Source organism: Podarcis muralis, chromosome 12 (assembly GCF_964188315.1).
Source record: "Podarcis muralis chromosome 12, rPodMur119.hap1.1, whole genome shotgun sequence".
NCBI lineage: Eukaryota > Metazoa > Chordata > Lepidosauria > Squamata > Lacertidae > Podarcis > Podarcis muralis.
Genome location: NC_135666.1, coordinates 30179169 through 30323347, shown reverse-complemented (window position 1 = coordinate 30323347; position 144179 = coordinate 30179169). Strand labels below are relative to the sequence as shown.

Below are 144179 nucleotides of genomic sequence, written 5' to 3'. Positions count from 1 at the left end.
CTATATTTGGGGGGGGAAATGATGCAAGAGCACCACGAGCCCCAGTGGCTGCCTACCTGTGTCTTGTAAGTGGCAGGGGCTGGCAGTGGCGGCAGAGGGATGATGAGCAGCGCTCGAAAGGGTTCTGGAGAGGGGCTACTTTAAATGGCGGCCACTCGAGTGCTGCTGCTGCTGGCACCAACAAAGCCCAGCCCCCTTCCTCCTCTAGGCAGGGCAGGGAGAAGTCAGGAGGAGGGAGAGAGGAAGCACCACCACCGCGATGTGAGAGAGAGGGAGGGAGAGGGAAACAACCCACACATGCTGGTGATCCACGCAGCAATTCCTGGACCGTCCACGGGCCGGATCCCTGGGCCTTAGTTTGCCGACCCATAGGCTAGAGGCATTGATCTGCCACCCTGGTAACCCACCACTTGAGGCAAGCAGCTCACTTTTGCTTATAAGTGAGCTGACCTTGTTCACACAGCAACATTTTATTGCAGCTTGTCCTTATCATTACTATTTATGTAACAATAGTAGATGAAATAAGGAACGCTTCCAACTTAATACATGAATCTCTGACCCAGAAATGAATGTTTTGATAGCCTGTCGTTGTGATATTGCACTCCGATGACAGATAAAGAGAGACAGTGATTTAATTTATTGCATCAGTAAAGATATTAATTTAATTTATCTTTGTTGATTATTATTGCCATCAAGAAAAGTGCATGTTCTAAAAAGGGAGTTAAACAGATAACTGAATTATGATTTCGTTTCAGGGGAAATAAAGGGTTGGAAACGACAAATGGAACTTCTTTAGGACAATTTGGAGGGCTCAGAAAATGAGTAATTCTTTTCATAAAAGACGCTGATTTCTGTCTCATTTTCTAACCCTTTTAATAAGTATTTCAGAAACTCCGGCTTAGCAATAGAGAGAAATGGCATCCGCAGTTTTGGCTCATCAGGCTTCAAGCAGCCTCACTTGATACTAAGAACTTTATTAAGTTGGCGTTTCTGCTGAAGATCAGGAGAATGTTTCAAAGATAACATGAAGAAGCAGTGACTGCAAAGCAGACTGTGAAGGGTTGTTTCCTCTAAGAAATAATATGCTCTAATTAATTTCAGAAGTTACATTAAAGTTACTCTGGGGATGGCTTGAACTTAGAAAAATTATGATGCTAATTAAATTCCCCGCACATACATTTGGATTATAAAGGTAGGGCTTTAAAAATGTCACTTTTAATTTCTCCATTCTTCTTTTTACAGATCTGCAATGAGACATTGTAGTCCTGGTGGGCTATTGTGGCTGTTCGGGTGACTCACCCTTTGAGAGTCATCTCCCCTAATGCACAGGCAGCCCAAGGGCTGTTTTGAGTTTTACACTGCGGGAAGCATAGTGAATGCACACAAATTACTTGTGCTTTCCTCCATACCCACTAATAATGTTAACACCAAATTGCTGACTCACGCATCTCAACATGATTCTCTCAAAGTGACCTGAAGTGATCTCTGGAGCACCTGGATCTGACTGTGGGTGAGATCCATGTGCCAGCAATCTGGATTTTACTATTTGATGAGCATTTACAGAGAGAGAGAGAGAGAGAGAGAGAGAGAGAGAGAGAGAGAGAGAGACAGCGCGCACTAGTGAATCTCAGCTCTGCAATATTGTGCCTGGTACAATATCACATTTGAACTGGCTCTGATGCCCAAGCAAGAGAAGCACAAGTCGGACATGGGACAAAATGCTACAGCAGGGGTAGCCAACAAGGTGCCCTGATGTCAGGGATTGGACTCAAGAGGGTGAGATGGAGGAGAAGGAATGGTGGAGATCACACACACCCCTTCTCCAGAGGCTGCAGGAGAAGAGGGAGACAGCCTTGAATTACAGCAGGGGTTTGAGGGGTTTGAGGAAAGTCACAGCTCAGAGAGAGAGAAACAGAAAAGTTGGGAAGTGTTAGAAGAAGTGGGGGGAACTGCAGCAGGGCGGCCAGATGACACGTTGTCACTGGAAAGTATTTCTGATTCCCCTTCTCCCAGAATGTGGTATTCGTTAAGAGTACAGGAACAAAGGACTCGAAGACATTTGGCCACGAGTGGCCACCATAAGGGAAAATGCTGTTTGCTAGGAAGGTGTCAGGAATGAGCCAGCTCCTAGTGGAACTTTACAGCCAGCTGCAGAATACGGGCAGAAACAGAGAGGTTTAGATTTGACGCAGGCTGAGCTGCCAGCGTCGACTCCCTGTGACCTTGGATGGCCAGTTGCCAAGGGAACAACTGACAGTGGGCTGGAACACAGCCAAAGCTCTCAGGAAGCTCAAACAGGCACGAACAAGCACAGAGACAGTCTTTCAGAACAGGAAGAGGTTGGAGCTGATCCAATAAGTCTGAAGAGTCGGCAAATGGGAGGTCTGCTAGACAGGAAGCAAAACAAGAGATGTAAGGAGCGAAGGTTCAATATCTTCTGTAGGAACTGGAAGGAGTCTTCAGAAGGGTCATCTTGAGTGATAATGTCAGCGGCTTTGTCAGAGCCGCCTAGAGCTATTTGTTTGTTTTTGCAATAAATCCTCCTTTTTAATTACCTGCGCTTACTGTGTTATCAAGCCGGGAACCTGGACTCCTGACAGAAGGAGGGAGGAGGAACCCCGTTTGGAGCAACGCCATTGTTGAGGCATTTGCATTCTTTGTCGCTATTAGGATTGAATAAAACGCATTAAAAAGGACTCTACCTTGTTTTCTCTGCTCTTGCTGCAACCAGGGGAGGAATAGTTTTCCTGAAGCCTTGGCAGAGCCTTGACACCTGCAGATGTCATGGAATTCCAACTCCCATTGGCCCCAGCTGGCATGGCCAATGGTCAGGGATGATGGGAGTTGTATCATCTGGAGGGCACCAGGTTGGCTACCTTTGGGTTATAGTGTGGAAGGCTCCTTGTTCAGTATTCTAGTCTCCCTCTCCTCCCACCAACCGTTTTCCATCCCTCTCCCCCTCCAAACCATCAGGCAGCATTCTCTGGGCACTGAGAACATTCTGACTTCATTAAGGTTTTTGGTCTTTTTTTCCTGAAGGGGAGGTCTTACATATTTTCCAAAACTCTAATTTCCTTGTACTTCTGCAAACTTTGAGGCTCCTCCAAGCACACGAATACTTTTATCTTGCATGTTGGTGGTGCCATTTTGGTTCCATCAGAAATCAGAGAAGCATAGAATGGAGATGAACCCCAAAGTCATGAAATCTACCCTCCAGGGATCTACAAGCAAGACATTCATCCCTCCGCGATCAGCACACACAACCTGTTGGGATTTTTGACTACGTGCCATTCTGTGCAGCTTCACACTGAGTCAATTAAGCGTTGGCCGAAAGCCAAGATGACTGAGCAGAGAGGAGTTATTCTGCCTAGAGATATGAAGCCTTGGAGGTCTCACAGAGGCATGATGACTTATGACCTTACTCACTGGAGTGTTTGTTGGCCAGTGTGGTGTTCTGAGTTCTGAGAGTCATTTGGAGTTTGTTAAGAGAGAGCTAATTAAGATCTGTTTCTTTTCTTGTATATAGTAACTTGTAGAGACTGCTGTAAATAATAAACACCTCTAAGTAACCAAGTTACTAGTAGCAGCATCTTGTTCCTGCTTCGTCCATCCTGCCTGCAACTGACTGCTTTCTGGAACTCTGCGTATGCTCTGCTAAGGTCTGGTTAAGGTCCTGCAACAGGTCAAAGTTGCCAAACACCAATACAACCTGGACCACAGTATAATTTTATTCAGTCACAAGGAAACCAGTCACAAGGAAATCCCATTACACACACACACCACATTTAAATGTGTGTTTTCAAAATGGGATTTAGCAAAAAGATATATAGGGAGGCAGATGTTTGATGCCATTCTCTTTCAAGGCTGTCTTCCTGCTTAGCCCTCTGCCTCTAGTGAGCTCTGCTTTCAAAGGAAGCCAAACTGCCCCTGGAACTTCCACACCATTTGCAGAAGTAGGGAGCTAACACAACAACGCTAACACAGCACCTCATCATCAAGGTGAGTAACTTGGGGACCTTGGAAGTCTTTCCCTTCACTTCCACGGACTTCAGATCCAGCTCTTTATCATATTTGTTAATGTCAGTTGCCTTGGGGAGACACGTGCTGAATTCATCCTGGCCCTCTTTCTCGCTCTTGTTATAATCTTTGTTGCGGAGATAATAGCAATCCTGATACTATGGCCTTTTCATTGTTCAGCAATTTGATGGCAATTCCCATTCTCGGCATTAATAACCTGTGGGGAAGAAGTGAAACAGAGAGGTTGTTCAAAATATAAAGAATACAGAAATGGCTTAAATAACTGAGTCATTAAGATTCTGATAGCCTCTTTTCCATGACAAAGATGGTAATGAGAAAAGGAAATAGCATACTATGCATGTATTCATTGGTAAAATGACTATAATGAGACCTGAGGACAGGAAATAATAGGAATGCAGGCCATTTTCATTATAGTCCAGAGACTGACATTTAGTGTTCATCTCTGCATTCTATCCATCTTGATATTTTCCTCGCATGACGATCAAATTCTCTCCCTCTCTCGATCTCTCTCACTCTTTCTTATTTCCTTGAAGAGCTTGTTTCAGTGAGTATGCTATGCTTCTCCCAATCTTCAAAGAGATAATTGTAGATCAAAACTGTGTGGCAAAAAAAAGTTGATGCATTTGTTCTGTCACCTGCAGATATTAACATTAAAAAGTCTCAGTTGGTCAAAGTCACATAAAATATTTTCCAACGGATCAGTCACAGGCATTTTTTTTAAAAAGCCTTCTTATGTCCATGACAGATCTCTCTTGATGCTCAATGCAGCGGGGAGGCCATGTTCTTTTGGGAGGAGAAAAGAAGAAATGGATCCAGTTTTTGTGGGTGGGGGGCTTGGCAAAGCATTCTCTGGTGGGCCCCTTCCTTCATCAGTAAGTTCCCATGGGCTTATCCGGCAGCAGTAAACAACAGCAATACTCTGATCAGCATTCAGAATGTTACAAGCTGCTGTGTCGGGGTATTAAAACATATTTAAGGCAAAAGAAACCCACAGTGTGAATGTGAACTGTCCAATTTATTTTACCTAACCATTATGCTCTTTAAGCCTTAAGACTGTCGGCCTGGGTAGCTCAGCGGGTTAGGAGTGTGGTGCTAAGAATGCCAAGGTTGCAAGTTTGTTCCCTGTATGGGACAGCTGCATATCCCTGCAGTGCAAGAGGTTGGACTAGATGATCCGCAGGATCCCTTCCAACTCTACAGTTCTATGACTCTATGACCCAAAGAGCTTAAAGGTTTAAAAAAGCCCCAAAAAAAGCCATGAAAGTTCTATCTAGTTCGCTTTCTAAAGGGATGCTTGTGAACTGGTTTGAGTTCCTTCGTGGACATGTTGAACCTGAACTTTAGAACCAGCTCTATGTGGGGCTACCTTTGAAGGTGACCCGGAAGCTACAATTAATCCAGAATGAGGCAGCTAGATTGGTGACTGGAAGTGGCCACCGAGACCACATAACACCGGTCCTGAAAGACCTACATTGGCTCCCAGTACGTTTCTGAGCACAATTCAAAGTGTTGGTTCTGACCTTTAAAGCCCTAAATGACCTTGGCTCAGTATACCTGAAGGAGCGTCTCCACCTTCATCGTTCAGCCCAGACACTGAGGTCCAGCTCCGAGGGCCTTCTGGCAGTTCCCTCACTGCGAGAAGTGAGGTTACAGGGAACCAGGCAGAGGGCCTTCTCGGTAGTGGCCCCCACCCCATGGAACGCCCTCCCATCAGATGTCAAGGAAATAAACAACTATCTGACTTTTAGAAGACATCTGAAGGCAGCCATGTTTAGGGAAGTTTTTAATGTTTGATGTTTTATTGTGTTCTGCTGGTAGCCACCCAGAGTGGCTGGGGAAACCTAGCCAGATGGGTGGGATAAAAATAAATTATTATTATTAATATTATTATTATTATTATTATTATTATTATTATTATTATTATTACTGAACTTCCCAAGCTCTGCAAGGATGACTAATGTCAAGAAGTACGGGGTAGAGTAGAGAAGGTTGGTTAAAGGTCAGGCTGAGTCAGCAGCAGTGCCAGGTGTTCAGAAGCAGAAGAGGCACAATGTGACCATGACTTTGTGTCCTCTTCCATTGAGCAATCACTTCATACATAGGGACCAAGGCTCAGTGGTAGAGCATCTGCTTTGCATGCAGAAGTTCAGAGGTTCAATCTCCGGTATCTCCAATTCAGGTTGGGAAAGACTCAGTGCCTGAAATCTCACAGAGCCATTTGCCAGTCAGGGTAGACAAGACTGGGCTAGTTGGACAAAGGGCCTGACAGGATAAGGCAGCTTTCTGGGCTCATGGTGGCCTGCCCACTCTTCCTCAGAACCCCATGACATCCATGGTCTTCTGCCCTCACAAGCAAATAGAGATGTAGGTGTTTGTTTATCACCTACTTAAATCCGAAATGGTGCCTCTGGAATCCCTGGATTCCAAGGAATAAAAACACAGGAAAGCTACAAAGATCTGAATAGAACCAGTCCCAATGGAACCATTTGGGATGCATTGAAAACGTCTGCCATTATCTGAAGATACACATGATATCCTCAGATGAAGCTTTTGACGTCTAGAGAGAGCTTGTGTCCTTTTTTTCACTGACAGCTGCTGAGAAGAAGCATCGCCACCCAGCTGCACAACTTCACGCTTTTCTCAGCTATGGATTGAACAAGCCTGGACTTTGTGTTTAAAGTGACACTTCTCTTTGCTCGCTGAATGTTGCAATTGCCTCTTGACAAAGGGAAATCAAACGCACTCCCTCCCCCCCCCCCGACCCCTCCCCACTGCCAGACTCAGAGGGGGGAGAAAAGAGACTCATCCTGATGGAGTAGCAGACAGGATGCACTCATCTTCTTTCTTCTTTCATTTTATTTAATTACCTACTCGAGGTTAACTATCAGGCAGTGGGCAATCTGGTCGATGCAGTAACATAATAGCCTGACTACAAAAAGCCAGTGGAAGCCTTTTCCCAGGAAAAAAAAAGTGTTCTAAATTTCTAATCACATTAATCTATTCATGCAGGAACTTGCATCGGCGAGAAAGGCTTATAAGACTTGCCTGTAAACAAGTCCACAATTTCTCCGTAATCTAAAGCAAGGGTAGCCATCTTGGTGCCTTCCAAATGGTGTTGAATTCTGATCAGCCCCAGCCAGTGTCGCATGGGGTTAGGGAGGACAGGAGTTGTTGCCTGAGGGCACAGTGATAACCTCAGATTTCACCTCTGAAAGTTGAGGTAGAATGTAGTCATCATGGCAGGTAACCATTGATAGCAGTAACTGGCCTTCGGCTGTGACTTTCTCTCAGCCTACCCTACCTCAGATGACTGTTGTGATGATACATAGGGGAAATGGTTAATGGGGCCATAATGAAATGAATGACATAATCATACATCGTCCTCTTGACACAAACTGTCACTTGCCCCTTAACGAACTGTTCTCGGCCTAGGCAGGAATTTTGCTTAAAAAATGTTTCTGGGGTTCTTCGTTTTTGCAACATTTTTCATGTCTCATTTATATTTTGATACAGAGCCCAGTTCAGTTCAGTTCCATTACAGGCCTTTTACACCCCCGAGTTAATTTTGTCTTCATTTTCCAAAATGGGCATTCGCGTCATTTGAAAGTAACTTTTAATTAAATGTACCAGTAGCTCTGTCATTATTACACCTGAAAGATCCAAACGTAGATGAGAGCCAAACAGCCACAATAGAATCCACTGAATTCCGCTCATATTCCTTTTTGGAGGCTGATCACCTTTAAAAACTAATGAGAATGAACAGTGGGACAATATAGGACAGATCTAATTAAGATAATGAACTGGAGATTATGAGCATTGCTACTGTGTGTCTGAAGAATTTTAATAGAGCAGGTTAACAGAAGGTTAAGCAGCCATCAAATATATTATTTAGAGACAGACAGATAGACAAGCATAAAACTGGGCTTGGAGAGTGTTTGATTCACCAATGAGAAATAGATACTTTGGAACAGTAAAACCTCTGTGCTTAATTTACTCCGTGCTCTTGTTGCGAAAAATAATTCTGACAACACAAACCAAACTCTGCAGATTGAGAAATGTAAGGAATCCATTCAGGAAAACACTGCAAGAAGCAGATAGACATGTATATGGTTGCAACTCTGGGATAACATTTCTTGTTCTGGCAGACGAGACCCCAGTCTCCCTCTCAGTGCATGAAAGGTGCTTCATTTGAACACCCCTAAAAAGAGTATTCAGGATGGAGAAGAGCCATAAATCAGAAGGTCCCAGGTTCAATCTCTGGCATCTCCAGGTTGGACCAGAAGAGACTCCTTGCTGAGAACATTGTGTGGGCAAAACTGAGCTTGATGGACCAATGGTCTCACTGAAGCCTTATCATAACACACTTACCATTCCTCCACTCTTTCCAGGTATGCTCTGTGTTTCGAAGCTCCATGTCAGGGTGCCCTATTTTTCCTACAGAGCTTTCCCCATGAAAACCTGTTCTTTAAAGCTTAATCAGAGCAAATAGCAATCTGCAGAAAACCTGAAGTGATGTTTGTTCCAAATGGGTGATAAAGAGTGGGTTTTCACGAGGAAAGCTCCAGGATAAAATCAAACCAAAAACCATGCTCAGGCACAGATTTTTTTAGCGCTGACCTGTGCCTGGAAACTGCGGGGCAAAAGATAAGTAAGGATAAGCCCTCAGTAGGAGGCAGCTTCCTATGTTCCTAAGATTGTTCCAGAAATGCAATCCTGAATCAGTGCAAATAAAACATGGAAAACAGCTGGAATAAAAGGATGTGCAAATATGCCCAATTTTGATTTAGTTTCAGATGGACCAAAAGCTGTTTCTTCAATCCTAGCCAGAAAAAATGTAAGAGTAAGATTTATTCTTCTTGTTGTTGATGTTTTATTAATCCATGAATCTCCCTTCATGCAAGTCCCAAGGCGATTTGCAATCATACAACAAAAACAAAAGAAAATAGGTTTAAAAACAGTACAAATAAACACTCAAGGTAGGAGAGGCGCCTGTACAAACTGATGTGGTATATGTACAGAAGATGTAGTTCTCTCCACAATTTAAGATTGGAGAAAAGAAAAACTGAAATGGTTGGATTAGCCCAGATTGTGTGGAAGGGCCTTTGCAGCACTGCTCAAAAGCACGCTGCTGTATTTGTTGCATAGACTGTGGATTCTTTGTATGAAGACATGTGAAATGTGTTTAAGATGTGGGAAATGAAAGTAAAATTGACAGATTCACCCACCTCTATGGGGGTTGCAGTCCAACAATATCTGGAAGGTCACAGGTCCCCCAGCCCTGCTGTGGAAACTGGGAATGTGGCAGATAGGCTGGATCTCGGGAGGCGTTTCCAACACGAGAAGAGAAAAAATAGGCAGCTCAGGGATGCTTGAAGTGGCTTGAGAACTATTTATCATAAATGACTAATGAAGAATGCAGCGGTGAACTAGTTTCATCAAAGCTTGTAATTCTAATTGCTTGAGCGTGAGTCTCTGGAGCCCTTCTAACTGGAATGAGTTTTGATGAGCTCAGGGCAACAGCGGACATCTCCCCTTCCCATTCGAGCCTTCATCTCCATGGCAGAAAATAAGACAAAGTCAACTAGTGGTCTTTCAGTTCCTATAGCTAGTGAAAGGGGTGGTTTCCTTTCGAGTATATATCAAGAGCTAGCTCTTTGTGTGAGGGGGCACGTTTCTAAGTCCCCACTCAGCCATTTGGAGGGTTAGATGCTATTAGTCATAAACAGGGGCAGGGAGACACTTGGCTTTGTTTACATTTTAATGAGGAACTACTTAATTTGCTCTTCCTGAACCAGTGGGCAAGCCGAAAGATGACTGTCCTTCTAAATTCACCCACCTCTGAATTTTGTGAGGCCATTCGCTGACGAAACAATGTGTACAACATTGTACATGTTAGAGCGGAGTTTGCAGAAAACCCAAACCACAGTAAACATGCAGCTGAGAATGTGGGGAGAAGATGTTGGCTGGCAACCTGTTCATGCTTCCTTCTCAGCCACTTCACTGCCAACTGTTCCATCCTTTTGACAGCCCTGGATTGCCCTGGATGCACCCAGAGTAATCCAGGGCTGACTCAATCCATTCTGGGGGAAACCCAGGTTGGCTTGAATCACCCTGGTTCATTTCAGGATCCAGAATTTATCAGTCCCAATGCACAACCCTATTAAAAATGCCTATATTAGTGGGAATACACAAGTGTATTACAATAGGGAAAATTACTTCCCAATATGTGTGCATTAGTCAAAGCTGCATACAAAAAAAATGTGTTTACTAAGAGAAATGCTCATTAAAAGGGCGACGTATTTTTGTTAGGATTTTATAATAGTAATAGTAATCATCATCATCATCTGATGTGGAAATTTAGTGATCTGAAAAATGAGAATCTGAGAGAAACTGAAAATTGACAGATTCACACGTCCCTAGCTGTAAATTGCTCCAGAAGAGTAGCCACGTAATTCTTTCAGTGGTTGGGAAAATTCATAAAGCATATGCTTTTCACCTATTTTGCAACATATTTAAGGCTTTAAACACATTTGCTCAGTTTCAGACTATTAGGTCTGTGATGCAATTCTCACTAAAGATACCAGAATGACCTCTGAATAGACGGGAATTCTCTTTAGTTTGGTATATCAGAATTAAATCCGTCAGATATGCATTTAACTCAGCTTGTATTTGAAACCATGACTTCAACTCAGCACCTCTTGTCCAGGGGCCCCTCAGACACTACTGGTCAGAAGTGTTGGGTCCAGAGATGGTGGCAGAGAGCCCTCTGGGAATGCTGGGACCTTGACAGTTGCCTGAGGATGACAATCCACAAATATGATGCTAAGCAAAGAGGTGGGGTGATGATGACTAATGCAACCTTTAGACAACAAAAACCATGATGCAATGTGAGCGCTGGCTGGATGTGCCTGTTCCCAGCAAGGGAAAACACACACACAGTCAAACTGAGTAGGATTAAACCTACTGGTGAGTGGAGGGTGAAATCCTGCTGGCTGCAGGGCTCTGCTTCCACACCATGTTTGCCACAAAGAATGCTCTGCAGAAGCAGACGCAAGCAGGATTGGATCCTCCACTCATCAGGAATTAGGTAGGTATGTCTTTAAATATGAACTGAATAAAAAAAAAATCCACATCCCTAGACGGGAGGGAGTAATCTTGCTGTTGAGAGAGGAGTGTGCTCTCTTTAAAAAAACAACAACAACATGAAAATGTGCTGTGCTCTGTACAAGAACCGTAATCTGGTTAAGTCTTTTGTACAATCCTATTACAGAGGTTGTGTATTGCAAAACAATTGTGGTGAATGCAAACAGCCGCCAGGTGTCACTATTGCTGCATACAAACAGAATTTTGCTGGCTTTGAGGTTAAACCCTTGGACAATGAAACACAGTGAAGAGGAGCCGAATTTATGGTGTAACTTTAACCACAGTTACTAGTCAGACCTATCAAACTCAAAGTCTCTTACATTCGATGCTCTTGAGCTTCAGCTCCCATAATCCCTGGCCATGATGGCTGGAGTTGATGGGAACTGGAGTCTGAGAACATCAGGAGGGCCACAAATGGTTCTCCATCCTTGGTCTTAATCTTTAAGACTGAAAGAGGCATTGGGACAACAGTGCTGTTGGGTACAATGTATAATCAGGAAAGCACCATCTTTCTGCGGGCAAAGTATCCATTCGCTTGCCCGAACTGGATCAATCAATCTGTTGAAAAACTTTGATAGGTTTTTCTGAGCATTCAAACCTGAAAAGCTGACCTAGGGAAGGGAGACAACTGGGCGAAAGCAGAAATGTGGCAACTGTGTGCTTCCAGACCCTCTGGGACTACAACTCCCCTCATCCTTGACCATTGCCCCTTGCTGCCTGGGACTGATGGGAGTTGGAATCTAAGAATGTCCTATGGGCCATAGGTTCCCTGCTCATGACATATTGCCTTCACACACTCACCAGACATTATCAGTGCTGCTGTAGGATGTTCAGTTAATACCTGCTTGTGAGAATATGGGCCCGGGATCTTACAGCTCAGCAACCCTGGTTGCAACCAAGTTCTCTGGAAAACTGTGATAGCAATAACACAACTGGCATCTTCTTTCAGGAAGCAAAATTGAAAGACCACTTAACTGCTGCAGAACGGTCCTCCAGCAGCTCTTTCCCTTCAAGGTGCCTTCAGTGGAAGTTTCAGGCACTAAAAATAAAAGCCTTAGATCATCAACCCACTTCTGGTCACTGTGCTGGTTAATGCAGACCTTATGGGGGGAAATATATATATTTGCAGTACTTTCCGATGAGCTGTGTAATACAATCCACTGGGCATCCCTATATTGATCTAATGTAATTATTTTCAGCGGAGTGGAGTTTGGAAAATATAAGGTCCTCTAATGAATACCATGAAGGGAAGGGGAAATATAGCTTCAATGCATTAAGTCTTAATTGAAAACACCAAAGATGGAAAGATGAGGATTATTTAGAAGCAGGAGGGAGAGGCTGTAATGTAAGTCCTCTGTAATCACAAACAGGGTAGCAGTTATAATTACAGAGAGGCATTATATAACAAGATCTAATAATTTAACCGAGTCAGCCTATCCTCAAGTTAATTCTGCTGTGCTGGATAGGATAGCTCTTCTTGAACCCCCTTTTGCCTGCAGAGAGCAATGTTATGCTGGCAGACAAGATTATGCAAGAGGGGAAACTGAGGCAAGTTGAGGGCATGAGTGGCAGAAAGCTGCTGTGTGCTAAAACATACCATTGGCTCATTTCTCTCAATTTTGCCTATGCTGACAGGCAGCTGCTCTCCATGTTTTCCAGTAAGGATTTTTTTCCAGCCCTACCTGGGGATTTTGCCTCAAACCCTCTGCATACAAGGTATGTGCTGCTCAATTGAGCTATAGTGGTGCTGTGGTCTAAACCACTGAGCATCTTGGGCTTGCTGATCAGAAGGTCAGCAGTTCGAATCCCCACGACGGGGTGAGCTCCTGTTGCTCTGTCCCAGCTCCTGCCAACCTAGCAGTTTGAAAGCACGCCCGTGCAAGTAGATAAATAGGTACCACTGCGGCAGGAAGGTAAATTGTGTTTCCGTGCGCTCTAGCATTCGTCACAGTCCTCTGTGCACCGGTAGCAGTTTAGTCAAGCTGGCCCATGACCTGGAAAACTGTCTGTGGACAAACGCCGGCTCCTTGGCCTGTAAGCGAGATGAGAGCCACAACCCCACGGTCACCTTTGACTGGACTTAACAGTCCAGGGGTCCTTTACCTTAGACAGACTTCCAGAGGAGGAAAGTGCAAATGACACAGAAATGAGCACTGAACTTGCCCTGTGTTCTGCTATATTTCCAGAAATGGCTTTTACATCATGTAAAATGCAGTATAAAGGTAAAGGGTAAAGGGAACCCTGACCATTAGGTCCAGTCGTGACCAACTCTGGGGTTGTGGCGCTCATCTCGCTTTATTGGCCGAGGGAGCCAGCGTACAGCTTACGGGTCATGTGGCCAGCATGACTAAGCTGCTTCTGGCGAACCAGAGCAGTGCACGGAAATGCCGTTTACCTTCCCGTCGGAGCAGTACCTATTTATCTATTTGCACTTTGACATGCTTTCGAACTGCTAGGTTGGCAGGAGCAGGGACCGAGCAATGGGAGCTCACCCCGTTGTGGGGATTCGAACCACCGACCTTCTGATCGGCAAGTCCTAGGCTCTGTGGTTTAACCCACAGCGCCACCCGCGTCCCAAATAGCAGTATACATCAAATATAAATGCAGAAATCAACAGTTAGGGAAATCTCAGGAAAACAGAATAAACTGTCTTGTGAACACAGCCACAGTGTTGCAACCCAGGAAGCAAGAGTCACAGTTCAAAACACATTCCAGTCAGGCAAAAGCACTCAAGGAGGGTGTGGAGCAGGGCAGGTGAGTGGCATGGCCTTGAGAGAGGATAGGCGTGGCCTGGATGGAGTCTCGAAGGCCTGATAGAGAAATCCAGAGAGCTGCATTTGGTCCCTGGGCTTGCAGTTCCCACCTCTCCTTTAATGGTTTCCTATAAAGTTTAACACCGGCAGAAATACTCTGTATGATGTGGTGTTCTGCAGAGTATATCATATCAACGGCTCTTCTGAAACCCAAATAGACTAGGTCAACTGCCTATTGAGAGAGAACCAGAAAATCTAAGCCATAAGTCTTCAGAGGAGAAAATAATAACTATTTTACATGGTCCAGGAAACAGTCCTTATTACACATTAGAGTGCAGGTTATCTTCTGAGCCAGATGATCTCTGCCCTGAAAAAGAGAGAAATTGCCCTAAGCGATTGATCCGCACTTTGAAAAATAGCAGTTTTGTTGGACTCACATTGCAGCCACTTTTCCCAAATCAGAATTGCAGCCACTTTTTCTCAATTCAGCAAAGGTGCATGAGATAATGAGTGACACTTGTACCTAGAGATGGAGTTGGAAAGACTATTTTCCACAGCAATTGGTAGCTCTCAGCAGACAAAATACAGTTTTTCTTCTTTAAACAAGTGCTGTTTCACAACAGGACAACAGGTACAGCTGTCAGGAGAAGCGACCTGGCAACCCAAGTAAGTTACTACAGAGACCCAGAAGTAAAAGAGAATCTTCTGCAGATGACACAAAAAGACCTTAATATCCTATTTTACGGTGACAACTTACCAGAGTATTTTGATTGGCTTAACCATGAGCCTTCTGACCAATTCAAAAAATTAATGTGCATATTACCAAAAATGGATCAATATTGCAGCTATTGAAAGGAAAAGCAAATTACAATTTAATAAACAAACATTTCCCCTCATAGTCAGAGAGAAAGGCCATTTTAATGTTTTATTTTTCACTTTCTCCTACTGTGTACCAGAAACAAAACAGTCTCAAAAACAGGGAGTGTGCATCTTTAACTTGCAGCCCTACCAGTTAAAACTTCACCTCACTAACAAAACTTTTCAGCACAATATCCAGTGCAAAAGAGGAAAGAAAATTAGAACACCACAATTTTCAGGTAGATTGTGCTCTTAGCTGGCTGATCTACTGCCAAACCAAGGGCTGAACTTTAACCATTGAAGTTGCAGCCGCTCACTTTCTCTCTGTGTGTCTTAGGACTAATTTTCAGAATCATTTTCATGGTGGTGGGGGTTAGGAAAAAGATCAGCACATCCCTGTAAACCAAGGGTGTGTAACCTCCAACCCATGGTCCTGGTGAGGCCTGCCAGGATTCTCCATTTGGCCAACCAGGTTGTTTTGGCCAAGCCATGCCCACCTGACATCAGGCCTGGTCCTTAGCTATGGCGGGAACAGCAAGAGATACACACCCTCTTTGTAGCCCATGCATTCCCTCAGACTTTCATTAAAGAGACCTTGCTATGCTACTGCCATAACCTCCAGAAGGTTGCTGGAAGCAGGGAGCGGGAGAGAGAGAATGGAGTCCTTCTAAGTTCCTGTCTGCTGTGCACATAGTGGTCTCAGAAGGAGATACAGTAGAAGGAAATATATAGGAGGAAAGACAGAAGGGGCATGAGTGGTATAAGAGACAGATGGACTGGGAACAAGCAACTTGTTGAGTATGGGAGCCAGCTGATAATATTCAGTGGCTGTGTGTGTGTGTAAGAAGGTGTTTAAAAGAAGTGTGTAACTCTATAAAGGTTTAAAAGCATTATACAGTGGTACCTTGGGTTAAATACTTAATTCATCCCGGAGGTCTGTTCTTAACCTGAAACTGTTCTTAACCTGAAGCACCACTTTAGCTAATGGGGCCTCCTGCTGCCGCTGTGCTGCCAGAGCACGATTTCTGTTCTCATCCTGAAGAAAAGTTCTTAACCCGAGGTACTATTTCTGGGTTAGCAGAGTCTGTAACCTGAAGCATATGTAACCTGAAGTGTATGTAACCCGAGGTACCACTGTACTAGAAAACATTTATATTGCATGGCTTCCTTGTCTGGAATTTCTGGCATAGGTTCCCCAAGAACCAAAGGGACCACCTTCTTACTATGGAACATGTGAAAGAGAACAGAGCATCTTCCTGCATGAGTTAGCCTCGGGGTGAGGAACCTCAGGCCCAGGGCTTGGATTCGGTCCTATCTGGCCCTTGGGACCCTCCCCAGGCCATGTCCCCTCTTTAGCTGATAAAGGTACCCAATTCCTGGATTTGACACTGCATTTGCACCGGTCTGGGACCAAGGAACCTGCGGCCCTCCAGGTGTTGCCGGACTCCCATCAGCCTCAGCAAACATGGCTAATGGTGGGGGATCATGGGAGTCCAACAACATCTTCAGAAACAATGGCTCCCCAGTCGTAGTCTACACTGTAATTCTAAGTTCCTTCTTCTATCACCCCCTACAAGCTCTCCAAAATCATGAAGCATCTCTACAGATGTGACCATACGTGCAAAGTAACTTCTGACTCTGTGTGACTATGCTGTGATGGGTCCCACTGGTTGGTAGTGATTTGTTTGAGCCTGTTGGTAAAGAATGGACCACCATGCTACCACAGACCAATACCTGGGAGCATACTGCAAGAGTGATTGTCAGACATTACTTCCTTTCTCCATCTGCATCTACAGGGACAACCTATGTGGAATATTTTTATTTTTCTTTTGGATGTTTAAACCAAACTTCTAATGCATCTTTTGTCGGGGGGAAACTTCTGCTGCGTCCTTTTTTTACCACTAAGCACATCCAGTAGACTATCTGGAAGCTTACTGGTTTACTATACTCCAGTGATCAGTATCTTCTTCGATCTCCTGTCCTACTTCTTGTTTATCTTTGTAACATTATAAGGTACTGTAGGCAATTAGTTCAAATAAAAGGCAGTGAGAAGTTGGGAAGGGAAAGAGTTACTGAGTCTGAACTTTATTTCCCAGACATGCAAAACCAAAAAAAAAAAGGTAGTGTGGCATTTTTAAAACCTAGCTGGGAAGGTGCTGAAGGATTCCAAGTACATTCATTATATACTTTCAAACACACCTTGTAATTTCCCCACAGAACTAGGTCATTTTACCTAGAAGCCTTGACGGTGAACGAAAATTGTTGGCAAATCTCTTCAAAAGAGGAAAAACCTCTTAGGACAGCTCTACTGAGAAATGGCAGGAGGTGCAGTTGATGTCAATTATAGAGATGATAGGTGAAATATATTTTACGGGAAAAGACCTTGGAGTCATTGAACACCATCCAGAAAATATTATATATGCCTGGGTGAGAATGGTTGACTTGCGCACCATTAAGCACTCACACCCCATTTATTTCAATGATCCTTAAGTGCACCTAACTTTAACTGGCTTGCATTCATTCACTAGCCAAGTTACCAGCTCAGAAATTCTATAGTTTATTCTTAGTTTTACATCAGTACACCTGTTTACACCAGCAAAGGGCCCTAAAGTTAATAGGACTCAGCATCATCGATGTCCATTTGTGATTCAATGAATTCCAAAAGAATATCCTTATTAGTTTGTTGCCACGTTTTCTTCAATCTAACTGCAGCCCTAATACCTACACAGATGTTTTTCTTGCCATCTTGTTTCCTAATCAGGGCTTCTTTTAAATTCTCTGCATTTCAGAACCTGAGCAAGCCAGTTAGATAGATAATTCTGGGATATTTACAAAAACCAGACAGCATTGAAGAAACTGAGTTGACATTCTGTCTGTTGATAGCAGAAAGGGGCCTGATAATTCAGTGTAGCAGTGGAGAGCAACTCTAAATAAATTGTGGGAAAATAAAGTCTGTCATTAGCTGTTTGAAATTAATGTAACTTATTCATTTTAGGGACAGTAGAAAAAACACTTTAAAGAAATTTAAAATGCTTAATCAATTTGTTCAATACTGGGGAATTAGAAAAATTACATGGCTGTACTGAATGGTAATGTACTGAGATTATATATATACAGTGGTACCTTGGTTCTCAAACGCCTTGGTACTCAGACAATTCGGAACCCAAACACTGCAAACCCGGAAGTAAGTGTTCTAGTTTGCGAACTTTTTTCAGAAGCCAAACGTGCTCCGTTTTGAGTACCACACTTCCGATTTGACTGCCACACTTCTGTTTTGAGTGTTACGCTTCCATTTTGAGTGTTACGCTAAGGTCTGCCTGTTTTTGCTATTTATTTTGCGTTTTTGTTTTTGCAGCTCTTTTTTGTTTTGTTTTTGTGACTGTGTAGAACCCAGTCCAGCTACTGATTGATTGATTGTGTGACTGAAGTACATTGTTTACTGCTTTCATTGTATGGATCAATGGTCTCGTTACATAGTAAAATTCACGTTAAATTGCTGTTTCAGGGGTTGTTTTTAAATGCCTGAAACAGGTAAATCCATTTTGCATTACTTTCTATGGGAAAGCGCGCCTTGGTTTTGGAACGCTTTGGTTTTGGAACGAACTTCCAGAACGGATTAAGTTTGGGAATCAAGGTACTACTATGTATATGTATATGTATATGTATATGTATATGTATATGTATATGTATATGTATATGTATATAAGGGACCCCTGACCATTAGGTCCAGTCACAGACGACTCTGGGGTTGCAGTGCTCATCTCGCTTTATTGGCCGAGGGAGCCGGCGTACAGCTTCTGGGTCATGTGGCCAGCATGACTAAGCCGCTTCTGGCGAACCAGAGGAGCGCACGGAAACGCCGTTTACCTTCCCGCCAGAGCGGTACCTATTTATCTACTTGCACTTTGACGTGTTTTGAACTGCTAGGTTGACAGGAGCAGGGACCGAGCAATGGGAGCTCACCCCGTCACAGGGATTCGAACCGCTGACCTTCTGATCAGAAAGTCCTAGGCTCTGTATAGGCGTCCCTTATGTATATGTACATGTGTGTATATAAACTATGGTTCAGATTTTGTGGAAAGCTATAATTTCCCACTATGTGGAAGGAGTTCACTTTTAAGCTAACTGCTCTTCCCTGTGACCTCCAAGCCCAGTAAATTGTGGTTTGTATCCACTATCAGTTTTGGAAGAAGCCAAGATCTGAAAACATGCTTTGATCCTGGCTTGTTATCATTAGACATAATTCAAACAAACCACATTTCCTTGAATTTAGACTTTTGTGGTGCAAAAAAAAGAAGGCAAAGTATGAGCTTGAGGTATGTGCAGGCTCATTCACATTGTTCCCTGAGGCAATATTACAGTTGTTATTGATTGCTTGTGTGTGTGTGTGTGTGTGTGTGTGTGTGTGTGTGTGTGTAATAGCACTCAGGGTTATTATGAGGATAGAATGAAATAATCTCATGGGTGCCACTCTAAGGTCCTTGGAAGAACAGTAACATATAAATGTGATTGTTTATCACCCTGCAAATGATGAATGCCCTTACACAACAGTTTGAGTAATATAATCATAAATAGTGTGACAATCATAAAGTGCATTTAAACTGAGTATCCTTAATGTGAACAAAATCTCTCCTGCATTACGAATAGATTTATAAAGTTCATTTTGAATTATGACTAATCAAAGCAGTTGTGCCGCTTAATGATATCAAGGATGAAATTAAGTTTAAATTTTATTTATGTAATAAATGCATGAACAAATTAACACTGCAAGTGGATGCGTAAACGGCAGATTTTGTTCTTTTAAAGTGAGAACTCACACAGATCCACCCCCATGCCTTGCCATTTCTTTTCCTCCCACTATGTTGTTCCATTTCAGTGAAAGAAAGGAATATTCCTATCTTGTGTAAGTTAGATTTCCACAGAACATCCACTAGATTTTCACTCCAGATGTTTCATTCTTCCTATTCAAATTAAAAGCAGCCCAGGTTCCTTTGTTGTCTGCATGTACATTACATACCAAAATATTGGCAAAGGAATAAGGCTTTCAGTGACAGAAAATTAAATGGAAGGTGAACAGCGTGCAGTACAGTGCAGTATATAAAGATATGGAAGAGAGTGGAAGTTGAAATAATGAGAATATTGCAAAAGTAAACCACTATACTAAACCCCAGCAGGAACAAAAGGAAACTGTTCTTAAAACGATAGCATTCACATTCCATGAGACTTCTGCAGTACAATTGCAAAACAGTACAATTGCAACATATAACAACAGACATTTATAACTGAAAATTCTGGACATGGGCAGAGATAGCAGAGAAGTGATGTTGGATTATTTTTTTAAGTAACATATTCATAATTATATTTTACCTCTTGAACCGTTAATATCCATCTTCAAACTTTCACTTTTTTTTAGAGGAAAGCTTAGGTTTGTGATTCTAGTGCCAAAAACCTACACCTACTTATTGGACCAGCTGCTGTTCAGTTACACATAATTGTTATTTGAAACTTAGGCATTCAAAACAAGACTCAAAAGATGTTACATGCTCAGTGCTACTGCTTGTGTAGTTGAAGTAAAGTGGAGTAGGGAGTTAAACAGACAGTTGCTACAGGAGAAGGACTGAGAGCAACATCATGAGAGGGGTGTTTTTAGGACCAGGCAGAAACTGCAAAGTTCCCTTGTTAATTTTGTTATTGGATCCTGGATGTTGTTTATGTAATCATGCTACAGTATATTTATAGTTCTGAAATGTTGATTTTTGTAAGTTATTGTGTTTGCTATTGTGTTGTTTGGCTATGTTATTAGGAAACTCTTTTTGTACCATTTTGTTTTGAAATATACAGTGGTACCTCAGGTTACAGACTCTGCTAACCCAGAAATAGTACCTCGGGTTAAGAACTTTGCTTCAGGATGAGAACAAAATTCCTGGCGGCAGCAGGTGGCTCCATTAGCTAAAGTGGTACCTCAGGTTAAAAACAGTTTCAGGTTAAGAACAGACCTCCAGAACGAATTAAGTTCTTAACCCGAGGTACCACTGTATTGCTTTCTTTGTGCAAGTTGCCTTGAGCATAATTTCTGTGTGTGTGGCAATGTGGGATACACATAAATGAAATGAAATGAGACAGTGGAGGTTCGTGTTCATTGGAAGTGCCAGTTATAGTTTTGACCTCAGCTTCCCTGTTAAGTTTTACAAAGGGTAAGCTGAGTCTAAGGAGCAGGAAACTGACACACAGTGCCATTCTCTAGACTGGTTGTACATAGGGAGGCAGGCAGGTGGGGGCTAGCTGAGGGCAGTATCAGGATGGTTGGATAGTGCCCCATATACCTAATGAAGCAGCCCCCACTGTAAACCGTCTTATATTCTCTATAGCTTTGTTTCTTTTTTCGTTTCTTTTCTTTTCTTTTCCAGATGGATCATGCTATCCAGAGACAAACCAATGGCAGGACATATTTATGTATTAAATTTATATCCCCCACATCCTTCCTTCCAATATGCGAGTGTAAACTGTTTTTTGCTATTTCTGGGTGCCACCCAGAAAACTATTCTGCAGTGCCTGCTAATTAGAATGAGTGTAAATCAGAGGAGAGGTTAGCCCAGCCTGACACCCAGAAATGTTGGTCTACAACTCCCACCACACCATTGGCCATGCTGACTGGGGCTCAAGGGAATCGTAGTATGAAACATTCAGAGGGCGCCACGTCTGGGAAAGATTTATCTTTAGGCACATATCTAAATACACCAATGTTTCAAATCTGTTTCTTGCATAGGGAAGCTGTTGGAATCCCTACTCAGCCATGAACAATAGGAGCCAACTCCTAAGGGCCCTTCGGCCCCCCAATAAAATATTTGACCTCCTAAAATTGATGGGCAACACCATGCAAATGGTGTGTGTGCACCGCGTCATGTGATCGATTATGCGAGGTAGGCTTACCTCCCCCCCTCTATTTTTTATTCAAGTTGGAACCCCCTGGCCACAATGAAGCTCACCTTAGGCCAGTCACTATGTCTTAGCCCAACCTATTTCATAGGGAAGTTGTGAAGATGAATGGGGAGGAGGGGATAACCATGCACACACCACCTTGAGACCCTTGGAGGATTAAAGGTGGTACATAGATGTATAAATAAAGCAGGAAGAGGGTTATTACTCTTTTCCTCTGGGATCGTGTCCAGCAACAGACCCTCCCAGTGTCCCTAATTTCCAGGGACAGTCCCAGATTTGCAGAAGCAATCCTGATTTCTGTTTTGACTCCAAAATGTCCCGCTTTTCTGTCCCTATTTCCATTGGAGGGTATGGACTTATCTAACTCCTGAGCCATTTGAAGGAAGCCCTGTATAGGGAAGGTTTTTTTAAAAAAATGTTTTATTATGTTTTTCTTATATAATTTTTATTAAATTTTCTGTTTTACAATTTAAAATACTCGTTTTGCATCTTTAAGATATCAGTAACTTCCCTTCTTCTCTTTCCATGGTTCATTTTACATATCATAAATCCCTGCACATTTTACAAAAAAAACTATACCATTCAGTATTCCATTATTGCATCCATCAAAACTTGTTTACATGGTTTAATTTATCTTAATGCTGCCAGCGTTTTCAGCTGTATACAATTATTTCCCATATATTCAATAAAACGTTTTACCAATTTTCTTTAAACGTTACATTCTTCTTGTTCTCTTATTCTATATGCTAAGTCTGTGAGTTGTGCATATGCTCTCAACTTATGTTTTTAGATACAGTGGTACCTTGGTTCTCAAACGCTTTGGTACTCAAACAACTTGGAACCCAAACACTGCAAACCCAAAATAAGTGTTTGAGAACTATTTTTGGAAGCCGAGCATTTTCAGTTTCGAGTGTTACGCTTCCGATTTGAGTGCCACACTTCTATTTTGAGTGTTAAGCTGAGGTCTGTCTGTTTTTGCTATTTATTTTGCGTTTTTGCTTTTGCGGCTTCTTTGTTTTGTTTTTCTGACTGTGCGGAACTCAGTTCAGCTACTGATTGATTGTGTGATGACAGTACAATATTTACTGCTTTCATTTTATGGATCAGTGGTCTTGTTAGATAGTAAAATTCATGTTAAATTGCTGTTTTAAGGGTTGTTTTTAAAAGCCTGGAACGGATTAATCCATTTTGCATTCCTTTCTATGGGAAAGCGCACCTTGGTTTCGGAACGCTTTGGTTTTGGAACAGACTTCTGGAAGGGATTAAGTTTGACAATAAAGGTACAGCTGTATGTTGGAAGCCGCCCAGAGTGGCTGAGGCAATAAATATCACCATCATGGAATAGGACGCCCTTATTGGAGGGTCTGCGACAAATTCGATCAGGTGAAGTGGGACGAGCTTCACCTGTTGAATGTCCAAAAAAAAAAAAAAAGCAGCACAGGAGCCCTATTTTATTTGTTGGGAGAGGCGGGAGGGAGCAGCGGGAACACTTCCAAGCTGCAGTGCCGTCTCGCCGCTTTGGTGGCGAGAAGGGGAGAACAATCGCAGGAAGCCACAGCCGCGCCAGGCGCCTCCGGGCCCAGGAGAACAAACAAGCCCGTCAGGCCGCCCGGGTCTTTCTGCAAAGGAGGGGAACCGGGCGGTGGGGACTGGGGGGCAGGCTGAGGTAACAACGGCGGCCGAAGCTCCTCCCCTGCTCGGGGCCGTTCTCTTCCCGGGCGGAGGAACATTGTGACGCTGGCGGCGCTGGAACACCTGGAGCCACGGCGGCCGCGGGCGACGTGAGGTAAAAACAAAAGCAAACCATTCTCGGGCGGAGGAAAGGGGAGGGGAGTCCCTGGCCAGGCAGCGGCCGCCATGAGGCTCCCCCTGTGAGGAGGGGCGCGAGGCCGCGGAGCCCTTCGAGGGAGTTGCGGGGGGGGGGGGACGACGCACGCAGCCTCCCTCCGCCCCCCTTCCCTCAGAGCCGCGGGCAAGGTAGGTGGGGAAGGAGCGCCGCTTCGGCCCAGCTGGAAAAGCAGGTTCTTCCTCCTGAGGCAGCGGTAGCCGCCGCCGCCGCCGCAGGGCGGAGCCGCGCATGCCGGGCAGGGACCACCAACCACCTCGGCAGGCGGCAGGCGGCGTGTCTCTCACGGAGGAGGAGGAGGAGAGGCGAATAGCTCGGGGGTGCCTGGAAGCAGGAGGTGGGTCGGGGTGCGAGGGTGGGGCGCGTCCCTGGCAGAGGGAGAAGGGGGCTGCAATGGGGGGGGGGTCAGGATTCAAAAACACCCCCCCATTGCTTCGCCTGGGTAACCACAATTCCCCCGGTTCCAAAATGGCATCTCTTTTCCCCCCCCCACCCCGCTTGCTCGGTATCCCCCGCCCTCCCTTCTCATCCATTTAGCAGATATGACAACCAGCAGGTGCATTTGCTTCCTCCTCCCCGGTTTGGTGTTTTTCTTTTTTCTTTCTTTCGTAATTTGCTGCATTATTTGCTTTCAGTCCTTAACTTGGGCGCCTGCTGTTCACAGGCCAGGGAAGCTGCTACTGACACTTTTTGAGGTCAGCAGCACAGTGTTACCATTCAAGCTGATAAGGAATAATAATGGGTATTATTATTATTATTATGAAACCCAGTGCTTTTTTCCCTGGGGCTACGCATACCCCTAAGCATTTTGTGAATCTAAGTTTGGCCTCACTGAGGGGCAGTATTTCCATATGAGTAGGAAAATGAGAGTACCCCTAAACATTTTTTTAAAAGGAAAAAAAAGCACTGATTAAATCTACAGCACTGGTATCAGAGGGGCCAACTTGAATGAAATATTGGGGGGTGGCGGCACATAAGCCCGGTCCCACATAATCACAAGATGCGGCACTCACCCACTATTTGAATGGCAACGTCCATTAACTTGGGGTGGGCGCTAAGACCCCTCAAATGTTTTTTGGGGGGGCAAAGGGACCCCGGCCCCTGAGAGTTGGCTCCGAGGATTGGTACTTTGGGTGCCTGCTAGGCACTGCACAAGCCCTGAATTGTATGGTCTTGATCTGTGTTTTAGAGATTGCATTATCCAGTGATAAAGTCATGTCTCAGCTTCGTAAACTGGAATATGAATACGCCTTTTGCCCACAAATGCATGCAGCCCCTTTGCTTCTTTCCTGGCTGATTCAGCAGACAAATCAGGACGGGGTGCCAACTTGAATAACATATTGGGGGGCATGTAAGCAGCACCCCACATAATTGATCACAAGATGCGGTACATGCACACCATTTGAATGGCAATGCCTATCAACTTTGGGGGAGGGGAACCAGCCCCCTCAAATATTTTATTTGGTGGTGCAAAGGGACCTTGCCCTCTAGGAGTTGGCTCCTAGGAATGGGGAAGTTTCCAGTCTTAGCCAAACCAGGAAACTATGGTTATCAGCTGCGGAACAAGCCAGTATGTTAAACCATGATTTGAAGTTGTTTTAATATCCTAGCTTGTAACCATAGATTCATGGTTTGGATGATACAGGAAATGATGGTTAATTGGAGACTTACTGGCTTGGTTGCAAGGAGTGGTGGGGCTACATGCATGGGAGAAAGGCTCATTTGTAGCTTGACCCATTAAGTATTCAGTATATGATCATCTGAAAGCAGAAATCATGAATTATAGCTTATAACTTGCACCATCTGAAATGTTTAGGATCATAATGGCAACTATATTGCACTCCTGTCCTAGAAATAGTGACAGGTTAACAGGAGGACAGGGAGAACAGGTGGATGGAAAGCTCCCTAGGGGCTTATTTAGACCTCATCATCATTGTATGCTGCCTTTCCATAGTTAAACCGTGCTTACAATATCGATATGAAAACAGCATTAAATATGCAATAAAATCAGACAATCCCTACCTAATTCATCATAAAGTATTGACAAGAAAAATACAAAAACAGTTGCAGTATCAGTAAAAATGCTTCTCCAAAATAAACTCTCAACCCAACAGAAACCACCAAACACACCACCACCCCGGTAGTTTCTAGGCATCCTGAGCAGGAAGTCTCTTTGGGCTTAAGAGCAAGATAATCTCTGACCCCTTCAGCAGCAGCTTTGTAGTTGGCGTCTGTCAGGACCCTACCCTCCCTAAGCCATACTTCACTGTATGTATCTTATATGTTGCCAGTGTTCTCCATGCATTGCTTCACGTTGTATATCCCACCTAGTCTCCAAGGGCACTGTGAGATGGGGACTTGTCCAAAGTCATCCTGTGACCTTCATAGCCGAACAGGATTTTCACCTGAGTTTGACAAGTCCATGCAAAACTTTCAGGAAATGATTCTGACAACAAACTTTAGGGAAACCCTTTCAAACCAATCCAAGTGAGAATTTCTGACATCTCTGAAGTAGACTCACAGGAAGTGTGGCATTCATGCCAGACTGTATTTGAGCAACTTTTTATCAACAAAGAATCAAACTAAACAATGAGTATTGCGGTTTTGTTGATGTTTCTAATTATGTTTTGCAGATACTGTAGTTATTTATTGATTTCATTGTATTTATATTGTAAGCTGCCTTGATATTTGTTGCGAAAGTGCAGGTCACAAATATACAAATAAATGATAGTTTGCCTTCCAGCCAGACAACACATTCACCAGCTGGAAAGGTTCTGTTGTCACAAGGTAGCAAACTACCCATCATTGCCACTTCATAGGCCTGGATATAGACTCCCTGGGATATGCAGTCATTTTTTTGCTTGGGTCTTTCTCCACTGGTGCTCAAGTTCTTTCCTAGCCCATTTCAAAGATCCCAGCACTTTAATATACTAGGGTGTCAAGGAGGCATTTGTTTAAGCCCTCTGCAGTCACTATCTGGTTCTAGGCATGCCACCAGCATCACTTTTCTATCTGAAAAAATATTGTTCATCATAATGGTTCCACAAGTGGAAAATGGAAATAGTCGTCATGTACTGTAGAGAGTTGTTGGAAGAACAAACCAAAATAAAGTTGTAAATCATTCAGTACATAAATTGTGCTGTATACCGAAGAGAGCAGCTTAATGAATATTTTGTTCTACTAAGAATGCTAATTTTATTTGTCAAATGTACATATATTTATTTATTAAATTTGTATACCCATAGATCTCAGGGCAGTTCACAACATATGTTGTCTCTTTCCTCCATGCAGTTCAAAAACGGTGTATATTCCCTGGTCTAAACAACTTCAAAAGCAGATGATGTACCGTATTTTTAGCTCTATTGGACGCACCGGACCATAGGACGCACCGAACCATAGGAGGGGGAGAACGGGGGGGGGGGGGATTTTCTTGTTCTCCCCCTCTAAGTCAAGGTGCGTTCTGTACATTCAAGGTGCGTTCACCTGAAGCCTCCGGAGCCCAGCGTGAGTTCCTGCTGGGCTCCGGAGGCTTTGGATTCCTTTCAACCTGCTCTTTGCGGCTGGCGGGGGGGGGGGGGAGTGCTGCTTTCCCCCACCGCCAGCCCCAAAGACCAGGTCGGGGGACAGCAGGAAGGTGGCGCTCTGCCTCCCCGCTGTCCCCCCAGCTTGTGGGGCTGGCGGTGGGGAAAGCAGCACTTCTCCCCACCGCCAGCCTCCAAACCAGGTCGGGGAACAGCGGGAAGGCGGTGCTCCGCCTCCCCGCTGTCCCCCGAGCTTGTGGGGCTGGTGGTGGGGAGAAGCGCTGCTTTCCCCACCGCCAGCCTCCAAACCAGGTCGGGTTTGGAGGCTGCTATCTGCAAGCCTTGGGAGCCTGGCGGGAACTCCCGCCGGGCTCCCTAGGCTTGTGGATATCTGCCCGAAGCCTGCATTCACTCCATAGGACGCACACACATTTCCCCTTCATTTTTGGAGGGGGGAAAGTGTGTCCTATAGAGCGAAAAATATGGTAAATAACATAACCAAATGCTTTCCAGTGTTAACCAGATAAAATCTTTTAAACATAGAAACTAGCAAATCAATGGAAGATTTCCACATGCAGCTTCGTATTTATTCATTTGATTAATTTATGAATCACTTCCCAATGAAGCATGCAGAAGCAATATACAATATAATATAATATAAAAGAAGTCACAAATATTAAAACAGTTAAAGCAATTGCATATATAAGAACAATGGGAAACATATATGTGACAGGAAACATTTGAGCATGTGATTGCTGACTTGCAGCATCCTTGGAAGAGTATAGCCACATGAAGTTTCTGAATATGAAGTTTGGCTCTTAAACATAAAGACTCTTACAGACAAAAGCAACCTGAACGAATGGGTATGATTATGCGAGTTTTTAATGTTCATTGGGCCCAGGATCCCAAGAATTGTTTCTCTTGAAGAAAATTTGAAGAACACTTAATATTATCCCAGTCAAGTAGTTTATCATGTGTGAAAAATGATGCAAAAATAGAAGTTGAAAATACCTGTGTATCACCATAAAAGCAAGAAAGCCGCACATAATTGCATTCTTCTGCCAAACTTGGTGCATGATCAGCCTGGAAGTTAACATTTTAGTTCCACTGAATCTAGATAATGCTTAATGCATTAAATTACACTGGATCGCTCAGTGGACCCATATATCCTTTAGAATACCACATTGCCAGACCAGACAGGACACTGTCCCTCATTCTGGTAGGGGGTGGGGAGGCAGAAGTATTTCAGCCTTCATCAACCTGGTACCTTTCAGATGATTTGGACTACTACTCCCGTCATCCCCAGCCAACAAATGCTCATTAGGACTGATGTCACCAATTTTGTTTTTAGATGTGGGTTACCATTTTAAAACTAACAGATGGCTATGCTAAAAGCAATATATGCTGCTAATTGCTAGTGTGGAATGCTGAATAAATGTTGGACTCAGTCTGGTGAGACTTGGCTTTGTATTCCTATGTGGCCATGAAACTTGCTTAACCTTTCTTACAGAGTTGTGATAAAATGGTTTGACCTTGTGTATGCCACCCTGACCTCTTTGGAAGAAGGATGGGGTGCAAATGTAGCTAATTAAATCTCAAACCCTTGCAAGTTAATCCTTTGGAGTGAAAATTCAACAAGTGCAAGTTATCATTGCTGCTCCACGAATCACTGCCCTTCATTGCACAACGAATTTTGCTGGAGAAAACATTACAACCCTATTTTTCCACATTTTCTCTTTTTTCACATGGTTAACTTGCAGTAAGTTCAACTAGGTTCTGTAAGAACTGAATCTGTGTATGTCCTTTAGATGTATCATACTTTAAAACTTTGCTTATATAATATCTAGAAGTTGGGTCCAGTATAGTTGAATAAGGTGTCCAATCCCAAGTAAGGGATTTATTTATTTTTAAGATGAAACAATTAACTTGCTCATTTTAAAAGAAAAAGAAGCTAACTTGCTGAACAACCAGTGTGTCCTTGGCTATTTACTATGGCTTGGATTCTAAAACGAGTGAATGGAAGGGGGGGAAATGAAAGGTACTCACCCACCTCACTCCTTCAGACACCTTTGCCCATGGATAGCCTCTTTGTAGGATGAGGATTCCTAACGAACAGCACAGAGAAGGATGTGTGTGTGTCCAAAATTAGGAGCAGGCCTCTGCCTGATTGTGGACTGTTCTTCCCTTTCCAGCAGCCTGTGTACTATATCCTACATTATTTAGAAGCCCCCCACCTAATCCTCCAGAGTAACTTTGGGGATTGGTGCATGGGAAATTTCTGTGAAATTTATTCCATTCACTTGTTTTAAGATTCACCCCATATCTGTTATGTTGGGTTATAATTTCACTTTCATGCTAATAGCTTCAGGATCTTTTTCTGACTTGGTCACTAAGGTAGTTTCATTGGCCTTTGAAAACTTTGGTGTAACTCAGAAGCAGGGATAGCCAATGTTTTATACTTGGAAGCTGCTTGCTTCTGAACTTATATGTTCAGGTGCCTTTTCATAGCAACAGAATAAGGTGCATTAAACTGCAATGGGGGTTGAGAGATGCCAGGTGGCTATTCATTGTAGCTGCAGGCTGAATTACCTGGCAACAAGACTGCATGAGGCCTGAAAATGTACAGTTGTTTCCATGACAAGTCGTCTCATTATTTCTAGGACCAGGTTGTATTGAATGTCCCCGGTAGACGCTTTCCACCATTCTCTGTCACCATCACTTCCGTTTCATTGATCATCCTTGGCAACTCTTCCCTTCACAGTCCAGGAAACTACCCTCTGAGTTAAAGGTGCTTTCCTGCCTCCAGGGTAGTCAAGGCAAGAGCAATATCAGGGTTGGGAGTGGAGTGTGCCCTGCGCATGATCACTTAGGATCCCAGCTGTGGGGGAAATGTAAACACATCATTCTTCCCTTTACAGACTCTCTGCTCCTGTTTGTGGTGATGGGGAAATGAAGGTAGGATCAGTGGGCCTCTCCATGTGCTTACATATGTGTGAACAAAAAACCCAAATAGGGCTACAATGTCCTTTTTTAAAACTGACAGTTCATTTGGAAGGCTGAGAATGTCATTTATATATTCAGTTCATACTGAGGGGAAGGTCTGGTTTTGTGTAGTGCAGAGTTTTTTCCAATAGATATTCCTACTAGGTCAATGACTGTTTGCTTCAGCTTTATATATTTAGCTTTTTATGTTTCCTTGTCATGGTAGCTTATAATATAGCATCAAAATATCCCACATCTTTGTATAGTAGTTTCCAAGAGTGTGTAAATTTTACCTTGGATACCATGTTAATCTCCCCCCCCCCCCCCCGGTATTTTTCTTACATGAATATTTTAAGCAGCTGTTTAAATTGGCAGGTAAATCCTGGTTTTTGTTTTTACAGGTCAAGAGTAGCATTTCTACTTGTTCTTTGTGTTTATTTTAAAAACTGGTTTGCTGTGCCTCCAGTCATTATATATTAGTTCCGTTCTTAAGGCAGGTGGCTGGTATTTTGCAATGGTATAACCTTGAAAGCACTTTTCTAGATTAAATCCTTCAGAGTATGGTTTAAAGCATCGCAAACAGCTAAGGTCCTTGAAATGTTGTACTTTCCATCTCTGATAATACTAATGTCAGCAATCTCTCTCTCACACACACACATACACACACATATGCCTTGCCAACGTTCAGACCAAATTTATAAATAACTGCACACCTGGATTGCCTATGGCAGTCAAATTGTTACTGGGAATCTAGGCAGGAAAGCTTCTAGGCCACAAATGGTTGACATGGGAATGTGTGAACAAGCAAGCTACTGAGAGATAATTTTGTTTAATTGAAATCTATTTTCACCCTCTTTTTTTTACCATATATGCTTGCCAGTCAATTGACTGCTTATCATTTTCTGCAGTCAAAACCTTTCATGAAGCCAATAATGCTTTATGAAATTCTTGGTAGCAGCTTAGCTTTGCCTATTTATTGATAGCATTGTTTACTGTAAAGGGCAGGAGCAAGAGCTTAAGGCTGGTTAAACCTGCAGTAAATACAGGGAAATGTAGCAGCATAGCAAACCATCTCTTTGTGGTCACCCCTTGTAACCACAGGTTTCTCCTGACTAGACCACCTCAGTAGCAAAGGTCACTATTGGACCAAGCAGTCCAAAAGGGGTGGGTAGGAGTGAGAGAATCCAAGGCAGAGGAATCATGAAATCACAAGGCCTGCTGCACTCAACCATAGCTGTCAACTTTCCCCTTTTCTTGTGAGGAACCCTATTCAGAATAAGGGAATTTCCCTTAAAAAAAGGAAAAAGTTGACAGCTATGCACTCAACGCAAAAGGTGGGTGGGTATCTTTAGTTTTTCTTTCTTCTGTCCACTGTGGTTTCCTTCATATTTTCCTTCCCATTGGTCCCAACAGTTGCTATAATTGGGTTATTTGCAAAGCTGACCTATATTTGACAAGAAGCAGGATGAGGCTGCTGTGTGGAACAGCCAACAGTCCATGCTTGGAGATCTTTGGCTGTAACTCACCCCCCCTACCCCCCCCACTCTTCACCTTAGCCTGTCTGTATTTATTCCTTTGTTCCTCTTGCTTCTTGGTCTGCCCACTTGTTACCTTTCCCCAGCCTTCAGTTTTCTTTATTACCCATCCTGCTAAAAGCGCCTGATCCAGCAATGCTTCTTTTACCCCTGTAAGACCCCTGACATCTAATTTTACTTTAACCTTTGTGCAAAATTAGGGACAGCTAGAAACTGTCTGCATGTTTTCTGAAGTTAAGTGTTGAAGGAGAGGGTGCACTGGGAGCCTGAAAGCAGAAAGAATGGGGGAGGGAATGTTTTGTGGGGCGGGTGGAGCTTCACAAGAGTGGCTGATTATACAAGGGAAAGAACCACTTGGGTAGCATAGAAGTGAATGACAGTAAGGTGCTGGGAGAAGGGGGTGGGTGGAACATATATTGGAGAATGATATGCTGGGATAGGTGAAGTGGTTATGGGAATGACCTGGGTAGAAATAAGTTTAAGGCACATCAGTAAATAAAAGCTGAACCTTCTATCAGCCACACCCTGTGTTGGCTAAGGGTGTTGAACACAAGGTAGTGAAACAGAAACACAAAATGGTACTGAGGGATCTAAAAGGTTACATATAGTTAATCAAGAAAATGTTGGCTGTACAGAAGAATGTATTCTCCCCCATGTGCTCCAATGTAGAAGGGTTGAATGACTTCTGCATTTAATCTTCCAGGAGCAAGGTAAACATATTTTTCACAAGTCTAGTTAAATGAGTTTAGAATTGGGCTATGAGTAGTTCAGGTATAGGATTAAAGAACAATTGAAGTTAGGTCTGTGCACCTCAAGGATTTTTGGACATCCTGCAGCCTTTGTGCTGTGTGGTAAACCACTTTTGCAACTGAAAGGAGCCTCAAGGAATATGGTATATGGGGGTGATTCTGGTATTTCAAAGGAAAAAGAGGGGGAAATGTCTCTAGTGCATAGGTCAAGGGTTGTCAACCTGGTCCCTACTGCCCACTAGCGGGCGTTTCAGGATTCTAGGTGGGCTGTAGGGGGTTCTACGGCACAAGCTGAATCCTCCTTCCATCAAGCACTGGTGGGCGGTAAGGAAATTTTACCATGGTAGGTATAAAAAGGTTGACTACCCCTGGCATAGGTCTTCAGCTGTTGTGTCGGAGCCCAGTACTGGCGGGTTCAAGAAACCGCTGCAGCTGCAATGGACAGCATTGGAAGCATGGTCTGTGCTTCCTGAAATTGAAAAGCTGAGTAAGAGGAGCAAAAAGTATTGCACATTTTATGACTGAGAATTTTGTATTGCAGAAAGAGTTTTCTAAATTCATTGAGGATTTTTTCCTGGATATTAGTTGCTAACTAGGTTTTTACTACAGCTGGAGAACTGGAAGGAATATTCATTATAAAAGCTACAGATTCCCAAACAACTGTTTTGGTGCAAAATTGCAACCATCAACTTGAATACTTTGCAAGAGGGTATTTGTTTTTGCTTTTTATTTGGTGATAGATTTAGGAACTTAAAACAGACACACAGAAAAACAAATAACTGCCACTGACAAGCTACAGCTTAGTCAGGTCACAATGAAAGGCTTTTTGTTTTCATATTTGTTACCTGTCTGGTTGCATAAACAAGTAATTGTGTCTGCAAAACTCAAATCCTGCCTCTCCCATTAGGAGTATTCCTATTAGGCTATTGGAATCTAAGGACTCTTCAAATGAGACCTTAGCAGCATAGTGGATTGTTATTTAAAAAAACACCAAAAAGGCCCTGCATCAAGAGCAGTTAGAAAATTAAGTTACTTTGTTTAGCAACAACTTTTTACACGCCACTAATTTTACTCAAGAGTTGAAGAAATGAAATAGCTCTAAGGCAGCAACAGTTTTTTTCCCTTGGCCTTTATTCAAGATAGCAGCTGCAGTCTTGTTTTGTGAGAAGCTGAGGGATATCTATAAAGAAGTCACAGTCCAGAATATGTGATTAAGACATCCATCTACCCTTATGATTAAGAAATGAACAGAAGGTAGCCCAAGGATGAAAGAAACAAAGCATGTTATAGTCTTAGTTCTTGCCAATCTTACATATATCCATTCCTTTTTAGAGTATTTCCATTACTGCAGTGGGAGTACATGTAAATGTAAATATCATGATTGGTATGAAACTAATATCATTGGTAATTGGCTGCCATACAAAACATACCATCAGCATAGCTGGGCTTAAATTGATGTTAAGCCTATTACACAGTCCTGTGAATCATTGCTATATAGTTGAAAAAACCTATTTTCATGTAAAATGCTGTTTCCAAAGGTAAATGTTTTCTGACAGTTTGAAAGCCCCAAAGTATAAATGGAAAAGGTAATTTTCCTTGTCTTTTACTGACATTTAAATATATATTAAAAAATAATACTTGCTAGCTTTATTTGTGGATGGAGATGTAATGCTGGCTTCTACAAACCACAGTTTGCACATGGACATCCAGTTTCAGTAATGTGCTCTCACTTCTCTGTTCTCTGGAACAATTTCCCCTCACCCTTCATTTCCTTGTGTCAACCATGTTTAGCATGATATGGACGAACACTACCCCTAGTGCTTTACTAGCCCAAAATATAACCATGGTTTGAGGTGGCTTATGAGGGAACCTGGTTTATGTTGATGATAGTTTGTGTTGGTGTAATTGTTATGTAGCATCATGGTTAACTGGAAAGAAGGAGGGAACAACATTTCTCCATAGAAATGTGGGTGTGGCATGTGTTCATAAGATAGGTTCCATATTTGCACCTAATGATTTGCAAGAATCTAGTGTTGTATCTGTACCGGGTTTATATCTTCATTCTAACAGTTTATGTGAGTTGTTAGATGTGTTCCAGCCGCCCTCTTTTTCAACATTAAATGAAGTATATATCCAGCAGTACCAGGGGCAGTACAGGCAACTCCCCATTCACATGCATTCAAGGCATGTGTGATGGCGCGCATGTGCATCACCATGAACCCGGAAGTGGCACAAAAGGGGGCAAAAATGGCCCTAAAAGAGCTTATTTTTCTTGTTTGTTTATTATAGTGAAACTGTTGAATATCAATATACCTTATATATCCTATGATATATATTTCTATATAGTTCATAATTGGTATCTGTCAGCTAAATGTTGTCTGTGTTGGGCTACCATAACTGAAACAATCTCATCCACTGATGCAAAAGAGAACATGATGATTCTGCAATAACATTTACTAAGGAGAACTTTGGTATCCATGCATGAACTTAGCTGAATCCTTGGGATTCACTGAGGATACAAGAATATATCTTCTCTGAGAAATGGATAATATTGCAACACAGAGGGCTTTTGGAAATACCCTCTATAATTTCAAACTGCTTTATGCATTATATTTTTCAAAGTAAACAGTATAAACATGACAAAGGTTTGGGATGCATAAACACACCAATCATTTTGCTATGCTTTTCTCCCTTTATTTCATAGTGTTTGAAGAAAATAACAAAAGATGGACGACCACAAATAGTAAGTAGATTTCTCTGTGTTTGTATCTGTATCTGTAGCAGTGACTAAGTTAAGGCACAGCCTTTCTTAAAACTGACAAAAAAAAAAAATCAAGCTATAAGCTTCAGAATAGTTCATCCATACCCCTAAGTATGAAGAAGCCAGGAAAACTGGGGTGGTTGTAGTAGGAGCTGAGGTTGGGAAAATGCAAGTCAGTGTAGAACTGTACAAGGAATGTAAATACAGACAGAGATATTGCATCAAATGCTGCTTATATGATATCTTACATGATTTCAAATTGTCTCTTAAATCTCTTGTAAATAAACTAGCATCTTGCCTCCTAGCAGTTATTCAAGGGAATTTTATGATCGGTATGCCCAAGGCCAAGAGAAGTCTGTGGTCAATAAAATGCAGCAGAAATACTGGAAGACAAAACAAACTCTTATCAAAGTCACAGGAAAGAAGGAGGATGAACATGTGGTGGCCTCAGATGCAGATCTGGATGCAAAACTGGAGGTAGGCATGGCAGCCCAGATATTTCCTCACAAAGGGGGGAAATCCTATGTTAGGAGGTCGCAAAAATTGGGCCAGGTTCCAAAAAGCCATTCATGCCCTGTGGCTTTTCAGCCCTAGCTTCCCTGTTGCAGCTCCCCTTGCCACTCCTCCCCGCAAATGCACCCTAAAGTTAGAGGTACCCTTGGATATGGCATTTCATGAGGCATGAGAACAGTGGTGCACCTAAGTAAAATTTGACCCTGGACTTAATGGAGTCTGGGAGGTGCTTAAGGTGGCCATGCGTAGCGCTCCTGTTGTGAAGCACACTGTTAACATTTATCTCCTCCCAGCACCATTCTGTACTTTCCAACTGCTTTTTCTTTCCTGATAAGTTAGAGCAGACCTCCCCGCACCAAAAAAGAAAGAAAGAAAAGAAACCCAACACATTTACCAGCCTCGATAAATGAAAGAAATATACAGAGCACTTGCAATTTCTCATTTTAAGACTCGCTTAAAGCATAGCACCATCATGAATACAGGAATAAAATAGAGTATGCTTCTCCTTCCCTGATGATAAACAGATTTTGTTGTAGAAAAGGACAATATTCTTTTAATAATAAAATGAGCATCTGTAATCCCTTATATGTCTGGCTGGCCTCCCACTGGCAATTTTTTTAAAAAAAACAAAACAAGTAGAAAGAAAGGATACTGTGGCAACTAGTGTGAACTTCAGCCTAGATGCTGATGCTGGGCCTGATGTTGGCCTCTGCCTCCACCATTTCCTTTTCTTTGGGTGGTAATTTGAGGGCCCCCTGAGCTGCAAATCCCTGGACTTTGGCCTGGATATCCTAGCTGCACCACTGCAAGAGAAACTTCATTGGGAGAAATCAAGAAAAAGCTACACGCACCTAATTGAAATCACTGTCTCCTGACTCGTGTACCTGATTTAGTTGTAAAGGTAAAAAAGTGTCCCCAGCCTCTTGGAAGAATGGGATACAAATGTAGCAAATAAGTCAGTGTTATGCCACAGAAGTATGTTTTCGGCCATTTCCTTTCCTCCTTTTGGTGTGCAATTGCTGATGTTTTTTCCATTTTATTAGCAAGGTTGAGGGAATTTGATATGTTTAGCCTGGTAAAGAAGAGACCAAGAAGAGATAGATAGCCATATTCCAATATCTAAAGCAGGCTTCCTCAACCTCAGCCCTCCAGATGTTTTGAGACTACAATTCCCATCATCCCTGACCACTGGTCCTGCTAGCTAGGGATCGTGGGAGTTGTAGACCAAAAACATCTGGAGGGCTGAGGTTGAGGAAGCCTGATCTAAAGGGCTGTAAGATGGAGCAAGCATTTTTCTGCTGCTCCAGAGGCTAGGGCAATGGGTTCAAGTTACAAGAAACAACTAAATATCAGGAAGAACTTCCTGACAGTAAGAACTGTTTGAAAGTGGAACAGGCTCCCACGAGAGGTGGTGTACTCTCCTTCCATGCAGGTTTTTAAGCAGAGGTTGGATAGCCATCTCTCATGTATGATTGAGCCAATATTCATGTATTACAGGGGGTTGGACTAGATGACCCTTGGGGTCCCTTTCAACTCTACAGTCCTATGAGTCTGATTTTAAAGGATATTCGTTACCTAATGGTAGAATTAAAACAAGCATAGCAGTGTTATCATAGAATTAGCATAGATAACAGAGAACCTGTTAATCCCTCTCTGGTCTCTCTTTAAATAAGCAAATGTTGATGTCTGATTTGGACTCTCTTTTTTTTGTAACTATTTATTTCCTGAGAAATTCTAAAACTAAAATAATATAAACCTCATCTCTGGAAATATTGGACAGTTTGAGTGTTTACTTCTTGGAGTGGTTCCAGCTTGCAAATTACATTTTACATATTTACTTTCTGCCTGTGACCTTAATTATACCTCTTAAAATCTGTGCCGTCACATTCCTTGCACAGAATGGCCTTCCTGCTATACTGTAAACATGGTTGCATTTCACTGGCAGAGAACATATCACAGAGCATAAATGCCCGTGAGACAAGCTGATTTGCTCAGACCATCTCAAATGCTTTGTATTTATATAGGAATTGTATTAGAAAATTGCTGCATGTGTGATGTTGTACATTGGAGGAAAACACTATGAATTCATAGGCAAGGAAAGCTGATAAGGTTTCAGAAGCAACATACTGTTTTGAAGGGAAATATAGTTTTAAGGAAAGTGTTTTTTCTGTGTCTCCTGTCTCAACAATAGTTTGTATTTTATGTTTCATTTCAGCTCTTCCATTCAATTCAGAGGACGTGTATGGATTTACTTAAAGCAATTGAACTATATCAAAAAAGGATTTGTTGTAAGTATTTTAGCTGTAGTTAGCCTCGCCTTTTCAGCCTAACTTAATTAGTGGTAAAATGAAGATAATTGTGAGGTATTCTGCAGCATTAATCAGAGTTCAAGTTGATACTAAAATTATTTATCAGTCTAGGCTTTAAAGATAGCTTTGTACATTGGCGGAAACAAATATTATGGCTAAGAAAAATATGATATTACATCGAACTTGATCAGATCCAATCCAAGCGATTTTGCTGTCCAAGGCCAAAGACAAGATGCCTCTTCCCATTCTGTATGCAAATCATGCTTGCAGTTAAATCTTACTTCAACGTTGATGACAAGACAGCATCCTCCACCACACCTAAAGGGTGTGGGCTAGCTTATTAGGTGCAGAGCAGACCACATGACACACACAGCTCTGTCTGCTGACAAAGGAAAATGGCCAGCAACTGTGTGTGCCTTAGGACAGATGACAAGGGTCCAGCACTGCTCCTCCTCACCCTAACTGCTGCCTAAGGCAGCTACCCCACTCTTTCTGATAGTAGGGACAGCCCCAAGTTTGATAAACTGGTCCAATCTTTTTGTTACACTGAAAACATGAGAAATGTCTCCCTAGCATGTGCTTACATATATAAAAAAGGAAATGCAATATCAGAGGCTGTGGTAGAGAGTGTGAGGGAGCTGCTTAACTTTTTCTCCTCCTGTTGTTTGTTCTGTCAAAGCGTGCGGCCCCCCCCCCTCCAAGCTGCTTTTTATGGCAGAAAGGGGGGGCTGTATATTTTGTCCTGCAGAGAACAAAAGCAACTTGAATATAGCAATTTTGGGTATCTTCTGTCCCTCTGCTTGAAGCAGCACCCTCCTGTACCTGTTTTTCAGTGTTAGCTGTTCAAGCAAAACATTGGTTCCAGAGTATGGTCTGAAGGCATAGGAGGCCACTCACCTGCTGAAAATAAGCCAGCCTGGTTGTTGTTGTTGTTGTTGTTGTTGTTGTTGTCGTCATGCTCATCAGTGAGTGGATAGGTGACTACCTGGCAACCACTTGAATTTCTTGAGTAACTCATTGAGTTACATGATGGAAGAAAGGCAGGATATAAATGTAAGGAAACAGAAAAAAGTAAAAATCATCCATTGAGAGATTGCATAACTTGATACCTTTTAATTTGGTCCTCACATTTGCTATTGTGTATGGACCTGTAGGACATGCTTTGCCCTGCCTTAGTTTGCTTTTTTTTAAAAAAGATCAATATTTTAAAACATTTTCTTAATTTAAATGCAAACTCTGTCTGTGAAACCAAATCTTCTAAATGAAAAATACAAATATACAGAGGGAATAGAACTGAAGAGTGCATGGTGCCCAAGTTGTTTCAATCAGCATCCATTTGACGAGCCCCTGTGAACTTCTGTCACTTGAGCATCAGGCTCAAGGAGTTGAAAGAGAGTGTAAAACAATCAAGGGAAATTCTAGGTATTGTAGTCAGGTCACAGCAGTCTACTTCATCTGATCCCACCAAGCTTATAGCTCTATTCAAGCAAAAAATAGCACGTTCTCCTGTTGCCTTTTCAGCGTAGAGGTCATTTTGCAGTTCTTGTTACATTACACTGAGCCCATGAAGGGATGTGCTGAAGTGAACCCGATCGTCTGTTTCGTAAGTGCGTGGGATTCATGAAGGTTAATTAGAAATTGCAGGGTTATGTTGGAGGGTTATTCTGTGACCTGAATAATGGGGGCAATGCAACATTTCCCTTCTTTAAACTTAGTGGTGCATCACCACTTTCTCTCTCTCTTTTTTTTTTAATCTCAGTTCTGTCTCAAGAAGAAAATGAATTGGGGAAATTTCTCCGATCCCAAGGCTCTCAGGATAAAACCAGAGCGGGCAAGATGATGCAAGCTACAGGAAAGGCCCTCTGCTTTTCCTCTCAACAAAGGTATGTTTGACTGGAGAGATTTCATGTATGAAATAGCTTACCATCGTTGCCCTGCCTTCTGAAGCAGGCCTGCACAAGAAGCCCACGTGAGGTTTCAAGCTTTTTCTATCTCCAGCCTCCCAGCAGCCCCAATAAAAAGCAGGAAAGGACTGCTGGTAGCTTGAAGTCAAGAAAGCTCTCTGGCTATATTTTTTGTCTGTGTTTTTTTGGGGGGGGAGGGAGGGGTGTCTTTCTTCCTCAATGTCACTTATATATTACATTTCTATCCTGTCCTTGTTCCAGTGAGTTCAAGGCAGCATCTACAATAGGCAGGAAATCAAAAGATTAATTCCTTCTCTGATTTGAAGAGCTAATGAAACGTGCATCCCCTTCTGCAGAGAGGATCCCTCTCAGTTTCCAGCTCAGCCTTCTGACGCATCTTTACCTCTGGTTTGTTAAAGCCAGGAGTCTTTGCCAAATGTGTTGTCTCTAAGAGGGCTCCCTTTCTCAGAAAAAAGACTCCAGGCACTTCAGATAAACTCAAACACCAACAGCTATATTTAAGTACAGCAGGCAGGGACCCATACTCACTTCTTTCCCCCACTCGCCTCTACAGGACAGTCCCTCTTCAAGTATTTCCTCTTGACCCAGGAGCTAACCACATACACACTTTCCGCTTTTCATTTTAGCTCCAGTATGATCATATACCTACACTCCTTGGCATCAATTTCAAATGTGTATGTCCATCCTCTGGTTTAGTATGATGCAACACTTAACTAGAAAATGGGGTTTTCTTTTCATCAAAGAGTTCATCTGTATACTTGTGATCAGGTTGGTATCTAGAGACAGGGTACACCAGGACATTATTGCACCTTCCAGTGCCAAAAGTATCACAGCTTCATTGTCAGGAGGATGGAACAGCTATCATTCCTTGGTTTGTGGTATTCAGCCTTGCTGGACACAAGCCAGGGGGAAGCCATCCTTGTCCAAGAAACCTATCAGCTGGAAACGCCTTAAGAGTTTGTCATATCTTCCTGATAGCATGCTTTGACAAGGCTTTGTTCTATACGATCTCACTAGCTACTGTTGTCCCCCCAGCTCCAGATTGCACACAAGATCATTGGCCAGGTAAGGATACCTTCAGAGGCAAGGAAATCCTGGACTGGTGTGGACCCACCAGAGCAATCTTGTGAGGCATGTGTCTCACAAGAGATGCAAGCCTGTTTGGATGGTGGATGGTGTCGCATTGCCAGAAGTTGATAGCCTAGGACAGAGTACAAAAAGTTCGCTCCAATACCAGTGCTATCTTGTATAATTTAGTATAAATGATATGTGAACCAGGAACATCAGAATGGAACGCCCAATCAAGGAAGAGTCCTTTGTGTCTCCTAATGCTTAGAGATACTGTATACCATTATGAGTAGTTTGAGATATTCAGGAATTTGATGGCCAGGTCACCCATGCATGCACCAAACCGGAATTCTTTGTTGATTAAACTAGCTTTGCTTCAGTTTAAATGGAGAGTGAACCTATGTGTGAGTAGGCTGTTGTATCTCCAGATAAGTGATAGCAGAAAAAGGTAGTGTGTACTGTATTCCAAGAATTGTCAAGGTGTATGATTTGGAGGGAAGGCTTCTCTTGATCTCAGGATGGAATAGGAACCATATTCTAGAAACTGCAAGAGGGAACTTTCATCTTTCACCCAGACTGGCTCCATACTTTGAATGCTTAGCCTGTTATCCACATGGCCAATAACTTTTACCTTGCGTCTGCATATTAAATATTAGCTGTTTCACCACAGCACCAGCATACTGTGCAAATTAACTAGGGCTGCTCACTGATATAATAAATATTCTGTTTAGGCTGCAATACGACAATCATTTTCCTGGAAGTAAGGCCCATGGTACCCAGTGGGACATACTTCTGAGTAGATGGGCATAGGATTGCCTTGTTAATTAATTGGTTACATTTCAACAGGTTATAAAGCTGCTCTGCCATTTTAAGGATTCTGAAGGAAAGCTTCAGTCTTTGAGAGTGTGGAAATTAATGAACTGTTAGTGAGAACAGGCTTTCTTAAATATTATTTTAATACACCAGAAGCAATCAGGAAAAATGGATTTGCTAAATCAGTTCTTGCATCGAGAAATTGTGTGCTGTGTACTTGTGAAAAAATTGTCCTAAATGTTACCATCCGAACTGAACCTTGCGGGGGAGGGGGTCCATTCTAATTTGCCTGTTGGCATTCCTTCCGTTGGCATTTCCTTTCTAGCAACCCTTTGTCTCTCTGGTTTGCTAATTAAAACAAAGCCTAAAAAGTCTCTTTTGGTTTGGTTTCAGGAGTCCCTACACTTGCCATTTTTGTTTTTGCTTTTTTGGTCACAGGTTGGCATTGCGCACTCCTTTGTGCAGGCTATACCAAGAAGTGGAGACATTTAGGTACAGAGCTATTTCCGATACGTGGTTGACGGTCAATCGAATGGAGCAGTGCCGAACTGAATACCGAGGAGCTTTATTGTGGATGAAAGATGTGTCTCAAGAGCTGGATCCTGATCTTTACAAACAGATGGAGAAGTTTAGGAAGGTATGAAAATTCCCACCATTTGCTAGAGAGCAATGCTTGAGAAATGGTAATGGAGCATGGGTTTTATCCCAGTAAGAGAAATATAGTTCAACATCTAGCACTGAGGGTGAAATTAATCATAAATTGATCTTTCCCATGTGGCAGGATACAGTTCATCTGATAGTGAATATATTTTCCATCTTTGAAAGATGCAACTATCAGAAATGTTTTCCTAAGAGTGTAACCCTATACATATTTACATGGGTGTGAGTCCCATTAAATTTAATGGGACTTACTTAAGAGTAGAATGCTCTATAAGTAACTGTATTACAGTTGATTATATGTAAACATACATAATATATTGCACAAAATGGATCAGATATTACCATAGTAGGCATCTCTTTAGGGTTTTGAGGAAAGACAGATATAAATGTTTTAGGTAAACGTCTGGGCAATACTATACCTGAGAGGAATTCAATTGCACTTACTATCAGGTAAACATAATAGATTGCAATCTATAGAAGATGCATGCAGCCTGTGCTTTTCCATGAAGACTATTGATTGCTAGCTTTCTTTGTTGATTCTGCCTCTATACCCAGGTGGAATCTACACACATGTTAAAAACGTTTTGAAAATGCTTTTGTTAAAAATCATTTTGAAAAATGCATTGAATTTGCCATAGCTCACAGTCACCATCTAGTGTCACAATGGCATATTGCACTTTACAACACATTCAAAGTGTTTTATTTGCAGCTGTGTAGCTGAGTCCAATCAGAAGGTTGGCGGTTTAAATCCCTGCAACAGGGTGAGCTCCCGTTGCTCAGTCCCTGCTCCTGCCAACCTAGCAGTTCGAAAGCACGAAGCGCAAGTAGATAAATAGGTACCGCTTCAGCGGGAAGGTAAACGGCATTTCCATGCACTGCTCTGGTTCGCCATGCTGGCCACATGACCCGGAAGCTGTAAAGCGAGATGAGTGCCGCAACCCCAGAGTCGTCCATGACTGGACCTAATGGTCAGGGCTCCCTTTACCTTAGCTGAGTCCCCAGTGGGTCCAGTCCTCCTGAGCTACAAGTTGCTTCTCAGCTCACAATCCAGTGAAGGCATCTGTAGCGCGCTCTCTCTCTCTATACACACACACACACACACACACACACACACACACACACACACACATATATATATATATATATACATACACACACACACACACACATATAACTGGCTAGGTGGTCTCTGGAGATGGGCAGAGGACATTTTGTGTAGCCAGATTCTGCTGAAAATGTCTGGTTGAAAGATGTTTGGTTGATTGGGGCAGATCTGAGCCGCAGATCTACGGTATGTGCTACATGCCCTGCCATCATTTCGGAGACTCTTGGTTTGTCAAGAATTCAGGCCTGAATTCAGACCTTGTTGATATGGAGTTGTTCTAAGAGAGGGAGAAAAACGTTTCTCAATCAACTCTCTCCATGCCATGCATAATTTTATAAACTTGTCTCATATTGCCTCTTACTCTCCTTTTCTTTAAACTCAAAAGTCTCAACCGCCGTGACCTTTCTTCATAGTGCTCTATCCCCTTGGTCATTTGGGTTGCCCTTTTCTGAACCTTTTCCCACTCTTGCTGAACTTGCCTTTTAGAATTGTTTATAATACAAAACATCAAGCTAAACACCCTGTAACTTTGAAGAAGCTAACTTCCTCTTCTGGACACCAGGTTTTACATAGCACATCCTGTAACAGCAGTGGACATCTGCATTGCTTCACAGTTGAAAATTTGATAAGCAAATGTCTTATGTTTCCTTGATGAGAATTAACAGAGAACTACTTCCATGTTTTTCTGAAGGGGCAGTGGAGCTGCTTTTGTCTTTTAGTGTGCAACTCTGATTTGTGCCATTGGGTGGCAGTATTTTACTAGATCTTTCAAGTTATTTGAGGATTTGTATCATAACAAGGGGGACTGCACTCCTGTCTTTGTTCAGGAGGTTGTAGATGTGCTAGGAAAAGAAAAAGCTGTAAATTCTTTTCCTAATCATGATGAATGCAGTTGACAATGCAGGTGACGTGGCAATTTTTTATTATGATTGGGTGAATGGAAGTTGTGTGTTACTACATTATTAGAACATTTTTAATACTGGCATATTTGGGACAATTTCAGTTTTCAAGTGAAGTCATTTGTTGCAGTAGAGAACATGGTCAGAATAAAGTTACTTGGCATTTATTGTCTTTTCCCATGTGCAATACATACATAATTGCAAATATGAAAGTTTATACCCAGTAATGTCATTGATCTTCAGCATACCTGACTTGGGGCTCGTCCACACTTTGCTTGTCCCACAGGTCCAAGAGGGTTTCTTTGCTTTCTAGACATGGGTCTGAGTAGTTTTCCATTTGCCCCACTGCTTTCCCCAGGAAAAAGACTACTATTTAACACTGAATTGGAGCAAACATCAATCCACAGAAAAAACAATTAACATTTATTCCAAATCAGAGGTAAAGAGCGGGGTTTTCCGGGAGAAACCAGCAGGACAAGTGGAAGTGTGGACGAGACCTCATTGCTGAATAATGTTTATTTTTAGAAGAGTGAAGGTAGAGTAGAACTGAGTGCCCCGGAGTAGATGGGATTTTTGTTCATTTTTGGTGTGTTGGGGGAAAGGCAGTGCTTTTTTCGGGGGGGGGGGGACGCAGGAGTACACATACCCCTAAACATTTTGTGAATCTAAGTTTGGCCTCATTGTGGGGCAGTATGAGTAGGAAAATGAGAGTACCCCTAAACATTTTTTAAGGAAAAAAAGCACTGGGGAAAGGTGAGTAAATTTCCTAAGTATGTAACAAATCTGTTAGTTAAGGTACCTACTGCAAAACACCTGAGTACGTTCCATACGAAGTTGGCAAGGAAGCAGTAGTCTTTTTCATAGTTCCTCGGGAGTGACTTATGTGATGGTTTTATCCTTGCTGTGCACACATTGGCATTCCAACTACTGAATGTTGGGCAAGCAATATCCCTGTGTTTAAGGGGTCCAGCTGCTTTGTTGGGTTCTCCACTACTCCAGTTAGATAGCCCCAAATACCTTTTGGCATTGTTATTGAGATCAAGAATGCTCTGTGCTACAGGGAAGTTGCCACACCGCGTGCTTAGGTCTACTTTAGATGTTTATATGTGCGTATAAACATATTGTGATTATATATCCTTGTGATTAAGGTGTTTTATCTGAAACAGGATATGGGACCTGGTATCCCATTAAGGACTTATCAGAAATGTCCACTTAATGTTTGGGCTTTATTAAAGCTTTTACAGAATTGCATTCAAGACTTGCTTTGAATGATAGCAGTTTCAAAATACAGGGTATTTTGCTTCACGTGGCCTTTTTTGTTTTGTTCCTCAATTATGCCAAGCCAAGAGAAATGCCAGCCATTCATTTCTCCTCTTTCTCTTCCTGCCCTCAATTGCAACATATAATTTCATACATTTTAGGCACCTCTTTGCCTTCTTTTGTGTGGGGTTTTTGTTGTTCTTTTCATAAATTACATGGAACAATGGGAAGGATCTGCCTATCTGAACTTTACAGCTAACCTGTGTATGTTAGGAAGTACAAGGAGAATTTATGTAGGTTCTCAGTAGCATTCCACCAACTTAAATCTAAGCATTACTGGATGGCGACTTTCAGTATGACAGTTTTCATGCTCTTTGCACTACAATGAAAACTGCATTTCTTGAAGCATATTGTCTTCTCTCTATTTCTGCATTCAAGCTGGGTGGGGGTAAATGCTTTACTCTATTAGCCTATTTCTATTCTTTGGACCTTCATCAGTACAGACTGGTGAGTTACCTGTCGGCTGAAAAAAAGCTGGCAGATGGAAAATTGTCAGTCCAACAGAGCTGCCATCAGTCATGTTTACAGAGCAAAAGCAGGGCTTTAGCTGATTTTTCCTATCTGCAAATGTTCTCCTCTTTTGCTTATTTATGTCAGGCAGCCATTTTGCTAGTAGGTTTATAAAGTGTTCTGGCTCTGTGTAGCAGTGGATGCCATTTTATGGATTTCAGGTGATAGTAAAAACCCAGAGCTGTGTGTCTTCCACCATTCTGCATTTGTACACATAAGTCAGTATCCCGAGAAACTCACACATGCAACCATGCAAATTCAATCAATTTGCAAAATGTACATTTTGCTCTGTGCAGAATTTGGAGGAGGTGTTTCGCACAGTGTGCATGGCAATAACTTACAAAGAGCTGCTACGTGGTTGGGGCCCTGAACTCAACCTAGCACTATCAGGGTTCTCTGTTGAAAATATAGGAAATATCAAGTTAGACCATTGGTCCATGTAGCTGAGTACAGTGGTACCTTGGTTCTCAAACTTAATCTGTTCCAGAAGTCCGTTCCAAGACCAAAGCATTCCAAAACCAAGGCGCGCTTTCCCATGGAAAGTAATGCAAAACAGATTAATCTGTTCCAGACTTTTAGAAACAACCCATAAAACAGCAATTTAACATGAATTTTACTATCTAACGAGACCATTGATCCATAAAATGAAAGCAATAATCAATGTACTGTACTATAAAATAAATAAGACAGTATTGTAGATGATAAAAATTAAAACTACTTTTTTTTCTTACCTGCACTGCTGATAGTCATTGTTTGGATGGGGGGGGGGGGGCTTTTATCCATTTCTGCAGTCACACAATCAATCAGTAGCTTCCACACAGTCACAAAAACAAATTAACCGAAAAAGCCTCAAAAACAAAAACGCAAAATAAATAGCAAAAACAAAAGCACCAAACTCAATCCATTCTGGAAGTCTGTTTGACTTCTGAAATGTTCGAAAACCAAGGTGCAGCTTCTGATTGGTGCAGGCGCCACGGAAACAATAGCCGACAACCGCATCGGATGTCCAGCTTCCGAAAAATGTTTGATAACCGGGACACTTACTTCCAGGTTTTTGGCATTTGGGAACCAAGACGTTTACGTACGAAGGCGTTTGAGAACCAAGGTACCACTGTACTGGCTACACTGACTGGCAGAGCCCCACCAGGGTTTCAGTTTCAGGCAGGGTTTTCCCCCTAGCCTAACCTAGAGATGCCAAGGATTGAGCCTGGGATCCTTTGCAGGCAGAGCATGCATGTTATACTCAGCCACAGCCTTTTGAGGTAGTCTGCATTGGGGGGGGGGGGAATTACACAATGCCCAAATTCACTATTGGGAGAGAAAATACAACTGTAACGTTTCCCCCCTTTTGATAGAAGTGAGTGCAATTTGTAGCCTTTTCAGAGTGGATTAAGCACGACAAATTACAAGCAAACAGTTCCAGAGTTATTTGTGCTGGTCTCTTAAGGTTTGAGGTGGTTTTTTTAAGGAGCCATCTATAACTTTTCTTTATTTCTTTGTAGAATTGGACCAAAGTTGAACCAATTGCTATCCCTTCAGAGGAGGTAAATCCTGCCAATTTGATAGCTGCAGTTGTTTTCCAGCAAGGGCAACCTTTTCAATTTTAGGAGTAGTCAAAATGATACCACTTAATGTTCCTTAGGGTTTCTTGGAGAAATAGTCTGAAAATGTCAGACTTGAGAAAGGTGCTCCTAGATAAGAAACTGTCAAATTTCAGGCAAATTGACCCAGAGGTTTTTGTGCTAGGCACCTTTTAAAGTTGATTTTGAGTGTGTGTATGTGCGGAACTAAAAGGGATGTGAGTCAGGGTAAAATAATTTCCTCCACTTACTGTCGAGTCATTTTCCCACAACTTACAAACTTGACGTGTCAGTCACAACAGAGCTTTCCCTCTCTCCACCCTGGCATCTGCTCTTCCTATCACTCCTTTCTCACTCTCACTCACACACACACACACACACGTATTTTCCTTATATGAAAGACGATAAAGGTGTAGGTTTTTTTAAGCAGTCATTTGTCTGTAGTTTCCTTTTTGGCTCTAGGTCACCACAAGGGCCTTGGGGAGGAGTACTTTGCAGGGTGCCTTGTACAGAACCTGCTTCACTTGCACCCCACTACAGCTAAGGGCTTGTCTGATGCCACTGAGCACCCCTAGTGCAAACTCATCCTTGGTCAGTGTCATTTGTCAAACTCCTTTTCATTCCAAAGAGTTGCTTTGGAACAGGAGACAATGAATTTCTTCTTTAACTGGATTGTGTCTGGCCAGCTTGTGATCTTTTCACTCACTGATTACTCAGAGGGAGAGAAGGGGGAATGGAAAGGAAAATTCACTTTAGAGGAATGCTCTAAGAATCTTTTTAACGCAAACATATATACTTCATGCATTTTAATTGCCATAGCAGGGCTACTGGTTAAAGCATTGTAGTTACTCTATGATCAATAACTGTCTACCTGCAGTCACTTAGTATGTATTAACCGGCTGGGAGGACTACATCATTGCTGTTCATAGGTTAAAAGCAGTGTAATAATGTGTGATAGAGATGCCCTTCAAATCCATAATGAAAACTGCTCTTTAAAAATAGAAGCAAGCTTCTGGGAACATATTACATCATCTTAAGATGTATTGCTTTTAGAATGTTGTAGTAACTGTAGACCGAATGCCCTTGAGTGATTTCCTTCCCCATCTACTCCATTTTAGTCTTAAGAAATAGAAAACTGAAATGATGTTCTAGGAGAAGTGCTTTTAAATTAATGAATGGAATTAAAATAAAAGTGGTATTGTAGATACACAGCTCTTCCAGTTATTCCCACTTGCTCTGTGATGCAAGTGAAACTAGGGTAACAGGCTCTTTTTAAAACCCTTAGGCACATGCAGAATCCAGCAGAATTCAATGTATGTATTACAGTGAATAATACAGTTTCTGTATCAATGTTCCCCCCCAACAGAGACCTGAATGAGTCACTGGGAATGCTTGGATAATCATATTTTGGCTTAATAAATGGGGATATAAAGGAGCCCTTTGCTAGTGTGCACAAGCCCTTCACTCCTCTGAGGTGCAATCAATAAAATTGGACAGCTCATTATTAAACATAGTTTCCGATTTTGTCCAAACCAGGAACCTGCAATAAGCCAGGTTATTAAACTAACTTCAAACAGTGGCTTAATATCCCGAATTGTTCCAAAGCTTGCATTTTCCTGGATTATTTTTTTAATGACTGGTTATTGTGTATTGGTTGTTGTAGTGTTTTTTGAAGAAATGTGAAACCATTGTTAGTTGAAGACTTCCTGGCACATGCTTGTGTATGGGCTGCATACATTGGCAAAATTCTTGGCCATATCTCAGCTTCTTAAGATGAATTCAAACCAGCTCGCTGTTACATCTCAAAGGGAAAATATCTGCCTTGGGGTTGTTCACAACCTCTAAAGATTTTCTGTTGATATTAAACAGTCACTGTATTTCAGATCTTCACTATAACAATAAAGAAAACAATGTGTTAATGCACTATGTTAGAGGTTTATCATCATCAATACTATTACGACTATACTTGCTGTTGTACTATAGCCAGTGTGGACAAGATAAATATTGGAGCTGGATCCAAGAGAGGTTTGCAGTAGATTTACAGAATGCCCTTAGGTTGCTTTCTCAACCTTAATCATGAAATTATATTTTAGAAGTTTCTTTTTTCTTTTCTTTTTGCTATCTGACCGTTGACTTCATATTAAACTATTGATGTAATATCTGATTACATTATAGTGTGAATATTTATAAATGTGAGCTGCTTGCTAGATCTGAGAAGCAATAATTGCTCACTCTTCTTGACTTTGCTTCAGTGTCAGAGGCATAGCGTGAGGGGGGCTGGGGGTGCCCCCCCCAGTAAGGTTTCAGGGTGGGCGCCTTTCTACCCGTCATGAGCCATTGCATCCTTCTCAGACACCCTCCAGCAGGAGGGAGCCTGAGGAGGCATCAACAGCTCAGGTGTCCTGAAAGCCCTGTGCTGCTCGCAAAAGGAGCGCGGGGCTGGCACTTGCCTGTTACCTCCTTCTCAGCTGCCCTCCAGCTGGAGCTTGGCGGGCACCTGAGAAGAGCACAACAGTTCAGACGTCCTGCAAGCTGAATGCCATTTTTGCGAGTCTCACAAAGTGATGCTGGGCTTGCAGGGTGGCGTGAGGGGCAGCCAGGCAGACAGTGTAGCATGGCCCCCAAGCATCAGAGAGACGGCGCTGCCCCTCTGTCCGATGCTGGGATGATCCAGGGCTGCGAGGGCGCCCAGAAGGGTTGTGGCAGCTCAGGTGCCCTGCAGGTCCCGTGCTGCCTGCAAAAGGAGCGAGGGGCTGGTGCATGGAGCTGCTGCATCCCTCCAGCTGAGAAGGATGCAGTTGTTCCGGTGGTGTGTGCTACAATCCAAGCAGAGTTATTTGGAAGCAAGTCTCACATAATACAGCGAAAGCTATTTCTGCATAAAGATGCATAGGATAGACTGTAAACACTCAAAACTTTCTATAAAGCAATAGCTGGTAGTTGGAGGCTATAAGCAGTGTTCCTCCATAAGATGGGAAGACTGCCCTATCTGCTTGGTAGAGCAATAAATGTTCGTAATTTGAGAAGTGAACACATTGTGCTGTTCAGGTACTTGGGGTGCATAAAACTGGAATGTAGCTCTGTGGGCCCTGCAGATGATTCTGGTGATATGCATGATGACATCTCCTAAATCACGAGTGGGAAACCTCTGACCCTCTAGATGTTGTTGGAATCCAACTACTAACAGCCCCAGCCATTGCCTTCATGGCTGGTGGTCAGGGATTATGGTAGTTCTTATCTTCCACGTGTTGCTGGGCCTAAAGTTTCCCATCCCTGTCCTACATATTGGCAGTTGTGGGAGCATGGGTTCAGTTAGAAGCCCACAATAATAAGTGCAATACATCACTAATCAGTGTGTGTGTGTGTGTGTGTGTGTGTGTGTGTGTGTGTGTGTATAATAATACATAAATAAGCTTACATAATTTTAAATAAGTGATTCTGCTCATAGTTTTTTATATATTTCCTTAATAAAGGGTGGGGAGGGGAAACATTACATAACAATATCATTCATGTACTCAAAGCCTAGAAAATACGTATCAAACGCTACATTTCATAAAATTCTTTATAATGCACATGGTTGTACAGAGTCCTATACCTTCAAATTCTCATACATAACAAAAATACTGCACTTTTCACAAAACATAAACTTGTTTACGCTTTTCTTGCTGTAAGAAAATGTCTCAATTTGATCATACAGACAATATTCCAAATTCTCCATAACAGTTCTGAGAAGGTTGCATTATGTTTCCTGTTCCTCATAATTGATAAGACATTCTAGATACCACAAGGGGGTGTATAATAATCTCCTGATCCTCTGTTGGAACTTACATAGCTAAACAATAAAATTAGGGGATCTGAAGGAAGACAATCATGAGAAATTTTTCTATATAGATAGGAATTAATTTCATTGTTTAAAAACTTAAGAGACATCCAGTAAATATGACTTACATTTGCTCTTACTGTGTTTTAGTGACATTGTTAGCCCCTGAATAGATTTGCCTCAATAATTAGATTCAACATTTCCCCCTATGGTTTTTGGTTTTTTATACAGAGGTTAAGTACAGATATTATGATCAAGAAAAACAAAGTATATAACTTGAATTAATGATTAATTGAGTTGTTGTTGTTTTATTAAAAAACCAGTTCATGGTGGTTGTTTTTTATCCTCCCTCTCTTGACAGAAGAGCATGGAATCTGAAGCGCTACCATAAACATTATTTTTTTTACTCTTTAACGATGATGTGTCTGAGCAAGATTTGTTTCTTTCAAGCAAAGCTGCAGCAGCACCTGGCAAACATAGATGCCTTTAGCAAAACGATAGCAGTGAGACTGTTCACAGATGGCCCACAAGGCATTTTTCCCCTCGTCTGTCCCAGAGGTTCTTGTTAAAAAAAAAATAATCAATGGAATCTCCTGTTTACATTTTTTTTCTCTTTGACTTTTTTCCCACAGCCATAAATCAAAAGGTTTTTATTTATTTTTTATAAAGAACAGCTCCTATGTTTTTTAATATCTTTGCACACTGTTTTGTACTTTTAAGCATGTGGCTTGTTGAGTGAACCTGTTGAATTCTCTACATCAGACGCATTGGCTACCTCTACTTCTTTTTTTGGAGGGGGGGTTGCTGCAGCAGAGATGCTGTTCCCACTTTTTAAATATTTTATCAGCCCTGGAGTTAAGTGAGTGGTTGCATTTTAGAGTTCTGTTGCTGCAGGATGTCTCCTGTTTTCTTCTGTGAGAGGAAAGCTATCTATGCTTGATCTTAATGAATGAATAATTTGTTAAGTAGAAAATCTTCGTAATGCAGGCCAGGTTAATATAAAAGGCTGATTCTCTATATTGCATGAAAACTAATGTTACTGGGTAAAGAACTGGACTTTTCTCAGCCTCCAGGCAGCACCCCTCACTCAGCCCAGCTCCACACCCTTGCTGAGCATTTTCGCCTGAACGGAATGTGCCCTTGAACTGTAATAAAGCCCTTCACTTGTCTAGATGAAGGACAGAGGAGGGTGAGTGAGCGTATGCAGATGCTAGCCTATTTTACAAAAAATAAAATTTTACAAACATTGCTCCATCCAATTTTGCCTCTGGTTCTACCTACCACTGGCATGTGGCGCTGGAAGTTTACCAGGAAGGGAATGTGCCCCACCCCTTGTTTACAACGGAAATGATCCTAGTAGTCTGGTAGCCAGTTTTTGGCTGGTAAATTTATTCTCATTCTCTCTGCCTCTCAGTCTCTTTTTCTCCCTCTCTCACATCTTTCCAAACTCTTAGTCACCTTTTTTGGAGTTTGCTAACCCATATACTTCAGAGTTTCCTTTGCATGCCCACTCCATTTCACTCCATTGATGCCAGGTCACAGAACATGTATCCCAATGTTGGCATCCTTCCTTGAAACCATTTTTTCTCAGCTTGTTCCTCACGTCCTGGTGTTTTTCTTCTTCAATTCGCATACCCCCCAGCCTCTGCTTCTCAGGAAGCAAGGGACTTGAATCCGCACACACAGTTTCTTGTGTACATATGAATCAGACCAAGCACACAGAGAAAAAGGTACCATGCCCAATGTTTCCTTCGTGCTGTGAGTCACCAGAGATAAAGCCTGGAATCTGTGTTCAGTATCAGGGAAGAGTCTTGGAATATGCCCCATAGCATGTGGCGAGCAAGTTTTTCCTTATTTCTGAAGAACTACAGATTATTTGCACACGCCCTCACAATTAAAGGTGCAGGGTTACAGGGCATATGGAATGATTAGCACATATACTTGAGTGGTAGCCTCTCTTTTTAGCTATTGAAAATGGCTCCCACATGAGGCTGCCACCTTGCTGAATCTAAGCACATCTGGGTCTGGTCAGTGCTGGGATAGGTGATAGTGTGGAGTTTCCTGGTGGAAGAAAGGTAGACTGTAAATACAAGTAAACAATATGCAGTTGTAGAATCCAATTATTTCCATAAAAATCCACTCCTTGTTTTCCTCCTATCCCCTTTCCTGTGGCTATTAAAAAAAAGACTCTTCCAGTGCAACAACTGTCTTCTTTCCTTCCCTCCCCACAAAAAAGTAGGGAAGTGGAATAAAGTTAGTTACTGCATCCATGAAGGAAAGAAGTCAAGTTTCTAACACTAGAACTTAGCCCAGAAATTGTCTCGTTTTCCTACACACACATCAGTTCCCAGTCTCTCTCTTTTCATTTTTCATTTTTCCAGCCACACTTATGGAGTCCTTCCAAAGACAATAGGCAACTTCTGGAGAAGGATAGGACTGGCTTGGTAGGAGCTTTCCTCCCTCAGGCAAATAAAGCAACTTGGTTCTTTGGGCAGGAAAGCAGCTGAGGTGAGAGAAGGGGCTTTCAAAATGGTGTCACCATTTATCTTCTTTCTTCCCCCCTCCATGGCTAGCTGTGCCATCAGAGGACTGCGGGTCTCTTCCATCTCTCTCTCCTCTCCTTCCCTGGTGTGTGCCTTGTTTATGTCACCAGCCACAAGTATATTGCAATATAGACAATCAAAAGCACTCATAATTCTTTTTTTTACATATTGCAGTTGGGAGTGGCAGCCTTATAGTGCCATGGTCCATATTGAGCATATTGGGCATGGGAAAGAGAGAACCTTTTTCCTTCAGTCTTTTTTGCTGCGGATTGGTTGAAGATACATTGTAACAGATTGAATGTGAATACGAACCATCATAAAATATATACACTACCTAGGTTCTAGGTCTGTTCAGAGTTTGAAGCTTGCTGTACAAGGAAAATGCCAATGTGGAGAGAGGAGGCAAGGAGAGCTCTTCCCTGACTGAAAATCTGATTGGAAATGATTTCACCAGGGCTCTTCAATCACAGTGCCTTGGGGGAGGGAAGTTAAAGTAATATATCACCTTGTCATTGTCTGTTCGGCATTCTTTTCTAGTTCTGTTAATGGTGCTTGTTTGGAAAATGTGGGATGGTCAGTTCCTTCTGCCTCTGCCACATTCATTCCTGCCAGTTCAGCTTTGCATTCGGTTTCTGAGATTTATGGTGCCAATTGAGCAGAAATCAAGCCCAAAACTTTTTTCCATTCGTCATAATTCTCTATCCCCTACAGCCATCTCTATCACCTGTACCCACCCATTCTATGATGTATGCCATTTTCAAACTGAAAACCATTTTCTACAAAACTGCATTCCTTTTAGACTGCTATCTAAATCAAGCATGGCCAAACTTGGCTCTCCAGAAGTTTTGGGATTACAACTCCCATTATCCCTAGCTAACAGGACCAGTGGTCAGGGATGATGGGAATTGTAGTCCCAAAACAACTGGAGGGCCAATTTTGGCCATGCCTGATCTAAATCAATGTTAAAGGTGACTGACCCTGTATCTATCCTACTGGAATTCAGTAGATTTCTTACCTCGAAGCTGGTGTGTGCTTCCCACCCCCTACAAATCACCCGCTAAATGTTAGGGGAGATTAGAGGAATCCCCCAAGACTGTAAAGATTGTCCTCACAAAAAACCACTGCAGCTACTCTGTAACCTGGCAGTATGCATCCCCTTAAAAGGGGCTACCATGCCTACAAACGTCACCCAATTCTGTCAAAAAATTATAAAGTTATAGACTGTTCCTTTATTGCTCCTGTGAAATTTTGTCAACTAGCCACAGAACCTGGTGTTGTAGGGCAGTCTGTGATTTGTATTCTGTTATTGTCAAAACTAGATAATGTTGAGCAGTAGTTTGAGAAAACAAAAGGGGGTTGCATCATGAACTGTGTGTGCTTACACAAAGATAAGTCTTGTAGTGCTCCACAGTGCTTACATGTGTATTCAGGTAAGAAGACTAAAATGTAACCATCCCAACCATCCCTTCTAAGAGATGATAAACACAACTTAGATCCTAAAAAACCCAATTATTACCAAACTAAAATTCTCTTTTTCTTAGGAAAAGTGATGTGTTTCTGCATTGCTTCTTAATGGAACAATAATAGTTTCCTTGAAAATCAACTGGTGATCATTTTGCAAAGGATGCCTGTCAGAAACGCTTTCCTGCTGGGTGCCATTTAGACTCTCCTGTCTGCCACCCTGCTCAGGTTTTACTTGCTTTCAGTGTTGAACACTAAACACTGAGACAAGAACAGTTAAAATCTGAAGGGAGAAATGGCATGCTAGCCCAGTCAGCTGTGTGTTTTTCCTTTAATTCAGTTCAGTCAATATTTGTGTTTGAGTCTTGAACGGAGAAAAAGAGATGAAAAGTAAGCTGCATTCTATGCTTGCAATTAATTTATGTAGCAAAAGTAAAGCAGATGGACCACATTAGGTGTAATCCCAACCCTCTACCAAGTCTTGAAAGCGAGAGTGGCAATCATAGCAAATCTGTTCTGTAAAAAACATCCGCCCAGCAGCTGTGTTTCCTTCCTGTTTACTTTTCCATTCATCCCCTATTTTTTTACTCTTATTTCTCCATTTCAGTCCAGCTGTAAATCATTTTTATCACATAGTCCTGCAGATGACCCACTAACTGTACACATTATGGAAATGTAGAAGCTTTTTGCTTCCTTTTGGTTTCTGTCCTTTGCAAAATCTGAGCAGAATTATTTTCTAGAGGGTGGTGTAAGGCCTTGTTTGGGCTGGCTATGAATGAACAATCAATATGCCAAAATACTTTAAGTTTGTGTTGACACACAAGTTTAATGGTGGTTTCATCCATTAGAAACTGAAGTCAGAAGCCAGGTTAGAAATTGAAATAATAACTACACTATCATTGAGGGAATTTATACCCCGCCCTTTGTCTCCAAGCAGCCCAGGGCAGCAAACAGATACGACAGTTTAAAAGCAAAAGCATTCTAGTATTCTGACCTCATGGGTACCTTTTGTTTTCTCCAGCTTTAGTGGCCTAAATAGAGCCTGTTTGGGGTCTTTCTAAAACCTCAGCATTTGAAATGATCAGTCTTAGAAAACAAAGTAATAATAATAATAATAATTTATTATTTATACCCCGCCCATCTGGCTGGGCTTCCCCAGCCACTCTGGGCGGCTTCCAAAAAATATATTAAAATACTGTACTACATCAAACATTAAAAGCCTCCCTAAACAGGGCTGCCTTCAGATGTCTGGTAGTCTGGTAGTTGTTGTTCTCTTTGACATCTGGTGGGAGGGCATTCCACAGGGAGGGTGCCACTACCGAGAAGGCCCTCTGCCTGGTTCCCTGTAACTTGGCTTCTCGCAGTGAGGGAACCGCCAGAAGACCCTCAGAGCTGGACCTCAGTGTCCGGGTAGCACAATGGGGGTGGAGACGCTTCTTCAGGTATACTGGACCGAGGCAAAGTGGCAAAGAGTTCTGTTTTCCTTCAAATATCAGAAACTACAAAAAGCAATTAACAGAGCAATCCTATCCTCTAGTTATGCCTGCTTGGTGGGCTAAGATTGTTCGTAAGAACATAGGAAGTGCCTGCTGGATCAGCTCAATGACCCATCTCGTCCAGCATCCTGTTCTCACAGTGCCATATCAGATGCCTGTTGGGGAAACCTGCAAGCAGGATTCGAGCACAGTTGCACTTCCTCCTGTGTTTCCAGCATTCAGTAGTATTCAGAAACATCACTGCCTCCAACTGTGGAGGCAAAGGATAGCCATCATGGTTAGTAGCCTTCAATAGCCCTCTCCATGAATTTGTCTAATCTTCTTTTAAAGCCATCTAGGTTGGTGATCATCACTGCCTACTGTAGGAGCAAGTTCCATAATTCAGTTGTGTGTGCACTGCTAAATCACCTCATCCAATAGAACACAATGCAGTGCCAATAGAAAAACATACATAACTTAGTTAACTAAGGCTGCAATCCTGTGTGGTCATATTGAGGCATAACCCCTTTTGAATTCAGTAGGACTTTTTTCTGCATAAACATGCATAGGAATGCGCTAAAAATACATTCAGTATAACAATAAGGTAAAGGTAAAGGTACCCCTGCCCGTACGGGCCAGTCTTGACAGACTCTAGGGTTGTGCGCCCATCTCACTCAACAGGCCGGGGGCCAGCGCTGTCCGCAGACACTTCCGGGTCAGGTGGCCAGCGTGACATCGCTGCTCTGGCGAGCCAGCACAGCACACGGAACGCCGTTTACCTTCCCGCTAGTAAGCAGTCCCTATTTATCTACTTGCACCCGGGGGTGCTTTCGAACTGCTAGGTTGGCAGGCGCTGGGACCGAACAATGGAAGCGCACCCCGCCGCGGGGATTTGAACTGCCGACCTTTCGATCAGCAAGCCCTAGGCGCTGAGGCTTTTACCCACAGCGCCACCCGTGTCCCTCAGTATAACAATACAATGGTACAATTTGGCAGGACCAAAATACCATTTACATTGTAAATCTAAAATATCTCCTACACAGCTCATAGCAGTATTGCCCCTGAACCCTTTCTGTGTTCTGCAAAAGTAGACACTCTCCTGGTAACTTGAATACTTGAGTTAACTTGAAGATGTTCATTCATATGTCATGGGAAACAAGTTTAAGCAAATCACGATTGGAGCCAGCATGTCAAGGGAATGGGAGAGAGTAAAGGGAAATGTTTGAGCATGACACTTGTTTTTGGCTCAATAAACCAGTTTATGTATCCAGAATTGTTTTGCCAGAACCATCCCATTCGGCCACATTTTACTCCATTTTGTAAATCTCAGCTCAATTTCTGTTTCACTAGCAAATATCCAGTAAAACATCTTGCCCTCCCTGGCTCAGTTCTCTATATCAGTTTTGGGGACAGGGAAGAGCTAAATGTACACTGACATTCTTACGGGTGGGGGGGGGGACAAAATAAGTTTAATAAACTTAATATTACTGCTGGACATCATAGTGCATCCCCTTCAGTTAGGAAATTCCCAGTGTTTGTGGTTAGAAAACCGTATCTCATCTCCTTTACAGCAAAAAAGCTGCATGTCTTCCCCTATAGATCCTGATCCAGCATAAGGGGTATTGTCATCTGAGAATGGAAGTGTAGAGGGAGGCATCAGGTCCTATGAATTAACAGATACTTCTGTTACCTCTCATTACTCGGATACTGCACTGAGTACGTAGATAATGTCCCAACATTAATAAGGCAAAGACTTTTCTGTGACCTGTATCTGAGGTATGTCTGAGGAAAAATTCCTGGAAAACATTCATGGGAACATTCACAGAAGTAATAAGGGGGTAATATGGAGAAAGACATTTGTGGAGAATATTTCATTGCAATTTATCGCTTTCTGGGATTTCTCTCTAAGAGTAGATCCAATCCCTATTTACTCAGAGAACTGTAATGCATTGTTTCCCTCATGTGAGTGAATCCTGTACTCCAGTTCCATTATTTCTTGTGGGTGGTGGATTCTAGTGCATGCCCAGATGCAAGTTGTTATGTAATAGCTTTCCCATTCATTTAAATTGATAGATAAGTCATGGGGCTCTGGGTTCAGTTACACAACTTGAAAACATCTGCAGTTGCCTTGGAGATGATTGGTAGGAAAGGATTAGCCTGTGTGGAATGAGCTCATTTTAAAGACTATATATAATTTGGAGCTTTCAAACCCTGGCCTAATAGATACAATATTCTCATTCTCCTAGAAGACCATGACTACCTCACAAGCTCTCACACTCTTTTCCTCATATTTCCTTCTCTTGTGAATTACCCCTCCCTTCCCAAAGCTAACTGTGGTTTGCCAATGTGACTTCCAGTATTAATGATAAATTTGGCTAGCTCCAAACAAGAGTTTGTCAACCTATTTCTGACCATGATTCTAAGAAGGGCTGCTTTTTCAAGGGCTGCCATCAAGCCAGCCCTTGAGTCCATCTATAGCTCCTTCTTCACCATTCCTGTAGAGAGAAGCAGTTCTTTTCTCCACCTGCTTAGCACCTACTTTGCCTCTGTCTTCACTGAAAAGGAAAGCAGTTCTCAACATAATGATAATAGAATAAAAGATGCACAGATACAGCCCAAGATAGGAAAAGAGGTGGTAAGGAAACAACTAGCTACCTTAAATGAATTTAAATCTCCAGGGCCTTATGTGTTGCATTCAGTGGTAGTAAAAGGAGCTTATGGATGTAATCTCAGAGCCTCTGTCTATAATCTTTAAGAATTCTTGGAGAACAGGTGAGCTCCCTGCAGATGGGAGGCAGGGAACTGTCCCCATCTTCAAAAAGGGGTTGTGTGGCCATCTGTCATGGATGCTTTAGTTGCATAGCAGGGGGTTGCAACTAAATGACCCTTAGGGTCCCTTCCAACTCTACAATTCTATGATTCTGCTGTTCTGAATTCTGTACTCAATACCCTGCACTGCTGTGTTGGAACCTCTTGTACCTTCCAAGTATAAAATAGAATCCATCCGTGTTAATAAAACTTGATACTGGAACATTTCCTGTCTTGGCAGAGGAAAACATGTAGCATTTGGTAACACCACAGTGCTCTAAGTATTATAATAACCGGTATTGACACAGAAAGCATATGGCCTTATGTTACATATTGGGTCAAGTACATCTAATGTTAGTCATCCTTTCCTGTTTATAAGTTATCCATCCCTTAAAAAAGAAAATAATTGTGGTGTTGCATAAGAAAAAAAACTATTTCTCTTAAGAAACAACAGTTGTAATAAACAAAGACCGCATGTATGAGTTTTTTGGTGGATATTACAGTATGTTGTGAGACAGGATTCTAGATTATGGGATGTTGGTTTAATCATACTCTTTCCAAAGACAAATACTTGGAAGCTAATGCCCGTTCTGCTACAGTTAATGCCCATTTTGAAGTGCTCAGGACTGCTACTGACTAAGCTGTTTGAGTAATGAATCCTGGGGTGCATTGACATATGGGTAAAGCATATTAGATTTTTTTATTATTATTAAACCAGTCGCTAGGTTAGACAGTATATTTTGAAAATGAAATGGTAGGATCACAACTGCAATCCTTTGCAGTCTTACAGAATGGGAGTGGGAATAGAAAGATCAGTTTACATAGATACCATTTCTATTGTCTTTTCAACCCTGCTGTATTTTTAAGTCCGATGCTCTAATACCACTTGCAACAAAGTGAAGTCGAGCCAATCCACAGTATTTGCATTTTGAACAAAAACTTACATGCAAAAAAAATATTACTCAGATTTGAATTGTTTAAGTTAATTTTGTCCTGCTTATTATATTTCATTTGCATATAGCAAATTTGTTTCATTTTGCTTTGGGTCACTCCTTGTGGAAAAAAAGAGAGACTAATAAATGCAATTAGTAATAATCAGGTGAAAAAGCGTATGTTGTGTGTTTAAGTGAATGAGTTCACCTGCAATAAACAAAAAAGTTGAAGTATGATTCTGTTCCCATCCCCCAGCCACTGTTGCCTGAGTGATTGAGATAATTCAGAAGTACATGCATCGTTTTGTGTCATGTATCTTTTGCCAATTTAAGCACAGAAACCTTTGTGTCTAAGTTAATGTGTGAACATGGTAGGATTAGAATGTAGACAGTCAATATATTATAGAAAAGGGCAGGAACATTGTCAGAAGACATCCCAGGTGGCTTGAGCCCTGAAAGTGTCTGGATTAGGTTCCAGGGTAATGTTTGAAAATTCTTCTATTGACAAAAATGTGGTCTAAGAAAGAGTGGGTCACCTGAGAAATATGACCTTAATATATTGATGGAAGAATAGGCATGTTTGAGAGCTGGACCTACCATTAGTCACTGGTATTCATGGTCTGTCTTTGCCAAGAGTGAGAGAGGTAGCAGCTACGTCTGCAACAAACTTTGGGTTTTGTTGTTTTGCCCTGACATAGATTTTGTTGAGACTGCACTGTAAGTGTGTGTGTGTGTGTGTGTGTGTGTGTGTGTAATCTGCCTTTTTCAAGCATGAAAATTTATTTGCTTCTGTGGATACTGCTTACCTCTGGAGAATCAAATTTATTCACTAGTACTTCCAAGAACTTATTAATTGAAGTGTGGTCTATAAATCGATTAAATAAAACAAATAATGACTCTGCTGAATAATTATTTGGAAATACGACAGACATGCTGATGAGTGGGTGTTTTCTGGGATGTCCTGGTATCTGAAGAAGCTCTTACTCTCTGAAACTCTCTATATTTATAGGTCCAAGCACAAGTCCGCCATGCAAAACTGAACTTTGACAAGCTGAAAACTGACGTTTGTCAAAAAGTGGATCTTCTCGGAGCAAGCCGCTGTAATCTTCTGTCTCATGTGCTCACAACATACCAGGTATCGGAAAAGAAAGTATCCACTAAACCAGAACTTCTGCTTAATAATGATGCCCACCTGCCTTTATGTAGCAGTCCAATCAAGTTTTCCTCCCCATAAGGCTAAGGTTGGGTATATGAGCAGGAAATCTTAAGTGTCAGTCAACATGCAAGTGTTAACTTTCATTGGTTCTTTCCATTACAGACAACCCTACTTCACTTTTGGGAAAAAACATCTCATACCATGGCAGCTATTCATGAAAGTTTCAAAGGGTATCAGCCTTATGAATTCATGATGCTAAAGGTAAGCATATATAGTGGTTTGTTCATTTCTAGCCTACTTGGCAAAGTAATTTGGATAAATGAAAGAGGGGTGTCAAGCTTCCTTTTTGTAGAACTTTTTTACACTTAGGAGTGTTCATCAATTTCTATATATCGTAAGTGCAGCTAGCCCACACACACTATGCTAGCAGGCACTTCTAACATGTATTAAGAAGAATGTTGAAATGTATGTTGTAATCCCATACATTTGGGTCAACCCATGTATGTAACCCATAATGTTGGGTTGGTATGCATGTAATTCTAAACCATGGTTTGGTGTTCTGTAGACAGTCTTCAGTCGCCTAGAGCAAAGCATCTGCCTCACCCCCTCTCCCCACCCCTGCGTGGCCTGGCGAGGAATCCTGTCAAGTTCAGAAGAATCACTGCTCAGTGCTATATGCAAACCAGGAATTTTGGTTTAAAACAAACAGTGGTTAGTTAAATAAACCAGCTGCACAATCCATATCACATCTAGTTTGGCCTTGAACTTTGTTACAAAGCAGATATTTTAATTTGAAGCTAAGCAGGTACGTAAGTTTGGTCAGTAAGTCCAACACAATAGCCACTACAGCATACTCCTAGTAGTGAAGCTTGCTTATAAGTGTGCTCTCCTGTTATCAGAAATGAGGATACGGGAAAATTATCTTTTGGAATGCCTTGCCTTCCTAATGCAGAATAAGCATGTTCTTAGTTTCGTTAAATAATTATTTGCACAGACCACACTGCAGCTGTCCAAATTAAGGAAGCGTGTCAGTTTTCTAGCATCTGAGTACAACTTGGTGAAGGTTAGGCTTTTTAAGTTCAACAGGTTTACTTTTCAGTTTTCTATTTTAGTTAATAATATAATTAATAAATCAACAATTTTATGAAGTGATCATTTATTCATGCTAAAGTGTTATCTCCAGAAAGAGAGACTCTGCCCTTGGGAACATGTCTGGAAATAATACATTGCTTTAGCAGTGGGAGTTCTTCTCTCTTCGCTAAACTCTGGTAATGAACAATCTGATAAAAATTGTTTTCTTAGCTTCAGGGTATATTGTGGAAGTAATGTAATTGCAGCTGTGTTTCCTGATAGTTGTATTTGTGTTTAAGAGAATATTTTTAATGCACTAACAAGTCCAAGAATTTTGTTGCTTGGGGGTAACCAGGGGAGTTTGTTCAAGCTTTCAGGATTCATTCTTTTTATTGTTAGGAGAGTGTTGATTCCTCTTGACTCCTTTTTTTGTTAAAGATTAACATTTTAAGTTTTGAAATATGCTGAATAGAGAACATGGACGCACCATTCATATGGTATTATTAAACTTGGATATTTTGTAAACCACTTAGCTTTGTAAACTGCTTAGAGCTTCTATTTACAGTCAAGCAGTATATAAATTTTGTTGGATAAATAAATTTATTTTAACTGCTTTAATATTGAAAGCAGAGAAAGAAAAGAGGACATAGGAATAAATAAGAATGGTAATATGTGAGGAAGGAAATGGTGGAAGGATAAATTGCAGTAACCTTGTATTAGGGGACCTTCAGTGTTTTCTCAATTTCCCTTTTCTCAATGGTCAGTAGTGAAGCATCACTATTTTATGATTTAGAAAATATTATTGAAGAAATGTTGAAGATGAGCTCAGGAAAATATAACTAGGTTCCTTGTCATCTCCACAACCCTGAGGAGGAGGCTAAAATTCTTAAATGTTGCAGTAGAGTCTGAAGACCTAGTAATCATAACTACTGCTGTGAGCCTCACCATTTCTCATGAAAAGGCAAATAGGATTTGATGGGGTTGTATCTGGTATCTGTTACATTACAAATTGTATTATATGGTTGCTATGTATCTTGCAAAAGGGAGGGGGGAGTCCATTCCTAATTTTAAATGAGTTTGATTAGACACAGAGGCAGCTACAAAGCCTGTGAGATAAATTAATGTCTTTACAGTTTCATCAGCAGCTTCTATCTGCTGCTTTCATGTATTCTGTATTTTAACATTATCATCGCCAGAAGATACATCGTTGCTATTACTCAACCTTATTTATTTAAAAAATAAACCTTATTTACAAGTACCTAGTTCTTCTTGTCAGTAGTAGTTAAAAAGAAAAACAATTTGTATAACTTTGTACCAGAATGCTACTGAAACTGCCATAACATATTCATTTAACATGTATTTTGTTTTAATTTTCTGCTTGGCATAAATTTCAAAGTTTGGCGTTAGTACTTGTACTGTGTTCATTTTCCTAATCCAGAACGCAGTTATTGTGAGTATGCTGCTTTCTTTGCAATTTCCTTCCATGTTCCCTTTTGTCTGTATGCTTAGGATTATCATATAGGCCTTTGGTTAACTTATTCAAAGTTTGAATTCAGTGGCACCTTTTTCTGACCAATTATGTAGTTGTTAATATTGCATAAGCTTTCATTGGTTACAATCCACTTCAGTTGCAAAGATGGAATGACCAGAAGTAGGTCAAGACAGTTAATGGAGTGTTTACCTGCAGTATTCCTCTTTTTTCAAAGGGATGCTAACCATAATTCAGTGGTAGAGGGACCTGCTTTGCCTGCAAAAAGGTTGCAGGTTCAATCATGTCCATGAGGGCTTGGTGAGACTCCTGTCAATGTAGACAAGAACTGAGCTAGGTGGGCCAGTCTGACTCAGTATTAAGGCTGCTTCCTGTGTTCCTACTTGGGCTCCTGTTTTGCTACCTCAACTAGCATTTTACCAACCAGAATCTATGCCCTTGAAAATGGCCCTTCTGAATATTGTTCTAAAGTGTCTAAGAAAACAGAAACATTAAAACTTGTGAATCTATTTCTGGGTTCTATGTCCATTCATATGTTTGGGATGGTTCCATTTGGGTGATGTTAAATTGATGTAAGAGCACAAGGTTATAGGGTGATATTACTTAATCCTGAACTATGCTGCTGCTGTTACTGATCTAAGTGGTGTAACTGGTATCTGGGTCAATCAATCAAATACCTTTATTGGCATCACAGTATAAAACATTTCAGGTAATTGGAATAATTAAAAAGACAAGGGTGAAGCTATCAAGGGTTATATGGTCACACTATGGTCGTGCGCATTTGGATATTCTGCTACACTCAGTGCCTTGGATGGAGTCCACAGTGACGCCACTACCCCCAGATATAAGAAAAGCATAGAAATTCCTTAATGAAATATATTCTTTCAAAATCTGTTGGTGATCTTGATCAAGTGACTGTTTCAGATGTGGAAATATACAAAATTAGTAGCTCGCAGAAATGTTTCCTAGCCTGTTTTTACACAATCATTGTTACTCATTGTTGCATAAAAAAAAACCTATACCAACTCTCATAAATCATCTGGAGGCAATTTCTTAGTCTCTAAAGGTGACCGGGCCTAGACTATGTATAAATAATTATTGTGTAAAAAATACTCATCTTATATAAATTGCTTTTTTTGCAAGCTTAAATCTAGGTTCAACTAGGCAATAATGTTCCTTAATAAGGGTTTTGCTGTTGCCTCTTCTGTTAATTCACCTGCTTGAGGAATATATGCATCTCCTGGGCTTCTAATTCATGTAAATATTTATAGAAAAGCTTATTGTGACGGGAGGAAGAAATGAAATTGCCTGTTTGTTAACTAAAAACACTTTAAAATACCAGAGGTAACTTAAGTACAAACAGCTGTTTTTGGATCAGCATTACATTGGCAGGACTTTGCAATGCCTCCACTAGTGAATCAGTTTGTTTAGCTTTGGGACCAACACAGGAGCTAATGGAGATAAGACGGAATATTCTCCACTTGGCACCCTGTTTGGAATTAAGAACCTTGTGGTAGATCATCTGAGAATGTGTGAAGAAAATCTGATTGTGCCCCACCTGGTTTATTGTGCCCTAGTATTTCAAAAGATGGATAGATAATTTACGGTAATTTAAAAAAAAATCTTGTTTTTGCTCTTTGTAACTTGTATTTGCATAAAACAACATTCTTCCTACATGGTAGGATGACAACATGTTAGTCAAACATCTTTAAAGTACTATTATCAGAATCAGACTCATCAAATCATAGAATCGCAGAGTTGGAAGGGATCTCGAGGGTCCTCTACTCCAATCCCTTGCAATGCAGGAATCCTGCCCACAGGTGTGTCTGGGTGGGTTCGAACCACCAACCTTCCTGTTAACAGCCCAATGCATCACTTTCCCTATCTCAGAATGCAGACCATGCAACAGCAAATAGCATGAAATAGAAAACTTTTTTAAACAAAAATAATCTTAAGTGGGCAGAACACTGTAAATGTAGCTGTAAACTTATAATTGGAATGTTCAATCTTTTGGCAGCCTGAAAAATGCATGGTGGTAATGAGGTTAAGAGTCTGATTCTTGGAACAGCATTTTATTATATCTTCTATTATAAATCCCACAACTTGCAAAACTACGCAACATGCTTCTTTCTTTTCAAATAGATTAACTTTTGTTAGTCTTTTGCAGCAGTCTTGTGACTCCTTAAAGCAGTGCTTTCCAAACTTTTCATGTTGGTGACACACTTTTTAGACATGCGTCATTCTGCAACACAGTTTTTCAGTTTTACTAGCAAACCAGAGATTAAACTAACCCCTTATAAGAGATACAGACACTTATCGCGCAACACATGTACACACTGCAGCTGACACACTAACGTATTGCAACACACAGTTTGGAAAGCTCTGCCTTAAAGACTATGGGAGGAATCCTGCTAGAGCCATTGCACTCATGGAAGAGCTTTTGATCCTGTGAATGCCTCTACTAATGGACGGAAAGGGGAGGCGATTTTTGCCAATTTACCCCTGTAGAATCCAATGTCACAAAATATGAATCCAGATAGTGGGGGGCCCTTCAGAACATCTAGATGCCTCAGGAGGAAGGATGAACTGGCAAACAAAAAACACCCCACCCTCCCCTCTTCTTCCATTAATGGATACCTCTGCTGGAGGATACCAGAGGAATTTCCTCCCTAACAAACTAATTGTGGCATGCACTTTAATAAAATGCACTCAGTGGTGGTACTAGAACTGAACGATGCATCATAGCTCCATGGCCCTGATGTCCCCAGGGTGGGGAGATGACTGCAGCCCATCAGCAACAGTTGCCCAAAACATATTTTCTTCACCTCCTTTCATTCCTTCACACCCACACACCATTTTTTAAAATAGTGGGCATGATGTGGAACAACCCTTTAGAACCACCTTGGTTTCTCAAAGTGCTGAGCCTCTGGGCTCATGAGGGACTGTGATAATTTAAGGTGATGTGCACAACTGCCTGGAGCTTTGTTCTGCCTTTGGAAAAGGAAAGGCATAGGAGTCACTATTGCCACTGTCACATGACCTGAAAGGAGGAGAAAAGGAGAAAACCAAATGGAAGGTTGCATGAGCAGGCGGAAAAGAACAAGCCACTGTTGCTTTCTTCAGCTTTATTTCACAAAGGTTGGTGGGTATGCTGGAACTCAACAACCTCCATAAAATGTTTTGAAGAAAGCAGCAGCAATCCTCTCTTTCCTTCCTTCCTTCCTTCCTTCCTTCCTTCCTTCCTTCCTTCCTGCACGCTGCGTGGTAAGCCAGGTCTCTTTATCTCGTACTTAACTAAAAGAAGGGAAAATTGGCCAGTTTGTCCGCAAACTCTCTCCAGGAAGGGGACAAATGGTTCCTTTTTTCTTTCTATTTACAAAGTAAAGAAAGGGGGATCTTGTTCCTTGAGCTCCTTCTTCCGCTCACTTATCTGGCGGCAGAAAGGAAGGAGAGCTTGGCGGAGGAGGGATGTGTGTGAGAGGGAGAGAACATGCTCAGTCTGGGAGGTGGGCTCCCATAGCACGTTTTGTCCAGGTTGTCGAGCCCATTTCTTTTCTTTCTTTTCTTCCCCCCTTTATTTATTAATTTTCCCAGAGATCCCCAAAAATACATGATACCCAAGTGAAAGCCATTGATGTTCCTACATAGTAGTCTTCTCATGTGTAGCATAGTTGATCTCAGATGGGGACAAGACAAGAAAAAGCTTGTTGTGGTATTTTAAGAGACGTTCTACCGATTATTCGTAAGAACCTTGTATATCAAAGCTGCCCTTTGCCACTGATGCCTAATATTAACAGTATTTTTTTTAATGCATATGCGGCAGGATGGGTCATCTCTGCCCATTTGCCACAGTGAATATTTAGCTTTTCTTTTGAAAATCATCTCTATTACATTTGAATCAAATTTATCGAACTACCTGCCTGTTTTCCATTCTGTTTCCATTAAAGTTATTTTTCACTGAATTTTAATTGGTGGCCTCTTAATGTTTCAGGAGCTCTCATTTTTCCTGTTTAGATAGAAGTAATTTCCATCACTATGAAACTGTTTTCATGCAACTTTGGATAAGTTTTCAGCATTCCTTCTTGTTGCCTTTCTATATTCTTTTTCATACGTTGATTGGTGGGTGACCCAGAGCTTACAAGAGCCTGTAAATAAACTAACGGAGAGTGAAGAAAAAGAGGAGGAATTGCGGCTAGAGAACGCCAGATTAGAAGATGATCAGCAGAATCAGTAAGCCATATGATAAGAATCTGTTGGAACAAAATAATACTGTAGATGACAATGGGCTTTCAGATTATTTTTAGCTCTACAGTTAGGAAAATGCATATTTTCCCCAATCCCAAAGTGTATGAGTATCCCAAACAGAAGAGAGTGGGAAGGAGGTGGAAGCTTCTCTGAGTTTGCCAGGAAATCTCCTTCTCATTTTAAAACACACAAAAAACTGGTTGAAGTGAATGGAAGAACCTTTCTACACCCATTCCTTTTTATGATCTTTCTGTTCCCCTAGCTGAATCTCTTTCTTATTTTCTTCTTTCCCCTTGTAATATTTTTCCCTGCAGACAACACATTTGAAAAATATTTTGCAGCCATGCAAAATACACATTGTCTTTTGCCTTCCATGCATATGTTCCATGCGTTTCCCTACAGATGCCCTTTTGCATAGGAAAAGTGTTACATTGCATAGATATTAATTACATTACATTAGTCCACCTATCTGCTGTGCCTGGGCTTTGTTCCTGAATGCTGCCCCTTTCCCTTTTTTGCTCCTCCTCACTGACATACTGTGGGTCAGCAAAGCAATAAGCATCTTAGGTATATCATACAGAAGATATAAGCACGTTTCTCTCTATACTTTGCCTCCTCATCACTGCTCCTATTGCATACATGAATTGGAACATATCCATTGCTCACTTTGAGCACTGATTAGCTCTTGTAATCTATACAGGGTTTGGCAAGTGATCCAGTACAGCGGCAAGTACGCTGTAAGAGTATACCCTGAGAACTAAGCCTGGTGGGATTCTAGTTACTGGTGTCAAGAGGCACTATACAGATAGGCTGTATCTTAATCTTTGGTAGTTTGGCTGATGGGGACATGTGAAAAGGAGAAAGAGATGTGATCCTCCTTCTATGGAGACATCCAGAATCAGCGAGGAGGGTATGAGCCTTGCTGTAATCACACGGCCAGCTGTTTAGAATATTCAAGGTTAAGGGAAGGCTAGTTGTTGATTCATTGAAGAGCAGTTTTCAGTGTTTGTCATTAGACCTCATTTCGTTGCCTTTTTAGTTTCTCCAAAATGTTTTTTGTCCATGGGGGAAATGGTTTTAAGTAGCAGTGTGACATAGATTAGATAATTTTGCTATGTGTCTTTCTAATTTTGGATATTTAAATGAGGGGTGGGAACCTGTGGCCTTCCAGATGTTTTTGGACCACAGCTTCCACTGTTCCTGACCTTTGGTCACAACAACCTGGGCTGATGGAAGTTGGGAGTCTGGAAACACCTGGAGGGCATCAGATTCTACAGTACTGGTTTGGGAGCTTGAGAACACCCACTGCTGAGTCACTTTTCTAGATAGCCATTTTCACTCCAGTGTTTCAAGGGAAGCAGGTTAAGACTTCACAGATCGTGTAAATGTCTTGCTTAACAGTAATAGATAGAGACTTCCTAGATATAGACTTCCTAGATATAGAGACTTCACGTCAACAAAGCACTTCTAAACAAGCATGAGGAACACCAAAAAAAACACATAAATGTGTTAACGGATGTTAACTTCCTTTTCAGCCTGACTGCATAAGTGGCTCAGAAATTCATGTTGTGTTCTTCTTTTTTCTTCCCTCTTCTGTCCTGCTTTGCACCAGAGCTTTATTTCTAAAAGCTTCTGCTACTTGACTTGGCCTGTGTTCTTGCACACCTAAAGATGCAACTAATATGTCCTCAGCGCTGGGCTCATGGTTCAGATAAAATCACAGAGCGACAGCAGGCAGAGTAATAGCAATGATCCCTGCCAAGCCAGTACATGTCAGTTGCCCTGTAATCAGTCCTCTTGCTTATTCAGTGGTTCTGCTGGCCCCTCCACACCGTATCAGGGAGAGTAGTTCCTCTTGCCCTCCAGACGGAACATTGAGTATCTTCTGCTCTCTTTAAATCTTTAGAAGAAAACAAAATAAACCAAGTTCTAAATCTCAAAAGCAAGGATAGCCAACATGGTGCCCCCTGGATGTTGTTAGCAGCACCCATTGTTCCTAACCATTGGCTGTGCCTGCTGAGCCTGATTTGGAGTCCAACATCTGGAAGGTACCACATTGACTTCCCTTGCTCGTGAGAGTCTCCAGTGAGACTGCTTTAAAATGCTGTTTTGCATTAGTTAGAAAATGAGGAAGAAGTGAACACAGCTGTAGTGAAATCACCAGGGCAACAAAGAGAGCTAGGGGAGATGGGAAGATTGCAATTTAGACAGGGTCCCCAACTCATTTTGATTCAGTCACTGCACTGACCATTACATTTAGAAGGATTATCCTCCTGTCACTGTACCTTTACTGCCTGAAATGCCAACATACAGTGGTACCTTGGGTTAAGTACTTAATTCATTCCGGAGGTCCATACTTAACCTGAAACTGTTCTTAACCTGAAGCACTACTTTAGCTAATGGGACCTCCTACTGCTGCCGCACCGCCGGAGCATGATTTCTGTTCTCATCCTGAAGCAAAGTTCTTAACTTGGAGCACTATTTCTGGGTTAGCGGAGTCTGTAACCTGAAGCGTATGTAACCTGAAGCGTATGTAACCCAAGGTACCACTGTATTTTTGTTTTCTGAAAACACCTTGGAATTTGAGTGTATCTCGACTTGGTCTGTAAAAACTGAAAGGGGGCAGAGACAGTTGTAACTTTTTGTTATTATTTTCCCCAATAACATGCTACACCATAGCATAAACTAAGTTCTCAATTTTTTTTACCTTCCAATTTAAGGTTGATTTCATTAGATGAGGACAGCCACACCAAGGAATCAACCAGCTCAGGTATTTTCTTTTATTATGCATTTCAAATGTTCAGCCTGCTTAAAAGTCTCTCATTCATCCTAATAGATGGTATGTGCCAGTTTGTTCCTGCAAGCTACTTTAGTGTATACATTGTCTCAGTCAGGGTTTTCTTATCCTAGCTCTAAAAATCTGAAGCACGTGAAATCAATTAAGAGCAGAGATCTAAGAATAGAGATATTATTTAACAACTCTAAAGGCACCTTGGAAAATAAATATCATGGAGTGCAGACCTCCATATCCTTCTACTTGCTGCCATAACTTTGAGTGACCTCCAGCCTGTTCTCTATAACACAGCACTCACTGTGCTAGAGCTATTGCCTGTATTGTGGTACCGTCACACCTCACCTCTTTCCAGAAAAAAATAGATTGGGGCCACTGCTAAATTAGTTGCATTGCTCTGCTGTGCTTCTCCAAACACACCAGACTTTTTTATCTTCCCTGCATCCCCTGCATGCTTTTTGTGTGGTGGAGGTGGGCTTGGTTGAGGTTTTAACTTGTTCAAGGTGAGGGCCTAAGAGCAAGGTTACCAAACATTGTCAAAAGTATTTTAATTCAGCTGGATTTATGGATAATTAACTGGAGCAAAAACATAATCTATTTCTAATTGTAGGCAACCTGGCAGGGGGGAAAAATCTGCATTTTTGAAATAATTTCATTGTAAACCAATTACCTAACCTGGAACAGATGCACCTCACTATCAGAATCACACTGCAGCTGCAGATTGAGGGGAGACTTTGACATCATCAAATATACTTTGAAGAGCAAAATGGGATTTTATCTGTAGGTAACAGAAGTAGGAACCCAACCCTTTCTCTGTTATTGGCAGTATGTTCTTAATTGCACAACATTCTGTCTTGTGCCAGTGATTAGCTTAGCTGGGAGGATGGCCAAATAAGGAAGATTAGAATGCTGATATTTATCACTTCCTTAAATGATTAAACTTGGTAAATGGTCGACCATATTTGGAACTGATTCAGTGGCCTTTCCTAAAGTGGCACCCATTAGGTACACTAGACCTAGATCATGGTGTTTTTGTGAAATGAGTTTTCCTTTGGAAAGACATTGTGTAATATTCAGTGGTAGTCATGCTCAGAGTTGACCCATTGAAATGAATGGACTCAAGCTACTTAAGCCCACTGATTTCAGTGGGTTCATTCTAAGCATAACTGCTGTTTAATACAACCTACTGAATTAAAGGAGACCCTTTAAGAACCGCAAATAGTTTTTGTGAGTGCCCAGTAGGCTACAAAGTACTGAAGAGAGTGAGAGAGTGAGAGAGAGAGAGAGAGTATAAATATATATATATATATTGTGTGTGTGTGTGTGTGTGTGTGTGTGTGTGTGTGTGTGTGGTTCTGGAGATTTTTAAGACACCACTGGTAAATAATTATATAATTATAATAATTATAATTAAATAATTATAGTTATGGTAAATAACTTATCTGGGATAGTTTCAGGTTAAATGTGAAATCCTAACTGTGCAAGTTAACAGTGCAAAGAGTGTCATACTAGAAAACCTTTGAAGCACATTCCATGTTTAAAGCACTTTAGGTTCTGACCTAGAAAATATTTTGGTTACAGCAGAAGAAACTAAGGACATCCTGAGTACTTTTGGGGAGAGCTTCAACCACAGAGAGAATTCAGGTATGTCTGCTAGACATGCAGTGCAGCCCTATACATGCCTACTCAGAAGTAAGTTACATTGACTTCAATGGGACTTACTGACAGACAAGTTGCATATGATTGCTGCCTAAAGAAAACGGTATAACTGCAAGTCTGAAATGTACATATAAGAGCCTATAGCTCAATAACTTTCCCTTATGTTTTGCCATTTTTAGGAGCCATAGATGACTTATTAGACTTGAAACCTGAGGAAAATGGTATGTAACCTTTTTGTCAACTGTTTTATCAATTCTGCAAAGGGGCACCAAACATAGCATTTTCTTCTTTTTCTTTGGTGATCACTCTTACCCAAGTAAGATTGTCTTCCATGAACACTGTCTTAACAGTGAGTCCGTAAGTGACTAAGGAGGCCAATTCTGGATCCACACGTCCTTCCAAAGTGGGAACATAGATTTCCGAGTGAGAGTGATCACTGTGCGGGTTTGCCATTTCTCCCTTTCGGCCTGAGTTCAAGCGTCTTCAAAGTCCATGACACCTTTGGTAGAGGCTGGTCTCCAACTGGATAATTAAATCTTTTAAACAATTGGATTATTTAATCTTTACTAATATAAAAGCTAGCTATGTCTTGATGTGATCATCCATTTTGGGCGCTTATGGGTTGTAGAAGAACATTCACCTCAATTTGTGAACTTTTTAGTATGATATTGATGTAGAAAAGTATCTCCTTCTGAACTGATAGTGATAGAAATAGTGTTTGTCAGTTTCCTTGACTTGAAATGCTGTTGTAAGCAACAACTATTCTTCCACTGAATTTTTCAGCCAGGCAAAATTTGCCAGCTATGGTGTGTGCGCCATAGTACATTCATCCTGGCAATAATTCTATGGGTGGTATTCAGCTAGGTTTTACTCAGAGTAAAAAGTAACATGACTAAATCCAGTAATTTCAACAGGTTTGCTCTGAGTAAAACATACCTCTTCTTGTACCTGTCCCTCCCCCCTTCTTTCTTTCTTTCTTTCTTTCTTTCTTTCTTTCTTTCTTTCTTTCTTTCTTTCTTTGCCTCTGAAGCTAGATTCCCACATTTGGTTGCGACATGCTGAAGTTATCACATCACTTCTGATTTTGATTGTTTCAGCACAACTCCCACACATGGGGGTGGCTAGTATTTACTGTGTAAGGGAACCTATTAGCTCACAAGTTTTTCCCAGCAGTAGCTGCCTTTACACAGATACTTATTCATTAAAAAAAACCCACTGTGTGTAATGTATGAAGCAGAACCATCTTGTATTGACACTTGCAACCACATTAGAAGTGACTGTGAATTAAGCTTGGCTTGGCTAACCACTAAAGTGCTAAACATACAGCAATCTCATAGTATGCCACATGAAGGAGTAAATCTGTATCAATGGAAGGTAAAAAGCAGACTGTGTTCTGTAGAATTTTCTTTCTTCAATACTGTGATGGCAAAGGACAATTTATGAAAATAAGGGATAGATTTACTGTTGGAAAAAGGAAGCGGCAAGGAAATGCTGAACACAAGGCAAAGAACAAAAGGGAAGAGAAGGGAGAAGTAACAGCAGTGCAAATAGTTTATTGATAAAAGCCATGTTGGCCCTTCTTTAATAAGAACTCTGTTCTTAGTGAGTACACAGCTACAGTTTTTAGAACACAGAGAAATTGTTTATGTCTATTATACATGACTTCTTTGTGAAATACCAGCAGTATATGATGACTGCATCAAATAGCCTTGTTCTTTGCTGTATTTCTGTTAGATTTTTTTAATAATAATAATTACTATCATTATTATCTATCATCATTATTATTTGCTATTGTGGTAGATGTAATTTCTAGCATAGCAGAGGAATGGTGAAATGTTACTATTAAAACCATGTCTTCAATATATGTTGTAACTTCATGATTCCCTGCTAGATCTGGAAATTCCAGGAAGCAAAACAGGCTCTCTCAAACACATTAAAACACTATGTAATATATCAGGGCAGAGAAGTCAAAATAAAGAGGAGTCTTACAACATAAGATGTGCCTTACACCAAGGATAGAAGAGTTGCAGTGTTTTATGTCACATTTATCAAGAATGTTTTGCCACTTCTAGACCAATAAGAGAGTCTTTTGGCCCAATTGCTTTTCATTTGAGGCACATGGGTCAGCTGTGGCTTGTGAAGTGAAACATCAGTGATGTCACCCACTTGTAACATGAGCTTTACCATGACTGAAGACTGCTTATATTTCCTGTATTGTGACTTTCTGGCTGTAGTGAACTGCTAACCACAAATCCTGTTTTCTTTGAGAGAGAGGAGGGTGGTGCTAATTTTTTTAATACCTAATTCATTCCAAATTTGGTACGCTAGGATGCAACTTTTGACTGCCATTTTTGATGCAGCTGGAAACTCACACTGGATTATACCAGTATAATTGACTACTTATAATATTGGCCTTTCTTGACAAGTAAGTGTGTAACTGCAAAGAGGATTGAAGATGTAAACAGAAAGTTCAGCCCTCAAAATTGTCACCCATCGTGCAGGTTAAAGCTGCTGTTTTCTTTCCTCCAAGTTGGTTTTATTCATGGTGTGTAGGGTTTTTTTTATTCTCCCAAGTGGTGTTGACTCATAGGCATTTTTTAACGTCAACTCTGTCCCCTAACTTCTCCTCTTTTCACGCCCCCAATAACTTCACTCTATGTGTTTGAAAGAAGACTCAGTCACTTTTGAGTAAGACCTACTTAATATATAGACGAAAGATTCTTTCATCTATACATTTCTAATATGCCCAACTCATTACAAGAAAGTATTTATCTTTGCTATAATAATAATAATAATAATTTATTATTTATACCCCGCCCATCTGGCTGGGTTTCCCCAGCCACTCTGGGCGGCTTCCAAAAGAATATTAAAATACTGTGATACATCAAACATTAAAAGCTTCCCTAAACAGGGCTGCCTTCAGATGTCTTCTAAAAGTCTGGTAGTTGTTGTTCTCTTTGACATCTGGTGGGAGGGCGTTCCACAGGGAGGGCGCCACTACCGAGAAGGCCCTCTGCCTGGTTCCCTGTAACTTGTGCTTCTCGCAGTGAGGGAACCGCCAGAAGGCCCTCGGTGCTGGACCTCAGTGTCCGGGTAGAACGATGGAGGTGGAGACGCTCCTTCAGGTATACTGGACCGAAGCCGTTTAGGGCTTTAAAGGTCAGCACCAACACTTTGAATTGTGCTCGGAAACGTACTGGGAGCGAATGTAGATCTTTCAAGACCGGTGTTATATGGTCTCGGCGGCCGTTCCCAGTCACCAGTCTGGCTGCTGCATTCTGGATTAGTTGTAGTTTCCGGGTCACCTTCAAAGGTAGCCCCACGTAGAGCGCATTGCAGTAGTCCAAGCGGGAGATAACCAGAGCATGCACCACTCTGGCGAGGCAGTCCACGGGCAGATAGGGTCTCAGCCTACGTACCAGATGGAGCTGGTACACAGCTGCCCTGGACACGGATTTAACCTGTGCCTCCATGGACAGCTGTGAGTCCAAAATGACTCCCAGGCTGCGCACCTGGTCCTTCAGGGGCACGGTTACCCCATTCAGGACCAGGGAATCCTCCACACCTGCCCGCCTCCTGTCCCCCAGAAACAGTACTTCTGTCTTGTCAGGATTCAATCTCAATCTGTTTGCCACCATCCATCCTCCAACCGCCTCCAGACACTCACACAGGACCGTCACCGCCTTCACTGGTTCTGATTTGAAAGAAAGGTAGAGCTGGGTATCATCTGCATACTGATGAACACCCAGCCCAAACCCCCTGATGATCTCTCCCAGCGGCTGCATGTAGATGTTGAAAAGCATAGGGGAGAGGACAGAACCCTGAGGCACCCCACAAGTGAGAGCCCAGGGGTCTGAACACTCATCCCCCACCACCACTTTCTGAACACGGCCCAGGAGGAAGGAGCGGAACCACTGTATGACAGTACCCCCAGCTCCCAGCCCCTCAAGACGGTCCAGAAGGATGTTATGGTCGATGGTATCAAATGCCGCTGAGAGATCCAGCAGAACTAGGAAACAGCTCTCACCTTTGTCCCTAGCCCGCCGGAGATCATCAACCAGTGCGACCAAGGCAGTTTCAGTCCCGTGGTGAGGCCTGAATCCCGATTGGAAGGGATCCAAATGGTCCGCTTCTTCCAGGCGTGCCTGGAGTTGTTCAGCAACCACTCGCTCAATCACCTTGCCCAAGAATGGAAGATTTGAGACTGGGCGATAGTTGGCCATCGTGCCCGCATCTAAAGATGGTTTTTTAAGAAGCGGTTTAATAACCGCCTCTTTCAACGGGTCTGGGAAGGTTCCCTCACGGAGGGAAGCATTCACCACCCCACGAAGCCCATCGCCCAGCCCTTCCCGGCTAGCTTTTATAAGCCAGGATGGGCAAGGATCCAGGAGACAGGTGGTTGGTTTCACTCGTCCAAGCAGCCTGTCCACATCCTCGGAGGTAACAGATTGGAATTGATCCCACGCAATTTGACTAGACAGGACTCTAGCACTCTCCCGCCCTGGCCCTGCTCCCACGGTGGCGTCTACCTCTTCCCGAATCTGAGCGACTTTATCTGCAAAAAACTTTGCAAAATCATTGCAGGAGATCATGTGGCCCGTACTGGGCCCCGATGTAGCAGGTGGTTCCGCTAAATTGCGGACCACCTGAAAAAGTCTCCTGCTGCTGTTTTCTGCAGATGCAATAGAGGCGGCGAAGAAGGCCTTCTTCGCCGTCGCTACCGCCACTTGGTAGGCTCGACACTGAGCTCTAACCTGTGTCCGGTCAGCTTCAGAATGGGTCATCCGCCACCGGCGCTCTAGCCATCTCAACGATTGTTTCATTGCCCTCAGATCCGTGGAAAACCACGGGGCTGTCCGGGCTCCATGCAATCGGAGAGGGCGCTTCGGAGCCAAACAGTCAATAGCCCTGGTTAACTCCACATTCCAGCGGGCCACCAGGGAATCAGCTGAAAGGCCATCAACATGGGATAAAGCATCCCCTACCACTCTCTGGAAGCCATTTGGATCCATTAAGTGGCGGGGGCGGACCATCCGAATCGGTCCCACCTCCCTGCAGAGGGGAAGGGTCGCGGAGAAGTCAAGTTGCACCAGGAAGTGGTCTGACCATGGCACTTCTTTTGTTTCGCTTTTATTTAGTGTCAGAACACCAACATCCATGGAGGTAAACACCAGGTCCAAGGCATGTCCGCGGCTATGGGTTGGGCCAAAGTTATTCAGGGACAGCCCCATGGAGGCCATGCTTTCCACGAAGTCCCGCGCGGCCCCTTGCAAGGTCGTGTCGGCATGGATATTAAAATCCCCTAGGACAACCAAACTAGGTGTCTCCAGGAGAACATCCGCCACGACCTGAAGCAGCTCGGGCAGGGAATCCTTGGTGCAGCGGGGAGGTCGGTACACCAAAAGGAATCCTGTACTGCCCCTATTGCCCAACTTCCAGAACATGCACTCAGAGAACTAGGTCTTCCTAACAGGACGCCTGGTGCAAACTAATGACTTCCTAAAAATCACTGCAACCCCCCCTCCCCGCCCACAAGGCCTGGGTTGCTGTGCGTAAGAGAAACCCGGTGGACAAGCAGCGGCAAGAACAGGCCCATCTGCTTCATCCAACCAAGTCTCTGTTACACAAGCCAGGTCAAATCCTCCATCCATGATCAAGTCATGGATGGCAGTGGTCTTATGAATCATTGACCTGGCATTGCACAGCAGCACCTTCAGGCTATGTGGGTATCCCTTGCTGATTCTAGTATCCGTCCGGACAGGACCAGACCCGGAGGCAGGGATAGTCCTCAGACAACGACTAAACCTGCCTCCTCTGTAATGACATGGTCTGGTCTTAGCGTAACTCCTCCTCCTACCCGTGATCACTGAGATCGGTTGTCCCAGCGCATCCCCCTCTGTGGAACATACCCCAGCCATTTTGTTGGCTGGGACCCACTCCTCGGCAGCCCTGACCCTTCCCCTTAAGAACAAAATAAGACCTTAAAACAATAAAAACAAAAACAAACAAACAAACAAACAAAATTCAGAAAACAAAAAGCAATACAAATGAAAAACTATAAAAATTACAAATCCATTAAAATCAAACAAATTCCCAACTAAACATCCATCCCACCCCCATCCCCGTCCCCACATATACAAAAAAATAAAAGGAAAAGGAAAATTTTAAAACATTTTAAAAGGAACTCTGCGCCCCACCGGATCCCCCTGGGCCGCAGCAGCAGTGACAGCAACCGTCCCTGTGAGTCCTGTCAGGCCCTGCCCTGGGCCAGATGGTGAGTGGCAGGAAGGAGCAGGGCCCTCAGACACTCACACAGGAGAGTCCTCCTGGGCAGCAGAACGCAGCAGTCCCTGTGAGTCCTTCAGGCCCCGCCCTGGGCCAGATGGTGAGTGGCAGGAAGGAGCAGGGCCCTCAGACACTCACACAGGAGAGTCCTCCTGGGCAGCAGAACGCAGCAGTCCCTGTGAGTCCTTCAGGCCCCGCCCTGGGCCAGATGGTGAGTGGCAGGAAGGAGCAGGGCCCTCAGACACTCACACAGGAGAGTCCTCCTGGGCAGCAGAACGCAGCAGTCCCTGTGAGTCCTGTCAGGCCCTGCCCTGGGCCAGATGGTGAGTGGCAGGAAGGAGCAGGGCCCTCGGACACTCACACAGGAGAGTCCTCCTGGGCAGCAGAACGCAGCAGTCCCTGTGAGTCCTTCAGGCCCCGCCCTGGGCCAGATGGTGAGTGGCAGGAAGGAGCAGGGCCCTCAGACACTCACACAGGAGAGTCCTTGCTGTGTTATGTGTGGATAATTTAAGTGCAGGGGAGGTTACTTGGCCAGCTGAGGCTTTTATTAGAGAAAGCTGCCTATTGTACATACTACCACTTACTTTGGGTAAGCTACTGAGCTCCACAGTGATGAAGCAATGACAGGAAGATTTCAAATGACAGGAAGATTTCAAAAAATGCCTAGCATCATACTCATTGCGGCAGTTTTGGAGCAAAGCTTCGAGCACTTTCATGCCTGTTTGGAGACAGTAGCCTTTTCTACCCTGGTTCCCTCCAGATGTTTTCAACTACAGCTTCACCATTGACTAAGCTGGGTGGGGTTGATGGGAATTGCTGTCCAAAAGATCTGATGGGTACCAGGTTGCCTCCAACAGCAATGTTTTGGGAGTTTTGATCATCTGCTGTCCCATCACACCTCCCAAATAAACTCTTCTTTTCAAAAGTCAATTTCTGGAGAAGACGAAAAGCAGCAATGCCAGATAAAGGACCTACTGGGGCCTCAGGTAGTTGCACTGAAATGAAAAGCATGTACAGTTCCAAAGCTCACGTTCTGAAAGAGATCATGTTTGAGGAAAAATGGAGAAGTATGTTGCTGGTTATGCTAAATTCAGTTTCTAATGAGGTCAGTGTTCAGTCTTCAAATTCACTGTAGAAAAATGTTCCAATAGTAGATGGAATTCATTCTCTGAAAGAATTCAGCTGTGACAGCCCCCTGGAGTATGCTTCCTTATGAGTAGGTCGAAATGAAGTTGGCCAGACTGGCATTGCCAACTGTTGTGAACCCGAAGTTGTGGCAAGGATGGCATCAGACAAATTCCAGCATCAAACACATTTTTATTCTCCCAGGCACATGGAGAGCTTGGGCTTTTGGCAGCAACTGATGCTCACCTTGTACGGAGTGAATGGATAATTTGTGTTGCTTTTGATGATCCTTGTCCCCCCCGCCCTTTTGGATGACCTTTTTTTTAAAGCATATCATATTTGTCTTGACTTATTAAATTTATTGTGCATTGTGTATTTTTATTATTGCAAATTGTTTTGGAACACCCCTGGATGTGTGAATAAATATTGATTGATTTAAAAGCATTTCTGAACTGCTTAATATGTAAACAATCTGTACAGAAATATAAAAATTTAAAATGTAATAAAAACAGTAAGAAGGGATTATAATAACTAGGAAAAATATATTATGAAAACAGATAAAAGCAGGAATACAGTAATAACAGGGTGTATTCTTTTGGTCAGGGAAAGCTTGGGCAAAAAGAAAACTTCTTTGCAAGATTCTGAAGCAAAGGATGGATAATGCTTCACGTATGGCAGAGGAAAATGCATTCTGGAATGCAGGGGCAATGGCAGAAAGGGGCCCTTTGCTGCGTTACCACCCTGTTATATTCTGTAGGGTGCAGTGCCCATGAATAAACTTTCCCTAGATGTTCTACAGATCTTGCAGGTCTTTACAGGGACAGGAGGTCTTACGGGTAACCTTGTTGTGCATTGTCTGCTATATTTCTTGCCCTCCCTTCATCATAATGTCCCAGGGTGCATTAACATCTGAATATAGCTGATACAATACAATAAAACAAGTTAAAACTAAACCATCAATCCAGAACAGAGTGGATAGCCATGTCTTGGTGAGGTGGTCAGGGTTATTTCTGCCGCACAGTTCTTCCCACAAACATGCTCTCTAGAGAAGGGGAAGAAACATTGTGGCTGGACAGATTCTCAGGGTAGAATCACATGTCCATTTCCCATGGAGTTGCTATTTTAAAACTTCCCATATGGTGAGACTCACTTTTGAGAGCTGGTCCGTATTTCAAAGAGGCTAGGGGAACATGGTAGTGGAGAGTTCTGAAGATTCCACCATTCTTTCCATTGTCTCCTTGAGAGGGAGGTGGAAAGTAAAATGATTGGCTAGCAGTAGGCTTTGGTGACTCATTTGCTGGCTCATTGAGTTTTCCTAAGACCATAAGAAGAGCTAGTCTAGCATGCTTTCTCCTACCGTGGCCAATGGGATGCCTATGGAATCCCATAACCAGGAAATGAACACAAGAGCTCCCTTCCCCTTCAACAGTGACTGGTATTCAGAGGTCTACTACCTGTACCTGTCATGACAAGTAGCCCCTGATAGCTTTATTCTTTATAATTTTCTCTAATTCCCTTTTAATGCTGTCCAAGCTATTGGCCATCACCACAAATTGTGGTAGCAAATTCCATAGCTGACTTTGCCATTTCTGAAGGAGGATTATTATTACCTAGAATTTTCTACATGCTGAAATTTAACTCCTTTTGCCCAACAGTGGTTGATTGGACACTGTTTGTTATCCCTGAGCATCCATTCTTGCCCCTCCAGTGCATGGGCACATAATCAATGTACAGTACAATGAATCACTGTATCTCTTTGCCTTCTACACTGGTAAAGCAGCCAAGTCATATTCCCTTCCTGTTTACTTGTCATCTGGAAGAGGGGGCATTCTATGCTTCTCCATTATGTATTTCCTTCATTTTTCATCTTGTAGACATCTGAGCCAGCATAAGGTCAACCCCATTCAGCAAAATTCCTGGTTGGAATGCTTTGCTCAGTAGGAATAGTGTAACTGTAAAGTAAGCTCTTCCTTTTTTAGGTAATCCATCATGAACCTTCTGTTTCTTGTCCATATTAAATCCCATTTCTATTACAACAAGGATAAGGACTTCTGCAGGAAAGGGTTTTTTCATCATTTTGGATCATTGGTCAAAGTAGTTCTTTTGTTGAAATATCTGGTTTATATCTGGAAAAGTGGGGGTGTACCCCACTGGAGGTGTCTGCATTTTAAATAACTGTCAAAACATGAGTTATTGCATGAACTATGGCATCTAGTGAGGTTAAACTGAGAGGTGAGAAATCATAAATGTCCAGACTGAATTCCAGAATGTGAGGAATGAGAGGTGCAACTGGAAGATCATCTAGTTTAGGTGCTCCCCATAAAATTATTTTATCTATGCCTCAGCTCTAGGGCCTATACCAGGTCTCTTAGCTAATCCCTTATTGTCTACTCTGACTGGCAGCAGCAGCCTAGAGTTTCAAGCAAAGGTCTATCCTGTTCCTTTTAACTGGGACTTCTAGAGATTGAACCTGGAACCTTCTGCATGTACTGCGGAGCTATAGTTCCTTCACTACTGGTAGATCTGAATGGGCATTCCTTAAGCATCTTCCTCTGTTCTTGTTGGGGTTTTTTTTCTGATTTCTTTCTGCTTTGGTACTCCTTCTCCCAGCAGCATCAATGGACCCGCTTGCAAATTCTTTGGAGACTGAGGCTACTGATAAGGATGATATGGTATTACTGAACGAGATTCTCAATGCATCTTCTTTGGACGACGGCGAATTCAGCAGAGAGTGGGCAGCTGTATTTGGAGAGGACCCACTTGCTGACATGCCCACAAGCTCTTCCGCAGGAGAAATGGAGAACAATCAGTCATCAGCGTCAGGCTTCCTTCCTTCTCAGCTTTTAGACCAAAACATGAATGACTTGCAGTCCTCCCTTCAAGGTAGGTTTATTTTAGGCTGATTAGCAAACAGATGGGCTCAGTCCACCAACCTGATGCCAAGCACTGTGCCATGCATGAATGCATGTGAACAAAGACACATACTTACTTGGGAGGGTATAGCCATAACCACTAAACCAGAGCTTTCCAAACTTTATGTTGGTGACACACTTTTTAAACATGCATCATTTTGTGAAGCAGTAATCCCCCCCCCCCAACCCCGGGAGGAGCGTGGGGAGCAATTGCATGACACACCTGCATACTGCAGCCAACACACTAACATGTCGCGACACAGTTTGAAAAGCTCTGACTAAACCATAGGATAATGTTATGTGCATGAACCTTGAGCTTAAGTGCTCTCTCCCTCTCCCTTTACAACCATGAGGAGATAATTTCTTATTATTATTTAATTTTGTATACTACCTTATACTTGATCAAATAACTGGTCCATCGATCTCAGTATTGTCTCTAGTACTGACTGACAGTAGTTTCAGACAGGGGTTTCTCCCAGCCCTACCGACAGATGCCAGGGATTGAACCAGGGGCAATTTGCATGCAAAGCATGGAATTTTAACCTAACCAGTTGGTTGTGTTGTCCAAATTGGAAAAAAACTATGGTTAGGATAAACAGTGGTTTGTCAGAACAAGCCAGGATCAAGCCATGGCTTCTGATCCTGGCTTCTTTGGATAAGCATAGGGAAACTTAACTGTAGTTCCCAGTTCAGACAAAACAACAAATTGCAGTTAGTTTAAAATGGAAATGAATGTTTACAATCTCCATGCAGACAGGAGGGAAGTAGGCTTGTTCACATAAAGCTGAACTAGGTCTCAGCCAACATTACATCTGAATCAGGTCTCTTCTCTCAGTCACGCTAACACTCTCCCATGAGGTTTGTAGGTGTGCCTTCCAGGAAATAGCTCCTTCCCTTGGGTTACTCACACTAAGCTCATTTATGCATTTTCCTCTCCCTATTTTTACCCTGCCTGAAGTATCAGTTGGCTACTCTGGTGCTGCAAAATAGATGCATCTGCACAACAGGCTCAGAATGAAAATGCTTTGTTAGTTTGCAGCTCTTGTTGCTTCAGTGCTCCGTGCACAGCAGACCAGCCTCCTTGCTGCCAATATTCTATGTTAATCTCTCCGCTGTTTCTTGGGCAGATGGTGGTTGTGGGAGGGAGGCGTAGAGGGTGAAAGGAAAAAATTGTCTCATTATTTTTAGAGTGAAGGGATGACGTGTGTGAAGGGTTCTTAACTCCTCCAGGGTGTTAACGTGGGCTGGTTTGCTTGTCATTTGTTGATGGGAAAATTATTCCTCTGACATTCCTCAGGTAGAAGAAAATAGTAGAGCCTGGAGTAGCAATAAAAAAAGCTGTTGTTAAAGGGACCTTGTCAAGACTGGCATGCCTAAAATAGGAGCGTGTCATCAGTGAGGCTTCAATGGCTTCAATCCAAGCACTTTGGCTTAATAGGCCTGTGGACAGGGGCATATCTGGCCTCTTTGTCTAGCGTAGTGCAGATGCTTAATGGAATCGAAGTACTCAGATTTTTAAGGTGATATGGCGTAGGAAAGCCACTAAGAGGCAAACCAGGCACAGTGGGGCAGATCTGCGAACAAGATCTCATATGATTGTTGGTAGCTGCTTTTTTAATTACAAACTATCACCAAGGGTAGGGGACGCGGGTGGCGCTGTGGGCAAAAGCCTCAGCGCCTAGGGCTTGTCGATCGAAAGGTCGGTGGTTCGAATCCCCGCGGTGGGGTGCGCTCCTGTTGTTCGGTCCCAGCGCCTGCCAACCTAGCAGTTCGAAAGCACCTCCGGGTGCAAGTAGATAAATAGGGACCGCTTACTAGCGGGAAGGTAAATGGCGTTTCCGTGTGCGGCTCTGGCTCACCAGAGCAGCGATGTCACGCTGGCCACGTGACCCGGAAGTGTCTGTGGACAGCGCTGGCCCCCGGCCTCTTGAGTGAGATGGGCGCACAACCCTAGAGTCTGTCAAGACTGGCCCGTACGGGCAGGGGTACCTTTACCTTTATCACCAAGGGTAGGGAGGGCAATTAAATTTAAAAGCAGCTAGTGAGTGAGAGAGATGTGTGATACCTGCATATTGTTGTGGCAAATAGCTGCTTTTGGATGAGTGTGATTTAAATCGGGAAATGGCACAGATGGGGAATGGTTAGACCTTTCTCCCCCAGCACTGTGGCCCCAGTGTAGATCAGCTACTTTTAAATGAAAACTATTGCTCACAAATCTTCCACATCGCATATGGTTTGGTGCTAAAAGACTGAATAGTGAGCCAGGAGGTCTCTAGTTTGAATCTTGCTTTTGCCCTGAATAGAAGGCTGCTGTATCCCACCACACCACACCCAGTTTGGACTACAGGCCTGTTCTCTTCCCAACTCTTTCGAACATGCAGTCTTGTACATTTGTTGTTACGCAGTTCAGGCTGCAACACAGTCACAGATCACTTAAAGGAACGGCTGGTGGGGAAATGTATTATTTACGACATTTGCAGAACACTTTCTTTTTTGCCAAATGCAATTATGTCATTCCTTCTCTAAGAAACCCATAATGCAGGTTGGGACCCCAGGCTGAAAGAGCATGACTTCCCCAAGGCCAATGAGAGAGATCAGGGCGGAGCAAGGGCTGGGGTTCATGTCTCCTTGGTTTAGTGCCAACACACTTCCCTTCAGAAAGAACACAACTGTTTGCAATGCTATTGGTTATCTATGACATCCAGCACAATATGGAGAGAGGTTGTTTTCCTTCTAAGTTAACCAGTAAAAGCTATGCCCTGTTAAATAATTGAAGGTGTATTATAAATGCAAGTAACCTCTCATTTTGCATGGCTGAGGAGCCAACCGTGGCAACTATTTTTCAGAATTTCCATTCCTAGTAATGTAAGTGGTTTTCTTCCAAAGTACACAGGCTTTGCTTGTTAATTGAAAATGTCTCTTTGCTAGGATTATTTTTCAGAGATCTGTTTAGCGTATGACTGGCAGAAAACAAGTCTTCTTCAACTGCAAATTACTGCCTTATTCCACAATGCCTGTTAAGTAAACTAGAGAACTTAACTGTTGTGTGATCAAAGCAGTTATGTACAGGTTGCTAGCTTTGTGTCTCAGTTTCCCATCTAGCTATTAATTATGTTTGATGGCATCATATGTTAATAGAGCAGATGTTTTTGCTTGTATAAGGTTCCAGGTAAAATCCCAAGCATTTACAAATAATAAAATACGTTGGAGCAAACAATGCTATACAAAAGAATTCTGGCAGACTGGAAAAACCTTCTGCTTAGTCAGGTTCCTAACTGTGTTCACTTCGTTAGTTATTGCTGATCAATTAAATTGATTATCTGATATATTTTTTTAAAAAAAATGGAGGTGTCCTAAGAGCTGTTAGGCTTCTTCCATCTCATTTACTTTAGTGGGATTAAATCATCTTAAAGCTGATTTCAGATGTAATAAAAAACTACGATTATGCTAACACCACAGTTGAAGATCCCAGTGTTCAGTGTTACATCTGAACCAGATCAGTTTGTGGGGAAGCTCAAGTTCAGACATTGAAACAAACCATGGTTTACCCAAGTACTCTGTGGTTTTGTGTTGCCTCTGAATTCAGCCTGTGCACAACATTTCAGCAATTTTTCAACTAAGCATGCCTGCTAATCCCCATTGACCAGCAAGGAGGCAGGCATCATACAGGCATGCTTCACTTCAGACATGGGTTAAGAATATATGGAACACTTTACATCCACCGGAAATTGTCTTAATTATATTTTCCTGTTCCCTTAGTCTTTTATCCAGTAAATACAGCCTTTGTCTTTTAGTCTGTTTTGTCCACCTTTAAAACTGTATTGTTACTGCACTCATTTATTCCCAGTCTTCAACTGGTCCTCCAGGCACTATTGTACTGCAAGAAACTGTTATTGTTGAAGGGCTCCCTTTGCAGGTGAAAGAAGGCAAAAAGAACAAATGATCTGAGTGTGTTTCAGTTAGTCCACTGATTATGTCACTGCCTCCTCTGGCTACTTTTCTAACTGCAAAGACGGCTTTAACAAAAAGGCAATCCCTTTCTCCATTCCTACCTGTATTTCATTTTGATAATAATAATTATAGGAATCATTTTTAATTTATGTGTACAGGAGCTTTTTTCTGTGGCTGAACAATCTAGCTGTTGCTTCCATTTTTAAATTTAATTGAGGCCAAGAGAATGACTGCTTGCTTCACCTTTTCCACATTTGTACAGTTGCTGGCAGAAGAGTGGGAGGTTTGGTTTCCTTAATGTCTCACTGATAATCTTGCGTCTAGTCATATCATGAGCTGCTCTTTGAGCAGCCAGCTAGTAAGCACCAATTTTTTCCCCCCAAAGGCCAATTTCCCCTGTAAACTTTGCTTGTATTAGCAATGGAGAACACTACTTTGTAACATTATTCAAAAGTTTTTCTTAACCACCCTTTTGGACCAAACGTACAGACCCATAGGGCACATGTCAGGCACCTGAACTGCTAGTAGTAATACTAGCAGATCTATTACAGAAGGGCTGGAGCCTGTTTGTTGTGGGAGCCTTTTCCAGACGGTAGGCTGGATTGACTCCTGTTCACTATTTGAAACGGCAGTCTGAAGGTCCCCACTCCCAGTCAGCAGATAGATCTGCTCATGAGCTCTGCTAACAACTTCAAAAATATCAAGTGTCAAAACAAGTTGTACTGTTAGTTTCAGTAGATGAATGGATTTGATGGAGCAAGCAAGACAGTTAAAGTGAATGCAAAAAACAACAAAAAAGCAGACTGAAATACAACTCTGTTGCAGTAACCTGTAAGGAAATGAGAGTTGTTTAATTTCTATCCCAAAGTACACAAGAAGAATTTACAACGGGGTTAAAGTAACATAATACAAAGTACAAAATGTAAAGACCTACATAAAGCAATGAAGCCAGAGCTGTAAAGCAACAGATCAGGACAGGATTTTTAGAATTTGTTTTTAACAGAAGAGTTCAAGCGTCAATTATTACTGTCGTGAGCAGTGTGAGCTCGTTAAGTAATTATAGTTGATTGACAGAAATGCAACTGTGTTATTGAATTTTAGGTTGGGCAGCCAGCAGCATCAGCCCTACGCCTGTCCCACAGACCGCCCAGAAATCCAACAGCCTGAACACGACCGTCAACAAGACACCTATGAAAGGTGACAAACACGTTACGCTTTGATTGTGTGTGCACCAACACAGCAATACAAAGCTTAGAGTTTTCCAGGTGTTTGGTTGTGTGTGTGTGTGTGTGTGTGTGTGTGTGTGTGTGTGTGTGTAGTCTCACAACTATTTACATAGAATGGCTTCCTTTCAGGAATTATCCTCTAATTGTGCCCTAATTGGCATGTTATTTAAGTAATCGGCACTTGAATATCAATGCTTGCTTGTTGGTTGACGTTAAAATGTTGTCAAGACTTGAGTGGAGATGTCTTGTTTCAGTAACGAAAACTCCACTGGGTCATCACTTGGTCACACTCTGTGTTGACAAAATCCCTTTCTAGAGACGCTCTATGAACTCAAGTACTCCTGGCTGCAGGCAGAACGGACCCTTAGGGCCCTCCCAGTGTTGGGTCTTTGGTGAGCTCCCTTTCCATTTTTGTACAACCTCCAAAGGCTCATCCAAGTGAAGATGAATTCATTTAAATGCTATGAAGTGGTTGGGAATGGAGAAACCATGAGCCAATCCACCATTTGAGGGAGTTTGTGGGCCACCCTCCTCTTCTTCCGATGTCCCTGTGCTTAGGAGCCAGGGAAGTGGCTAATTGGTAAAAAGACCTTCTCTGTGATGGCTCCTAAATTATCAAACTTCCTCTTTAAATGTGTTTTCTGAGCAACATTGTTATCTTTCAAGAAAAACCCATCCCAATCTCTTGTTTGTGTTCTTAATGACGTTTTAATGGCAGTTGAGATCCTCTTAATTTATTTTTACTGCTGTTATCTGATATCTTTGTTTTTACTTGCCAGTTATGCTGCTTTAGTTTCCATTATATTTTACTGCAATATATTGAGTTTTTTCTTATTGTAGTCAACTTTAAGGGCAGTGTGTGTGTTGCAAATTATATAAATAAATAATATAGAGCTGTAAACCGCTTTGAGATTTTTCTAAAAAATATAAAAAAAATATAGAAATGAAATAATAACTGCAGAATATTTAAATTTTCTGTCAAAAGCAATACATGAATATGGGTTCTATCAGGTATATACTACATATTTTCTTTAGTAGTGCATTCTAAGTCCATACCATGTTTGTTTATGTCAGCATTAGTATATATATATATTTTAAAAAACTGTCAAGCAAAAATCTTAACTTCTTGGGGATTGTTTGTCTTTGTTTTTCCTTTTTGCAGAAGCTGCAAGTTCCTCTAAAGATCTAACGGCTTGGTTTAGCCTCTTTGCTGATCTGGACCCCTTGTCCAACCCAGATGCAGTTGGGAAAACAGATAAAGAACACGAATTGCTCAATGCATGAGTTGTCTGCCTGTGGTAACTCTCACTTCACCATTCAAAAATGCATTTCTTGGGACTTTAGAAGAGTTTAAAACCAGATCAGTTTACTGTTGTACGACTTACTTCTCACTTCTGTGCCATTCTAATAAAATCAAGGGATTGACCTAACCCCTTTCTATAGGTAACAGTTATTTGCTCTTGTTTTGTACAAAGAGTTTGCAACTTCTTTTTTTGTATGTGAATGTACCAAACGAAGTTTTGATTTAGAGAAGACTACTGAATAGATTAGTGTACTTGCTGTAACTTGGCTCTTGGCAGGCAGAGTGCCACAGCTAACTCAAGAGTGAAATATAAATAATAAACCTATTTTTTATATCTTTTTCTTTGTGTAAATCAAAACAAAATCATGTAACTGGAGACTGCATGACCCAGTGGTATATTCGATACTACCATTTAGAAAGTAGTATATAACATACTGCTGTGATGTTAATTTATAATTTCTTTTGTTAGTATCCATAGTGAAAAATCTATACTCTGGGGCTAATTATTAGAGAATTATATTTGAGTATCTATGAATCTACTGTGCTCATTCTCTAATTTTAAATTATTAGGCAAATGGCATTGTATAAGTCCAAGCCGACTGCCCAAACTACATCCTCCAGGCATGTTCAGTTGTACCAGCAGTTTCGGCAATTGGAGACCAGGTGGTATTGACTTTGCCAACATGTGTATTTACAGTAATCATGGTTTCCATACAAAGCACTTTTCATCAAAGCTAGTTTCATACACACATGTTCTGTCGCGACACTCTCCTTTAATAAAGATGGTTTTGACAAAAAGTAAAAGTGTAGCTGGACCTTTGTCATGGGGAATGGGAGCAATTCAATGGATGCAATCATGATTTAATAATAAATTATTATTATTATTATTATTATTATTATTATTATTTAATTTATATTCTACCCATCTGACTGGGTTTCCCCAGCCATTCTGGGTGGTTCCCCGCAAAATAATAAAAACACAATAAAACCTCAGATGTTAAAAACTTAGGGCTGCCTTCAGATGTCTTCTAAAAAGTCATATAGTTGCTTGTTTGAAATCTGATGAGAGGGCCTTCCACAAGGCAGGTGTGACTACTGAAAAGGCCCTCTGCCTGGTTCCCTGTAACTTCTTACAGTGAGGGAACTGCCAGAAGGCCCTTGGAGCTGGGCCTCAGTGTCTGGGCTGATCAGAAGATATCATTCACTGCCTTTAAAAAATAAAATCAGGTGAGAATTCTGAGGTCATAGAGCAGACCAACAGATCACAGGTGGGAGTAACCTTTTTGAAGGCTCCCCTGCTTAAAAAAAAATCCTGTTAGACTTCTCCCAACTTTTCTATATCAACTATTTTAGTTTCCGTCCAGTTAGTTTTCATATATGGAAGACCTCAGAAACATGATTACTTGCTGAAATGTTACAGTCCGTTCTGCCACCTCTCCTTCCACCTCATTCTGCTTCATGTGCAGATCCAGTCCACTTAAGAAAAGCCCATTTCTTTTGCCAGCCAGACATTTACTTTGCCACTGTTTTCATGCAAGCTTAAATTCATGATGCAGGATTTCTGAATTTGAAACTGATGGAAACCTTCCTTCAGGTACCTGGATATTCAGAGTGCCCTAAAACAGCATAAAAGGCTTATTGAGAAGAACACACACACCCCTGGCTTATGATAGGCTTTCCTGGATTAGGCTAATGCAACAAAGGTAGAAGAAGTTCTGCACATACCTGTGAAGTTTTGAACCTTGGCCTTCTGAAGTAGATCACATGTTCAAGGCTCATAGGAACACACATTCTTTTGGGTGTACTTGTTTAAAGTGTAATTTGTGGAATGGTCCTTTGTCGTCGTCACTTTAACTAAATCTGATGTCTAAAGTGCTTCTGACAATCACCTCTTAATACTCTTCATGTTGTTTGTCCTTATTGGGATGGAGGGGGAGAGAAAAATCCCAGTGCACTCTAGCATCTCACATCGCTTGAATTTATATTTCATATTGTTGAAGCCCCGTAAGACAGTGACTCAGAGTCTCATATAATTATATGTTTAAAGGCAAAGCTAAATTTTGCTGGAGGCAGCTGGTGGTCTTATCAACAATGGATTGTGCATTCCAAAATATATTGAGGATTCTTCTGCATTTCCATGTACTGTTTACAGTGCACTAAAAATCTCTGGAGCTGTTATTTTGGTCCCAATCTATGTTAGATCTACAGCCAAACAAACGAACTGAAGCTGTAACTTTGCCAGCTTATAGAGGTAGAATGTTTTTTTTGGGGGGGGGAGGTGCTAATAATGTGAATAGATTGCAGTGGCTTTCAAGCAAGCTAATACGCTACTGTGTCAGACTTAATTAGAGCTGTTTTTAGGTCACAGATCATAGACATCTGAGCTGCAAATGGCTCCCACTCAATCAGGGTATTGTGCAGAGAGTACTGCACAAGTGTAACAAAGGTCTGCGTTGCCACCAATTCACATCACACTTCAGATACAATAGCTGAACTGACACATGATTTGAGACAGAAAAGCCAGAACTGTATTTGCAGCAATTTAACCTCGCTTCAGATATATGTGTTATGACTGACAACCAATAAAAACCTGTGTTGTTTAATGCAAAGAGTGCATTGTCCTTTAGTGTTGCATAATGAGCAATGTATATATTTTTGTATTTTGCTTTAAACAATGGAAGTTATAGTAATGAGAGTCTAAAAATGGAACTTGGCAACCAGACTCCTAACTTTGAGTTCCCAGACACATATAATTCATAGTATCTTATAATTAAAAAACTATATATTACATGGAACTAAAAGCCATGGTATGTAGAATACTTTTATAGGATTTTGCTATGCTGGCCATATGCACAGTCTCTATTATATAACAGAGCAAAGCTGTTAATCATTCTGTTAACAATTAGAAGTCCGTTATCGGACCAGTTTAAGGATTCCTTTTGATTTGCAGATACTGCCCCATAGTTGCATATTTTGTTATTTTAAGTAGCATATTTTTAAATGCTGCAGAAAGTTTATGATGGGGTGGGAGGTGAAGCAGTGATGATTGATTTGCTGTCCTCAGAACGTTTATTTTTAAAAAACCCTAATGATTTCAGCTAGCATGAATTTCTGCTAAGTTAAGAGAGGCTGCCTTTGGGGACCTCGGATGGAGTCGTTGAGAGAACAGATTGAGTAATTTTTATGGACTCTTATCTAAATCTGCCTAAATAATCCTTTAAGCATAACAGGAGCAGAAACATTATGGGCCAGTCAGTCGTTTTCCAAAGAGTGTGTAAAGCAAGTAAGAAGTGACACGACAGAATTTTTTAGAAGTTATGCATGGCATGAAGTGGAAAAGTTTATGTTGGAAGTTTCAGGGCAGATAAAAGAAAGTGCTGCTTCTTGCAGTGCATAGTTTAACTATGGAACTCAGTCCCAAAGCAGGCAGTGATGGCCACCAATTTAGATGGCTTTAAAAGAGGATTGGACAAATTTGTGGAGGCTAAGGCTATCTGTCAATGGTTACTAGCCATCATAGTTATGCTTGTCTCCACAGTCCAAGGCAATATGCTTCTGAATATCAGTTGCTAGAAACCCCAGATGAGAAGAGTGCTGTTGCGCCCGAGTCCTGCTTGTGTGTTTCCCACGAGTATCTGGGTGGCTGGATTAGATGGGCAGGAGTCTTCTTATGTTTTTATGTTAAAACGTAAGTGCTGGCCCCAAAGTAAGCTCCTAACAAGATTTATTCTACCTTGCCTTTCAACTTGGGGCCAGTTTCAGCCCCACTCAGCATCCCTAGTTAAACCGACTCAGGTAACAGGTATGTCTCTTCCTGAGACCCTAGAAAGTGCTTGCCCAACAGTCTTGGACTAGAACAGACCGGGAGTCTGAAGTGAAGAAATGTTGTTCAGTTCCAAATGCAGCTTACAACAAAGCAGTAAAATAATAAACTAACAAACTGATTTTTAAAATGCAATCAAACATCAAAAGCAGCAAATGGGTTTTACAAAAATTCTGGCAAGCATTTGTGTGTGTCGGCAAGTATCTCTCTCTGCAGGGAGAAAAAGGGCTGGGGATTTGTGTGTTGCTGCGGGTCTTAATAAGACAGACTTTCAGTTGATCTTGGGAAATACATGTATGAACCAACCCTTGGAGAGGTTCAGTCGGTCTTTTGTTTGCGCATGCACATGTACGAACATCCTGGAAGTCTACACCGGCATAAATCCTCTTCTGTCAGAAATTGTGTCCTTGCCATCCAGTGAACTCACAGCCAATGTGAATTTTTCACTAAGGGCTCCCTGGCTCCCTGTTTATTTTCTTCACCACTAAGCTCTTTTGCAGCTGCCACTGTTTTGGAAATGGCTGCAGGCAGCGTGTAACCCATTTCACACAGACGCAATTCTATACGCAAGGGGGCTCGTGTGTTCCTGCTTTTAAAAGGGGACTAGTCTGAAAGCCAACTTGAGAGCAAAAAAATATTATGCTTAAGTATGCAGGAATTGATGAGGCAGGTGGGACTGGAACTAGCAGTCCTTCCACAGGATCTTAATGACAGATCATGGCTACCACTTCTGGGAATCAAAGATTTTTTGAGGACAGTGCAACATTATCAAAACGATATTTTATTCTCTGCAGTGGAATCAGGTTGGCAAGAATGTGTTTTAAGTCCTGGCCAACCTGAGATCAGGGAGCCTGTGCATTGATGGTTGTTTCAGCTTCTACAGTGCCACAAAGAAATCTGGTATTCCACCAGTGTCAGGTGCCCTGCCTCAACAGCTGTTCTTCACAGTTCAAGATTTGTCCTGTTTCTTGATGTATGCTTTTAAAGATACATTGCTCCAGCAAAATAAAGCACATTGGAGCTGTTTTGGTGCCCAACTGGCGGCTTTGTTCTACAATCAGCTGATACCCATGTACACTTACAATTGTTAAGTAGGTGGTTTGGATGATGTTAGCCAGTGCCTGCATCTCCATCCCTTCTAGTGATGAAGACTGGGACTAGAGAAGCTCACTCCAGCCGATACCGCCATTTTGGTAGGCACCAGTTCATTACTGCCTGAGCTGTCTGGTGACACAAAAGAGCCAACATTCCTGGTTCACAATCTCCAGCTAGAAAGGGAGTATATCAGCCTTTGAAATAGTCTTATCTGAAACCTTGACCAATTCACTATTCCTTCATATGAAACAAGCATGTCTAACAATAGATCAAGTGTGATGATCTCCAACTGCAAGGCTTTTTAGATTCTCTTATTTGGTGATCATCCCCTTCCCTTATGCAGACAAGAATATCCCGAACTAAGCAGCATCTAGCTCAATTCTGAGCATAGGAACTGAGCTGAAAATAGGGAGCAATTTGCCAAATTTGTTATGGAACCATGTCTTGAGACCAATCAGTGCTGCCTGAATATTCTGCACTCCCTGTTCCACAGTGCTTTAGCGAGTCAAGATGTCATCTACAGAAACATTCATTGCAACCTCGCAAGTGCCACCATGGTTACTAAACCTTAGTGTACACCCTAGTCCTGATGCAAGTTCTATCAAGAACACTCCGTACTAATGATTACGAGAGCTGTACCCACATCTCAAGTCAACTGGGCACATGGAGATACGTAGAAATGCTTCTGCACAGAAAGTTCGATGCCAGGAAACCCTGCAGAGAGCCAGTCTCCTGGCCTGCACAGGAAGGTTAATGTGAAGAACTGAAAATGGCCTCTGAAGGATAACAGGCTATGTATCATTACTCTGCAAAATAAAATTCTGGAGGAGAGCTTAGGCAGTTGCTTTCTGTTGTTTGCAGTCTCTCCTGGAGGTGTGAACACACAGCCAAGGAAAATGCAACACAGAAGCATAATTGGAGTTTAATGTAGGTGGGGTGAGTATTCTTCCCCTTTCTCTTCAAACAAAAGCATTTCCTCTGGCATGGAAATATATTTCCTGAATCTTCCAACATTCAGCTTCACTGAATGACCCTGAATTCTAGTATACAGGAGGAAACATGACCTCTATAATAATGCTTTTGAACACATTTCCAGTGGCCAACATAATACTGGAATTCTAAATTTGATTCTTTTTATTTTTTAAGCATCAACAACTCACGAAGGAAGAATATCAATAGACTATCAATAGAAAAAGTAATTCAGGAAATAAAGAGAACATACTTCTTCACAAAGGACCTAGCTAACTGGTTTGCTCCCACACGATGTACTGATGACCGCCAAGATGAATAGCTTTTTTAAAAAAAGGATTAGACTCATTCATGGCAGCTAAGGCTAAGTTGTAATTCCACTGTGAGTCAATTTCTGGGAACTACAGGTGAGGAGAGGGCACTTGCACTCAGGCTGGTTGGCACCATGAGAACAAGATGGGCGATACCCAACTAAGACATACTCCAAATCAGATACATGGAATCCATGTATACATTTAAGATAATCTTGGTTAACTCAAGTCCATATATTTCAATGGGACTGATCAGAGTATGACTTAGGTCACATCCACACCATTTAAAGCACCACTATACCACTTTAAACAGTCATAACTTCCTCCCAGAGAATAATGGGAACTGAAGGGTGCCAATCGGCTGGAGCTAATGGAAAAGACACAGCTGGTTTACACAAAGACAAAAACAGATTGTAGCTTACCTTGTCTGAGGTTTGCTTGGCTCCATCTCTTGCCATCTTCTGTGGTTTGGTGAAGACTGTTTCTGGTGCCTTGCTAGGCAGATGTTTTCTGTGATAAAACTTTTACCACAGCTCATTTCTTTGACATTGTGACAAAGTCCGTTCTTTACTTAGAGTGTTACTTTAATTGCTTTAAGCTGCCATGAGGTATGCATAGGTGTTAAATTCTCAAATAAAGAGATTGCTCTCTTGGATGAGCCAAGATTAACTACTTAACTGAGCTGCTCAGTTTCCAGGCCAATTTTTTTTTTTGGGGGGGGGGAGGATTTTGATGGGACACTGGGACAGATGATGGGATAAGTGGCCATAGTGTGCTGCAAGCTTTTCGTTCTGCCCTCTCACCATTGTCTTCCTGCAACGATTTCCCCTCTTCTATCACTTTCAAGAGCCAGTTCAGGGTGAAGTTTCAAATCACTTGATTTATTATTTATGCTCTGTTCAGAGCGGCTCAACATGGGCATACACTAAACAAAGGGGCATATTTTTAAAAGCACACAACTTAAATCGACCATTTAAAAAATGAGGGCAGTCACCCAAAAGGCAATGAAAGGCAACACTAAAAATGAGGGGTTTGTTTTTTAAAAAAAATAATAAATTATGGTGAAAGGAGTTCTAAAGGCAAGGTTGACAGGGTGTTTCTTCCAGTACAGTATTCCAAAGGCATGAGACCACCACTAAGAAATCTTATGCTCTCACGATCACTATTTAACAGGTGAAGAGAATGGTAGAGAGCATCTCCAAAGTTGATCTTAAAACTTGGACTGGCCACTATGGAACAATTCTTAATGATGTCCGATTCCAGTGCTTCATAACCCTTTTTCTCTATGTTTCTCTATGGACCACTTGAAAATTGCCAAGAGTCTTGCCAAAACACCAAATTGGTTTTTCTGTTGGTTGTGCTAGATGCTGTATGATTTTATTTTTACAGACACAGCACAGGCCACCTGAATAAAGCTTTGGAAACACCATCCTAGACTATTTAAAGCAGGGGAGGGGGAACCTCAGGTCTGGGGTTGAATGTGGGCCCCCAGCAGCCCTGTTTATCTGGTCCTCTAGGACTCTCCCCAAGCCAAACCCCTCAGTATCCCTGCTCCACACCTGGAACGTTTCTTCCGGGATGGAATGTGTTCTTGAACTCCGATAATGCCTTTTGCTTGTCTGGATGGGGAACACAGACGAACACACACACACACACACACAGTAGCCTAATGCACAAAGGTAAAATTTCATAGAACCATAGTTGGAAGTGATCAGAGGATCAACTAGTCCAACCCCCTGCAATGTAGGAATCTCAACTAGACCAACACATGACAGATGGCCACCCAATCTGCTTAGAAACCTCCAATGAAGGAGTCCACCACCTTCCGAGGGAGCCTGTTCCACTGGCAAACAGCTCTTACCTCCACCCACTTTCACCACTGGCTCCACCCACCACTGGCATGCAACCCTCATGGACTCCTGGGCTGAAAAAAGTTCCCCATCCCCAATTTAGTTTCAAAAGGCAAAACCAGCACCTTAAACTACATAGAGACAGGCAGCCAACTAAGTTGAGAAAGACAGTTATACATGCTGATCAGAGCACACAAGTCAAGCCTAGCTGCTGTAATTTGGATTCCTTAGGAAGGAATTCTCTCCCATGGGTGCACTGAGTGCTCTTGGGCTGCCTTCCAACTACCGCAAGGGAGGCCTCACATTGAAAGCTCACAATTGTCCTTTCCTCCATGTTCAATCCTACCCTATCTTAAGGCCCCCTTTGGGGAAGGGATAGTAGGTTTCCGCCCTCTTCACTTTCCAGATGTGAAGGTGATGGTCCTTCCCTAATAATTTATTTTTTTCTCAGCTTCTCTAGGATCCTTAAGTTGGGGTGGGGAATTGTTTATGGCCAAAGCTCTGCCTGGCTAGGCAAGTCCAACTCCGCTACCAGAAGAGGACCTTTCCTATTAAAACAAGCGTGAAAGCTGAGAAGATTGGCTACATCTATAGCGTGATAATGCACCCTTCACCTGCCTTATTTGCTACTGTTCACTCAAACATCATTGCTCTCAGGTGCATGTGGGGAAGATGGGAAGTCACACACCATTGTGTTAACTAGGTCGCAGGCCTTTACCCACCCCTTCTTATTTATTGCAGTCACATTCACAAGTCCAACCCCACAGCTGCTGAGATGGAACAGGTAATGCAAAGCAAGCAAACTATAATGAGATACAAGTTGCACCCAGAATTGCACCAAAGAGCAAAATACAATGCAGACACAGCCATGGATTAATCAAAATGATTATATTGCCATTGCAGCATGTTACTGGAATATTTATAAATATAATAGGCAAGTTAGAGAACTATCCACTTCAAACGCAAACTAAAATGCACTCATAGTAGGAACACAAGTACAAGAAAATGTTACTGATTTGTTTTCTCAAATTTATGGTGTTTGGGTCACTAAGTGAAGTGTTGGGTTCAAATGAGCCAATACTAAAAGCTTACTGGAAAACATGTCACAATGTTAAGCAGAGTTTTAAAGGGTGCTGAAGCGCATGATGACACTTTCCCACGTATATAAAAGCTGTTGCACTGGGGGAAATGTGCTTTGCTGAAAAATGATAACCAAACTAGGTTATGTTCTTTGGCTTCTCCTAAACAGTAGAGGTTTTTGGAATCTTTAATATGTTAGAAGACATTTGGTATAGTCCATTTTGATATGCTATTCCAGTCCTGAGACTGAAGAGAACAAGTTGCGAAAAAACAGTGAGCCAGTTCCGTGCTATTTGTTAAAGTCATGAGAAATGAAATCTACATCATCATAACAAGATGAATGGCCTATGAAGAAGGGAATGTTTTCTAAATTATTTAGTCAGGTTGGCACTAACCTTATTCCGCTATGTACAGTGGAATGCAGTTTTTGCACAATGTTACAGTGGAAATAAATGATTAAGCGTGCAACATAGCAATAGTTCAGCTACCAAAAGCTACCATTTTGATTCAATGATTGATTAATGTTGGACTTTACAACCACCTTTTCTGCAGATGTATACAAGCAGAGAATCCCACCTCTCAACTAGTTTCTCTTCTTCCTGCTGCAGTTTCCTTATGGAAAGGGGAGTTTTAACACAGGGCAGCACTTTTTGTGATCCCTCAACCCTCGGTTCTGGAAAAGTTCAAGACTACAGCTGGTGCTTTTTCTGAATGTTCAGCTTCTAGACAGCTTTCAAAAGACAGACAACACACTACATTTTACAGGTTGTAGGGTGTTTTTTTCTAATAATTTTATTTAAATAAGACACAGGGACGTCTATACTGAAAAAATACAAAACAAAAGCCACACATTTCCTTGTGTAAAGCAATATTGTGTGGTAATTCAAATACTGTTCAGCACAGTGGCTAGAAATAACAGTACAACTATGTACAAAACTCTTGAAACAATATTTGACAAATTTCTACAGCTGAATGTAGGATATATTGGAGATCAACAACTGCTGGGAAATTTACATAGCAAAGCATCAGGTTTTAAACACATTTGATTCAGAACCTTCCAATATGCCAAGGGCAAATGTGTGTGACAATTAATATTTAGTTTCTCGTGAGAAAACAGAACAAGTAATATCACTGTAAATATTGTTCACCAGAGTTCATTCTTGATCTAAAAAGTCACCTGATAGTTTCTCATAAAACCCTATAACATGAAGAACTGTGACAATGTATTTATATTTGGAAAAAAGAGAGAGGGTGAGAAGGTAGATGTACTGTCATATTCAACTTTAATGTAAAACTTCAAAGAACACACATTTAGGTCACAAGAAACTGGATGCTTTTCCCCTTACCCTTTATTAACATACAAACTATATAGTGCTTCCACCAAGGCCTGAGATTAGCAAGATTAAAGATGCCTGTTGCTGTATTAAAAAAAATACTGTGAAAACAAAAGACAAACAGATCTTTTAAGCTTTCCACTCTCCGCCTGCTCCTACAGTCACACAGCAACTGAAAAAGAGGCTGTCAGTCTAACTTCCTAACAGATTATTACCAAACTCTTTGGTGATGATAGGAAGGAAACTGGGCTTCATCTTGCAACAACATACATGTGCTGTATATTTCATTGCTTTTCTTAGGTACTTTTCACTGAGGCCTTTATTATTATTTCCCAAATTTCTTCCACAAAAGAAGCAGCGGAGAGAGTATAAATGCAGCAGCAGCTGCAGTCTTAATCTTTTCAGTTCCTGAAGAGGGGGCAAAGTAGGCTTTCTTAGGAACAGGCTTGCATAAAGGTACTTCCACTGAACTGAAAGCACAGAGCTAAGAATATTGAGTGGGTCTCTTGCCTTTGGGGTCCCTCTTTGTATTGCAGGTTCATTCTCTCTGAAAGCAGCACTCGCACAGTTCCAGGGCTACTGTAATGTAACACTACTGGAGGCTTCTAAGCTATGCAGCATTTGGAAAGACAAGCAACTGCACTGCCTGACCACCTTCAAACTGCAATAAATTTACCTGCCAATGGGCCTAAACCAGAGGGTACTAAGAAAGGCTTCGATTAGATACATGACTTAAAAACTATTGCTTCTTTCTTTTTCTTTCTTTCTCTTTTTCTGTTTTTGTTTTTTTTCTACAAAACCTCATAGCCGTTTTAAGAGATTTTTTTTTAAAGTTCAGATGCAAAATACCCACTGTACAAATAAAACAAAGTTCACCGATCATTGCTTGTCAAAAACCCGAGATAATTTTTTTTTTTTTTTGCAACCAGCATGTGAATGGAACATTTCCTCCAAAAGAGAAACTAAACATTAATTAAGACTCCTAAAATGGTAACAGTAGCATTTCACGTCCTTATAACTTGCCAATGCAAACGCGTGAGGAAATTCCCACCCACCCCCTCTGAAACCTGCGGGGAGGGGGGAATGAATTTGCTGAAATTAAACGAAAACATTCTTGCCTTAGAGCCTCTCTCTCACACACACGTCATGGAATGTTTCTTATGTGCAGCCTAAAACTGAACACTTTATTCACAACAGCTTAACAGTCATTAACTGTGCAAACACCTGAAACTTTAAAATGCCACAATTTACACGCTGAAACGATGGCAAATGCAACAGTTTAGTTTTTTGTTTTACTTGTAACCACATGACAATGTGATGCAGCACACCACAGATTTGCTGGTTCTCCTCATGTTCACCCATGTCCAGGGTTCATATCCCCCTAGATCTGAATGCACTTTTTCCAAGAAAGTGGAATGTAATGAGGAAATATTAATGCATAAAATAAGGAAAGGCAGAAGAGTGATGATCCCTCTTTAGCTTTTTAGCTGTAAAATATTTTATATCCCAATATGATATACATTCCAAGTTACCTGAGTTTAGACTTCGAGAGAAGTACCTGAAGCTAGGCCATATAGGGTGGGGACACTGTGCAACTGTTGTGGCCATATATATTTTTTTTTGCATTGTATGTATTACAGAAGTTCAAAACATAAATACCTGGATAAATTGTAAACATAATCCTGAAGTACAGTATTTTCCATAGAATACAACACAGCAAGACATTTTCTATTTAGACAGGCAACCTTTGTTTGATATAGAGCTTATTTATACTGTAGAATTTGAAACAGAACACAGGACAAAGTACTAATCTGGTCAAACATTCTATGAAATGCATAGTCTCCACTTAAAATGCTTAATGATACACAGATTCTGCAAGCATTCTGCCCCCGCCCCCTGCAAACTCACACATAAACACAAAAATGCTGAATGCATTTTTGTCCCTGCCAAGAACAGTGCTGAAATGCAGAAAGATGCTGATAAGTAGCTTTGTTTTGTTCCAGAAAAGTGCCACTCATGCAGTTGAGTTTTAGACCGTCCCTCTGCCTTTGCTCATCTAGATTATCATCTAGATTATCACATAATTTTGAGGAGAGGAGTGTTCTTCGGATTGCAGTTCTTGCAAAAGCTGTGGTGGCTGCTGCTGGGATGGCTGTTGTACTAAAACCTCTGTAGAGTCCATTGTGCTGGTGTCGTCTGACAGAGAGGAGAAAGAGACCCGAGATGAAAGCTGCTCAACAGTCAGAGTACTCAAAGCTGTGCTTTGACCAGAGTTTGGAGAGCTTTTGAGCATCAGGTCAGAAGCAGGTAGTAAAGGGCCCAGAAGTTTTACAGGACAGAAAGCTGATCCGGTTGGGATGAAATTAACTTTGTTTTTGTCAGGACATGAAAAGAGAGGGGCTGAGACAGGCTGACGAGTCCTAAAAACAAAGGGGTTGAAAAAGAAATTAAAGTTACATACTTGAACATTTGCAGATAACTTAGCATGGGTTGGCAGTTTTGTATGTTGCTAGAATGTGAGTGACAAGAAATGGGATTATTTGACAAATGGGCAAACATCTTCCATATTGGTAGTCAGCTGACTGATCCACAGCAACAAACAATATACATGCAAAAAGCAACCAGAGAGGTAAGACTTTTCCACAATTCCCTTCCCTAAAGGATTCAGATGCACAAACCATATCAGAAATCCATCAATGTGCTGTTTATCAATAGAAAACTCACTGTAGCAAACACACATGAAATGATAGCACAATGTCCCTTTTTCTTTATCTCTATTTTGTCCAGCAAAACGTCTACATTCACTTTAGAATCCTCTATTAATGATCCGGAAGCATTTTTTACCAGCATCTGGCTTCAGCTATTTTCCCAAGCAATATGTCTATGCCGTCCTAGTCTAAATTAGTCCCATGCTATTTCCTTGTACAGCAAAACAGGAGGAAAAACTGGCCAAACTTTAAGATATTCCTGCATGTATGTACTGCGTTCTCTCCCCCACTCCCCAAAACACATAGCTCAATTAAAAAAACCCCAAAACTCAAATGCTACCAAAATAAGTCTGGTCACGGCTGTTATTCACAGCTTCAAAGGCTAAAAAAATAAAGCTGAACTGGTATCATTATAAAGACAGCTTTACTCATGCTGGAAAATACTTTTTAGAACACTGAAGAAACCATAGCTCTGCTTGCATTTCCTCCTCAGTTGTGCTTTTATACATCTGGGTCATGTGGTCAAGAACAAATAGGTTGCATTCCCGCCCCCGCCCCCCGCAAGCTGACAGGAACACTTCAACTTCTTGCCTGTGCAAAATTGGCAAGAGTGGTTTGCTCCTGAAAGAAGAAGAAGGGGGGAAAACCCTCATCAGCTGGAGTAGTTTATTCATCTGCAGTTGAAAAGGTCCAGTAAAAAGGTTTCCTGCATTTGCAGATCCAGCTGATATAAAAGGCATTACTTACGACATTTCCTCAAAGACCTTCACTCGCTCACATCCCTCTGGGGGCTCTCGTTTGAACATGTAGCTGTTGTTGGGTTTAGGAGAGGAGGCATACTTGGGCAACGGTGAGCTACTCCCACTGTCTGAAAATTTAAAGCAGTTGTATTACTAGGGATTGAGAGTGCTTTTTAATTAAATTTGATTTCCAAACACGATGGCTTTTGCACAACTTCACTGCTAATGCCAGTTTGTTTCAAGTCACAAAGCTTCTTTTATTGCAGGCTATATCCAACACTCTGGTAGAGCACATTTCTCCTGAATAAAAGCTTTAGAGGAGCAGTAATCTACCATACAGCAGCACATAATGGGAGGATATTTTTATCCAGAATGTTACAGACTGAATAAAGCAGAGCTGTAATCCTGGAAACAAATAAGTTCTTTATTATGCATTTCAAAAATGTAAATGATCAGGGCAACATGTACAGCATATGCAAAGAAGGGCAAGTGGTTAATGATAACGTAAAGTTCCATTGTGTCTTGTCAAAGCATAAACACAATAATTGGAAAGTGCTCGTAAGCAGCTTTTGAAATATGAAGCCATTAGAAATATTGTCCACAGTAATGTCACCCACAGAAAAGACCAAAAAGGAAACAAAACCAAGGGCATATATAATGCAGATGCTGATCTTCAATCTGCTGTGTATGTGAGCTTTGGAACACAGGAAAGGGCTATTCATTCTCTGCATCCCTGCTTTTCATTGCTGACACATTGGTACAGATGTTCCTGGTAACCCTTCTTTCACCTTGGAATACCATTTATCACAACAGCAGAAACCTACAAAGAGCTCGGGCGCCATTCTACCTCCTAAAATTCACCACTGGACTTACATGAGACAAGCTGGACAGCACCCCTACGTTCCTAGCTGTCCTGCATATGTTTCTTCTTCAGACAATGGCCTAAAACATTTACACTTTTTAAGATCAAAAGGCTGAAACAGGCACCTCTCAGAGCCTTTTTACTTTTTTCCGTATCTTGTGGTTGTAAGTCCTGAACTCACCAAAAGCTCAAATTTGTTCATACACTGCAGTAATGGAATAGGGCTTTTTTTAAAATTAAAAAAGGAGTTGCGAAGGTGTAGGCAACACTTAGCCTACTATTATATATAAATTATTATATATAAAATTATTATAAAGCTGAGGACTCATGATTTATTATTTAAAACACATTCTGTAACCCCCTCTTTAAGTCAACAAAGCTCTCAGAGAGGCTTGCAACAACCCACAGTTAAGACAATTCCTGCCCTAAGGCTTACAATCTAAAGAGACACACAAGGCAAGAGGGAGGGGGTTACAGTTCTTATGACTAGTTGTAAACCGCTTTGGGAGTGTATTTTTCCTACAGATAAGCGGTATATAAAATTTCTTAAATAAATAATACTTGGGATGGGGACTTTCCAGGTATCCTGATGGCTGCTAGGTGAGAAAGGGCCGTAGAGATTGATCGCTTTCTCATCCTAGGATACATGGCCACGTAAACAACATTAATACTATCTAGGGCGATACTGCATTCCCTCTATGGAACTATTAGTATTCTAAAAAAAGTAGGAGTGTGAAGAACTGCCAACAACAACTTTCTAAAGTTCTCTGAGAGCTAGTAGTAAAAGCCATAAAAGGATAAACACAAGTTCTAACCATTGTTGTTGCTTTTTGAAAAGTTGAGTGTCATTTCTTTTGCTGTTTTCCTCCCCCCCCCCCCCTTTAAATGTCTTCCTCTGTGGTTTCGAAATCAAAGTTTGTTCTGAATAGACCCACAAAAATACCAGAATTGGATGGTTCACTGGAATTTGCTGGTAATAACTTTTTACCTATACAGCTCAATTAAATCATTCTAACATAATCCAGTGACCAATTACACTGGGTAAAGACTATGAAATGTCTACGGGCTCATTTCTATATCCTTCAGTTCCCTAACCATATACAGCACACAAACTTCCCTCCTTTCTTCCCTGTGTGTATTCAACCCTGTATGTTCCCTGAGCCCCCCTTCAAGTCTTCAAAATTTAATTTTTCACATAAAGCTAGTCCTAAAAAAACTAACCCTGGAGGAACCACAGAGTAGTGAGCAAAGTCTTCAGTAACTTGAGAGGCGCTGTGCTCAACAGATGGCTAACAAACAGTGTCAAAGGCTGGTTGTTTTTTTAATTTTTACTTATCAGAAGTGAAATTTAATTTAAAAATTCAGAAAGTAAAGGCTGAAAACCAGTATCTTTCTTTGTGGAGCAAGGTCTCAAAACTGAACCCTCCAGCTGTAAATAGCACATGGGGTCACCAAACTGAATTCTAATCACTGGCACCCTGTGGAGCTGGCACTTCTAATGCAATAAAACTGCTTCTAATCACAAGGCGGGCCGGGCCCTTCCTCACCTCCCCTTTCCACACACACAACAGGTGCCATTAACATTTTCTCCACCCCCTGCTGTGCAAGATCACTCTCCCATCCCAAAGCAGACCATGGGTTCCCTTTGCAGACTTTATGTTCATTTTCTTTTGAAAATTTCAACCTATTTAAGCAGCTCTTTATAGAAATGTAAAGTAAACAGCTGATCTGATCCAAAGAGCGGCAGTGGAGCCTGTGGTCAAAGCGCAGACTTAGACAGAAAAGAAAAGATGCTTTAGAAATGTAAAGCAGGTCTGTGTCTGGCCAGCAGGTTAGCTCTCCCCATGCTTGATCAATTATTAACTTCCATTTTTTATTCAGAAACACAGTCAGGTCCAGCTTAAAGCTGATTTACGACTGAAAAGTATAATGGAAATTTAGCTGAAGAAGAAAACAAGCCCTATGACAGGGAACAACAGAGCACGGAACCTTTGGGCATTATTTTAAATGCCTTTTTAGCATAAGACATTCAAACTTGAAATGGTCTCCTTCCAAAACACTGATACAGTACATTAATCAACTGCTTAGGTTGAACCATCACAGAAGAGCCCTAAAATAAGAGGTGGCAGATGGCTTGAACAGAGATTAAACCGCCAAAGGTGGGATTCACATCAGAAGTTTGGGAACTTCAACTCTAGAACGCGAAGTGGGGAAAATATTCAACAATAAAAGGAATTGCCAGCTCTGTTATGCAAACAAGTTGTGAACTACCACTAAATGTGGTACCAAAGATGCTTTTCCAGTACAGTAGGACAGGATCAAATTATAATCACTAACAATGATTAGTCTGGCTTTCTTCCTAATAAAAAAGTATTTTAAAACATGCATTTCTGATAATCAATATTATAATGTGATTGTGTACTCCAATACACATTTCTGCAGCTTCCTAACAGACAGTACAATGCCAACCTAGATCAATCTACTTTAGTAATTTCCCCATGTTTCTATAAAGTTGCTAATTCTGCATATGTGGTACAAAATACCTATGACTGAATAAACAAACTTGAAACAAAAAAAATTCCTTCCAGTAGCACCTTAAAGACCAACTAAGTTAGTTCTTGGTATGAGCTTTCGTGTGCATGCACACTGTGTATCTGAAGAAGTGTGCATGCACACGAAAGCTCATACCAAGAACTAACTTAGTTGGTCTTTAAGGTGCTACTGGAAGGAATTTTTTTTGTTTTGACTATGGCAGACCAACACGGCTACCTATCTGTAACTAAACAAACTTGGCAACTGTTTTCCACAACTGAAAGATTGCCAGTGTTGGTGGCCTGATAGAATAGGTTAGGTAGGAAAGGTGTAACAATTGACATCCTCCCACCACCTTAATTAAAACAGAGCCAGTGATTTTCAACAGTTGAAACAAAGCAGAAAGTACAGTTGGCCATACTTCTTTAACTATTGTTCAGAGATTTAAGAACACTTCATCCAGAAATCTTCCTGGAGCTAGCACATACTGTCTGGGTTGATATCAACAAGCTTTCTTTTCTGAAAAAATAATCTGTTTAAGTTAACTGGAAAACGTAGTGTTCTGCAGTACCTTGTCTACATTTAGCAATATCACAATGCATTGGGGGGGAAATCACACGTGGTCTAGCATGCAAACCAAAATAATTATTTTATTCAATGCTCCATTATTTTTCTGTACTCAATTAAGCACACAACACAGTTGATGGGGCAAATGTACATTTTAAGGGACCACTGAACTAGTGAGCAATCTGCACAGCCTTTTATCAAACTGTGCCTTGTTCCAGAGGTACCTGCTGTGAAAATAAGTATCAGATTCATCCTAAGGTAGCATGTACAGCAATTAAAGTTGTAACCACATCAGAAACTGGCTAACCCAAAAATACAGATCCCCAAGGATCTAAACTGGGACCAGTGCAAATCATCTGGAGTGAGAGGTGAGGAAGGAGGTAGCTCAGTTAGTGGGCAATAACCAATTATTCAAGGTGGGGAGAACAAAAGAGGGGTGCCGAAAGCTCAAAAATGAACTCTCCAAACTGGCTGATTGGGCATAAAAATGGTGAATGGAGTTGAATGTTAGTGTAAAATGAAGCACATCCGGACAAAACATCCTAATTTCACATACATCCTGATGCAGTTTGAGCTGGTGGTGACTGGCCAGGAAAAGGATCTTGAGTTCATGGTGTATTTTTATTTTTATTTATTATTATTACACAATTCTGGTCATCACACTTCAGAAAGGACATTGGAGAGAGGCAAAGGGTAACCAAAATTGTCAAGAGTCAGTTCTATACGAGGAAAAGTTACAGCTTTTCCGTTATCAGGACAAAGAGAAGTACTTTTTCACCTAACACAGTTGAACCATGGAATTTGCTACTGCAAGTTGTGGAGATAGCCACCAACATGCAGCTTTAAAAGGGGATGAGACAAATGCATGGAGGGTAAGGTGATGGCCACTAGTTATGATGACTATATTGCTACCTCCAAGAACAGAAACACCATGCCTCTGAATACCAGTTGCTATGGAACAAACAGGGGTGTGCTATTGTGTTAATGTGGTGTTTATGGGCTACCCATAGGTATCTGGTAGGCTGCTGTGGGAAACAGCAGACTGGACTAGACAGGCTTCTGTTCTGATCCAACACTGCTCTTCATATGTTCTTAAAACTGTTCTTAAAACTGTTGATGCAATCAGCCATTATCAGATAACCCAAGATAATCATAATTGTGGCAGCTCTGCCTACCGAAAAGAGTGTTTTGTGAATCCTTCAAGACTTCTCTCTCTCTCTCTTTTAGGAAGAGGAGATGTGAATGCTACTTTTCAGGCATTCTGCTCTAGTGCATTCCCAAAGCTGGATCTGTGCAGGTGTAGATACCATGAAGAACCGTGACCTTCAATCGAATGCACTTATCACATCAACTCCAAAAGAACTCTTATCTGTGTTCACCATTTCAGACGCCATTAAGAGAAGCCCTCTCTGTAAAACCAAGTGCTGACATTGCTGAAACATATCTTAATGGCTACAGGCAAAATGCACAGACATGGACTTAAAGTTCTGCAGAATATTATTCCCCCCCCCCCAACTAACAAATGTTAATCATTCAACAAGCATTTGAATGAGGTCTGTGAGCATAAAACTAAGGAAACCTGGAATTTTCTAGAGGTGATTTAGCCTAGTACCTCTGGGTTTGGTGGGCTGAATACTTGAGTTTCAGCTATATAAAAGGCAACATCGAATTTGGAAAAAGGGCTGGGGTATGTAAGATCTGTGGTGGCAAAGCGCTAATATAGTGGTAGCCAGCATGGTGCCCTCCACATTTCTTTTTATTACAATTGCCATCATCCCTGATCATTGGCCATGCTGGCTGAGGCTGATGGGAGCTGTAGTCCAAAACACAGAGAGGATATCTCGTTGGCTAACCCAATTTCTAGTATGTGAAAGTGACAATAACGGACTTTTGTTTGTTTGTTTCCTCTGAATACCAGTTGAAAGGATGGTTGACCATCCAAAAATTTACTGGTTGTTAGTGTCTAGACTGGGTGCTTAGATGTAGATAGCTTATATATTATAGACTGTTTATCTATTGCCTGGCGTGCTCTGGTCCATGGGGTCACGAAGAGTCGGACACGACTAAACGACTAAACAACAACAACAACCTATTGATTTGTTTTTTATCTGTCCTTGTTTTATTGTATGAGTATTTGTGAATGTCTGGTAGTTTTACATTATTTTATTGCACCTAGCATTGATTGTTCATGATGAAGGGTGGGATAGAATATTTTTTTTTAAATTAAAATTCAAAGTGAGATCATGATCTTTACTTAGTTTACCATGAAGCATATATCCAAAAGGCAGGCCAGGTTATAAATCTCTCCTCCAGAAGTTTTTGGACTTCAATTCCCATCAGCTCCAACTAACAGTCAATGGTCATGGATAATGGGAATTGTAGTCCCAAGATCTGGAGGACACCTTGTGTAAGTCACAATCCCTAGGCCTTTTTTTGTTTTTTTTGGCATTTCAAGAATGTCTTGCCTTTTTGTGGAAAAATATTCTGTGTCTGGCTTCAACTGAGTAAAGAAACTAGACCCAAGACAGCAAAATCACATGATGGGGTTGAGGAAGTATCCATGCATTGTAATCCTCATGAAAGAGAGAAAATGGCAGGGCTAGAAATGGGAAAGAAAGTTAAAGAAAGAAAAACATGAGGCATGTAAGGAAATGCTTTAATTGTAAATGATGTGCACGAATATGAAAAAATAAAGGCAGGATGTGGCCAGAAAACAGAAACTAGCATGGAAGATGGAAAACAAAAGAGGAAAGAGCTGGAGCACTCTAAAAATAATTGGGGAAAAGATGGAAAATACAAGGCGTTTTTTGTTTTTTTACAATACTTAAATGGAGAACTCCCCTTCTGCTGTTTTTAAAATCTGTATACCGGGAGACTTCATTATTTTATTCTTAATTTAAAACAGCTCACATTGACCAGGAGGCCTACAACTAGTGTTAAAAACATGCACGTATTCAATCCTACAACCTACATTCATTCCACAAACCAAGCAAAAATAATGATCCCAAGGCATGGTCTGAAAGCACATGGTACATCAACTTTGCTGAGACTAAGCAGCCAGGAGCCTGGTCAGTGTGCAGATGGAAAACCAGCTGGAAGTGTCCCACGTGTCCTTCAGCTCCACGGAGTAAAAGGGGTATATAAGAGAAACAGACACATGTATTTGCAGATTGTGCATAATCTGTTCTACTCCTGATAGTTATAAAGTGAACCAAGCAGCTTTGCAGAAAACTGAAACCAGTCCCCACTCCTTGTGGTTTCTGCACCGTCACCAAGCATTGGCCATACGCTTCTAAGCTTCTGTTTGCAGCCATTAAGGGCTAAAACTGTAGATCTAAAAAAAGGAGACCGAAAACCAAGAATCTAATCATGCTGAATTCTGGGTTCACCACCAACCCTTATGCTTGAGTAGAATTGCAAAATTCAAAAAACCATTGACTTTGCCAAAAACTGAGAACGCTGCCAGACTTTTAAGGCTGCAAAATCCTATATTCACTTTTCTAGGAATCAATTACTATTGGACTCAGTGGGGCTTACTTTGAGTAGACATGCATAGGATTACTCTGTTAAATACATACAGTGAAACATGACCAGCATTGATTTCATTCCCACAAGTCATTCTGTTGCCATAGTATTTTGTACACTAGACTCAAATATATTAATGTCTTCCTAATTTACCCTTTAAATGACCAATAAAAGTGATACCGCAACCACAAACTCTGGATTCACTTATTTCACCAATAATTCTCACACTACTTTATAAAATATTCACTTCATGCTTTTCCTTAACTTTTCATACTATAGCTTTCGTAAAGAGTTAAGCTCATTTGCTGTGTCCTTCTGACATTTATGGAAGATGTTTGTGAAACTGCACAAACAAAAGGGAAAACAAATGTAAACAAGCAAAAACAATTATGAGCAGTCTTCAGTTCACACCAACACGACAAAATAAAATGAAATCAAAAATCTGATTTAAGCACAATGACAGTACAGCAGAACAAAAGCAAGCCACGAACCAATTATTCAAATAGACTCTCACCTTTGTCACGGTCATACAGCATGTCTTCTGTGGAGCAAGGACTCCCGTCCTGAGACTCAGGAGGACAAAAGGGAGAAATGCATGGGGAATGGCTGCTGCAGCTGCTGCTGCGCTCTTGCACAGAAGGTGTTTGTGTATCGATGCTACGCGTGCTGCTGCTACGGTAGTGAGCAGGTAAGGGAGCTCGTCGGCCATCAGGAATATCCAAGGGCTGCAGCAAAAACAACATTCTTAAAAGGCACAGTGAAAACTCCTGCCCCAGAGTGAAGTCTGGGACCTGGAGGGCACTTTGACCTGTGCTAATTTCTTTCAAGCCAGAAATGACCTTGGGAGAGGGAGGGAAGTCAGCTTCTTACAAAAGGAGGCAAGTGACACAATGGCATGCTGTTCATCAACTCATTTAGTGCAAGAGACTGCATGAAAATTCTAGTCACTTGAACGTGCAGCTATATCCTTAAATAAACATCAAGGCTAGATACACTTCAGCCATTAGGCCACATGCTGATATTTATGCTTACTAAACAAATGGTTTGGCATTATTTAATAGTAACTATATTAAAGGGACGCGGGTGGCGCTGTCGTCTAAACCACGGAGCCTAGGGCTTGCCGATCAGAAGGTCAGCGGTTCGAATCCTTGTTGCTCAGTCCCTGCTCCTGCCAACCTAGCAGTTCGAAAGCACGTCAAAGTGCAAGCAGATAAATAGGAACGTGACTGGACCTAACGGCCAGGGGTCCCTTTACATTTTTATATTAAAGGAAACAAGAACAAGACATTTTGCAATTTCAAAAGAGACAGGAAATGTCACACAGCTTAGGACTATCCCTATTACAATTAAAGACAATTAAAATCCCCCCCCAACAATATCAAGAGAGGAAAAACCCCACAAACACTAATTTTAAAGCACAGTCCCCTGGGATCTTGTCATAAAGGGCAGGCAACAGTAATTTAAGGGGTCAACTCAGACTTCATTTTTTCCATGAACTAGTTTCTCTTTTCTTAAGGAGAGTTTATTATTGCTTTCAGGGTAGAAAGTGTTGAAAGAAAGCAGTGAAGCTCTTCCATGTTTTCTACAAAACAGATATGCGGTCTTTTTTCCCTTATAACTTACATTTTCACTGGGAATCTTTCTAAAAAGAAATATCAAACTTTATGATGGTCTCACCATAGACATGTCATTCATTAGAAGTGAATTACTGACAGCCTATTCATAGCACTGTTCAGCTACCATCTCATCAGCCTTGATTAACATAGCAAGTAATTATTTCAAACACAGTAAATAAGTTGTTAAAAAAGAAGTACACAGATTAAATTGTGATTTGCAAAGTTAGAGGCATCACACTTCAAAGAAAATACTGACAAAAGAGAAGAGTGATGCAAAAATACTGACTCTGCCTCAAGATCACAACAATTTTTGCTTTCCTGGAAAGCTGTAATGAAGAAAATTCTAATATACTGATGTGCACTCCCTTTGAAAGAAACACAAAAGGCTTAAGTTCCAGAAAGTAAGATTTAGCTTAGGTAATGCCTTCTTGTTCAACATCCTGTAACTGTTTGAGAAATTACTCTAGCGTTACAGAACACTATTTTCACTTCATTTTTTATCTGGGCTTTCCAATTCTTCAAGGCATTTCATTTTTGGCTGATTTAGAAACAAAGACTGAAGTTTTTCCACTAAGTACTTTTCCCTCAAAAGCTTTTAAATGGCACCAACAAATGTATAAAAATAGCTGTGTCTTGCTGTCAAATAAGCAATGTTTCAAGAAGGCTTTCCATTTGTAACACTTAAAGCCTGATCCTCTGAGCGCAAATGAACTGCAACAGCAGACATGCCAGAAGGGGCTCTGCAGGGTGATAGCAACATGCCACCCCAAACCATTTGCTTCAGGGGTCTTTCCGATCTAAAGGTACTTTTAGAACCATGTGTCTCCTCTATGAGAGGTTTGGAGGGTAGCAACACAAGAAAGGGCCTTTTCTGCAGTGGCTCCCTGCTTATGGAATGCTCTCCCCAGGGAGGTTTGCCTGGCGCCTTCATTATACACCTGTAGGTGCCAGACGAAAAAGTTCCTCTTCAACAAGGCCTTTGGCTTATTAACAGTCTATGTCCTTTTAAATGTGTTTGGGGGGGGGGGGGAGAGGTCAATGGTTTGGTTTGGTTTTTATTATGTATTTTGTATCTTATCTTACATTTTTATGCTGTGAACCACCCTGTGATCTACTGATGAAGGGCAGTATACAAATTTAATAAATAAGTATTTTTTAAAAAAAATATTAAAAAACTGAAACATAAAGGAGCTGCAGCAGCTCTCTCATTTTCATTTCCTCCATCAGCACCAGCTGGCACCAGTGTGCTATACCAGGGAAAGTTTCATACATCCCAGAGGGGTAGTGTTGATATCTTCTCCCAAGCTGGCAAACTGACACAAAGCCAAGCCACCTATGAGAGCATGCTAGAAGAAAAGGTCTGAGTTAACTAATGTTATGGTTTGCTGTGTTTGTGTCTCCAACAGACATTTATATATTTGTACATATATGCCTATCTTTGTCTCAATCATAATGCGTAACAAAAGTAACAGAACCAAAATTTTAAAAACTGTAAGCCTATGAAACTAACTACTTTGCAGTTATGTGGCTTGCTGTCCTACTTAAAATATAAGTTACTTCAGAACGTCCTTTCAATTTAGGGTAACAAAATCCCAGAAACTTATATAAAATCACCTGTGCCATTCAGCATTTTCTGCAAGACTTTTCTGCATTCTGCTGGATGCTTACTAATGGAATAACAATTATGCCTGTGAAGAGAGCATACTGTGATGTCAGCAATAGCTAATGATCTCTCAGTAACTCTCATGAGAGCATGGGACACGAAGCTTTGAGCTTATTAAAGCCTATGACCTAAAATGAGGCATGAATTGCTGTTATTGGGCAGATCAAATTATACTAAGTGCCAATTATTCAGCAGGCATATTTTCAGGCGTCTAAAAAGCACATTATGAAATGTAGTAGTTGATGAAGAAATATAAAGCAATATAGTACATGTAAGCCCTGTCTTAGCAGTAGCCTTCATCCAACACAGAAATTATTTGCATATATGGAGTACTGAATATATTGACGTATGAACTCTCGCCTACACCCCCCACACACACACCTGTAAATGTGCATACTTTTCTAAAATATAGTTTCTTCAGTTGTGACTTCTCTGCTGTAATTCTGGAGATAACAAGAGAAATATTGGATCTAGTTGTAACTTTGGAAAGGGGATTCTTTTCAGCTCAGTATTGCCTCTCATCAGAAGCCCTGGCAAAAATCCAGCAAATCACTTAAAACTTTGAGGAGTCCTAATGAAATCAACATAGTTCCTCCTCATTGTACTGCTTGATCAGAGCATAAGGGCTCAGAGACCTAAACCTTGAACAGCCAGCAATAAATGTTTAAGAGGACAAGAATGTCCATTTTATTTTTCACTTTAATTTTGGGAGGTATTATTGCCACAGTGACAATGACACTAATATAAATTGTGGGGAAATGGTGTAAAAAGCAGTATTTAGGAGATTTCAGCTGTTAAAATTGTAACTACTCTGAGTATTTTAAGATCAGTTCTTGCACTGTTTTATTTGAATTACTAACCTCTAAAAATACCGATCACACAAGATGCCTGGATTACTTTGCCACCACCATCATTGTAGTTAAATGCAGTAGTATATATTTAGGGGGTTTTGCCACCTTACTCTACCAGGTTCTTTGTAAAACTGAAACTAACTATATTAGTTGCTTATATGAATACATGCAGAGTATTTATGCTCTCAGAGATTAGTTCAGTCATTTTGCACAGATTCACACATTTCTACATTCAATTTCTATATTATGCAGCTTAAAGTAACCATGCTTAGCATCAGCTTACCTTGGACATTTCTTCCTTTCCACTGTTCTCTTTGATGAACACCTTTTCTAGTTCTGGACTTATTCCTTCTACATTGCACGGCACACGCGAAACAGCTGATTTTGGCACTGAAATGTTTGAGAGCGGCATAGGGACTGATCTCGATATAGAAGCCTTTAAAGACAAAAGATATGTCTAATTTAACTTTAAACTTATGGCAGGAGAATTTATGATGTGAAAGTTTGAGCTGTGCACTCATCTGAAGGTAGAGAAATATTAAACCAAAGAGCTATGCATCATAGATTTCTGATGAAAAGGAAGAAAAGATTAAGTCCCTACTCTTATAGAACTCTACCTGCTCAGTACTAGGCTTATCAAAGTGATCAGTGTACTGGATCAAGAAAAAGGACATAATACTTGGAAGGAACACTGTGACATCCATGACATCAGAAAACCAAACACATTAAACAAATCCAGCGGTATATGCTAACAGCCAAATGTGCAGCCACCGCACCAAAGGTATGGGAGTGTATGGTAGTAATGGGTATTTTTCACCCCACAACCGAAAGGGCTGAATAAACACAGACCTCTAACGAGTTACATGGTATTTATCAGGAGTCTTTGTTAGAGCAGAGGTTTTCAAACTGTGGTTCACTGATTACTGGTGGTCTGTGAGCTCCATTCAGGTGGTCTGCAGAATGGTTGTGCACCAGTCAAGGCTATCTGTACTTGACCCTGCAGTTAATTACTCCCCCCCCCCCCCCCGGACAATGGAAAATAAGGGCATTCTGACCAGCACCAGATTACTGAACTGGTTAACAAGGCCCTAGGGCCAGTGCTGAAGAGAAATACTGAAGTGGACTGCTGAGGACCCCCCCCCCCCCAGCAATTTTCAAGTGGTCCATGGGGGAGGGGGATGTTTGGGAACCACTGCACCGGAGGTTTTATATCCTGTTCTAAAAATGATTGCAGATAAATGTGAATAATGAGTACTGAAAAAGGGTACAATTGGTTTAAAATATTGCTGAATCTTTCTTAATGCTGTATATAGTCATTTGGTGCGCAAACACTTTTTAAATCCTTAAAATGAGGGTTTCTAGCAAGGTGGCCGTGACTAATAAGATGGTTCAAGTATCCTGCTTCAGTGGGAGTAAAATGACAAAGATAAACAGGACCTCCTTGGTCAGCAGCACTGAATAACCAGGTGGTGATATATTAGCATTTTTAAAACATCACAAGTCCACAGGAGGACAGCAAGGTCAAATAACTGTGACTATAAATAATATAAATGGTTGTTGCTGCTGAGAAAGTGGCACTCCTTGACTGCCTTTAGTGAGTAATTTGGATGCCAGGATTCAAACCTAACCCTTGTTTCTGGTCAACTCAATGCTGCGAATTTATTATTTTTAAACAGGAGATTTCTCCCCAACTTTTCCAGGCTTGTTAAACAACCTGTCACTAATTTTTCCTGCATGAATTAAAACTGGTATAAAATCGTCCTTATAATTCATAACTATGGAATCCATTTTAAACTGTAGTCAGAAATTCAGAAGTGGAAAAGGATGATCACTTTTAATTCTGAAGGCTGCCTGAACAAGCTCAGTTGTCTGCTTACCTGAGTCTGATTGATTGCTATATGGTTGCCATGGAGAGGCGACTGACGTTCTTTTTCTTTATTGTGACGACTACTCTGTTTACTGCGCTGGAGCTGCTGTCTCAATTTGGCAATCTAGCAGGAAGAGGAGACAAAATCAAATAAAAGAAGGCGTGTAACTGACAATGCGCACATCTTGAGTCTAGCTGAAAGGGGGAGGAAAGGTACCTGCCATACAAATAAGACTAACTACAAAACTACAATATCACACTTCAGAGATAAACATGGGTTACGATTACTGCTTCTTGCATGGAATTTAGTTGTCCTGATATGAATGCTCTCTTCCAAATACTAACCATTAGCTTAACATGAAGAGTTGCTTTCTATGATTGTTCTGAGAAGATAAAGAGGTATATTTGAGAATCACAACTATAAATGTTCATAAAACATAATGTTGTAATTCACACATCTGCCTTGGAAAGAAGATACACTCATTCTGACCTGTTTACAGAGCTCTGAACATGCCTTCTAAGATAGAATGGTGTACTGTACTTACAACAGTGGATTTTAATAGAGTCTATGATGAACTCCCAAATACAACTGAGCACTGTCCTCCAATGCAAAAGCCTAATAATGATGGGATTGATTAGAATGCAACCTTTCTCAGAAAAAAAGGCTGGCTGCTGCTCTTTTGCATGTGTAAATTAAAATAGCTTTCTAAAGTTACTCTTAAAACAAACAGCCAGGTGGCAATGTTAGCTAACCAGAAAAAATCAACTAGGCTTTGATGCCACAAAAAGGCATCGTAGAAAAAAATAAATAAATAAACTGCACCATTTTATTTCGCCATGTAAAGAATGTGTGACATTATATCTAGGAAGATCTTGCTCCTATAAGCAATAATCACACTTTTAGCACCTTTTGAATATATTTTCAGTTTGAACCTTAAACCCATCAAGAATGTTAGCATTGTTCCCAGTGAATAGGTGTTTAACACCGTCCTATTCTTGCTCTTCACTGTGTTAATTTTGTTCGTTTTACTCCTCTTAAAATATTTCAGCAGAGACTTGCGGGGGAGGGGGGTCCAACTGAGCAAGCTGGAATACTTGCACTGACGAGGCATTTACTTAGTGCTGCATTGTATACAAGCAACAATATCTACAGTAATATGCAGTGTGCCATTTCTATGGTGTCAACTGAGCATATAAGAATTACTGTTACAGACAGTATATGATTATTTCAATTTTAACATATAATACCCAAATATATTAATTGGCTTTCATGTTAATTGTGGCCAAATAATGACAAGAATATGTGAGTCACGGATATTAAGTTATATTTCAAACATCACTGCAGGGACATTTTTGAATCTGGGACAGATTTGATTCTTATCACGCATCTATCTACCTTTGGAACAATGCACACAATAACGTAAAACAGTGCAGTACAGCTTTATGTCAATATTATCAGAGAGTACTCTACTGACTTCCCAATGCATTCTGTCCATTCACGCACATTAAAGAAACCCTTAAATCGGGAGTTTGTAAAAGGGAGAAGAACATGAATGTGCTACCATGGACAAACTACATCCAGTGAACCTGTGAGACTTGAGGGCCTCCTGTTTGTCAAACTGTTATAAACACTTACTTCTTTTAGTTGATCAGCGCTCCCCCATGAAGCTGAACGCTGATGCGATCTCTTTTCTAATACCTCTTCTGCCCAACAGCTAGGTGTCTAAACGAATGAAAACCAACAAGTATGATATGGCACCATTACTTGCTCTTGTTTTGATCTTATAATGTTAGAACACCATTTAACAGTTATATTGCATATATGTATATTTCACATATGTATCTTCTTAGAGCAGGGTCGCCAATGTGGCACCCATGAGTGCAATGGTGCCCTTGAGGTCTGCCCCTGGCACACCCAAAGCCTCTGTGCTCTGCCCCCCCCCACTTCCCCCTTCAACATCAGGTGGTGAGGGTGATTAGCTTTTTCTACCCTGAAGAGTAGACAGAGCTGAAGAAGGAAGCTAGAAGAGTAATGCTCTTTCCCACATCCTCTTTCAAGTCTATGTGCTTTTTAAGGCTCAGATTAATGCTACTGGATCCGGTTTTTGCTCAGATCCCTTGGAAAAGCGAAGTCTGTGTACATGCACTTTATAGTTTTCTCACTCTTGGAGGTGGGGCTGAGAAGTGACCAGAGCGGGTGATGCCTCACCATCCTTGCTCAAAAATCCAAATGTGCTCATCAGGGTAAAAGATTGGGGGCCTCTGCCTTAGATCAGCCCTAAAAGAGGATTAATATCCTTTATTACTGATGGATGCTGTTACTGGGGGAGAAGGGGTTTAGTTTGCCGAAGTGAGTTTGTGGCAGAGGTAACATTTGAACCAGAAGACTTCCTGGTTCACAGCTCAGACAACTAGTCATTTCTAGGCACGTCAATACCTCTCTACAAACAACATGCAAGAGAATTTCCTTCATATGTTGCTAATAACATTTTCACCACGGAGCACTGTTTTAGATAAGTGCACATTTCACTGCTGCATACTGAAGTCACAAATGCATGCTTAGAACATGAACTAAATTAAAAACTTATAAACAGCAATAACACAGACCATGTAATATTGGCAACTTGCAAGCTGTGCTCCTGCCACATCCCCCACTTTTCTTTACACTGCATCTGCTATATTGAAAATGTGGCTTGCAAAGGCAAGTTGAACCACATGAACAGAAGCAGATGTGAAAAGCTTCAAAACAAAGGAAGCACTTGTTTAGAAGTGCACAAGTGAAGTGCTTTAGTGCAACTGCAAAATACAGATTCCCACCCAGACAAATAAAGAAAATAAATATTTAGCTCAAGAAAAAGGACAAGGAGTAGATATTGTAGTAAAACTTGCCAAAACGTCAGCCTGTGGGAATGAGAAGTCAGATTTGCAGTTTTGACTTAGAAAATGGAGAACTGGAAGTAAGATATCTTATTCAGAGCTATCCCCAAAGCAAAACCTATTCACTCAGTACCACTCATCAGATTACATTGAGCTTTTTGATATCAAACTAACACCTGATTATCTATACTGTAAAACTATGGGTTACACCACTTGTCAGTTGTGTTAAATGGTAAATGGGTAATATATTTAAAATGTTAATCATGCAGAAGAATTGGAGACATTTCTAAAGACACATATAAGAGATTCTAACATTTCAGTGGTTTCACAGACCCAACAATGGACTACTATGTTCATCTGCAGGCACAGTAATTCCTTTCGCAGCAGAGTGGCTTCTCTCACCCTTACTTGTATTTAATATTGAGAAAGTGCTTGGAAATTTTTGACTATGCACAGAGCAAGCTTGTAATAAAACACTTGCCCTGATTGAAAATGGGGCATAAAAGTTGCCTCCGGGCAAGGTTCTTATCACCACCACCTCTGAGCTTCCTCTTTTCTTCTGACAGATGCACATTCACAGACCTCAGCTGTGGTTGTGGTGCATATGAGGGAGACTCCACCCAGACTGGCAGTAGTAGAAGGAAACACAGCAGCAGCATGGCCACTGCAGTATCTGGCTTCCTTCAGACAGTGAAAGAAACACCAAGACAAAGGCAGCTCAGCCCAGAGGCAGCCCTAACAATGCTATTGCCCCAGCTGGCAAAACATGCAATATGTTGCATGAGCTTGCTTACTCACTCTCCTGTTAAAGGGAGCTCACATTCCACAGCACTATCTGATCTTTTTTAGCTGGTGATGATAGGGACTGAACATGCAAAGGATGTGCTTTTTCAATGAGCTATAGTGTCTTCCCATTTAAGTGTCAGAGGTTGAAAAGTATTGCCAATAAGGCCCTTTAAAAGCAACCATGTCAAAAGGACCAAAATTGCTTTAACAAGCAGGTGGAAAATTTGAATTTTCAGATTTAGGAATGCCATAGCTCAGGTTGCTGGCTGGCTTTTCAATGGACACAAAGATGAACTAGGGAAAAAAATTGCACCAACTCATTTGATTTTAGCAAATTATGACTGTGTTATAGTAAGATTGAAACTTGAGAGCTTTGAAGATCTCCGTCCCCACCTCAAGTATTATCTCAGTCTTCTACTCATTTGCCATATAAATAACTCCAAATTCTATTTTCTCAACACCTATTAGGAGGAGGAAAAATGCTACCCACATACTTTATTTTTAAAGCTACATATGAAAGAAACACGCAACTATTAAAATGAGCACCAGCAGCTGTTTGGGTACAGTGTACAGCCCCCAGTATTTCATGACTGTTCACCAGGCTTCTCTGATTTTCAAAGCACTAACTGTGCACCTTTAAAAGGCAGCACAACTGCCAAAAAGCCCTTCTATGCCATCCCTCTCATCAGTGTGGACTTTTGTTCAAGCAGCAACCTGTACTATGGGCGCAGATCTGTTCCATCACTCCAACCTTCTAGCTCCGCACTTTTTACAGTTCGGAAAACAGTGGAATGTAGCTGATGATTGTGCATAAGCCCACATAAGAGAAAATGAAAAAGCTGTCAAGTGTTTCATGGATAGCAACTCGTGCACAGAAGATTGCAGGTACATGCACATAACCCTGCAACTGTATGCTTAGGAGCAACTAGGACTTCAGCCCTTCTCCGTGCGAAAGTCTACCCTGCACTAAGCCACGGTTTTGTTACATGTCAAAAGCAAGTATTTTTTTTACAAAATATGAATAGCTAATTTATGCATGATGTCCTTTTATCTTCTACCACAGTTTCTCGGGTTCTCCTTCACTATGCACGATTAATTGAGTGCTAGTCCTGAAATGTAGCTTTTTAAACATTCTCTCTTATTTCAGTGAGCTGAAAACTATTTTTTTTAAATCCACTTTTTTTGTTAAGAACCAAAATAACAATTATTATAATTTAAGATGCTGGTTCTGCAATATATTCATATTGACTGCTACCTGATACACGTGTCAAGGCTACAGAATTTTGAAGATTTCGATCTCCAAAGTAGTAAAAAATCTGCAACTGTAGATGAATTGTAACATTCTTAAAAAGGCTGTAACTTGTGCATACGGACAAACTTAAAAAGCCCATGTCTTTACTTGCACCACTTGGAGAGAAACTGTACACATGGAAGGTTTGAATGACATGTTATGAAGGTGCATGATGAAACCACACTGCTGAAGCTAAGCAGGCCTGGATCTGGAAAGTGCCTGGATGGAAGGCTGCCTGGGAATCCCAGATGCACCACCCTGAGTTCCATGATAGAGGAAACCGACAATATAAACAGTACTGAATAAATGTCCACATTCCATTTTCTTAGAAGCTACTTCAGTCACTCACCTGTGGAGTACTAAATGTTGCCTCTAGGTGAATAATGAAGCTTGAAAAGTTTTGTCCACTCAAAAGGGAGACGACTTTCCCAACACATTCATAATGCTATTTGTGTCATAAAGTATTAAAACACAGATATGACATCAGATGGAACAATATTTTTTTGAGGGCTAATTATCTCTTGCAAGACTATTTGCCAGTCGGACTTCCAAAGGTGAGACATGCATGTTGTCACGCCGTACAACCTGATCAGCAGGACAGCCAAAATCTGTACTCAATAAGCATTTGCGGATTTGCTCTTTTCTATGTTTTTAATTTAATTGGCTGACTTTTTTTTTACTTTATGAACTCTTATTTGATTTTATATTGTTTTATTGCTTATGATTATTATAGGGATTAGTTATCTATTGTGATTTTATTGTTGTTATGCACTGTACATTTATGTAACAATAAGATATTAAGTATAATAAGTATAACAGTCTCATTAAGAAATTGATGTCACTTAGCAGTATAGACTTCTAATATACTTGGGCAATATGTAGTCACTGATCAATGATCAATGACTGATCAGTGTACCTTAAAAGCACTTTTTAAAATAGTAAAACACTCAAAAAAGCAAAAAAAAGTCATACTGCACCTAAAATACCAACTTATTTATTTTGGCATATGTTTTATTATGACAGCAATAAAAATTTTAAGTATTATATTTTCCCAATGCTTCTCCAAGCAGTTAGTGGTAAGATATAATTACATCCAAAACTCAACATGAAGCATGAAATCTCACTTGCATACAACTTTTGGAAACAAATGTTCTTTTCCCTGAAAGTGACACTGTAGGCAATATTTTTGGTACACCTTAATTAAAATTTGTGACAACCTTCAGGCACTAGATAAGATCACGCTGCAAGTCATATCTGGGTTGCAGGTTACTATCTGGATATAAAGTCTGAAGAATGAAAAGCACTTCATTTGCTTTCAAAATAAGAAATTGCTAAGAGGTGCCAAATTCTACACTTTGGATTTGGTCATTTGAGAACAAAATGATTTAACTGCTTTGAAAACAGACAATTTTGAACTGCAGCTTAATTTTTCTAAGTCTTGTGAGCCTATTTTGTCCATTAAAACAGATTAAATACCACAGCAGTTAGTTTTAATTTGGTCTCTGTCATGTTATTTTAGTGTTGTAGTACTAAAGTGATGTCCATAATCGTGGTAAAACATCAGATTAGTAGTTTTATGTCCTTGCTCAAAGGTTTATCAAACAGTAACTTGCATAGTTCACTCAATTCAGGCCAATATATGATATTCTGTCTATTTTTAACACATGGATTAGCTGGGACTGGCCATTAATTAGGTGGCTGGAAGGCATAAGACCAATCATGATCATTTTGAAGAGTGGATGGGTTTCTTGCATACAGAATTATGGTCTTGAGATAAACTGATTTTGGTCTAATACAGTTTATCCATCCCTAACAAAAGTGTTGAGAAGCGGCTGGGCCCAATACATGTTACTACCAGAAATGAAGGACAAGACAGGCAGGGGAAGAATATACAGAAATCAACTGAACTAGCCATTTAATCTCACTTAACATTGATGAGAGGACAGTGTCCTCCACTGCCCTTAAGGGCAGCAGGCTAGTAAACTGTGTTACACACAGTTGTTTTCTAACAGAGGAATATACCTGGGGGGCTGCCACTCTGTGCCCCACATGAACTAGCATGTGGCCCCTGAGGCAGCAGCCAATACGCTTTTGCTTACTGCTAGGATAGTTCCTGGTTGAGAATCCAAAATTGAGAATCCAATTTTTAGAGAATATAAAAATTGTGAATCACCAACAGAACACAAGAGCCCATGAAGATTTTTGTGTGCGATTTAAACAGAAAGTGCTGAGACTAAGACCTTAAGGGGTTCCATGCCCAGTATTTTTTTTAAATGAAAATTATTCTGCTACATAGGGAGCTGCCCATGGATGGGTGCTGCTCCTGCTGCTGCCTTTTATTAATGTTTTGAGGTCTGTGACTACTGGTTTTGTTCTAAAAGCCACCTTGAGAGGATTTTATTTTATTTTTACCTTACAAGCAACTTGCAAACTTTTTAAGAATAAAAATTAATAAAAACCAGGTCAGACCGTTTGCCCCTCTATCCCAGAATTGTATACTCTGATTCACAGCAGACCTCTGGAACAGATGTATGTAGCTAATGTGACACTTACCAGATGTTGCTGGGCTACATTCCCATCATCCCCAACCACTGGACATGCTTGCTGGGGGTGACTGCATTGTGAGTCCAACAATGTCTGGAGGGCACCATGCTCTAGCTCTAGGATACAGGTAGCCAGCCAATGTAGTGGTCTCATGATATGGACCAACTCCCATTAGCCTCAGCCAACACAGCCAATGTTCAATGATGAGAGCTACAGTCCAACATCATCTGGAAGGCGCCACATTGGTCATTCCTGCTCTAGGGACTCTGACAAAGGTTTTTCTATCCCTTTCTACTCAATCCTTTTAACTAGAGATGTCAATAGACTAAACCTAGAACTTTTTGCATTCAGAGCATGTGTTCCACTTCTTGGGATATGACCTTCCTCCATTCTCTGAACTGACACTCAGAACTGAACCAGTTCACCATGTTTTTCAGTAGTAATGCAGTAATTATAACCCAGATATACTTTTAAACTAAGCTAACCAGTAGTTAAAGGAAAACATGGTTTCACCCCAAGTAGGTAATAATTGATTGTATTCCTCTTACATAATAGTGCCTAAAACCATACATCCAGCAAGTCTAACCATTCCATTACTGCTGAATGGCGCTCAGTATTTCCAATACTCCCAGCTACTATTATGTCAATCAATAGCCAGATCTTCATGTAGAGTCAGACCAATGCATTAATAAGGACAGCATGAAACACTCCAACAAAATGAAAAATGGGTCAAAGTGACCATGTTCCCTAAAGCTCCAAGTTAAATCAATAGAATTTGAGGTAATCAACTGTACATGTTGAGGTCTTGCTAGGCCATTTAACAGACAAAGAACGACAGTACCTCCAGTTTGCAAAACAGATACTATGCAATTACAATATTAGAATTACTATGACAATTCACCAGTGACAGAACTGAAGTTGAAAATTTAAATCTCAACTCCAAAAATCCTTTCACATCTTTCTTCAAATCTGTTCTATGCAAACCAAAGGAGGGCATCTGTACCGCTGATTAATTTGGAATAATCATAGAGATAAAAAAATTATTCACCTTCTACAAACTAACAGTACTGTTCACCTGAAGTATCACACTCAGCAAGGTATTTTTATTATCATCATTCATTCATTGTGTGGTACCCAATGCACTCTTTCTGTAAGCCCAAGATATACACAGTTCAAGTTCCCCACCCCATGTGCACCCTTCCCAAGTCAGCTTTGAAGAGTTGAGGCAACTCCCAAAACTGATTTAGGGGGCGGGGCACCTGAGAGTGGGAGAGGAAGTTCCATTGCACAGCTAAATGTCCTTGCACTGATGGAGCAATTGAGTTGAATACCACTCACTATTCTTATATTCCACCTTTACTCCAATCAGGAGCACAGAGCAGCTAACACTAAAAATTAAACCATACAGTGATAAAATAATCAAAACCATAAAATCTCAATATAAAACAGTAAAATCTGCAGCAAGGGGACCACACCTAATTATCTGAATGACTGGACAAATAAAAATATATTCAGTGACAATTTCTACTCTAATGGCAGATTGAACACCCCCTGGAAGGGAGTTTCAAACTTGGATGTCTCATTATCCTAGTTAGCACACTAAAGCTGCAGTTATTTAACCACCAGGTGCTGCCAAATATATGTGTTTAATATGGGGATTCAAGAACAACTCAACACCAGCTTAGAAGATCAGGCTGCCTTTAACTTTCCTGTATTTAAGGGGAAATTCCAGCTTTCCAGCAAGGCATTAAGCAGGGTGGTAAAAAGGGCTTAGCTACTTCCCATCTTAGCTAAGTTATCATAACCCTGTACTCTGTTTTTCCCCTTCATAACACACAGGAAAAGTACAGAAGAATCATATACACTGCTACAGGGTATGGAAAGCTGACTACAGATCTGAGGGAAGAGAAAAAAGCATTATCTTAATTGCTTTATATTCAAAAGAACCTTAAAGCAAAGTACAAGACAGAATAAAATAGAATTATACTGTCAAAAATCAACAGGGACCAGGCCAAGAAAATCCTTCTGGGAAGGCATGTTGGAATAAAAATGCCATTAAAAGGCACTGAAATGCCAAGATAGCCAATGCCTGTCTGATATCCACTGGAAGGGAATTCCTACAATTGTTGTTGTTGTTATTATATACACCGCCCTTTTGGCGGGGTTTCCCCCAGTTGTTTGTCACCATGTGGCAGACCTCAGGGGCATGAAGCACTGCAAGAAGTGCATACCCCATGGCTGTACCAGTATGTAGGAAGGTAAGAAACTCTCTCAGGTACTCTGATGCCAAATTCTTTTAAAGACCAATATGAAAACCTTAAATCTGACCCAGTAGCATGTTGGCAGTCAGTGCTGATAGTGTCAGGAGCTCGTCCTACACTCGAGTAGGACCCTGGCAGAGACACATGCCCGACTGGCATGTTCCCTCCTTCCTGGTCGATCGTTCAGGAACTTCAAAAGCTTTCTTCTGCCCGGACATCACAGCGATCGATGCCAACAGACATCGACACACTTAGGGATCCGCAGAGTCTTCGCACCTTGTGTGACAGACCTCGGCAACTCAGCATTTTGGCTAATCTACCTTATTTACATAAAAACACACATGGAGAACTGCAACATGGCTTCCTCTCTCTCTAGCATCAGACAGCAAAGAGAAAAAGAACAAAGGACAAGAGTCCCACTTCACGGAACACAGTAACACAAACATCCTGTCTCCGTCACTTCCCACTCTGTGAAGTCAAAACATACACCGTCATGTGAAAGACAACAATCCCATGACTGTAATCATGGAGCAGGAATCACAACAGTTAGTAGTGTAGATGCACTACATTAAATAATAATAATAATAATAATAATAATAATAATAATAATAATAATACAGTAATCAAGCCTAAAGGTTACCGATTCATGAACAACTGTGGCCCTAGCTGGAAAAAGGCACTCTTGGCTACTGATAACATCTGGGCCTCTAGTGACAAGGATGTATCCAGGAGTACTCTCAGATTACAGAGCTCCTCCTTCTAAATGTGTGCAACTCTATCTAGATCAGGAAACTAACCTGAACATGGGAACTTCTCACCTATGGTGCCTCCATCTTGTCAAATTGATAACCAGCAACTGTTCTTTTCCCTGGGACTTACTTGGTCCTGGGGTTTGTCTTCAATTAAACACTCCAGTTCAAAGCCACACTAAAAGAGCCAGCCTGTCAAGATATTAGACTCAACATCTGAAGCAAGGAAGAGTCAATGCTAGGGAACAAAGCTCATTTCCTGAAAGAGCAGGCTGAAGCACCTATCTTGTCCCAGTGCCGATTTCTAGAGGTACTACAAGCCCATAAAAAGCAGCATAAGAACAAAAAAGAAAATAAAAATCAAACTAGAACACGAGACAGGAAATGTACATGTGGGCCTCTAGAATGGATACACATTAGTGACAGCTGCTTTTTGGACTTTCACATTTCCATAGTATTTAAAAAAGAAGACTAAATATAAGGTTCTGAATCCCTCCTGTATACCCAAACCTACTCATGTCTCAAATTTAAAAAACTTCATTAATAAAGCTGTCCTGCTCCAAGCAAGACGACCCCATGGCCATAAGGCAAACCTGAAATTATTTCAGAAGCCACAATCCCTCGCAAATAACATGCAGATGGTATTCTGTATATCAGAGCTCACCAGTGATTTATAAGCTAAATAGCCCAAATGCCCTAGCTTTGCTGCAGTAGGGGAAAAATACCATCTTGCACATGGCTGCTCAGAACCTTATGACCTTTCCAAATGGACTCTAAAATAACAGACCCCTGCCTTGAGGAACTCCCAACCTAAGCCTGGACTGTTGGGTAATAAGGAAAAGAGAAGTTGAACATGGCAGGGGTGCGTGAAGTGGAGGCAAGGGTGAACTAGAGAGATGTTTCTATTAGGGAATATTACAATATGAAGGAGAGTATGTTCCCTCAGCTTCTATTCTGCTTCTTCTCTTACCCATCCTCAACCAACTCATCCACAGTTTTTTTAGGTACCAGAACTGCTATGTATTGCACATATTATTTGGAATGAATGATACACAACAGTTAAGTAAATAGCAATGATTGGCTTCTCAAACATACCTGAGTGGATTTATCCTTCATGCATGAAGGATAGTGTATGTGGGGATCTCGTGGCCACTGTCCTGTGAGGTAAGGTCCCGTTATTGTGTCCAAAGAAGAGGTACGTCTTATGGTGCTAGAAGTTCTAATTTGCTGGGCTTTTGGCCTGTCCACTGAAACAGAAATATGTTATATGCAACAGTTAATATGGTGTTTTTAGCTATTCACATCTGTTTTTAGTGTGGCAACTTGCACAAAAGGCCTTTTAAAACTGAAAATATTTGCCTTAAGTACAAAAAACCCTCTCAACAGTTGAGGTACACGTGATCAATGCCAAGTATTCTGTAACTAGAGGGAATATGCACAACTGTTACAACCAGACTACACTGAAGGTAAACGCAGGAAAGAGTATTTTTGTAAGATTTTCTCTCACTTACTCTTCCATCTTTCAATCCCACCATATATAAATCCAAGGCTTGATATTCTGCATTTTGAAAACTGATGGCAAGATACAGTTTCCCGGGGGGGGGGGGGGTACACCAGAAGGCCACACGCTATCTTTAAGACTAATATTTTTTATGATACAATTTGTAATAGGTAAGGCTGAAAACCTAATTTCACCTTCTTAGAAGTTAAGCCCCACTGAATAGGACTTCTGAGCAGACATGGTTAGGGCTGCACTGTAAGAGTTTATTTCATTGTATGTGCAGACACAGTGTGCTAGACAAAGAGTTATTATATTAAGAAAATACAACTAATATTAGAGCTGTGGAAGCTACACTATTCCAGTTAGATCACTTCTCATTGTTTTACCTTGCATTTTATTAACAGATTCTGAGCCTCATGTGACAATGACGACTTGAATATAACATCCAATTATGGGGACAATGTATCCCATGAAGTCCCATCTCCATGTCCTGAACTACGTACTATCAAATAGCAGGAAGGGAGGGGAAGCTAGATCATTTGGAGAACCTGCAACTTTCTACCTCCAACGTTATTAATAATTCATTTCTATACTGCAAATTCATAAAAAGATACCCACGTGGTATACAGAATCTCAATTAAAACCAAAACATCAATAAAAATCAACATATATAAAATAATCTGAAATACAAAAAATAGATGTTCTAATGAGATAACGAAAACAATAAATTATTTCCCTAACACTTGCTAAAATAACAAAGTCTTTAAGTTGGCACTTGGAGCTCATTACAGACAACGCCAACTTGATTTCATTAGGTACAGAATTCCTTAACTCAAACATAATGCACAATTTCTTGCCGAGGACAGTCTAGCACTGCCAGGCACCGTCAGACATGCCTCTGTGGCAAATTACAAAGATCAGGCAGGGGAGTAAGGAATAAGGCCATATTTTAAACACAACGCCCAAGATTGCTTAGAGCTGTATATAATAATGGGATACTAAATATAACTTGGTAGGCATAGTGACTGCCAGTGAAGCTCCCACATAGGTGCAGGGTAGCATGCCCAATAACAACCCGGCTGCAGAATTCTGTGTCAGCTACTGCTTCCAAACCTGCTCCAAGGGCAGCCCCACATAGAGTGTATTATAGTAGTCTGTCCTCAGTTATCAATGCCTGGAGCACCATAACCAAGCTATCCTGATTCAGGAATAGTCACAGCTAATGCACATGCTGAAGCTGGTGAAAGGCATTCCTAGTTACTGAGGCAACCTGAGTCTCAAGGGACAGAGCTGGGTCTAGGAGTACCTCCAGACTGCATGCCTGCTCAGAGGGAGTGAAAGAACAGGCAAATGGTCTATATCTCAGACACATAAACCACTCATCAGCCATGTTTCCACCTGGTCAGGATTTCAACTCAATTTACTGGCCCTCATCTAGCCCACCACAGCATTCAGGTACCAGTCCATGCTTTGCACAACCTCACCTGACTCAGATGTTACAGAGAAACACGAGGTGGTTGTTATTGGCATATAGGTGACACCCTGCTCCCAACCTCTTAACAACTACGCCCAACAGCTTTGTATGTTTAATAGCATCAGGGATAATATAGCGCCCTGTGGCGCCCTATAAAACAAGTGCCAGAGAGCCGAAAGGCACTCCCAATGCTTTCCTTCGTAACCAACCTTGTAGGCAAGATTGGAACCACTGTAAAACAATGGCCCCCAATATCCTTTCCTTGGAGGCAGTCCAGAAGGACACCTAGCTGATGCCATCAGAAGCTGCTGAGAGATCAAGTAGTAGTAACAGGGTTGCACTCCTCTGTCCCAAGAAAGGGAATCCACTAGGAAATCCAAAGTCAAACTCAATTCTGTTCCAAAACTGGGCCTAGCTCCTCCAAGAGTACCTGCACTTGTGCCAACACCTTCTCTCAACTCTTTTGCCCTAGAGAGGGTATTTGTGACTACATGATAATCATTAAAAGCCAATGGGTCCAGCGTGGGTTTCTTTAGGAGAGGGCACTTTCAGCCAGGCAAATAAACTGCACCCAACCACTCATACCTCCTCTACTAGCTTTTATGAACCAAGGTGGACAAGAATCAATAGGGTGATTTCAATGATATATATATATATATTTTCAAAATGAAAGAGCATGATAACCTATCTCAAGTATTTTTTTAAAGTCAAATATACTACAGCAGGATTTCTAAACTCAAGATTCAAAGTATTAATGTTAGCAATGGTAGCATTGTTACTAGATTACTAAATAAGGTATTCAAGCTGCACTATTATGATTCAATTTTGGTAAAAGTGCTTTCAGAAGTTACAGAATATACAGCCACTTTATTGTATTTGGTTCAAATCATTAGTGTGACACATATTACTCCTGCAATGAAGTTGCAAGGCTTTTAGACAAGCAATCAAAATACCTCCTGCTTGTCTCTTGCCACAAATTCCTTCATTTTCTGCATCAAGTGAAAACTGATGAATGTTTAAAGACAATACAAACAAATATGAATGTTATTTGAATGGCCACTGGAAAGAAAGGCTTTTCAAAGGGGGCAACAAAACTGTGAAAATCAAACTGTTTCCCCATTTCCCCTTAGGTGCCATTTAATACCTATTCTGCTGCCATGCTTTCAAGTGTCTTCTGTAATGCTATTATGAAGCTAAAACAAAAGTTCAAAATAAGAAGCTATAGTTCTTTCGGACATAAATTCCAGTAACATTACTATTTTTGAATATATATTATTTACTGATATGGAGCAGGACATAAAATAAATATGGTTCAATATAAACAATTTCCTGTTTTTTTATAATTTTATGTTGTATGCTGCTTTAGATTTTTAATATAAAGTGGCACATAAATAAAAAGCAAAGTTGACTGCCCTAGATTGCACATCACAGAAAGGCAAACTATGGTTTGAGCCCCTCGACAAGACAGATATGCCATGATGAGTAAAATACAGTACATGTTGAGCTTTCGAGGGAGTAAAGAAGCAAAGCACACCTCCCTTTTCCACTAGTCTTTTCCCTCCCTCTATTCTGCACCCCTTATTTGTGTGCACGCACACACAATGTCCTTTAGTGCCATATAATACAGCCAGCAAGGGTTTCAGGAGGCTTGGAGGCTGCTCCTGAAATCTCCCTTGTGAACTCTGTTCTAGGATAGCTGAAACCTGAACAGCAGTGCTCTTTTTAAGAAGTCATGGATACGCTGCACCATTTTGTTGCAGATCTCCAGCTGTGATATATGTAACATCCAAATGTATTACTGCTCCTTCATTTACATTCTGGCAGGATTTATTTCCCAAGCTCAAAAAGACAAGTTTCTTCAAATGTCTACATATAATTTTAAGTCCAAAAAATAAAACTTTCCTTTGTATACTACAACGTTGGATTTTCTTTTTAAAATTCTTCCTCCTCCTCCACCCCCCACAATATTTTCCCAAAGGGCAAGAACAAATACATGTTCAAGATCTTTAGATGCAGTAGCTTGCAGCTTTATCTCTAACACTATTTTCAACTGATTTCCATTTAATTTTTTTGTACTTTTTTGTATGTCTATGTACTAAGCTCTAAGTGATATTTACAGAACATTGTCATGTTTGCTACTGACTCTTGAAACCAGAATTCCCATATACAGCTAAAGTACTGAACACACGAGTTTTCCAGACTTTACTGGGGTCATGTAGCTGGCACTCTTGCCTTTTTTAAAAAAAGAGCAAACAAAACTAGGAAAGATTTCGACTACTGAGCAACTATTGGTGAAGATAAGATTACATGACCCCATGACTGCTAATGAATGCTTGGATTACAGCCCAAACCAGATCATATTCAAGAACATTACACTTTTTGTAGAATACACAATTAAGTTCAACTTTTATTTAATGTATTTTCTCTGTGGAGCTAAAATAGACTTCAGTACCTTAATAGCTTAAAACCACTTATTTGAAGTTAAAAAAGAAAAGTAAGCTTCATCTCAGTTATAGGAGGAATTTAGTAAACTGTACTAGTCTGGGTTCCTGACAGTGTTTTACAGTTGTACACAGATATGTAACAACTTGAAAGTTTTAAACTTCAAAAATCCAAGTTAAATTATTTGCAAAACTGAGTTATGACTAAGCTTGCCTGTCATTTTAAGAAGATGGAAAGTATTTTGTACACTCTGCTAAGCAACTACATATCATTGTTACTTATGAAATAATTTTTTTATATAGGTGTTTATCTAGATAAATTACAAATAAAGATTTAAGCTGCTGCACCCTAAGTAGCAATCCCACATTTTATTTTATTTTGCACACTGGCAAATCAGAATACCAGTTGAAGGACTTCAATGAATTAAAGGGATGGAATAAGCAACTGGGAAATTCCACCACAACAGCAACAGCACAAGATTTCTAAACCCTGGTACTTTATGGTAGCTTCTTGGTCACTGAAGCTGAACCTCAGCTGTTTAGCAATTGTCCTGAAGAGGGGGAAGTGAACAGAAAACTGCCTTGAGAACTCTGATACAAGGAAATAGTAATAACTGAACTTAAACTGCTAATCTATCCCTGAACATGAGCTATATAGCATAGATAGAATGTTTGCATCTCCCTGCCTTAACATATAGAGTCTGGGTGTGGGAAGATTTGGCCCCAAGGGTAGGAACCTCTTGGCACACTGAATAATTGGAGAGAAATCCCTTAAGCTATGGGTAGGCAAACTAAGACCCAAGGGCCAGATCCAGCCCAATCGCCTTCTAAATCTGGCCCACGGAAAGTCAGGGAATCAGCGTGTTTTTACATGAGTAGAATGTGTGCTTTTATTTAAAATGCATCTCTGGGTTATTTGTGGGGCATAGGAATTCGTTCACTTTTTTTCTCTTCAAAATATAGTCCGGACCCCCACAAGGTCTGAGGGACAGTGGACCGGCCCCCTGCTGAAAAATTTTGCTGACACTTGCAGTGCTCTGGGTGGAGTGAGGCAGGGTGGAGAGGAGAGAGAGGGGGACACAAATTATGAGAGCTTAAGCCTTTTGGTCTGAGTAGGTCCTAATTTCTCATCTCCTTGATGCTTCTTGTATTCACCTCCTCCTAGAGAACATCGAATATGCTCAGCATGCTTTGTGTCCTCTTTAGGGTTTTTAGTTTATTATTCTAATTCAGACATATGCTTTTAAAAGTTTTATCCAAGTTACTTTTAGCATAAAGGTAAAAAAGGTAAAGGACCTCTGGACAGTTATATCCAGTCAAATTTGACTATGAGGCGTGGCGCTAATCTCTGCTTTCAAACACACCCAATAACATGACCAGAATAATTCAGAAAGGTTGCTCTACATAAAGAAGATACAGCTTAAATGAACGATGACAACTCTAACAATTTACTAAGATGTTGAAAAGGACATATTTTAGCCACAGATAAAATGCTTATTTGTATAAGCATTTATGTGACATGTGGAGTGCTCATTTGCATACATCAACATGTTGTCTATCTGATGTCAGAACAGGCACAAATTCTACATGTAAAGGCGTTGACATGAAGCATGTAACATATGCTGGTGGACGCATGGAATTTTCACAAAGTACTTTACTCATAGCCACCATAATGTCTGTTTTGGTTCCACGCTTTCACAGTAGCCAGGATTGTGAGAGCTACAATCTGCTAAGCAACTACATACCATTGTTACTTATGAAATACAAACAATATCATTCAGAAAGAAGATGATAAACGAGCACATTATCCACAACAACAGTAGTGAAAACACAAGAATAAAATGTCTTCCTAAATAAGGTTTTTCAATATCTGTCTATAACAGGAAGCTTGTTGAACTTTTAAGAAAGTGTCCTGTAATTGCAGTGCCACCATCAAGAAGGTCCTGATTCTGGAATCTAATTTCCACCAAAGATGAGCCGGAGAGCAAATGTTTTGGGGGGACATGCATACGGTTGGGCCAGAAGCCACCTGTTTCACACCAAACCATTCTGAACATGTGAGATCTTATTCTCAATATTAGTTTAGTGCACCATCACAATGCAGTCATAAAAAGTTAGCTTTTCAGCTAAGTGTCCAGGGCATCACCAAGGGGAGTTCTAGAGAGCAGTGAGATCTCATATATGACATTTTTCTACACACTATGGAAGAAAAACACAACTTTGTATGTGATGCTGCAAGGCACAAGTACACTGAGCATGCCAACAGGAGCACCTGATGCATTAGTACTCTTATTTGAAACAACTGTATATGTATAACCAGTAAATAAATCAAACCAAACATGAAAGCCATGAACTTGAGCTATGTTTTCACAATGATTTATCACATAGGTCAACTGCCCTTCACCTTTAAGAAAACAGGTCTAGTTAACTTTATCTTGTATTTATGCCAATGTAGCCCAAGATAATTTATTCTCAGCAGTAGGGGGAGGAAGGAGCAAGCTCTAGGCCTCAGAATATATTCAAAGGCTATTTGAACTTGTTAACAAAAGCATTTAAAGATTAAATTCACTGTCCATAACCCTTTAGAGGCTTGTAAGAAAACATCTGCATCTATTTTAAATTACAAACAATAGCCAAGTCTCATCCAAATAATTTGCCAGAGATGATACATTTTAAATTGTACTCTCTATGCTTAAGTTATCGTATTTTTATCTTGATTTGGTAAAAGGAAACCTCCAGGAGTAAATTTAGAAGTCATGCATTCACAGAAGGACAGCTTAAATATTTTTTTTAACAAGTGAATTCACATTTATATTAGTTTTAAAAGGGCCGGATTAGAATGTAAAATGTGGATTATGTAATTGAAATGCATTAGTTTTATTACAAAGCAGCATTTCTCCCAAATAAAACACTATGACTGTTTTATTTGGTTAGCTAATATTTTAACACAGTGGCATTCAAGTAACCAAATGCTGTTCAGTCACGAGTATTTTCCAGTACAACTTTTTGCACTGGGTTAATTCACATATGTATTACTATTCATTTTTCGTATAACCATGGCACTCAGTAAAACAAATGCTTGCTTATTTAGCGTATTTATAAACCACTCTTCATGCAAATATATCCCAGGATGGTTGTAAGACATCTGTTTTTATCTTCAAAAATGCAACAAGGAAACAGTTTTTTAAAATGTAATAGAAAGAGAAAAAACTGCAAAACATCAGTTTTAGTAAAACATCAGATGCTGTAGTACTCCAAATAAATATGCACAAAACCCAAAGCATGCAATGACCATTACGTTTTAAAATGTAGGTTGCTGAAGATCATAAATATGTAGAAAGAAAGAAAATGCATTTTTGTAGAAAAACAACAACCCTGTTCTACAAATTTAAGCTCTAAAGATTGGCCTGGCTTGATTCTATTTTAAACCAGAATTAATGTTTTGTTTTTTAAAACCAACATTTTAGATCATCCTTAAGCTGCAAAAGGGGGAAGGATGATGGAAGGGGGGAAAAACCCAGAGGAAGCTGTTTTCATTCATGCAGTAGTGATGTCAGCGTCTGCAGTGGCAGCTGCCTGACCTGTACAAGCTTCCAACCCAGAGCACTTTTGCAGGTTTCTTTTAAGAACCTCTGGCAGCTCCATTTTTACTAAAGAACTTAAATCTGAGCAATGTCCTTTAAACATCTACACTGTAAGAAAGTGAAAGACATACCTATGTATACACATATATATATATATCCTAGAATGGCTCCAGTACAAACTGAATAATGCAACTCATTTGCAAAGCCAGAGCCATGCATTGCAGTACAAACACTAATGCAAAGAGAAAACAAGATACATTTATGTGTGACTTAAAACATTCTGAAGTATGGTATCTATGAAACATATTTATTATTCTTCCATGCTCTTTGAAAACAGTTAAAATAAGTAACTGAATAATTAGAGTAATTAATGATTGAAGCTAGATTGATTTATTCTGCTACAAAGGAGTTTTCACAAAGCAACCGAGTTCTCTGAAGTTATTCCATAATGCAGGTTGCCATGCTAACTATACTACATGGGCCAGAGTCACAAGAACTGGTGAAACTAGTCCACGGGGCAGATTCTGCAGGCTAAGAATTTGAAAGTAAAACTAAATATTTTATTTATTAGCTTGCAGAATTAAATAAGGCTTGTTCTGCTATCTAAGATGAGTTATGCCATAGACCCTAAAAGGCAACAAAATCTAGTGGAACTTTAAGGGCTAAGAAACTGATCATGGCATAAATCTTTTGTGGACTACTGTCGACTACATCAGATACAAATGTGGGTTATGGTCCATAAAAGCTTACGTCATAGTAAAGTTAGATGCCTCAATAGCTTGGTTTGTTTGTTTGTTTTTTGCCACAACAGGCTAACATAGCTGTCCTTCTAGAAATTATAAAATTATGAAATGAATGAATTCAAATATTCAGTACGTGGGCACATATTTTCATTTGTTCGGGATTTACTGGAGGGTGTCTGCTTTGAAATGCCAGCTCAACTAATGAGGATTTCCTTATGGTACATGCAGGTTAACAGTTCACTGCGGTCAATCCATAGTTATATATTGTATTCTCACACCTCTATTAAACCGTGGATGCTGCTATGATGGCTTAAGGCAGGCTCAAACAAGTTTAATGAAGTCATTCAGTTATATTTAAGAGGACTGAATCATTGAAAGTAAGGCAGCAACATAATTCATCTATTAAAAGAGATTGTATTATTTTAAAATACTTTGACAAAAGAATGATAAGCTTTTTAGTATTTGTTCACAAACACAACACATTTAAATGCAGATTCAAACATGCAGTATTTGTTAGCAGTTTTCCATTTTGCTTTATTTTAGCAAGCAAACAGAAATGTTTGAGTTAGCTTAATTAGAATTGTATGGACTTGTCTTGTCCCCATAAAAGGAGAAAGCTTACATTTTCTAGACCCAGTAACATGGATTAAACTCCATTTTTACAAAATACTTGGTTTAGAAACACTAATTCCATAAGGGTTTCCATAAGGATGAATCAAGAAAATAGGCCTGTTGCATAACTTACATATAATTTGAAAAGCAGGGGGGGGGGGGATTAAATTTCATCTAGATGTAAATGTTTTTAAGGCTGATATAATACAAGCAACATTTTGGAGTAGTGAATTTAGTACAATCCAAATAACCATAACTGCACAACTAAGTGCAAGGATTCATGGCAATAATGAATCCAACTTGCTGCATTCAATACTATTATCAAGAGGGGTATCTAATTTGCTTCTGATGCAAAACACAGTCTTGGCATGATTAAAGAAGTGCTTAAAGATACAGGTTACCCAATATCTATAGAAGGATAAACAGTATATTTCATATGATTCATTCAACTGCTTAAGGGGAGGGGACAGAGCCACCTTTTAAAGAAACTTTTTCAAATATGTTTGGAGGGAACTTTTCCTAGTACATTATATTCTTTAACAAGAATACCACAGAATGTGCCTTCTACTTGCCTCCAGGGGTTCAACAAGGTTTAATTTTAGCTCTACAAAGGGATGCATTTGAGGGAGAGGGGTTTTCGAAAGCTTTGTGAGTAGATTTGTGCATCTTATATCTTGGAAATATTGCAGGAGCGGCATGGGTGTTGTATTCTATTTAGAACCTGCAGTTTTGCTAGCATGTGCTTGTTTAAGTCAGGTGTTTTTTATACCTTCCTGGTAAAAGGGTACAGGAATACTTTTACAAACACTGCTGTTTTGCAAATCTTATGGTCTTGGTAGAGAATCTTTGTGCTTCAGCTTCCCTGAAGGCAGACATCTCAGAACTTACGCTTCAATAACCTATTGAAGTATTTAAATGTAAGTTGGCCAATATGGAACCATCAGACATTAGCCCAGCCTTTAGGCACTAAACCAGATTAAAATTTCCATACAAGGCATGGATACAGCATGCTGCAACGCAAGCGTTGAAAAACACTCTTCTAACCCCTTTAAAAAAAAGGTGGATAAAATATACTTCATTAAACTGAGAATTCTGCTTCAGGGCACAAGCCAGTCCAAGCATTCTATTCACACACATAAAACGCAGCAGGTACTTTCTAGTTTAGTAGCTCTGCATTTACAGACCTTGGGAGTTCCACTCTCTCCTTTAAGTATATGCAACAAGGCTCCCTTTACCAATAGATAAAGGATTGCAAGGTAAAATTTAATAGCCCTTCAGCAGCCTAAACCGCGAGGAGTATAGCAGAGTAGATGCAGGGTGTTAAAAGGGGTCACTAAGCAAGACTTCCCCGTTTCAAGCTCGAGTTGAATTAAGATTTTGAGTCTTAACATTTAGGGTGGTGTGTTATTGGGTGTTTGTGTGTGTTTTTAAAGGGCTGAGTCACTTGCCTTCTTTAGGGCTGGCGATCGTATTCACACTTACCTGGGCATGAGGCCCCCACCGAAAAGACGGGAAGATATTTCCGAGCAAACCCTTGGCAGAAATGCGCTGCTAGATCGGGGAGGTGGTGCCATAATCCGAAACATGAACCGCGGGGTCGAGTTTGTTATTTTTTAGAGGGGTGGCTCAAGGAGGCTCTTCTCCACAGTGCTGCGTGGGGAGTTTGAGGTGGAAAATGGGGGGTTTTTTGGGGGGGCGGAGACGGATTCCAGGTGAGAGCCCCACAGGTGCCCTTACCTCTGTAGATGGGCGAACTGGGGCTCCTCCTCTCAGGTGAGATGCTTCTCCGCCTGCCGCTGCTGCTGCTGTCGGGCGAGCGCCTCTGCCTCACCTTCACCCTCCCGGGCTCCGCCGCGCCGCCTGCTCCTGGCGGGGAGGCGGCAGCCGCGAGGGACAACGGAGGGGTCGAGCTGGGCGGGGGCGGGCTGCCGCCGCCGCCGCCGTTGTTGCCGCCTCCTCCTGCTGCTGCTCCGCGAGGCCCCCCGGGGCCGGTGTTGCTCCCCACCGAGGCTGAGGCGGCGGGAGAGCGAGTGGGGCTGTGCTGGTTGCCCCTGAGGAGCTGGTAAGGGACGGTGGCGCGGATAGGTTGGAGCAGCCGGCTAGTCCCGGAGCTGCCACCGGGGGCGCCGCTACCGCCGCTTCCTCCTCCTCCTGCTGCTCCGGCCCCGCTACTACCGACTGAGGAGGCTCCGGCGCCGCCGCTGGTGGGGGACCCGGCGGCCCCGCGGCGCATCCTCTGCGCGGGCGGGTGGTGAGGAGGGGTCTGCGAGGAGGAGCTGGACATGGCGGCGGCTCCGAGGGCCACAGGAACGAGGCGGGTTTCCCCCCCCCTCGAGGCTCTTTCCCCTGGGAAGGAAAAAAAGGGGGGATGGGAAGGCGACCGGGGATCCCGAGTGAGGCAAGTTCTACCGCCCAGCTGTGGCCATGGCTGCCCTCGTCGGCAGCTCGGCTCCTCGCGGCTCACATTGTCCACACGGCGCCGGCCGCTGAGGAGGCACAGCTGGGGTGGCGGTGGTGGGAGCGGGGGGTTGCTTAAGGCTCGCGCTCCTACCTAGCCGCGAGCTTCGGGGGGGGGGGCGGCGCTACCGCACCTGCAGCCAGCCAGCCCTGCCAACCTACCCTCCTGCTCCGCCGCCCTCCCTCCGAATGGCACTCCGCAGGCTCCGCCGCCCCGTCTGTGGCGGGCGAGGGGCGTCAGGCCTCGCGCCCATTGGGCGCCCTGCCGCCGTTAGCTCGAGCCGGATTGGACGCGGACCGGGAACGGGCGGCGCTTCTGCCCAATCGCCGGCCTCTGCTTTACCTGGAGGAGGGGAAGGGCAAGAAAAAGGAAGGGGTTGGTAGTTTGGAGCCGCTTTGTGCGGAGGAGGGAGGTTTGTAGGTGGTGGGGGGCGGGGGGGAGTCCGAGGTGGGAAAGTGGAAGTTATCCTTTTGGGATGGGTGGCCCTCTTTCCAAAGACCAAGCTGATATTACAGGGAACACGTGACAATGGATTGCTCTGATACCTGTTTGGGCTTTGCTTTTTCTCTCTCTTTGATTTGCATCCGCTTTCATTCGGAACTGGCAGATTGCAAGCAGATACCAGTGCCAATCCCAGGCAGCGTGATCTTAAGAAAATGTGTATATAACTTTTCAAAGAGGGGCAACCTGAGTACAGGAGGTGCCTCAGTCATGAACACAATTTCTCTTAATTTATATCAGCCCATCACTGATGCTTAAAATTGGAGCAGTCCAGATGTTTAGTACTCTATCCAACACTCTGAGTTGACCCATTGAAATTAATGGACGTGACTCATTTAGGTTTGTTAATTTCAATCTGTCTCCTCCCAAGTAGAAATTAGCTGGATCCAACGTTTAAACTAGAAAACTGTGCAGCACAATAGCCAGAAAATTAAAAGGACTGATCTTTCTTGTAAAGTATATCCCAGTTTGCCTACCTTAGCTGCACAGAAGCCCACCACCCAACTCACCCCGACTCTCACTATAGGATATTTATTAAAGATTAGATCTTCATTCTAAACATAGTTGCAAAAACGTTTTTAAAAAGTTTTGTCTAAAAAGGTACAGCCAGTTTTTTTTTAAAAAAAGTTTAATATATCTATATGCAGTGCTTTTTTCTTAAAAAAATGTTTAGGGGTACTCTTGTTTTCCTACTCATATTGAAATACTGCCCCTCAATGAGGCCAAACTTAGATTCACAAAATGTTTAGGGGTATGCGTAGCCCCAGAATAAAGCACTGCCTATTTGTAAAAACTTTGTATGGCAGCATGTAGGAAGCTGCCCTATATTAAGTAAGGCCATTGGTCCATCTAGCTCAGCAGTGACAACATGGACTGGTTCTGCAGTTTCAGAGAGGAGTCTTTCTGAGCCCTATCTGGAGAAGCTGGAGACAGAACCTGAGACCTTTTGCATGCAAGGCATCTGCCCTGTCACTGGGCTGCAGTCCTTTCCCATCATCAGACAGCTGCCAGAGCTCTGACCTTACACAGATGCCTGTCCCACGGTCCCCTTAAATTCACCCCCAACACACAAAGCACTCTGATCAGCATCAGGCATGCCTTTTAATTTCCCATGATGCCCTACAGCAGCACTATGCTGGGTACATTGTGAAAGATTTATATTGCTCTCCTAGTCCCCTAGCATGACCAGAGCACTGCTGCTGCAAGGTAAGCCCACAAAGGCTCACTCACCTTAGGGTGGGATCTACTGATGTAGGAGGGTCCCACCTAAAGGCCCTTTGTTGAGAGTTTTTATATGGAGGCCCATTCAATCATGCAATTCCCTCATGTTGCAGGTACAGATTGATATTTATTCTTCTTCTTTTTACCCATTTAAGAAATATCTTAACCACTTCATCTGCTCATCTGGCCAATAGGGAGCTAGCTGTCAGTCCACCCCTTTTGCTGTGCCTGAGCCCTATAAGTTAGAAAAAGGCACAGAAGAAAGAATTGACTGATTCTATCCCATGTAAAACGAGGCATGCTCAAGGGCTTATGAAACAAGAGCAGATGGATTCTCAGGCAGGGGAGCTTTCTGTCTAAATTTTAGATGCTTAAGTGCCTTACCTTATAGCTGAGTTTCTGGACTTCTTCTAATCATACTGGGCTCTTCCCCAGCCCAAGCCCCACCAAATCGCATTAGCTAAGAAAAGGACTAACTTCCCGCACCAACTTCTTACTGGTCAGCAGCTGGTTATATTGCCCCAGCTATATTGCTTTTCACAACTACTGCTAATGGTGGGGATGTCTTGGCAGGACCCCTGGAGAACAAGTTCTGTATTGGTAGAAAACCTGAAGGTGACATAGGCACAGGGCACACTGTGACATAGGGACAAATTGCGTAATGGTTGCAAGAGCTTTCATAGCCTTCTTTATCAGATGCTAGGGTACCATGGCATTCTTTGTCTAAAGGTTGTCCATTATTCTAGAAAACCACCGTCTCATGAAATGAATGGATGTTCCCTTATCTTCACAGTTCACACCTCCATAGAACATTGTGGTATTTCTTATTTTGGACACAACAAAACGTCTTTCGTTTGTATTTTTTCTGGCAACCCTGTTTCTACCTGCTGCTTTACCTCTGTGGAAATGGTTCTTCTCTTTATCCTAACTCTTAACTTTTAAATGTTTAGCTATAAGCCGGAAGACATTAGAATAAATCATGCTGAACTGCAAAATTTAGGAACTCTGAATCAACATTTAAGGGTAGCAGAATGAGATTTCATAACTGAGACATGAACGGTTTGGAAAGAAACCAAGATTTTGTTGCAGACTTAACAGTGCAATCCACTGCATGTTTATTCAGAAGTAGGCCCACTGTGTTCAATGGGACTTACTCCTGGGTTAAGTGTGCACAGCAATCTTCCCTTTTGTGGAACCAACTGGTAAAATGCACAGTTTTAACCCCCCTCCACACACACTTAACACTCCAGTCTTGTTTCCATACTTCCATTTGGGTTGCTAATTTTGTTCAGAAGCCAGATTACCTCTGATAGAGAACTAATCAAATGTGAATAGTGGAATTGATTTGATAGTGCAGGTAAAAGGGCTGTTGTCAAAAATATACAAAACATTATTAAAATTGAAGGATCTTGCGAAAATATCACGAAAATGCAGCAGATTAAACTGGTATGATATGTATCCTCCATATATGGCTGTACACCAGAAATTTAGAAGCCTTATCCTACAAAGATGCCATTGGCATCAGTATGTTTAAGCACACCAAAAAGCACTGCATTCTTGGTGGTAATAACAATATTGTAGCATATATAGCTCAATCTAAAAAGTCATAGCTTAGCTGAGATCCTTTGATGGGGGAGGAACCCATTGATCTGAAACACTGTTAA

General features: G+C 41.4%; 2 protein-coding genes across 15 annotated transcripts; one reads left to right on the top strand and one right to left on the bottom strand.

Moving 5' to 3' along the window:
- The first annotated feature begins 23248 nt into the window (after nucleotides 1-23248).
- Nucleotides 23249-90883, top strand: ICA1 (islet cell autoantigen 1). Of its 12 annotated transcripts, none has more exons than XM_028749647.2 (16): nucleotides 23249-23517; nucleotides 35069-35107; nucleotides 35431-35602; nucleotides 37854-37926; nucleotides 39707-39830; nucleotides 40908-40937; nucleotides 42147-42390; nucleotides 61876-62001; nucleotides 62185-62283; nucleotides 68715-68812; nucleotides 71548-71597; nucleotides 73200-73262; nucleotides 73457-73498; nucleotides 83301-83570; nucleotides 88652-88747; nucleotides 89939-90883. In XM_028749647.2, the coding sequence occupies exons 2-16, from the start codon at nucleotides 35091-35093 to the stop codon at nucleotides 90058-90060; spliced, it is 1626 nt and encodes a 541-aa protein (XP_028605480.2). In that variant the 5' UTR covers nucleotides 23249-23517; nucleotides 35069-35090; the 3' UTR covers nucleotides 90061-90883. The 12 variants fall into 12 exon arrangements, with proteins under 12 accessions (XP_028605480.2, XP_028605473.2, XP_028605476.2 ...); XM_028749640.2 differs by having other exon boundaries at nucleotides 23250-23517; nucleotides 83298-83570; nucleotides 89939-90418; XM_028749643.2 differs by having other exon boundaries at nucleotides 23251-23517; nucleotides 35434-35602; nucleotides 83298-83570; nucleotides 89939-90418.
- A 9590-nt stretch (nucleotides 90884-100473) lies between these two features.
- On the bottom strand, nucleotides 100474-140885 carry GLCCI1 (glucocorticoid induced 1). Of its 3 annotated transcripts, XM_028749797.2 has the most exons (8): nucleotides 140073-140885; nucleotides 129076-129227; nucleotides 119109-119195; nucleotides 117483-117596; nucleotides 115889-116041; nucleotides 111990-112200; nucleotides 103997-104117; nucleotides 100474-102961 (listed from the first exon to the last, which is right to left on the bottom strand). In XM_028749797.2, the coding sequence occupies exons 1-8, from the start codon at nucleotides 140617-140619 to the stop codon at nucleotides 102610-102612; spliced, it is 1737 nt and encodes a 578-aa protein (XP_028605630.2). In that variant the 5' UTR covers nucleotides 140620-140885; the 3' UTR covers nucleotides 100474-102609. The 3 variants fall into 3 exon arrangements, with proteins under 3 accessions (XP_028605630.2, XP_028605631.2, XP_028605632.2); XM_028749798.2 differs by lacking the exon at nucleotides 119109-119195 and having other exon boundaries at nucleotides 140073-140751; XM_028749799.2 differs by lacking the exon at nucleotides 103997-104117 and having other exon boundaries at nucleotides 102626-102961; nucleotides 140073-140751.
- Nucleotides 140886-144179: the final 3294 nt, after the last annotated feature.

Coding starts and splice junctions, on each gene's coding strand:
- ICA1 (XM_028749640.2), top strand. Junction 62,002..62,184: donor ATGTGCTCACAACATACCAG/GTATCGGAAAAG, acceptor TTTCCATTACAG/ACAACCCTACTTCACTTTTG. Junction 88,748..89,938: donor CAACAAGACACCTATGAAAG/GTGACAAACACG, acceptor TCCTTTTTGCAG/AAGCTGCAAGTTCCTCTAAA.
- GLCCI1 (XM_028749797.2), bottom strand. CDS start 140,619: ATGTCCAGCTCCTCCTCGCAGACCCCTCCTCACCACCCGCCCGCGCAG. Junction 129,228..140,072: donor CAGTTCGCCCATCTACAGAG/GTAAGGGCACCT, acceptor TTTCTGTTTCAG/TGGACAGGCCAAAAGCCCAG. Junction 104,118..111,989: donor GCTGTATGACCGTGACAAAG/GTGAGAGTCTAT, acceptor TTAAATTTTCAG/ACAGTGGGAGTAGCTCACCG.